We start from the raw sequence: 144,179 nt of genomic DNA on the forward strand, positions 1-144,179 counted from the left end.
GTGGCAATTCACTTAGGGTGGCCAGGGCTAAGCCCTGTGACTGTTGCAATATTCGAGGATGTAACGCCGCTTGTGTCGCCTCCTCCCAGAAAGCGCCAATGCCCATGAGCTGGTCTAGCGTGACTAGACGTAAAGGATCACCAGCACCTAGTCGAAGGTTTTGCATCAGTGCAACCTCACATTTATCCCGCCACTTATCCTTCCACAACATAAAGGCAGTGGGGGGCAACACCAATTCTAACAAGGCTCGGGCATCAGCTGGCACTAATGTCTGATTTTTAAAAAGGTGGTAACCAGCGTCATTGTTAGAGATTGGTTATAGAATAGAATAAAATCATAGAACTAGAACGTACACTCAGCTGTGTAGACACAGCTGTGTTAAGAAATCATACAATGTGTATGTGTGCAATTGGGATAGAAATCAATTGTATGGATTGTATCAAACAGAATTCACAAGAGAAGCCGAGACGACCCTGAAACCAAGCAAGGCCTGAAACCAGCGAGGGAGAATTCTACGAAGACAGAAGAATAGAAAGAACTTAATAAATGATGTACTCAAAGGAATGGAACGGTTGCTTAGGAAACTTATGAAGATTCTAGCCTTGATGTAGTTTGTTTAATAAATTTATATAAACTGGTCTAGCGAGTTAAGCTTTGCCACTCGCTGAGGTGATGGCCCAACTCTGAGTTGTGAATAAAGCAATACCTAGTGTAACCCACTCGTGTGAGGATAAAATTTTTAACAGCCATAATTTGCTTGTTATCCAAACCATAGTTCATTACGGTTTTTTGTAAATGACTAACAGTTTTCCAATCGAAAGGAGCCCATACCCGTTGATTCCCTTGCGTAAACACCGGGAACGCTGTTAAACTGTTTGGTAGCATTTGTCCTTCAATTACAGCATTTTCTATTACCCCCCTCCATCGTTGTCCCATATTAAAATTAGGGTCACGTATTGGGGGTGTCCCGCTTCCGTCTTGACCTCCAGCGCTCGCAATATTACCTTCTCTCCCGCCGGACTCTGCTATACTATCCCCACCCCACGCACAATCAAGCCTTTGGGCACTGGATGCCCTCCCTCCTTGCTCCCTCCACCTTGCCCCCCCTCTTCCATGCCTCACGTTCCTCATCCCCCACCCCCTTGCCGTATTTACTCCGTAAATAGTGATCAGCGTCAGCCAAGCCCATTCCCCCGTCTTCTAGCATTATCCTAACCCAGCGCTGTTGCGAAAGTTCTGGCGGCGCACTTTCATTAATGCTTCTATTGTTTGGTTCCCCTGAAGTCACCTCCCTGACCCCATCCGGCTCCCCACATATCTGCTGCTCGACCGCACGCAAACCATCCTTTATGGCCTCGTGAGCCTTTCGATATGCCTCTTTAATCGCGGCTTTACGGGATCCTTTATCCACTCGTTGCATCTCATCCAACAGCTTTGTCAATGCATCCATAAGTTTACTTTTATCAGTCTTTTGGTATAATAGCGAAGTTGGCCCTTTGGGCGGGTCAGTATCCATTGCTTGAAGATCAGAGTCCGGAAGTGGCACATTCTCCGGTAGTAGTTGAGCTGTAGGTGGCAAGGGAGAAGGGGGTGACGCTGGTGCCCAGTCTCCCAAATCAATACTCGGTCCTCCCCGAAATTCCTTTTCACTAGGACGAACTGGATAAGCCCGGGGCGACGGCACCATAAAGGGATCTTGACACTCTCCAGTGGGTTGACCGACTGCATAAACGGCTCTCGCAGCGGCTGCAGCCACAGTGGCGTTGCCATTCATATCGGCAATCATACTTTTGACAGCTCAGAAAACGGGGGCTAATTGTTGCGCCTCTTTGTTTCAGACCTGCACAGAGTCCCACAAGTCCACCCCGACTCTCTGCCATGCATACAGATCGAACAGCTGATCCGTTGTTGTTATCAGCTTTCGTCAGCAGCACCACAATAATAGTGCTGATATCTCTCCCTGAGTTAACTAAGCGTCGGCTCGTTCCGCCAATTTTAGCAGGCTTTTCAACGCCGCATTTTCTACCACTGATACAGTGGAACCCATACTGCCGATGTTCACGCCCCCCCGGCATGTCACGGATCCGCTTCTGCCTCTCTCAGGAAGCCTGGCCAGCAGTCCCCTGCGTTCTTCGGCTGCCTTGTGGTATCACGTCGGGGTCACCACAATGCCGCGATCAGCATTCGTGCAGGAACAGGAACGATGCTTACACATTGATACAATGCACAGTCAATTCAACTTTATTGCTCCACTTGCGTGGTTATATACATTTTTCATATCTGTACGCGCGATCACGCTTATTCGGATAGGCTACAGACATAAATCACACGCTGTTCACGCGCCCCATATTCCCTTATGATTGGTAACTATGCATTGATGCCAATAGCAACAGACCGCCTCCACGTCCTTGAACATATCCTGTTTTTGCTAATCCACATCATGTGCACTGTCAGCACTTTCTCAATTGCTATTCTTAGCTGTCCTTTCCAGCGGCCTGTTCAGTTATGCTGTTTTGCTTAAGCGGCCTAGTCATGCTAATTCTCAAGCTACATCAACCCCAACAACAGCCTTTCCCTCATCCACTAGGTGGGTCACCTGGTCATAGAAGGAGATCAGGTTGGTCAAGCAGGACCTGCCTTTCATGAACCCATGCTGGCTGGGCCTGATCCCCTGCTTGTCCTTCACATGCCTAGTGAGTGCACTCAGGATGAACCACTCCATAATCTTCCCTTGCATCGAGATCAGGCTGACAGGGATACTCCTTCCGGCCCTTCTTGTAGATGGGTGTGACATTGGGGATCCTCCAGTCATCTGGGACCTCCCGTGTCAGCCAGGACTGCTGATAGATGGTGGAGAGTGGCTTGGCCAGCTCCTCCGCCAGTTCCTTCAGCACTCTCGGGTGGATCCCATCCGGCCCCATAGACTTGTGAGTGTCCAGGTGGCATAGCAGGTTGTTAACTGCTTCCTCCTGGATTATGGGAGGTTTGTTCTGCTCTCCTTCCCTGTCTTCCAGCACTGGGAGCTGACTACCCTGGGAATAACCAGTCTGACTATTAAAGACTGAGGCAAAGAAGGCATTAAGTACCTCAGCCTTTTCCTCATCCTTGTTGACAATGTTCCCCCACCTGCATCCAATAAGGGATGGAGACTCTCCTTGGCTCTCTTTTTGTGGTTGATGTATTTGTAAAAGCATTTTTTGTTGTCCCTTACAACAGTGGCCAGTCTGAGTTCTAGTTGGGCTTTTGCCTTTCTAATTTCCTCTCTGCACGACCTAACGAGACCCCTGTACTCCTCTTGAGTCGCCTGCCCTTTTTTCCATAGGTGGTAGACCCTCCTTTTTTTCCTGAGTCCCAGCGAGAGCTCCTTGTTCAGCCAGGCCGGTCGTCTTCCCCGCCAGTTTGTCTTGCGGCACATGGGGACAGCCTGCTCCTGTGCCTTTAAGACTTTCTCCTTGAAGAATGTCCAGCCTGCCTGGATCCCTTTGCCCTTCACTACTCTCTCCCAGGGGACCCTCTCAACCAGCATCCTGAACAGGCCAAAGCCTGCCCTCCGGAAGTCCATGGTGGTGGTTTTGCTGACTCCCCTCTTAACTTCACCTCGAACCGAGAACTCTATCATTTCATGGTCGCTAAGCCCAAGATGGCCTCCGACCACCATATCTCCCACCAGTCCTTCTCTGTTAGTAAACAGCAGGTCAAGTGAGGCACCACCCCCTGGTAGGCTCACTTACCAGCTGCATCAGGAAGTTATCTTCCACACACTCCAGGAACCTCCTAGACTGTTTCCTCTCTGCTGTGTTGTATTTCCAGCAGATGTCCGGTAAGTTAAAGTCCCCCACGAGAACAAGGGCTAGTGATTGTGAGACTTCTGCCAGCCCCTTGTAGAATGCTTCACCTACCTCTTCATCCTGATTGGGTGGTCTATAACAGACTCCCAGCAGGATGTCTGCCTTGTTGGCTTTCCCCCTCATCTTTACCCATAAGCATTTGACCTTGTTCTCACAATTGTTGAGCTCTATACAATCGAAGCAGTCCTTAACATACAGAGGCACCCCACCACCTCTCTTTCCTCGCCTATCCCTTCTGAAGAGCTTATAGCCATCCATCGCAGCACTCCAGTCATGAGAGTCATCCCACCATATTTCTGTGAAGGCAACCAAGTCATAGCTGTCCTTCTGCACAATGGCTTCCAGCTCCTCCTGTTTATTGCCCATGCTGCGTGCATTGGTGTAGATGCACTTCAGCTGGGTTATCGATCTCACTGCCAACCCTGGCATGTCACACCTGGGCTCATCTCTAGTGAGCCTGTTTGTGGCAGCACGCCACAATAAGTCATGGCAGTCACAAAGCAAGCAAAAGCAAGCAAAAGTAAAGCAGAAACAGCAGCAGTTTATTGGTTAATCATAACATTTTTATAACCCCTTGTCCCCCACCCCCAGAGTCTCATTGGTGAGGGTCTTTTGGCATGTAGTTCCTTTGTTCTTCTGATTCGTCATCATGCATCCGTTCACACAACCATCATGCTTATCAAAGAGTTGGATTTTCCCATGCTGTTTCTTCATTCCTTTCCTCCTGTTTTTCTACCACAGGTGCACAAAATAATTAGCTCATAGATATGGCTCTATTCCATCAAGATCGTCAAGGCCGCCCGCGGCCCAGCTGATTCCCACATCTCCCCCTTTTTGTTTTTCTACCAAAAATGCAGTGTTTACCATCCTCTGCAGGGCCCTTTGCAGACAGGATAGCAAACATGGAATGATGAGAAGTAGGCCACAGATAACACACAATAGAATTAACCCAATCTTTATCAAACCTTTAAGCCAACCACTGTGATTCTGTGATTCTGTGATTCCCCAATCCATAAAAAGACTTTCTATCCAACCCCATCCATCATCAATCTGCAGCTTTTTAACTTTCTCTTTCAGTCGCTGAAGGCTACGGTGAATAGATTCTGAGTCATCGGAGAGATTCCTACAACACATACCATCAAATTAGAGAATCACAGAATCGTAGGGGTTGGAAGGGACCTCTGTGGGTCGTCTAGTCCAACCCTCCTGCCGAAGCAGGGTCACCTACAGCAGGCTGCACAGGACTTTGTCCAGGAGGGTCTTGAATATCTCCAGAGAAGGAGACTCCACAACCTCCCTGGGCAGCCTGTTCCAGGGCTCCGTCACCCTCAGAGGGAAGAAGTTCTTCCTCATCTTCAGACGGAACTTCCTGTGCTTCAGTTTGTGCCCGTTGCCCCTTGTCCTGCTGCTGGGCACTACTGAAAAGAGTTTGGCCCCATCCTCCTGACACCCACCTTTGAGATATTTATAAGCATATATTAGGTCCCCTCGCAGCCTTCTCTTCTTTAGGCCGAACAAGCCCAGCTCCCTCAGCCTTTCCTTGTAGGACAGATGCTCCAGGCCCCTCATCATCCTTGTAGCCCTCCTCTAGACTCTCTCCAGTAGCTCCTCATCTTTCTTGAACTGGGGAGCCCAGAACTGGACACAGTACTCCAGATGAGACCTCACTAGGGCAGTGTAGAGGGGAAGGAGAACTTCCCTCGACCTACTGGCCACACTCCTCCTAATGCACCCCAGGATCCCATTAGCCTTCTTGGCAGCCAGGGCACACTGCTGGCTCATGGTCAACTTTTCGTCCACCAGGACGCCCAGGTCCCTCTCCGCAGACCTGCTCTCCAGCAGGTCTGCCCCAAGCCTGTACTGATGCATGGGGTTGTTCCTCCCCAGGTGCAGGACCCTGCATTTGCCCTTGTTGAACCTCATCAGGTTCTTCTCTGCCCAACTCTCCAGCCTGTCCAGGTCACGCTAAATGGTAGCACAGCCTTCCGGTGTATCCACCACACCTCCCAGTTTGGTGTCATCAGCAAACTTGCTGAGGGTACACTCTAACTCTTCATCCAGGTCGTTGATGAAGAAGTTGAACAAGACTGGGCCCAGTACTGACCCCTGGGGGACACCACTAGTTACCTGTCTCCAACTAGCCTCAGTGCCACTGATGACAACCCTCTGAATTCTGCCATTCAGCCAGTTCTCAATCAACCTGAAATTCTTCACACCCATGCCCTTGTGCTAAAAGTAAAAAATCAATTGCTGCGCGATTTTGCAACATCACGTGTCTAACCAAATCAACATCTAAATGCAAACTACTTAAGGCCTGAGAAGTAGCATTAGTCTGCTTGGCTAGCCAACATCCCAATTTCCTTCGGGGTAGCTAGAGCCTGGGAGGCTGCAATCCCGAGAGCTAAAAATTATGCAGAGATTATTTCACCACTATTCCAAAATCCGATATTATCTTTGCAATCTGAGGTAAAAGCATGAATTGCTCTTTTCCCTTGGTATCGTGTATTTCAGTAGCCAATTGTCATGATCTGATTTGGTGTCAAAAGCGTTAATCTCGCTAGACTACAGGGACCTCCCTTTATATGGGATGGGATGGCCGGCCAAGCACAATCCCCAGAAATGAGAAATACTCCATGGGGTAAATTAAGTGGTTGATTACTCGATTTAGATATGTTGCTTGTGGTATAGTTGCACCAAGCGCTTGCATTGTGATATATAATATTCGATGTATTAACACTCCATGCACATGTTTGATTTCTCCCTGTATAGCTAAAAAACAAACAAAAGTACACTGGTATGGAGTCAGGTAACTATTTCCTGAGGCTCTAATTGTGTCAACGGCAGTTAAGCAGTCCATAGGTCCCACATATCACTGGCTGCCGTTGTTCGGAGGGACCACACTGGTCAGTGCCGGTGGTATGGGCCATGCATCCAAAGGGACACCAACAAGGCATGTTGAAAAGGGGTTCCCTGGAGATGCAATGGACAGGCAAATTGCATCTTGTATTTTCAGATTCGCTAGCGTGACCCACACATTCGTTTTTGGTTGCGGTGGCACCCATATTGCTTGCATACACCCAATCAAGCTGAAGAGGATTGTTATCATTTCCATCCTATATACCAATCTGTGTTACAGCAAAAATAGCGGATTGAATAGCTCTCACTTATGGTATTGATTCTTTTACAGCGAATGCACAATGGTGTTAAGGTGCAATTCAGATAAATGCATTGATTGCCATTAAAATAAATCAAATGCTTTTTACAAAGTATACCATGTGCAATAATATACCTGCAGCATCACTTACAGACTAAACATATAGATAACTGCAGCTTAGTGTGGCCTGATACACAACTCCTTACAGTCTCAAACGAATCACTTGCTATCAAACAGTGTGTTATCTCTCAAAATGTCTTCTGATGCTTCAGCAGGCGCTTCAGGGTCTTTTGTGGTTGCCTGTTGCTTGTTTAGTGCCAGCTTAATGCACTTCGCTGGGAGCCATTTAGGTCCTACATCTGTGGAAACACAAGCATACCCGTGCCCCCACATTAATAGTTCCCACGGGCCTGTTCAAACTCCCGATTGCAGATCCCATGCCAACACCTTTGCCTTAGGCCATATATCAGCATTCTGTAAAGACAGAAAATGAGTTAGGATAGGAGGCGATTCTCGAGACGCTGGAAGCATTAGGTGATTCCAGGTGAACATGGCTTTGTGCAAATGGTCACGTACCTGGATGTTAGTTCCTGGGAACTTTCTATCCCGATCAGGCAGCTATTTGCATGAGGTTCTCTGTTCTACTTCTGTCCAATCCATAGCCATATCACACGCCAGGTCAGGCAATAAGGTTGCTGATCACGCGCTGTCCATGCGCTGGCTGACAGTACACAACTGCTGTTATTTAACTCCTGATCATGTACTCGGTTCCTTCAGCACATCCACAAGTCCTGCTTACTTCAGCATTTTTCTCTTCTGTTTATTACAGCAATCTGCTTTTGTCCCGTTCCTCTACATCTCCCCCATTTTTATTTAATGAATTTAAAGCAAGCGCTACATTGACATGCGTAAGCATCACTATTGGCATTATGGTCCAGTAACAGCACCGCTACAGTGCAACACTAAAAACAAACACAAGAACACAAATGCTAATGAAAAGACATATAGATGTGAAGTGCATACCATAACCTCCCGGGTGTAAAGAAGGGTCAAATTAGCCTGAGAATGGTACATATTTATGGCAAATCTGTTATGTAACATATGGGTGTAGACTGATTTACTTGCATCCAATTTTCTTCCTGTGTGGATGGTGGGACCCAAGCACCACCTGACCACAACACATCATTGTTGCCAATTGGAGGGGATGCATCCCACCATGTCAGGCGTCAAAATAATGGTATATCAATAATATGAGCTCAGTAAATTTGTGCTTGGGTTATAGGTATACTCATCACACATACAAACATCCATAACATTCAGTATTGGGTATCCATATTAATCACCTAGGCTAAGATCAATGTATCTAGAAGCATGACTCATTAACTACATAGGCTAAAATTAATGTACATAAAAGCATAAATCTGCAAACATCACCACATCTGTTCCCTGTTGCATTAAATGCTTCCGAAGTGCCAATAAATCAGAATCCATATACAACAGTCCAAAGTCAGAAACCGGAAATAATCAATACCTGCAGAACTTACCAAAACAGAAGACACAAAAGCAGTTACTTAGTCCACACAAATCCGTTAGATCACAGAAACCAAATAAATCCACCAGATCACATAAATACAAACACTATGACAACAAACACATAAAATCACCCAATTATAGTCATGACCACACACACACAGAGGCACACCAAGTTTATAACATAAATCCAAATATTACAGAATCACAGAATGTTTGGTGTTGGAAGGGACCTCTGTGGGTCATCTAGTCCAACCCCCCTGCCAAAGCAGGGTCACCTACAGCAGGCTGCACAGGACTTTGTCCAGGAGGGTCTTGAATATCTCCAGAGAAGGAGACTCCACAACCTCCCTGGGCAGCCTGTTCCAGGGCTCCGTCACCCTCAGAGGGAAGAAGTTCTTCCTCATCTCCAGACGGAACTTCCTGTGCTTCCGTTTGTGCCCATTGCCCCTTGTCCTGTCAGTGGGCACCACTGAAAAGAGCTTGGCCCCATCCTCCTGACACCCACCCTTCAGATATTTGTAAGCATTTATTAGGTCCCCTCTCAGCCTTCTCTTCTTCAGGCTGAACAAGCCCAGCTCCCTCAGCCTTTCCTCGTAGGACAGATGCTCCAGGCCCCTCATCATCCTCATAGCCCTCCGCTGGACTCTCTCCAGTAGCTCCTCATCTTTCTTGCAGTGGGGAGCCCAGAACTGGATGCAGTACTCCAGATGAGGCCTCACCAGGGCAGTGTAGAGGGGAAGGAGAACTTCCCTCGACCTACTGGCCACACTCCTCCTAATGCACCCCAGGATCCCATTGGCCTTCTTGGCAACCAGGGCACACTGCTGGCTCATGGTCAACTTTTCGTCCACCAGGACACCCAGGTTCCTCTCCACAGAGCTGCACTCCAGCAGGTCCGCCCCAAGCCTGTACTGGTGCATGGGGTTGTTCCTCCCCAGGTGCAGGACCCTGCACTTGCCCTTGTTGAACCTCATCAGGTTCTTCTCTGCCCAACTCTCCAGCCTGTCCAGTTCTCGCTGAATGGTAGCACAGCCTTCCGGTGTGTCTACCACACCTCCCGGTTTGGTGTCATCAGCAAACTTGCTGAGGGTACATTCTAACTCTTCATCCAGGTCGTTGATGAAGAAGTTGAACAAGACTGGGCCCAGTACTGACCCCTGGGGGACACCACTAGCTACAGGCCTCCAACTAGACTCAGCGCCGCTGATGACAACCCTCTGAGTTCTGCCATTCAGCCAGTTCTCAATCCACCTCACTGACCACTCATCCAGCCCATACTTCCTCAGCTTCCCTAGGAGGATGTCATGGGAGATAGTGTCGAAAGCCTTGCTGAAGTCTAGGTAGACAACAGCCACGGCTGTCCCCTCATCTACCCAGCCAGTCATGCCATCGTAGAAAGCTATCAGATTGGTCAAGCATGATTTCCCCTTGGTGAATCCATGCTGACTACTTCTGATAACCTTCTTTTCCTCCACTTGCTTGTTGATGACCTCCAGGATGAGCTGCTCCATCACCTTTCCTGGGATGGAGGTGAGGCTGACCGGCCTGTAGTTCCCTGGGTCCTCCTTCTTGCGCTTTTTGAAGATTGGAGTAACATTGGCCTTTCTCCAGTCCTCGGGTACCTCTCCTGTCCTCCAGGATCTCTCAAAGATGATGGATTCATCAAATAGCATCAGGATCACGTTCTGTCAATTGCTGACAACGATCCGACCTTGTGCTATTAAGGACACTATGATGTCTACCTTTGTGGTTAATGTTTTCATGGGCGTATGAGACAAAAAGAGCCATTCCAGAGTTTTCAACTCCTGCGCATTAACGCATCACCGACCTAAAAGAGCATAAGGCTGGAAATAAAAAAACCCACATAAAATATATACAAATTTGTTGGTAAATTTACATTAATTCTGGCAGTAAAGGCAGTTGCAATTTTATCCAAAACTTTTTGTAAGAAAGTTTTCACTTCTGGTGTCAATCTCCTAGAAGATAACAATCTGAGTCCCCTGTCAACAAGGTAAATAGAGGGGACAACTGTTCAGTCGTAATGCCCAAAAGGGGTCGTACCCAATTAACTGTTCCTAATAATTTTTGTAAATCATGAAGAGTGGTGATCTGGTGAACAATACGCAATGGTTGTGGGAACCCTTGAAGTAAAAAGTTTCCATCCTAGATACTTCCAGGGCTGCTCTGTCTGCACCTTTTCCGGGGCTATCTGTAACCCGAAGGTCTTTAATGACGATTCTAATTCAGCCAAAGTAGTGAGCAGCACATTTTGTGTTTCAGCAGCAAGGAGGATGTCATCCATGTAGTGATATAAGTAAATCTGTTTAAAAGATTGCCGTACTTCTTTTAGTGCTGCATCCACGACTATCTGGCAAATCGTGGGGCTATTCATCATGCCCTGTGGCAGAACGACCCAATGGTATCGCCGCATAGGTTTGCTGTTGTTAATTGAAGGCCCAGAAAATGCAAAATGGGCACAATCATCAGGGTGCAAAAAATAAAAATTTGAAAAAAACAGTCCTTTAAATCAATACCAAAAAGAGGCCAATCTTCTGGGATCATAGTTGGCTTAGGGACACCAGGCTGTAGCGGCCCCATTGGGCTCATCACTGCATATATAGCCTGCAGATCCTGTAATAATCTCCATTTAGCAGACTGTTTTGGAATGACGAATATAGGGGTGTTCCATGGGCCAGTAGATGGCACCCGGTGACCTAATGCCAGCTGCTTGTCCTAGGAATTCTACTGCAATAACTGAGCTGTACACACTTTTTCCAGCCAAGGGCTTGACTGGAAGGAAAACGGTTCCCGCCGCGCCGCTTCTGTGACAGGCTAGGCCGGGCGGGCGCGCCGGGAACGGGGGGGCCGAGCCGCGCCGCGCTGCCGGTTGCCGAGCGAGGGGAGCCCGCCGGCGGGAAGGGGCGGAGCGCGGCAGGCGCGGCCCGGGGGGAGCCACAGGCTCCAGCAGTGTCCGGTTCGCTGACCCGTCCGGTGCGGTGACCGCTGGGGCTGCGGCCAGACCCGGCCCGGCGCTGCGGGCTGTGCTGTGTCGGAGGGGTTGCACGGCTTTACGCTGGAGTTCACCCTGCTCTGATCCCGGGTCGGGTCCGCCGGTTGCTGTAGAGGGACCCTGTTGTACATTTTCGGGGTGCCGGGTTTTGCACCCCACTTCCCGTTTCTCTGGATTAAAAGGATCGTCAGGTTCTGGCGGATTTACCTCCCGCATTTCTCGTGTTGGGTTAGGAATTTCATCATATGTGGGGTTAAATATTTCAAAAGACCGTGGCTCTGTCCCTGCTTTTGAGATAATGGTGGAGGAGTAGCAGCTGCTTCTAAGAGTTTCTGCGGGTTTTAGAGCATTTAAAGCAGTATGCACTCTTTTCCAAGTAATGATTTCCTCGGGGATTTTAAGCTGCAAGACTTTGTTCTTTCAAAATTCTCTGTAAAATATTTTGATGGAGCTTTTGCTCTTTTGTAGCTGACTGTCCCATCCTTCAGCGAGCCGGGGGGGGGACAGACCCGATTCTTGCTCAGGGTCTGTTGGACCCAGCCCCTGCTCACAGCTCCGGCTCCTGCTCCGGGCTCCTGCTCACGGCTCCAGCCCCTGGTTAAGATGGTTTGTGCAATACCCTTGCAATCATGTGGTGTGAGCTCAGCGGTAAAAATTGAGCCTAATAGTGACTGAGCATACGGGGATCCTAAGCCATGTTGCATGCATGTCGAACGCAATTTCTTGATGACTCCCCACTGAAAAGGTTCCCATTCTACTGCTGCACCGTCGGCTTGATAAACCGGATAAGCGGCTATTTCCCCCCTCATTGCCTTAGCTGTTTCAACATCACCATCGTCCCAAGCCTGTTGACATAGGCATTTCCAGAACTTAGCTGGATCAGGACCAGCAATAGTTACACGTACGGGGGAGACACTAAACAAGTCAGCAACAACAGAAGACTCAGGTGCCCCGGCCCTATTAATACAACATGTACGTCCCGTCCCAGTACCCCCTGTATCAGACAAGTCAATCAGCAGAGGCTCAAGTAATGGGGAATGACAAGACTCAGGGAGAGGTATTGATGTAGCATCGACCAATTCTCCTGCAGTCTTTTGAGCCCCTTCAGTAGGGGGGGAGTTGTAGTGCCATGGGCACGGGGAAGGTAGAAGGCAACACTGGCCAAGGAGAAGGCTCGGGGTCGGTAGCACTCACAGCAGCAGCTTTTGCTTTTTTATCCACCTGCAGCTGAGCTAGTGAGTCTTTAACCAATCACCATGTCCTCAGAGACTGGGTTGCAACCTGATCCCCTTTAGAAGCAGCCTCAAACAGTTTTTTTCCTGCTTCCTCCCATGTCTCTATATCAAAGGCAGTTTTAGCAGTAGCTGGCAGCTCATTATGCTTACAGCATAGCAAAAGCATGCGCACAGCTTGTTCTTCATACTTAATGCTGCGCTTTTTGAGTATACGCAGTAGTATATTCAGGATAGACCTTTCTTCTACAGAAATTTGCGCGCGCACATTCCCAATGGCTCACCTCTCCAGGTGTCGAAATTGCCTGCCGGTTACAGACTCTCCTCATCCATCCAATAGCTTCATTGGGCTCTGCCGTCACCGCTCACCGTCCGTGGTCGATGCCTCAGCGAGATTTCATCACATCAGGGTCACCATTTGTGGCAGCACACCACAATAAGTTATGGCAGTCACAAATCAAGCAGAAGTAGCAGCACAAGCACTTTAACCATTAATCATAACATTTTTATATTCCCTTGTACCCCACCCCCAGAGTCTCATTGGTGAAGGTCTTTTGGCATGTAGCTCCTTTGTTTTTCTGATTGGTCATCACGTGTCCATTCACACTGCCTTCACGATTATCAAAGAGTTGGATTTTCCCATTCTGTTTCTTCATTCCTTTCCTCCTGTTTTTCAACCACAGGTGCACAAAATAATTAGCTCATAGATATGGCTCTATTCCATCAAGATCGTCAAGGCCACCCACGGCCCAGCTGATTCCCACACCTGTTTATATCCCCTTCCCCCTTCAGACCTAGTTTAAAGCCCTGTCAATGAGCCCTGCTGAAAAAAATAAAGGAAATTAATGGACAAGGTTAAGTGCATTACTGACCAGAATTCAGAACAAAGAGGAAACTATTATGTAGAATATTATTCGCAATGTGATTGGTACATGCAATTGTGATTACAAAAAATGCCAACAGAAATATGAAGGAAAATTTTGACAAGTGCCTAAAGGATCAGGATAGTATTGACTGTGTGGAGACCAAGCCCTTAAAGTGTTACCTCCCTGGTGGACAGGTTCTTGTACCTTGGGAGTGGTATCTCCAGATATCAAAATAATAACACATCTTTATGGAATGGGTTGGGTTAAGTCCTCAGAAAACAAAGGAGAGCAATTAATAACCCATTGATCACTCGGCCCACTACCTTTCACTCATTTGTAAAATGGTTAATCCCACCATTATGAGTCTGAATTGGAAAAGGCAATAGTGAACATCTGGAGTCATTGAGAAAATTGGAAATACCACCTCTGACACTATAAGAGCTTTATAAGAAGAAACTACTGAACTTCCAAAAGTTACACTACAGAACAGGATGGCCTTAGGCATGATGTTAGCCTCTCATGGGGGAGTATGTGCAGTAGTAAATTCAAGTTTCTGCACATACATTGATGAGAGTGAAGGATATTTGAGGATTTAAAAATCATAAATAACCAAACAACGATTTTACATGAAGTGACTAAAGATAACTCCTCCTCTGGGTCTGAAGAAATTTGGAATACCCTTACTTCTTGGTTACCTAATTGGTCATGGCTGAAGAAATTATTTTTATTAGTAGTCTTTATTATTGTAGTTTGTATTCTTGCATGCATAATGATCCAATGCTGTAACTGCTGTGCTAACCTTGTCACCGAAAATCCGGGAATAAAACCTCATAACACCAATGTAGTGTTAAAAGGCAGGGAGCTGGTTCAGCTACCCCCCTGCCCCATTCTTCCCCGTGTCCTTCCTGAAATCGGGCTGAATCCCCCTGCCCCCCCCCTCCCATAGGAGAAGCAGAAGGACTATCAGCTTCCAAGTTTCGATCCTCCTGATTATCTCCCCATCTCCGGCGAGGCACAACCATTAATTTAACATCATCTTCCTCAAGTCCATATTTTAAACACCTTTTACCAATACTACAAGCAGAACAACACTTTTAAAAATCCTCTTCAGATTTCCCTTTCTTTAAAACCATCACCCTAGGATTTTGTGGATGTATTCCACACTGCTTCTGCCACTCCGGATGATTTCTCAGTGTGAAAAACAGATCTGCATATGTTATGTCATTTACCTTCCCTTTTACAAAACAACATTAATTGCAAGATGGTGTTATAATGCAGTGTCCCATTCCCTGGCCATTTTTCCCCACTTTCCAAGGTATACATTGGCCACCAATGATTGCAGTACTCAATCAATTGCTTCTGAGTCAAAGGATCACCCCCCAGATCTTTCCAATGTTTTAGACTACATCCCAAAGGTGTACTTTGTGGGATGGGCTTTTTATTCGGAAATGTGCCCATGGCCCAAACGACCAGTGGTTGTGATTGTGCACTATCACAGGCACTAGTCAGAGGGACCCCAACCCTTGCTGGAGCTCCCTCTGGGATCCTAGCCCCCTGCTGGAGATCCCAACCTTGGAGACTTCAACACCCCCCCCCCCGTCGAAGACTCCCTCCTTGGGCCCCACTCCACCGGTTTTCACCGAGCAGAGACTTTCCAACCGAGGTACCTCTTTAGCCGAACCCTGCGTGGCTTTCGCCGCACCTTACGAGCAGGCTTCAGTGGGACTCTAACCCACCTCCTGTCAGGAGCTCTGTTACTTATTAAAAGAATGCCTTAATTAAATTCCAGGGGACTTACTTGGAATCCTTCGGTCCGGGGATCAGAGGTTCTCCTCGAGAATCCCTCGATGCTGGCTGGAGGTCCCGTGATCCCACGGATCCGTCGGTATTCACAAGCGGGGTCCCATCTGGGTCGCCAGAAACTGTCACCGAAAATCTGGGAATAAAACCTCTTAACACCAATGTAGTGTTAAAAGGCAGGCATTCTTTATTGCAGCACTGGATGCACGGGGGATAATTCCACCAAACTTGCATACCTCATACCTTTTTCATGCAGTTTATATAGATCAAAAATATACATATTTGTTTTATTCATGCATATTCAATATTATTCTCTTTGGCGATTGGTGTAAACTTTTCTCGCTTCTTACATAAATTGTTGCACGGACTCAGTTACCCTCTTCTGTTGTTTCCTTTTGAGTAGGTGGTATTACTTGAGTAGGGGGCCAGTGAGTCGGTGGTCGCGATCTCCCCCTGCCGGAATTACCTTTTACCTACTCGGCTCGCAATCTTGGCAATCCCGGTCAGTTTCTTCAGTCCGCTTCACAGAACCACACTCCATCATTTCTCTTGACAAAAACACAATTACCCACTATGGTTAGCGTTAATGGTTACCTAGAGACTAGACCCTCTGTTCCCAGACCTAATGTCCAGGTGGGTAGGGCTGTACCAGGAACATAGCAGCACTGTTCATGTTTATGGTCAACTGATTCTATCACCCTGGTTACAACCTCTGTTCTAAATATAGCAAGTATAAATAGTGAGGACTGTAGCATGTAAGCTACAAGCCCTCAAAAGAAAAGGAGGAATTGATACCTGGGAATGTAGCGAATGTAGCAGATGTAGCGGATGTAAAGTTATCACTTTAAGTCATCAGAATCATTGCACAATGGATGTAACTAAACTAAAGCAAGTCTTGGTTCTTTGTGAATAATTGGGAAGGTTGTAAGATAAGAGACTCCTAAATAATTCCACTCTAGACAGCTCGGCCTTGGGAGAGCAGATGCGCACAACCACGGAGATAAGGATGTTGCAAGATGACCATAAGACTGGAACAAAAAAAGCGCGCTCTTCTGCGGGCGGGCGTTAGGGGGCGTAGTCATCGGCCGGACTACAACTCCCAGCGGTCCCTCACATCTCGCGCGTGCGCACGGCCCTGATAGGGCCGCACTCCGTCGTTGTATGTGTGTAGGGGAGTGAGCGCGGCGGTGGGGAGAAGGAGCAGAAGCAGAGGGTGTGAGTGAGTGAGTGAGTGAGTGAGTGAGTGAGTGAGTGGGGGAGGGGAGGAGAGGAGGGAGGGGGGGGGGGAGGGTGAGGTGAGCTGAGCTGAGCTGAGCGTTCAGCCGTCGTTGTCGTCAGTTTGGACTCATGATTCCTATATGCCCGGTAGTTTCGTTCACCTATGGTAAGTAACGGCGCTCAGTGTTTATGTGTGTCCGTGTGCGCGGGGGGGCGGTGGTGAGGGGGAGGCGATGCGGCCCGTGCGCGGGAGCGGGGTCCTGAGGCGCCGTGTCTGACCTGGCGCTCGCGCGCTCTTTCTGCTTCTCCTCCTCTCTCCTCCTGCTGGGCCTCCTGTCATGGCCCCGACGGCCGCCGCCGCCGCCTCTTGGTTATCGTCGCCACAGTGCCCAGCCGGCTGGGAGAAGATGCCAAAATGGCCACCGGCAACTACTTTGGTTTCACCCATAGCGGGGCTGCTGCCCAGTATAGGTAACCGCCGCGACCCTTCCCTGCCCCACCCCGTCCCTCCCTTTCCTCTGTCCGGGTCCGGAGCCACCTCTCCCTCTGTGTCCCAGACCGCCATCTCCCCACCACCTCAGGGGTGAGTGCTCGGGACTGCTTCCATCTCCCGCCCCGTGTGGGTGCCTCTTCTGCACCCTGCTCCTCTGGGATGGTTGTGCTTGGGACCCTTCTGCTTGTCTGCCCCGCCTGCAGGTGTGTTTTCTTATCCTCCTGGTAAGGGCCTCCCTGTATCCCCAGTGGTGTGAGGGTGGGGAGGTGGAGCCGGGCACCGCAGAGGAGGAGAATCAGCGGCAGCATCAGGTCCCTAGGCCCTTAAATTAAAATGGCCACTTGCAGTCAACACTACCAGTGAGTTACCGTCTGCTGCCCCCGGGCCCTTCTCCTTCAGGGAAGATGGGGCTTGCTCCCCAAGTCATCCCCCTATGTCAGTGTGGGAAGACGGAATCCTTTTTAACATAGGTTAAAATTGCACAAGCCCAACCTATGGGAGACTGGATGGATGAGGGAAGAGCTGAAGCACCAGAAAACACAGGGGATTGTCTCATGCCACTGAAGCAATGTTATAATTAATGTTTCTTAGAAAGCAGAGAAGGTCCTTTTGGGGCCAGGCACCTTTTAAAAAGATATCCTACTTGGATATCTGAGACCAGGAGCAGGTCTTATAGTGGAGCTCAGGGACCTGTAACTGTACATCTTGTATAGACATACTGCCTTAAACTTTTGTATCTTTGTACTCTTTGTGCATCCAATTTGTGTATCAGAGTGTTAAAAAGTAATTGGTAGCATCTATTATCTCACTTTTTCTGAAATCAAATTACTTAATTTAGCAAAAAAATGATAGTCGGGAACATCTTCACATTTTTGGCTTGTATTGGAGTAGCACCTTGAAGTCCGCATTTGACTCTACGTTATTCATTTCATAGATCTGTAATGAAGACCTTCCTTGACTCCTAAGTCTTGATTAATGGGAAAAACAGAAGAACAAAGCAAATATATGAGGGGGTTATTAACAAAACGAACGTAGATGTGTGCTGCTGTTAACTAGCTAATCAAAATTGCATACCTGACATAGTTTCAGGAATATACATTTTCATTTACTCCAGTGTGTAATAGTTAAAGGAGAGGATTAAATTTAGCTTGTCGTCTTGTTCTTTTAACATTAGGTGCTCACAGTATGTTTATGTTTTACTTGACAGTTATAGTGAAATTTGAAACTGGGTTGTTGTGGGGTATGAAGGAGTTCTTATGTAGCATAGAGGATTTTTTTTTTTTTTGTAAGTAAATAAACAATCTTTAAGTGAATAATAAACTGAGATCCATATGTCTGCAATTTTGAAGTAGAAATTAATTTTTTAAAATTATTATTCCTTTTATTGTGAAGCTGAGGTGGTCTGTAGACTTAAGAACCTGAACAACTCATTTGAAATTTCCTTTTTAATTGCAATATAAAAATATATAAGTGGAATAAAGTTCAAGTTCAAAACTGTTTTCATAGTTAATCCTAAACGTGTTCTTGAGAAAATGGGAAAAATTGATTGAAAGAAGCTTTTTCTTTGCTATCACAAGCACAAGATACTATTTCATTTGCGTGTTGGTAAAAGACTCTGCATCCTATAAATGGTTTGTATATTTACCACATGTGAAAGTGAAGAGGCACAGCAATTGGTGTTGAAGCAGTCCTTTCATAAGAATGAATTTAATATTTGGAGCAGAAAACACAGGAGTCACTTAAAATGTCTGAAAGGGAGCTTACCTTCGTGAAGCAGATTTGGCAGGTCCTTAGTAGCTTGTTTATGGAGTGCTACAAAAAGTATATTCCACTCCAGCATGTTTGAGAAAGAGATGGTGGTGGCAGGGGAAGATAATAAAAGATTTAATATTGCAGCGAGTCCTCCAAGTTACCAGTTATCAGTTACCAGTGTTCAAAGTAACAGTTTATAGAATAACAAAATTCCTGTGTCATTAGAAACTAGGATAATAGAGAATACAAATGGATGTTCATCTGCATAATTAATACATAGGTGAGTCTCATAAATCTAAAACAACAAAAAAAATTCTGGCCACAGGACTAATCCACAGATTTTAAAAAAGTTGCTCAAAATAGTAAGTTGTTTTAGGAGGGAAAATCAGACATGAAACTGAAGACCTTATTTTTTGATACGTGCCATTTAGAAGTCCTAGTGCTGTAGTTTTTATAGCAAGTAACAGAAACTTTCATAATAAACACAGTATCAGTCATGGTTTTTTTGGGTTCTCTCGTGACAAAATGGCTGTCAAAAATTCTGATGCACTGGGAGAACTTTAGGCTGCAACTTTTAAAGGAATCTCAGTCAGTGCTCCCTAATGATAATATATAGAATCCTGTTGATTTCAGCACACACTTCAGCTAAGTGCAAAAAATCTGTGCAATTTTTTTTAGGATACAAGCCTTTCTTGGAATATCTCAAAGTATGAAACTGTTAAATCTTCAGCTGGAGACATGCAGAAGAAAAAAACCAAAACCAACTTTGCATCAGAAAGAGAGTCTAAATAGTTTCTAATTAAATAATTTCAAAGGAGAAAAATCTGCTATGCTAACTAAATATTTGAAAGGTGCTTGTAGTAAAGATTTTCCATATTTAATTCTAAATTTCTTGTAGACCAGTATAAACCCTGTTGGAATTCCAGTTTCTCAAAATGGCAATATTCTAATTTGCATTAATAGTTAAGGGACAATGTATTGGAGCTATTGGGTTCAAGGAAATAGCTTCTTAAAATCAACAATGGAAAAGATGATAAAGCTATTGCATAGAAATCATTGTCTTCCTGTGATTCTAGTTTATGTGTGGCTATGGTGGATCATTTAAATACTCCCTCATCCTTCACATGAAGGATAAATTTGTCCAAGGAATATAGTCTTAACATTAAATACTGATATTTGAAGCAGTTATAAAGGCCAGATTGGTAGTTGCTCAGATGTTAGATCTTGGACTTGGGAAATTCATGAGTAGTGTGTGTAGAAGCTGATAACATATTTGCTGTTGTAACAGTGTAAGCAGTATACTTCCCTGAATAGATAAGAAAGAGAATAGATGTCTGTTTTTATTAGTTCATAAATACTAGTTTTCATAAAGCAAATTTGAAATCTTAACTTGTTTCATATTTAGTCAAAGGCAGAAAAAGAGCGAAGTGCCATTTTAAACCTGTAAATAATGAATTAGAAGCATTCTTGTTCCTTTCAGTATTGTCACTGCATAAAATTTCCTGCTGCCCCATTCGTTCAAAATTCTTTGTGTGCACTACCCAGTAATAACATCATGACTTAATTAGAGAAGCATTAGATTATGCAAATACTGATACAGGAAATTTCTCTGAATATTGCAATACCTTTGTACTTTCTGCTGGTGGTAGTATTGGGGCCTAAGATTATAAATCTGTATGCAATGCGTAACTCATCTGTTACTTATTTAAGTAACTGTATTAATCCATCTGTTTAGGAGCCTGTAATAAATGTGGAATTTGGTGATACTAGTCCTCTTTGTGTGTGTGCGCGCACTTTGTAGGCCACCTGAACCACTGTGTGCCTATTCAGTTTGAAATGAACAACCTAATATTGGCTTGTCTTTCATGTGTAAAAAATATTAGCATTCTTTATTCAGTGCTGGAGAAGAGGCGTAGTTATGCTTTTATTTTAAAGTTGGCTGACTGAAATGTGGGGATGCTGATGGAGAGATAGGGACGTTGAGAAATGTTTGGACAGAACTGTGCGAATGTGGTTAAATTAACCTTGTCTTAAGATTTTGGTTTGTGTTAAGATTTTTGGTTTCTGTTAAGATAAAGAATTTTTGAGTGTCTGAGTTTGATCTTCGTGATGTTCATACTATGTCCCTGCTCTAATGAGACAGGTCACAGATGGGAGATTCTTGGGTAGTTAGGAGTGATTTGTTAACTTTGAATTGCTATCAAGTAGTGTGAATATTACTGTGTGATGAGCCTTCACAGATAAAGGCAATTGTAGCAGTTAGGGTCCAGAGCCAATCATAGTGCCTGTGAGTTTAGGTTAAGATGCAGTCTTCTAGGCAGCCATATGGAAGCGAACTATTGCAATTATAGCTAGTTTGGCATTCAAGTGCAGTGCACAATGTTACAGGATATTTGAGACTGGTGCAGAACAGCAAAGGAAGGCGAAATGCTGTGGATGGGTAAGTTGGCTATTGAGAATTCTTTGGGGGTGCAGTGGTTTTTTCACATTGCTAGTACTTCTAATTAACTTTTTTTTTTGTCTTCAGTGTCTGCCCCAGTTGCCTCTTCTTCAGTTAGATACTGGTTTCAAAAGTATTCAGTCTTTCAGAGATGTTAGGGCTGTAATCCACACAGGCCTACTAGCTCAAGCTTAAAATATTACTAAACATAATTCAGACTTGTACTAATGGACAACAGGAAGATAGGGACAATACTGAGTAGGACTTAAGGCTTACTCTGAAGTGAAAATGTGCCACTAGACTTGAATAAATGTTTTTCTTAACATAAGTTTATCTTACAGTATTGTGTTATATGCACCCCATTTTAAAATGCATGGATAATGAAAGCAATCATAGTTTTATCATAGGATGGATATACATATATCATAGTGTAAAAACTCCAAATGCTTTCTTTCTGTGAATTTTACACCCATGCTATCTGGAGTTGCATCGCATCTTAAAGGATATGCATTTTTAGCATATGGGAATTCACTGAATATAATTGAGTTGCATGGTGCTGATTCTCCTTTGTTCAATCTATGTTACTCTTAAGTGCTGTCTTAAACATGCTGTTCTAGCTTATTTAATGTACACAAGAAGCCTCCAGTAAGTTACTGCTGTTTATAAAAAGATTTTGATAGGCTTATTTTCAAATCTATGAAGTCTCACTCTCAAAGGAGATATGGCAACGTTAGAAAGGCAATAAGGGCCTCTGGGTTTGTTAATATGGGCTGTATGCCAGTATTGCAGTTGACTAATGATGGGGAGACAGAGGAAGTGGTGGTAACTGGGGAGGAAAGATGCCTCACTAGTCAGAGGAACCTTTGTCATTTTTTAGAGGGAAGTCTGCCAACTAGTTTAAATTTGCAACAGGCACATGTCTTTAGGAACCGAGCACTTGGGGAAGCTTTTCTGTAACTGTTATAGGGAACATCCTCTGTAGTTGTAACCTCAAAATGGATTGGTGGTTGTAGGTTTAACTCTGGGCTGTTGAATTATGTATAAATAACAAAATAAATAACAGATATAAATATATCTAATTTATATAGTTATCTATATAAATAACTTAATATAACTTAAATAACTTATTTATAAATAAATAGAACTTTTAATTCCATTTCGAAGACTGCACAGCTTTAAACAAACCTGCAAATGATGAAAAATTTACATCAGACTTCATCCACTTATCTCACGCCACTCACATGAAGAACGCCCCACTGAGCTCAAAAGAAACATGCACAATACAAAAATGTAAACGTATGCTCAAGCCTTTGCAGGTTCGATGGCTTGTCACTCTTATCTTTAAAGAGGACCCAGGGAATTACAGGCCAGTCAGCCTCACCTTGATCCCTGGGAAGGTGATGGAGCGGCTAATCCTGAAAACCATTTCCTTGCACATTAAGGACAAGAAAATCATCATCAGTAGCCAGCACGGCTTCACCAAGGGGAAGTTGTGCTTGATCAACTTGGTAAACTTCTGCGATGAAATCACCAGCCTGGTAGATGAGGGGAGAGCAGTTGATATTGTCTACCTGGACTTTAGTAAGGCCTTTGACACAGTCTCACCATAATATCCTCATAGACAAGCTGTTGATGTATGGGCTGGATAAGCATACAGTGAGGTGGATTGAAAGCTGGCTGAATGGCAAGGCCCAGAGGGTGGTGATCAGTAGAATGAAACCTAGTTGGAGGCTAGTAACTAGCAGTGTACCCCAGGGGTCAATACTGGGTCCGGTCCTGTTTAACATCTTCATTAATGATCTGGATGATGGGGCAGAGTGTACCCTCAGCAAGTTTGCTGATGACACAAAACTGGGAGCAGTGGCCGAGTTGCACTGCCATCCAGAGAGAGAGAGATCTCAACAGGCTGGAGAAATGGGCTGACAGGAACTTCATGAAGTTCAACAGGGGGAAGTGCAAAGTCCTGCACCTGGGGAGGAACAACCCCATGCACCAATATATGCTGGTGGTCACCCAGCTGGAAAGCAGCTTGGCAGAAAAGGACCTGGGGGGTCCTGGTGAACACCAAGTTGAACTTGAGCCAACAATGTGCCCTTGCAGCAAAGAAGGCGAGTGGCATCCTGGGCTGCATTAAACACAGTATTGCCAGCAGGTCGAGGGAGCTGATCCTTCTTCTCGAAGCCAGCACTGGTGAGGCCACACCTGGAGTCCTGTGTCCAGTTCTGGGCTCCCCAGTACAAGAGAGTCATAGAATCAAAGGTTGGAAAAGACCTCTAAGATCATCAAGTCCAACCGTCAATCCACAACCACTATGCCTAATAAGCCATATCCCAAAGTGCCACATCTACACATTTTTTAAACACCTCAGGGGATGGGGACACCACCACCTCCCTGGACAGCCTATTCCAAGGCCTGACCACTCTTTCAGTAAAGACATTTTTCCTAATATCCAATCTAAACCTCCCCTGATGCAACTTGAGGCCATTCCCTCTCATCCTATCGCTAGTTACTTGGGAGACCAACACCTGCCTCACTACAGCCTCCTTTCAGGTAGTTGTAGAGAGCAATAAGGTCCCCCCCTCAGCCTCCTCTTCTCCAGACTAAACAGCCCCAGTTCCCTTAGCTGCTCCTCGCAAGACTTGTTCTCTAGACCCCTCACCAGCCTCGTTGCTCTGCTCTGGACACACTCCAGCAACTCAATGTCTTTCTTGTAGTGAGGGGCCCAGAACCGAACATAGTACTCGAGGTGCGGCCTCACCAGTGCCGAGTACAGGGGCACGATCACCTCCCTACTCCTGCTGGCCACGCTATTCCTGATACAAGCCAGGCTGCCGTTGGACATACTGGAGAGCCCAATAAAGAGCCACAAAGATGATGAAGGGGCTGGAGCCTCTCTCCTATGAGGAAAGGCTGAGAGAGCTGGGACTGTTTAGCCTAGAGATGAGAAGGCTCAGATGGCATATTATTAATCTATATAAATACCTGAAGGGTGGGTGCAAAGAGGACAGAGCCAGGCTCTTTTCAGTAGTGCCCAGTGACGGGACCAGAGGCAATGGGCACAAAGTGAAACACAGGAGGTTCCTTCTGAACATCAGGAAATGCATTTTCTTTCTTCTTTTTTTTTTTTTTTTTTTTTTTTTACCTATGAGGGTGACTGAGCACTGGCACAGGTTGCCCAGGGAACTTGTGGAGTCTCCCTCCTTGGAGACATTCAAAAGCTGTCTGGACGTGGTTCTGGGCAACTGGCTCTAGGTGGCTCTGTTTGAGCAGGACTGGACCCCCAGATGACCTCCAGAGGTCCCTTCCAATCTCAACCATTCTGTGATTGTTTCATGTTGAATAAATTTTCACTAAAATAACTAAAATAGTTAAAAAATAATCCACGTTTTCATATCAATACCTCCTCCACATAGTCATGGCCCACTGGCTGGACATCACTTTGCAAGGCAGCAAGAGTCGTAGGAGTCACCGGTTCAGTTGCTGTGTCTGGTTTTACTTCCTGTGTTTGTACTGTAGCAGCAGTTGTTGTTTTAACACTTTCAGCTAATTTCATTTCTTCCAGTTTACTTCCTGTTGTCTGAAGTTTATTACCACCTACAAATCAAAAAAATTAAATCATTAACTTTCATAAAATGAGAATATGATTACACATGATGTGCAAACTGAAAACTTTATTTGCAAATATCAATGGTCTGGCCAAAGCATTATCAGTCTTTTAAAATGCGTTAAAACATAAACAATTTTTAAATCCAATTAAAGTTTTTTTAACAAGTTTAACAAAATGTTATTTAAACAGTTTTTTATTTTAGCAAGAAAAACTTTTGCTTTATATAGTTACAATTTTCATTATTGTGATGATGATAGGGGGTGAGAGGAGTGATCAAGTGGCTGTGTCGTGCTTGGTTGCTGGCTGGGGTTAAACCATGACAGGCTGTTAACTAGAGTTGAATAAAATCAATGTTTTGATAATAAAGGAAATGGTATAGGTATTGAGCTGTCCATTGTGTGCAAATGAGTATAGAGAGGTAGATACAGAGCATATATTTACATCACTGTTATAGACACTTGCAGTTATGTTGTGATATATACTGAGGAAAACGTTGTAGAATTTGACTGGATTTCAATCAGGTAGTGAGAATAAATGTGAAGATGAAAAAAGCAGTAAGGGTATATTGAAGACATGAGGATATTCATCTCTGAGATGAGTTATTGATGGTATATGGTTTAGCTATTGTTATAGTTTGGCTGCGGCCCGCAACAAAAGCGCCACGTGGCCGCCCCTCCCCCTGCCGGGGTGCAGAGGACAATGGAAAGAAACAGGCAAAAACTGGTGGGTCGGGATAAGGACAGTTTAACAGAACAGCAAACAAAGGGAACAGTAACAACAACAATACAGATAAGCGGAATACACAAAACAAAACAGCAGAACACAGAGAGCCATTCTCACCGCCCGCCGCCGCTGCGCGATCCCGAGCCACGACTGACTTCCCGCCGCCCAGCTCCCCCCAACCAGAATCCAGCATGACAGCACATGATATGGAATACCCTGCTCTGTTTGGCCAGGTTGGGTCAGCCCGCCCGGCTGTGCCCCTTCCTGGACTCTGGTGAAAATTAACCCTGTCCTGGCCGAACCCAGGGCATTATCCACCCCTTATTCCATACCATCTACGTCATGCCCAGGTCCCCCATTGTGCAGTTGATCACCACCACTTCTCCTGTCTCCAGATATCATTCCCTTAGTCCATGGATCATCACTGTAAAGTGTCTGTTGAGTTCATTTAATCCATGACTTTGGGCTCCATCTGTCGTAACGGTCTTCCATGGCAGGAGAGGTGATGTGTGGTGATGAGCAGTCGCTTTGTGCATCTGGAGCTTGAGGCCGATGTATCTGGCCCGTGCCCACAGTCTGCAGGTTGGAGATGTTGATCTTGATGAAGTTGCTGGGTGCCAGTTGTTGAAAACCAGGTCCAGTCCCATCATCGCTGTGCTCTGCTAGGGTTCATCAAAAAGTCCAACCTTCCTTAATCTGGACGATTCTTACTATGCTACTACTGGTATAACATAGAACAATTATAACAGTGATAACAGACAGTGACAGGGTTATTTAACAATTAACTTTATACAATTTATTTATGGACTATTCTCACCCAAATTCAAATCCCCATGAGGTACACATCGGACTTCCCTATCCTTCCGCATTACCCACCAGGTACACCCAGGTCCTTGAGCAAAAGCAATCCCGCGGACGGGTTTGCCTTTGCCCGAGGCAGGACTAACCCAGACTGTCTTCCCTAACATGTTCCGCATGTGCACTACGGGGACTTTATCCCCTTCCACGGGGCGCTGAGGTTTTGACTGGGCAGGACCAGCCCGGTTGGTGGATCCTCTGGTGTTAACCAACCAGGTGGCCTTTGCTAAATGAGTATCCCAGTTTTTGAAAGTCCCACCTCCCATTGTTCTCAAAGTGGTTTTTATCAGCCCATTGTACCGTTCAATTTTTCCCGAGGCTGGTGCATGGTAGGGGATGTGATACACCCACTCGATACTGTGTTCTTTGGCCCAGGTGTCTATGAGGCTGTTATGAAAGTGAGTCCCGTTGTCCGACTCAATTCTTTCGGGGGTGCCATGTCGCTATAGGACTTGTTTTTCCAGGCCCAGGATGGTGTTCTGGGTAGTGGCATGGGGCACAGGATAGGTTTCCGGCCATCCGGTGGTGGCCTCCATCATTGTGAACACATAGCGCTTGCCTTGGTGGGTTTGTGGCAGTGTGATGTAGTCAATCTGCCAAGCCTCCCCATAATTATATTTTAGCCATTGTCCTCCATACCACTGAGGCTTTACCCGCTTGGCTTGCTTGATTGCAGCGCATGTTTCACATTCATGGATAACCTGTGCGATGGTGTCCATGGTCAAGTCCACCCCTTGGTCATGAGTCCATCTGTATGTCGCGTCTCTTCCTTGGTGGCCCGAGGTGTCATGGGCCCACCGAGCTATAAAGAGTTCACCCTTATGTTGCCAGTCCAGATCCACCTGAGCCACTTCAATCTTGGCAGCCTGATCCACCTGGTGGTTGTTTTGATGTTCTTCAGTGGCCCGACTCTTAGGGACGTGGGTGTCCACGTGACGCACTTTCACAACCAGCTGCTCCAGCCGGGCAGCAATATCTTGCCACAATGGGGCAGCCCAGATAGGTTTGCCTCTGCGCTGCCAGTTGTTCTTCTTCCATTGCTGCAGCCACCCCCACAAGGCATTGGCCACCATCCAGGAGTCGGTGTCAAGATAGAGCACTGGCCACTTCTCTCAAATGGCGATGTCTAAAGCCAGCTGGATGGCTTTCACCTCTGCAAACTGGCTGGACTCACCTTCTCCCTCTGCAGTTTCTGCGACTTGTTGTGTAGGGCTGCATACAGCAGCCTTCCACCTCCTCTGCTTCCCCACAATGCGACAGGACCCATCCGTGAACAGGGCATACTGTTTCTCATCTTCTGGCAGCTGGTTATACAGTGGGGCCTCTTCAGCATGTGTCATTTCCTCCTCTGGGGACACTCCAGAATCTTTGCCTTCTGGCCAGTCCATGATTACCTCCAGAATTCCTGGGCAACTGGGGTTTCCCATTTGGGCTTGCTGTGTGATGAGGACGACCCACTTCCTCCATGTAGCCTCGGTGGCATGATGCGTAGAGGGGACCCATTATACAGCAGGACGGCTACGACTTGGTTGCCATCACAGAAACGTGGTGGGACAACTCGCATGACTGGCATGCTGTCATAGATGGCTACAGACTCTTTAGGAAAGACAGACCAACAAGGAGAGGTGGGGGAGTTGCTCTATATGTGAGGGAGCAACTGGAATGCATTGAGCTTGGCCTGGGGGCAAGTGAAGAAGGAGTTGAAAGCTTGTGGGTTAGAATTAAGGGACAGGCTCACACGGGTGACATTACGGTGGGTGTATACTATAGGCCACCTGACCAGGAGGAGGAGGTTGATGAGGCCTTCTACAGGCAGCTGCAAGCAGCCTCCCAGTCACAGGCCCTGGTTCTCATGGGGGACTTCAACCACCCTGACATCAGCTGGGAAGACCATACAGCTAGGCAGGCGCAATCCAGGAGGTTCCTACAGAGCATCGATGATAACTTTCTGATGCAAGTGGTGGAGGAACCAACAAGGAAAGGCGCGCTGCTGGACCTTGTGTTAACAAACAAGGAGGGACTGGTGGAGGATGTGAAGGTTGGAGGTAGACTCGGCTGCAGTGACCATGAAATGGTCGAGTTCAGGATCCTGCGTGGAGGAAGCAGGGCGATAAGCAGGATCAAAACCCTGGACCTCAGGAGGGCTGACTTTGCCCTCTTCAAGGAGCTACTGGGAGGAATCCCGTGGGCCAGGGCTCTCGAAGGCAGGGGGGTCCATGAGTGCTGGTCGCTTTTTAAACAACACTTCTTCCATGCACAGGAGCAATGCATCCCCCTGAGAAAGAAATTTAGCAAAGGAGGCAGGAGACCTGCATGGTTAAACAAGGAGCTTCTAGCGGAGATCAGGCAGAAGAGAAAGGTGCATAGAATGTGGAAAGAGGGACAGGCCACTTGGGAAGAGTACAGAAACGTGGTGAGAGCATGCAGGGATGCGACGAGGAAGGCCAAGGCTCACCTGGAATTGAAGCTGGCAAGGGATGTCAAAAACAACAAGAAGGGCTTCTTCAACTACATCAGCAGCAAAAGGAAGGCTAGGGACAACGTGGGGCCGCTGCTGAATGAGGAGGGTGTCCTGGTGACGGAGGATGCGGAGAAGGCAGAGCTAATGAATGCCTTCTTTGCTTCAGTCTTCAGTGCTAAGACTGGCCCTCAGGAATCCCAGGCCCCGGAGGTAAGAGATGAAGCCTACAAAGAGAACGACTTTCCCTTGGTCGAGGAGGACTGTGTGAGGGATCGCTTAAGCGATCTGGACGTCCACAAATCCATGGGCCCCGATGGAATGCACCCACGAGTGCTGAGGGAGCTGGCGGATGTCATTGCTGAGCCACTCTCCATCATCTTTGAGAGGTCCTGGAGGACAGGAGAGGTGCCCGAGGACTGGAGAAAGGCCAATGTCACTCCAATCTTCAAAAAGGGCAAGAAGGAGGACCCAGGGAACTACAGGCCGGTCAGCCTCACCTCCATCCCGGGAAAGGTGATGGAGCAGCTTATCCTGGAGGCCATCATGAAGCAAGTGGAAGAAAAGAAGGTTATCAGGAGTAGTCAGCATGGATTCACCAAGGGGAAATCATGCCTGACCAATCTGATAGCTTTCTATGATGACATGACTGGCTGGGTAGATGAAGGGAGAGCCATGGATGTTGTCTACCTAGACTTCAGCAAGGCTTTCGACACAGTCTCCCATAATATCCTCCTAGGGAAGCTCAGGAAGTGTGGGCTGGATGAGTGGTCGGTGAAGTGGATAGAGAACTGGCTGAATGGCAGAACTCAGAGGGTTGTCATCAGCGGCGCTGAGTCTAGTTGGAGGCTGGTGACAAGTGGTGTCCCCCAGGGGTCAGTACTGGGCCCAGTCTTGTTTAACTTCTTCATCAACGACCTGGATGAAGAGTTAGAATGTACCCTCAGCAAGTTTGCTGATGACACCAAACTGGGAGGTGTGGTAGATACACCAGAAGGCTGTGCTGCCATTCAGCGTGACCTGGATAGGCTGGAAAGTTGGGCAGAGAGGAACCTGATGAGGTTCAACAAGGGCAAGTGCAGGGTCCTGCACCTGGGGAGGAACAACCTCATGCACCAGTACAGGCTTGGGGTGGACCTGCTGGAGAGCAGCTCTGCGGAGAGGGACCTGGGTGTCCTGGTGGACGACAGGTTAACCATGAGCCAGCAGTGTGCCCTGGCTGCCAAGAAAGCCAATGGGATCCTGGGGTGCATCAAGAAGAGTGTGGCCAGCAGGACAAGGGAGGTTCTCCTTCCCCTCTACACTGCCCTGGTGAGGCCTCATCTAGAGTACTGTGTCCAGTTCTGGGCTCCCCAGTTCAAGAAAGATGAAGAGCTACTGGAGAGAGTCCAACGGAGGGCTACGAGGATGGTGAGGGGACTGGAGCATCTCCACTACGAGGACAGGTTGAGGGAACTGGGCTTGTTCAGCCTGAAGAAGAGAAGGCTGCGAGGGGACCTTATAAATGCTTACAAATATCTGAAGGGTGGGTGTCAGGAGGATGGGGCCAAGCTCTTTTCAGTGTTGTCCAGTGACAGGACAAGGGGCAATGGGCACAAACTGAGGCACAGGAAGTTCCGTCTGAACATGAGGAACAACTTCTTCCCTCTGAGGGTGACGGAGCACTGGAACAGGCTGCCCAGGGAGGTTGTAGAGTCTCCTTCTCTGGAGATATTCAAGACCCGCCTGGACAAGATCCTGTGCAGCCTACTGTAGGTGACCCTGCTTTGGCAGGGGGGTTGGACTAGATGACCCACAGAGGTCCCTTCCAACCCCTACTATTCTGTGATTCTGTGATTCTGTGATTCTCTTTGAACATCCAGCCCAGGACCGGCAATCGTGGTGCTAGGAGGAGCTGTGCTTCAGTGCCGACCACTTCTGAAGCAGCTCGAACGCCTTCATATGCTGCCAGAATCTCTTTTTCAGTGGGAGTATGGCGGACCTGAGATCCTTTGTATCCCCGGCTCCAAAACCCCAGGGGTCGACCTCGAGTCTCCCCTGGTTCTTTCTGCCAGAGACTCCAGGTTGGGCCATTCTCCCCGGCTGCGGTGTAGAGCACGTTTTTAACATCTTGCCCTCACCGGACTGGACCAAGGGCTATAGCATGAACTATTTCTTGTTTCATTTGTTGAAATGCCTGTCGTTGCTCAGGGCCCCATTCAAAATCATTCTTCTTCTGGGTCACATGGTACAGAGGACTTACAATCTGGCTGTAATTTGGGATGTGCATCCTCCAAAAACCCACAACATCGAAGAAGGCTTATGCTTCCTTTTTGCTGCTTTGTGGAGACATAGCTGCTATTTTGTTGATGACATCCATTGGGATTTGACGGTGCCCATCCTGCCATTTTATTCCCAAAAACTGGATCTCTTGCGCAGGTCCCTTGACTTTACTTCGCTTAATGGCGAAACCGGCTTTCAGAAGGATCTGAAGTATTTTCTCCCCTTTCTCAAAAACTTCCTCCGCTGTGTCGCCCCATACAATGATGTCATCGATGTACTGCAGATGTTCTGGAGCTTCACCCTTTTCCAGTGCAGTCTGGATTAGTCCATGGCAAATGGTGGGACTGTGTTTCCACCCCTGGGGCAGTCGATTCCAGGTGTACTGGACGCCCCTCCAGGTGAAAGCAAACTGTGGCCTGCACTCTGCTGCCAAAGGGATGGAGAAGAAAGCATTGGCGATGTCAATTGTAGCATACCACTTGGCTGCCTTTGACTCCAGCTGATATTGAAGTTCTAGCATGTCTGGCACAGCAGCACTCAGCGGTGGTGTGACTTCATTCAGGCCACGGTAGTCTATAGTCAGTCTCCACTCTCCAGTAGATTTTCTCACTGGCCATATGGGACTATTAAAGGGTGAGTGAGTTTTGGTGATCACTGCTTGACTCTCCAGCTGGCACCGTTGTGGTCGCGATTGGCACCTGTTGTTCTTCAACCCTCAGCAACCCCACAATGGAAGGATCCTCCGAGAGACCAGGCAAAATGGACAGCTGTTTAATTTCTTCCGTCTCCAAAGCAGCTATGCCAAAAGCCTACCGATACCCCTTTGGGTCCTTGAAATACCCTCTCCTAAGATAGTCTATCCCAAGGATGCACGGAGCCTTGGGGCCTGTTACAATGGGGTGCTTCTGCCACTCCTTCCCAGTGAGGCTCACTTCAGCCTCCAGTACACTCAGCTCTTGGGACCCCCCTGTCACTCCCGAAATGCAAATGGACTCTGACCCTTTGAAATCTGATGGCATTAGAGTACACTGTGCACCAGTGTCCACTAGAGCTTTATACTCTTGTGGATCTGACATGCCAGGCCACTGAATCCACACCGTCCAATAAACCCGGTTGTCCCTTTCCTCCACCTGGCTGGAGGCAGGGCCCCTCTAATCCTGGTCAGAGAATTTGCTGCTCACTTGCTGTAAGAATGACTTGGAGGTCCCTTCCAGAGGATCGGAATGAAGATCAACCTGTCTACCTGGTCTGGAGAGCTGGCTGCTTGAAACTGGAGTGGCATTTTTCCTATCAGAATCCCCTTTGGTGATTGTTTTACCCTGCAACTCACGCACTCGTGCCTCTAGACTTGAGGTGGGTTTTACATCCCACTTCCTCATGTCCTCTCCGTGGTCAGGCAGGTAAAACCACAGGGTGCCCCGTGGTGTATAGCCTCTATATTCTCTCTCCTGTGCAGAGAAACGCTTGCCCCTAATAGCTGAGATGCTGGGCTGTACAGCTAGAGAGTAGGACATGCTGTCTTTGAGTCGCTGGATCTTCTGGGACATTTTCTCCACAGCTGAAACGAGGGAGGAAGAGAGGCTTTCCTCATATTGCCGGAGTCTGACAGCCACCTCATCCACTGTTGGTGCCTCTTTACTTTTCCAGTCTACTACTGCCAGTGAGTTGGCATATGAGGCTGGTGTGCTTCGTACAAACTTCCGCCACATGGATTGTGTGCACTGGACTTCATCTGGGTCTGTGGGTACCTGCTCATCGTCTGTGTCACAGTAAACCAGCTCCCGCACAGCTAATTCCCTCAAGTACTGAATACCCCTTTCCATATTGGTCCACTTGCCAGGATAGCATACAACATCCTCACTGAAGGGGTACCTCTCCCTCACTCCTGAGAGAAGTCTCCTTCAGAGGCTGAGGACTTGTTCCTTTTTCCCAATGGCCTTGTCAATGCCCCCTTCCCTGGCCAGGGATCTCAGCTGCTTGTCTTCCTTGCCCTCTAATTCCAAGCTGCTGGCCCCGTTATCCCAGCACCGCAGCAGCCAGGTGACAATGTGCTCCCCTGGGTGGCGGCTGAAATCTTTCCGCATGTCTCGCAGCTCGCTCAGGGACAGGGACCGGGTGATGATCTCTGTGTCTGTCTCCCGCGATGACCCTGGCTCATCGTCATCCCTCCCGGAGCGATCTGATTTCTTTGCGTCTTTCTTTAGTTTTACAGGGGAACTGCAACCGGCACAGGTTGGTCATTGGGCTCAGTCGCGATGCCTGCAGCTGGAGCTGGGGCTGAAGCAGCTGCCGCATCCACAGGGGAAACCGGGGCCGCCCCTGCGGCCGTTGCAGTGGCAGCGGTGGTGCCGGTTGGGGGGGCTGTGACTGCCTGCTGGGCTGGAGGGGCTGCAGGGCCAGCTTGGGGGGCAGCGCCAGTCGCAGTGCCTGCCGCTTCGCTTCCCCCCCTTTCCCCTTTAGAGCTCTGAATCAGGTTGAACATGGCTCGATAGGTGCGGGCCAGACCCCAGCACATTGCGGTGATTTGTGTCTCTCTCGAGTTCCCAGGGTGGCAGCACTCTTTTTGCAGATATTTTACTAGTTTGTCCGGATTCTGTACTTGCTCAGGGGTGAGTTTCAAAGACACTGGGGATGCCCACTGCCCTAGACACCTGCCCGTGCTGTCCCACACACCCAGCCACTCAGAGCTATGCAGCCCCGGGGCAGATCTCTGCACAATGTTCTTAACTACTTGTTTAACCCTAAACAAAACCTGAAACTCCTTCAGGGGGCAGAACAACAGGAGTGTGCTGCCCTGAGCATCCCACAGGTACTCGAAATTCTCAAAAGCCATTAGGACCAGCCTGAAGGAGATAGGAGGCATGAAAGAGTGGGGGAAAGCATCCCCTCCGGTTTTTCCCTTAGATTGGGTTCGATTATTAATAAATTTTAAGACATAGAATCCGAGGTATGGAAATGACCGCAGTGCCACATGCAAATACAAGCCTAATCTCATACCCAGTGATGTTATCATATCATAAGTCGATATCATACAGTACAGCAAAATAGTCATCCTGATCTTTTTTCCAGTGATGATGAATAGCACAGCAATGAACACATAGTGCAAGTAAGGGTTCAGATGCCAGAGCCATTTGATCAGTCAGCAACATTTTTTACTGGCGACTATTTAACTAACACAGTAAATGCGTTTAATAAATTTTAATAAAATCTAAGAAAGCTGTTTTAACACACGCTGCTCAGCCCTTCTGTTATCCCCGCCCCAGGCTTGGGCGCCAAATTTAATGTTATAGTTTGGCTGCGGCTGGCAACAAAAGCACCAAGCGGCCCCCCCCCCCCCCCCCGCCAGGGTGCGGAGGAGAATGCAAAGAAACAGGCAGAAACTGGTGGGTCGGGATAAGGGCAGTTTAACAGAACAGCAAACAAAGGGAACAGTAACAACAACGATACAGATAAGGGGAATATACAAAACAAAAAACAGAATAATTTCAGAATAATCACTCAACCCCCATTTCATATCAATGTTCCAGATAGTGATATTTTGCCCAGTTCACTTTGTTTAAAAATAAAAATATTTATTGTAGGCTTTTAATCATAGTGCACAGTTAATTAAGCCTTTGAAGCCATAATTTTTTATTTCCACTGTTAATATTTACTCATTCTTAGTAAATAACCACATATTAATGTCCTACCTGAAAATTTAAGAGAAGCAGATTAGTCTCAGCATGTGCCTGGAAGATTGCCAGAGCTCTGGTAACAGGCTTCTTGCTTGATCTGACTATTCTTTTGATGCTTCTTGTTGTGAGGCAGTAGACTTTTGTATGAGTGAGTGGAGTCAGCTTTTATAATTCTAAATTTTTGTGGGAAAAGTCCCTTATCGGAGGTGTGTATTTGAAGTGTCTCTGCCTTTAAATTTAAGAGTTCTGAGCTACTTTTCATGGAAGTATTTAAAATCTCATTACTTTAATATGGTTTACTGAAAAACATCATGCCAAGTGCAAGTCAGTAATGAGCTCTCACAGAAAAGTAGTATTTTTCTTAATTTGACAGGTATGTCAATTTTATTGAAGAACTACTAAAACACTTAAAAACTTGTCAGTCATGAAAAGATAATAGTGTAAGACTTCTGTGTTATTTTGAATGAAAGACTTGGGTTCTTTTCAAGTAGTAGAACACAACAAACACCCCCCACCCCCCTTGCTAAGAAGAAAGCCGTCATCTTCATAATATGTCTGCATTCACAGAAACTTCAAAATCGTAGAATCATAGAATGGTTTGGGTTGGAAGGGACCTTAAAGATCATCTAGTTCCAACCCCCCTGCCGTGGACACAGGGACACTTTCCACTAGACCGGGTTGCTCAAAGCCTCATCCAACCTGGCCTTGAACACTTCCAGGGAGGGGGCATCCACAACTTCTCTGGGAAACCTGTTCCAGTGCCTCACCACTCTCACAGTAAAGGAATTTCTTCCTTATATCCATTACCCCTTGTCCTATCACTACATGCCCTTGTAAAAAGTCCCTCTCCAGCTTTCTTGTAGGCCCCCTTTAAGTACTGAAAGGCTGCTATAAGGTCTCCCCGCAGCCTTCTCTTCTCCAGGCTGAACAACCCTAACTCTCTCAGCCTTTCCTCACAGGAGAGGTGCTCCAGCCCTCTGATCATCACCGCTCCAGCAGGTCCATGTCTGTCCTATGCTGAGGACTCCAGAGCTGGACACAGGACTCCAGGTGGGGTCTCACCAGAACAGAGTGGCAGAATCCCCTTCCTCAACATGCTTGCCACACTTCTTTTGATGCAGCTCAGGATACAGTTGGCCTTCTGGGCTGCGAGCACACACTGCCCGGTCATGTTGAGCTTCTCATCCCCCAGTACCCCCAAGTCCTTCTCTTCAGGGCTGCTCTCAATCCCCTCATCCCCCAGCCTGCATTGATACCGGGGGTTGCCCTGACCCATGTGCAGGACCTTGCACTTGGCCTTGTTGAACCTCATGAGGTTCGCACGGGCCCACTTCTCCAGCTTGTCCAGGTCCCTCTGGATGGCATCCCTTCCCTCCAGCATGTCGACTGCACCACATATGTTGGTATCGTTGGTAAACTTGCTGAGGGTGCACTCAATCCCACTGTCCATGTTGCCAACAAAGATGTTAAATGGCATGAAATATAAAATGATATAGCCTTTTTAATGGGGGTGGAAGAGAGTTAATAAAAAACATTACAGTGTATGATAGCTGCTCCAGGTCTGTTTGTAGAACAGACAAGTATTAATCAAATCTGGGATTTTGAAATATTTAGGCATTATATGAGTATGTTGAATTAATCTAATTATTTACTTACTGTCTTTTTCCAATATAGCCAGCAGCCAGCTTCAGGTGTAGCCTATTCCCATCCAACTACAGTTGCAAGCTACACTGTCCACCAGGCACCAGTTGCTGCACACACCGTTACTGCGGCCTACGCTCCAGCAGCCGCTACAATTGCGGTAGCCAGGCCTGCTCCAGTAGCTGTTGCAGCTGCTGCAACAGCTGCTGCTTATGGAGGCTATCCTACAGCGCACACAGCTACAGATTATGGTTATACACAGAGGCAACAAGAAGCTCCACCACCACCACCTCCTGTCACTACGCAGAATTACCAGGTCTGTTAAAAAAAAAATTACTTGTGTGATTTTTAAATGATATGTTAAAAGGAAGGAGGCCTGTTTGGATAAGAGATTGTGACGATATTTATTTTTTTTTCTTCCATGAATCACAGTTTGAATGCAACTCAAATTACTTAGTAGCTAAAACTGATAGAATGTGAAGCGACTGCAGTCTCATATGGCGTGTATAGAGGATTATCAGCAGTAGTACTGTAGGAGCTAAGATTTAGGCATTCACACAATAAGCAATGAATTGACATTTATCTCCAAATGATTTTGTGAACTACTGTTGAAATACTTGTCTCAGCTAGCCTAAATGTTCAAATGTCATGCGGTAGCCTGAGTCATGGAACTGATTTAGATGAAAAAAAGTTCCAATAAAAATTTTTAGTGGGAGATGGAAATAGTTCCCTTGTCAAATTCCTGGGTGCCACAGGAGCTCTAGTACCAAACATAAGAGGACAGAAGATTAGCCTAGGAGAGGAACTGCCCTTTGGGTAGGTTTTGGGTACCCTTCGTGAGATCACTGCCTAACCTTGTGTGGCTACAGGCTTCTATAAAAGGGAACTGTTGTCTGTTTTCATCTTGCCCTGACCTTTGCTTGACACTTCCTTGCATTGAATCTAGCAGTTGTCAGCATTTGGGTGGGTCAGTTCAGGATAAGGATTCGACGGAAAACTAACCAACCAAAACAGGAGTAGCAGATTTCCACAGAATTGACAGACTTCTGCAGAATTTCTTTGGTTCTGCACGCTTGAAATGCCAATGCAAGAGATGAAGGTGGAATCGTGTAGAGCTGTGAGGAGAGATGTGATGGTACCTCAAACAACTTCCCATTTTTACTCTGGCTTAAATTTCGTATGAAACAACATCCTGTCAGTGACTTGTATTCCTCTTCAGTTCAGGAATAAAGAAACTTAGCAGTACAAATCAGAGTGCTGCATCAGTTTTGCAGTTGGAAGATTTCAGTCTGTAGAGGTTATCTTGGGACTTATCTAACATAAGTGTTTACTCCTGTTCAGTTTTTGAGAAAGAGTGAGAAATTGCAGTTTTTCCTGTCTGTCTGGATTCATACAATGCAAGTGTATATGCACATCAGTAATCCTAGCCCACTGGTTTCAATTAGACAGCTTAGATGCAGAAAGATGAGGGGTTTTACATGGCCAGATAGTTTCCAATTGGAAACGTGAGCTTTATTTGTATTTTTATCAGCGTTTTTGCTACATTAGCATTTGTTAGTCAGTCTTCAGTGGATATTTCTAGGTTGGTGTGTTTATGCACAAGAGTTATCAAACTCTTATGGCATGACTCATAGTTAAAATGTGCATTTACTATGAGACAGAGGACATTGAAATAGTATGGCCCTTGTAACAATTCTTTAACTTTTTAGTCCTAAACTTATCAAGGCATTATCTAGATTCTAATTAGTTTTTTTTTTGTTTAAAAGATCTATACTGTTGCTGTATGTTATAAATTCCTTTGTATGGCTTTTGTCATTTGTTACATATGGTAATGAATCAAAACATAGGAGTCCTTCCAGTAGCCTGTTTACTCATAATTATGAGATCATTAAATTAGTCAGTTATTAGATGCATTCAGACAGATAAGAGTCCCTTAAACTAAAGAAAAATACAAAGGTTGGACGGAAAATAGATTTAATTGTTATATTTCTTTGACATAAAAAGATATTGTATACATTAGTACATTTCAGCTACTGTAGTTCATGCCTTGCTACCCCTCAGTTGATCAACTCTCTACATTTTACCATAAATATGGTAAGGATGGGAGAATATATGTACATGTATATAGTGTCTTCCAAGCCCTCCCCTTCTAAGCTTGCTAACCATCTCCTGAGTTCTGGAGGTTTCAAATGGGCTACTTGCCTTGCCCTTATAAACTAGATATGGTTCCCAAATGGAACAGTTGATACACCAGTGTACTGGGTTTGCATGACATGATTTTGGTAGCAGGGGGGCTACAGGGGTGGCTTCTGTGAGAAGCTGCCAGAAGCTTCCCCCATGTTCGATAGAGCCAACGCCAGCTGGCTCCAAGACAGACCCACTGCTGGCCAAGGCGGAGCCAATCAGCAACGGTGGTAGCGCCTCTGTGATAACATATTTAAGGAGGGGGGGGGAAAACTGCAGGGGGGGAGAAGAGTGAGACTATGTGAGAGAAAGAACTCTGCAGACACCAAGGTCAGGGAAGAAGGAGGGGGAGGAGGTGCTTCAGGTGCCAGAGCAGAGATTCCTCTGCAGCCCATGGCGAAGACCATGGTGAGGCAGGCTGTCCTGCAGCCCATGGAGGCCCACGGTGGAGCAGATCTCCACCTGCTGCCCGTGGAGGACCCTATGCCAGAGCAGGTGGATGTGCCTGAAGGAGGCTGTGACCCTGTGGAGAGCCTGTGCTGGAACAGGCTCCTGGCAGGACCGTTGGACCCATGGAGAGAGGAGCCCACACTGGAACAGATTTGCTGGCAGGACTTGTGAGCCCATGGGGGACCCACGCTGGAGCAGCCTGTTCCTGAAGGACTGCACTCTATGGGAAGGACCCACGCTGGAGCAGTTAGTGAAGAACTGCAGCCTGTGGGAAGGACTCATGTTGAAGAAGTTCGTGGAGGACTGTCTCCCATGAGCGGGACCTCACACTGGAACAGGGAAAGTGTGAGGAGTCTTCCCCCTGAGGAGGAAGGAGTGGCAGAGAAAACATGTGATGAACTGACCACAACCCCCATTCCCCATCCCACTGTGCCAGTCGGGGAGAGGAGGTAGAGAAATCGTGATTGAAGTTGAGCCTGGGAAGAAGGGGAGGGGTGATGGGAAGGTTTTTTTAAGATTTGTTTTTATTTCTCGTTATCCTACTCTGATTTGATTGGTGATAAATTAAACTAGTTTCCCCGTGTTGAGTCTGTTTTGTCTGTGGCAGTAATTGTTGAATGATCTCTCCCTGTCCTTATCTTGACCCATGAGCCTTTTATAGTATTTTTTCTTCGTTGTCCAGTTGAGGAGGGGGAGTGATAGAGCGACTTCGGTGGGCACCTGGCATCCAGCCCGGGTCAACCCTCCACAACCAAAAAGTAAAGAAGGCTTTAAAAGTATCACTTTCATACTCTAAAAAATATAGCCAAGAAAAGTATTGTTTATGGTGGGATTTTTAAAGCCAATGAAGGGTCATGTTTATAAACTTGAGAATTCATTGTGTTTTGTGGAGATTTGTGGTGATTTTTTTCCTTTATATTTTACAGGAATGTAATCTGGTACAGTCATGAAAAACTAGTGAGAATAGTTGCTTTTTAGTAACAAAAGTAATTTGGAAGGGAAAGTGATTTAATAGCATGAGGTTAATTCCTATATTAAGTCTGAAAAAGACTATCAGGGTTGTCTTCAGGCCTGAAGAATCTATAAACATAAATTTAATTAATGCATATATTAGTATATAACAGTATCTGTAAATATTTTTTAAAATCTACTTTAGTAGAATAGAAGAAAATTCTTTGACTCTGCTAATGAATTTTTATTACTGCAGATATGTACTTAAGGAGAAATTTGCTGGTTTTTCTATTTTGAATTTTTAGGATTCCTATTCTTATGTTCGATCTACCGCCCCAGCTGTAGCTTATGACAGCAAACAATACTATCAACAACCAACAGCAACTCCTGCGGCTGTGGCTGCTGCTGCCCAGCCTCAACCTTCAGTAGCTGAATCGTACTACCAGACAGGTGGGTGGCATGATTCAAACTCCTGTTATTATACACAGTCTGTGTACGACTGCAATACCTCAAAAAATTCTCTTTGAATATTTTACATTATCCAAATTTTTTTTATCATAGAATCATTAAGGTTGGAAAAGACCTCTAAGATCATCAAGTCCAACCACCAACACAACACCACCATGCCTACTATACCATGTCCTGAAGTGCCATATCTACCCGTTTTTTTAACACCTCCAGGGATGGGGACACCACGTCCCTGGGCAGCCTGTTCCAATGCCTGACCACTCTTTCAGTAAAGACATTTTTCCTAATATCCAATCTAAACCTCCTCTGATGCAACTTGAGGCCATTCCCTCTCATCCTATCACTAGTTACTTGGGAGAAGAGACCAACACCTGCCTCACTACAGCCTCCTTTCAGGTAGTTGTAGAGAGCAATAAGGTCCCCCCCTCAGCCTCCTCTTCTCCAGACTAAACAGCCCCAGCTCCCTCAGCCACTCCTCGCAAGACTTGTTCTCTAGACCCCTCACCAGCCTCGTTGCTGTGCTTTGGACACACTCCAGCAACTCAATATCCTTCTTGTAGTGAGTGGACCAAAATCGAACATAGTACTCGAGGTGCGGCCTCACCAGTGCTGAGTACAGGGGCACGATCACCTCCCTACTCCTGCTGGCCACACTATTCCTGATACAAGCCAGGATGTCGTTGGCCTTCTTGGCCACCTGGGCACACTGCTGGCTCATGTTCAGCCAGCTGTCGACTAACAACACCCCAAGGACCTTCTCCACCAGGCAGCTCTCCAGCCACTCCTCCCCAAGCCTGTAGCATTGCATGGGGTTGTTGTGACCCAAGTGCAGGACCCAGCATTTGGCCTTGAAGCTCATACAACTGGCCTCAACCCATTGATCCAGCCTGTCCAGATCCCTCTGCAGAGCCTTCCTACCCTCAAGCAGATCGACACTCCCACCCAGCTTGGTGTCATCTGCATACTTACTGAGGGAGTACTCAGTGCCTTCATCCAGATCGTTGATAAAGATGTTAAAGAAGACCGGACTCAAAACTGAGCCCTGGGGGACACCACTCGTGACTGGCCGCCAGCTGGATTTAACTCCATTCACTACCACTGTCTGGGCTCAGTTATTCAGCCAGTTCTTTATCCAGTGAAGAGCACACCCATCCAAACCATGGGCAGCTAGTTTCTCCAGGAGGATGCTGTGGGGAACAGTGTCAAAGTCCCTACTGAAGTCCAGGTAGACAATATCCACAGCCTTTCCGTCATCCACTAGGCAGGTCACCTGGTCATAGAAGGAGATCAGGTTGGTCAAGCAGGACCTGCCTTTCATGAACCCATGCTGGCTGGGCCTGATCCCCTGCTTGTCCTTCACATGCCTAGTGAGTGCACTCAGGATGAACCACTCCATAATCTTCCCTTGCATCGAGGTCAGGCTGACACGCCTGTAGTTCCCAGGATACTCCTTCTGGCCTTCTTGTAGATGGGTGTGACATTGGGGATTCTCCAGTCATCTGGGACCTCCCGTGTCAGCCAGGACTGCTGATAGATGGTGGAGAGTGGCTTGGCCAGCTCCTCCGCCAGTTCCTTCAGCACTCTCGGGTGGATCCCATCCGGCCCCATAGACTTGTGAGTGTCCAGGTGGCATAGCAGGTTGTTAACTGCTTCCTCCTGGATTATGGGAGGTTTGTTCTGCTCTCCTTCCCTGTCTTCCAGCACTGGGGGCTGACTACCCTGGGAATAACCAGTCTGACTATTAAAGACTGAGGCAAAGAAGGCATTAAGTACCTCAGCCTTTTCCTCATCCTTGTTGACAATGTTCCCCCCCCTGCATCCAATAAGGGATGGAGACTCTCCTTGGCCCTCTTTTTGTGGTTGATGTATTTGTAAAAGCATTTTTTGTTGTCCCTTACAACAGTGGCCAGTCTGAGTTCTAGTTGGGCTTTTGCCTTTCTAATTTCCTCTCTGCACGACCTAACGAGACCCCTGTACTCCTCTTGAGTCGCCTGCCCTTTTTTCCATAGGTGGTAGACCCTCCTTTTTTTCCTGAGTCCCAGCGAGAGCTCCTTGTTCAGCCAGGCCGGTCGTCTTCCCCGCCAGTTTGTCTTGCGGCACATGGGGACAGCCTGCTCCTGTGCCTTTAAGACTTTCTCCTTGAAGAATGTCCAGCCTGCCTGGATCCCTTTGCCCTTCACTACTCTCTCCCAGGGGACCCTCTCAACCAGCATCCTGAACAGGCCAAAGCCTGCCCTCCGGAAGTCCATGGTGGTGGTTTTGCTGACTCCCCTCTTAACTTCACCTCGAACCGAGAACTCTATCATTTCATGGTCGCTAAGCCCAAGATGGCCTCCGACCACCATATCTCCCACCAGTCCTTCTCTGTTAGTAAACAGCAGGTCAAGTGAGGCACCACCCCCTGGTAGGCTCACTTACCAGCTGCATCAGGAAGTTATCTTCCACACACTCCAGGAACCTCCTAGACTGTTTCCTCTCTGCTGTGTTGTATTTCCAGCAGATGTCCGGTAAGTTAAAGTCCCCCACGAGAACAAGGGCTAGTGATTGTGAGACTTCTGCCAGCCCCTTGTAGAATGCTTCACCTACCTCTTCATCCTGATTGGGTGGTCTATAACAGACTCCCAGCAGGATGTCTGCCTTGTTGGCTTTCCCCCTCATCTTTACCCATAAGCATTTGACCTTGTTCTCACAATTGTTGAGCTCTATACAATCGAAGCAGTCCTTAACATACAGAGGCACCCCACCACCTCTCTTTCCTCGCCTATCCCTTCTGAAGAGCTTATAGCCATCCATCGCAGCACTCCAGTCATGAGAGTCATCCCACCATATTTCTGTGAAGGCAACCAAGTCATAGCTGTCCTTCTGCACAATGGCTTCCTGCTCCTCCTATTTGTTGCCCAAATATATTTATTTTAGTTTTTATATTTGTTTTTTTAATATTTTTAGTTTTGACATGTAATCCTTGTCAATGTGTAGAAAAATTTGCTGCATCTAGAACTTGAGCATTATTGTGACATTGCCATAAGTAACTATCCATGAGGTTTGGTTGTTATTAAACACACTCAAAACGTACTTCTAGGCAAACTTTTTTGCTGAAGTAGGTTCAAAAAGTCAATGGTGGGTTCAGATAATAACTTGGTTAGAAAGACTTTTTTTTTTTAATTCTTTAGTTACTTAATGTATGTAGTTCTTTAATTATTGGACTTGGGGGTACTGGTGGATGAGAAGCTCAATATGAGCCGGCAATGTGTGCTTGCAGCCCAGAAAGCCAACCGTATCCTGGGCTGCATCAAGAGAAGCATGTCCAGCAGGTCGAGGGAGGTGATTCTGCCCCTTTACTCCGCTCTCGTGAGACCCCACCTGGAGTCCTGCGTCCAGCTCTGGAGCCCCCAGCACAAGAAGGACATGGATGTGTTGGAGCGGGTCCAGAGGAGGTCCATGAAGATGATCCAAGGGCTGGAGTACCTCTCCTATGAGGACAGGCTGAGGGAGTTCGGGCTGTTCAGCCTGGAGAAGAGAAGGCTGTGGGGAGACCTTATAGCAGCCTTCCAGTACCTGAAGGGGGCCTACAGGAAGGATGGAGAGGGACTTTTCACAAGGGTGTGTAGTGATAGGACAAGGGAGAATGGCTTTAAACTAAAAGAGGGCAGATTTAGATTAGATATTAGGAAGAAATTCTTCACCATGAGGGTGATGAAACACTGGAACAGGTTGCCCAGAGAAGCTGTGGATGCCCCCTTCCTGGAAGTGGGCCAGGTTGGATGGAGCTCTGAGCAACCTGTTCTAGTGGAAGATGTCCCTGCTCATGGCAGGAGGGTTGGAACTAGATGATCTTTAAGGTCCATTCCAACCCAAACCATTCTATGATTCTATGACTACTACAAAGCATAAATTCTATTTACTTTTTTACTATAATTAGGAATAATAAGAAAGTTTAGATGTACTTTGATTTACTGTACTCTAGTAAAACCATTGAACGCCAAGGTTGTTTAAAAATATGGCAGCACAGTTAAAAATACATAAATAAATCTGGGGCTTACTAGTGTGAGCTGTGACACGATAAAACAGTTGTGTGATATGGTAGGCAATGCATAACCATTACTGGGGAAAAAAAAAAGAAGCAAAGAACAACCAAACAAAAAACACTTGTTATGTGTTTATTCCTCAGCATATCATTAAGTATCACTTAATATGGTTTGCATTTCATTCAACTAAAACATATCAATGTTTGTACACTTCTATTTTCTGTCCTTATTAGCTCCAAAATCAGGATATAGCCAAGGGGCAGCTCAGTATACCCAAGCCCAGCAAACACGACAAGTAACAGCTATAAAACCTGCAACCCCAAGTCCAGCAACAACTACGTTTTCTATATATCCAGTATCCTCTACTGTGCAGCCAGTAGCAGCTGCAGCTACTGTTGTTCCATCCTATACTCAAAGTGCAACGTACAGTACAACAGCGGTTACTTACTCTGGTAAGAAGTTTGCATATTATGTTGCTGAGATCTTTGCAGTTGTTACAGGAGAGGATTTAAATACTCAGAATTTTAGCAGTTTGTGTTCAATTACATCGTAGTTTACTGAGAAGTATCAACTAGTTAAATCATAATAATGGCAAAATATTTTGATGTATCTTTAAAAGAGGTTTGATGTTTGTATGTGCCTATTTTGTTACATGTGAGAATATATAAAGCATTGGCATTGCTACATGCACAGCGTTTTGTGACTTACTGTAAGGTTTGGAGAGTAAAGGTGAGGGATAGAAAAAGGAAACACATCCACCATTCACACAAATATAACCCAGGGAAATTGGGAGCATGCTGTCATCAAATAAATCCTGTAAGTTTGGGTTGTCTTGACCCAAAGTGAGAGGAGAATGGGTGCTAAAAAAAGACTTTCCTGTAAATGTTAGAAATCCAAAAATTAGTTAAAGATTAAAAGATATTAACTTTATGGCCAGATGGTAATCAACTGGCATATTATAGCTACCTTGAACTTTTTGTTTTGTTTTCTGTTTAAAAAGGGATTTTAAGACTTCTTTGAAACAGAGCCTGATCAGAGGATTAACATAGTTAAGCCAGTAGATGTAGAAAGTTTATGGGAAAACTGGCTCAAAGGTATGAAAGCCCAGTTTGCTTGATTTATTCAACTTTGATACTAGAAATCAAGGAGTTTGTAGACAGGGTGTGCTGCAGAGGTTTTAGCAGGCAAGGAGCTTCTCTGCACTAAAACAATTTAAATCAGTGAAATAGAATGTAATAGCACTAGCCATTCTCATTTTGTCTTTCATCTCCCCCTCCCCCCCCAATATCTGTCCTCATTTTCATTTTGGAACTTCAACAATAAACCTGATTCTGGAAGACTGCTTACTTCAAGTGGCCTTTGATAAAAAATTCTTGTGACATCATACTCGGTCTTACCAGATGTACCAGGAAATTTCACATATTCTTCAGGGATGCTTTGATATATCTAACATAACTGCGTGTCTGCAAAGATTTGTCTAAAATCAAATATGTTCCTGATAAAAGTGATATGCTATATATTTGTACTGTGAAACATCAAGAAAAATTCAGACTGCCTAACAAGATCTCAATAAATCGTTTATATCCTGCTCTGCCCTCCTCCCCCCAACTCTGTTATGAAACATGCTTGGAATTAGTGTATTATGTAATTGATACGTGATGTTAAGTGATGTAACATTTATTTTATTTTGATCTTTGAGGTACCTCTTATTCTGGCTATGAAGCTGCAGTGTATTCAGCTGCATCATCCTATTACCAGCAGCAGCAGCAGCAACAGAAACAGGCAGTGGCAGCAGCTGCTGCTGCTGCTGCAACAGCTGCTTGGACAGGGACCACCTTTACTAAAAAGGCACCATTCCAAAATAAGCAACTGAAACCAAAGCAACCTCCCAAACCACCCCAGATCCACTACTGTGATGTTTGTAAGATCAGCTGTGCTGGACCACAGGTACCTGTATTATGTAATATTCTGCTATATGCTTTAGTCATAACTTTTTCAGCTAAAAAAATGACCCCTTTAAGAATATTTGTTAATTTTTTAAAGACCTGATTCTATACTTTTACTAAAGGAATAATTAAATGAAAATGTGTGCTGTTATAGAAAGAAGTCCTATGAGAAGACAAAAAGATGCATTCCCTTAGCTTGTACAGAGAAGCTTCAACTGTGCTTTGGACTCCAGAAGTATTCTAAACTTTGAATTTGATTTGCTTTTTTAGCATAGCAAACTTCTTAGAAAATACTTTTTTCAAAACTTTGTCAATGGTAAGCCTGAAAATTTATTCTTCATTGTGTTCCAGCATCGCAGTTTAGTTTCAGAGTGGGTACAAGTGCATAAAAAGTAGATATCAGTTCATGCAGAGTGTTTGTGTGTGTGTTTGGCAAAATAGTTCTTACTCTTTAGGTAAATTTGTCATTATTTCCCACCTTGTCTGCTCTATAGATTGCCAATGTTGGTACAGTGTTGGTATAGGAACAAATAGCAACTTCTGCATTTCATTTTCAGCACAGCTTTATTTATGTGCTACCTTGTTTTGAATTTTGGTTTTTTTTAGTTCTCTGGATACATTTAATAATTGTAGTCTTGCAGTTTGTGGAAAATTCAAAATCAAGAATAATTCAATATAATGCAGGAAATTGCAACTGAGATGCAGTTTTCTGATCTTATTAAGCTTTCAATGGTAATATCTATTGACCAGTATTTGATTGAGGAAGTGAGAAGGTAGAGGAGAAAAGACCATATTGTGTTACCTAAAAGTGGAATCCTGGTGGTGAAGAAAATTTCTTCATCTTAGAAATGGCCTGTTTATGCCTTGGAGCATGTCATATGGAAGAAATGTTCAGTGTAGGAAGTATTTCTCATACAAAGCATGTGTTTTATGCTATGTTCTATATTATGTGTATTCACATGAATGATGAACGAGCAGTACAAAGACAGCTTATTGTGTGTGTATTGTTTATTTAAATAGACTTATAAAGAACACTTAGAAGGCCAGAAACACAAAAAGAAAGAAGCAGCATTAAAAGCTTCCCAGAACACCAATAACAGCAGCACTTCTGCTCGTGGAACTCAGAATCAGTTGCGCTGTGAGCTTTGTGATGTGTCTTGTACAGGAGCAGATGCTTATGCTGCCCATATCCGTGGAGCCAAGCATCAGAAAGTAAGAACTTTCTCTTGTCCTTATTATACAAGTCAGTCATATATTTTTTCCCATCACTTTTTCTCATCTTAGAGAAAATAAGCAGAAACAATATAATTTGAATAATTTTGTTTAAAGACGTTTAGTTCTGCTTTTTGTTTCAAAATTATCTTGAAGCTCACTATTAGAAGGGCCTTGTTGGAAGAAAGGGGGAAAAATATTGCTATGGCATCAATAAGAAGAGGATGTATTGAGGAAAGTATGTAAATCATAGGAAGAAGGTGTAGAGTAAGATGGGGAAAAGCATCAGTGAGGACATGCATGTGCCCCCTAACTCTTTTCAAGACTTTTCTTGACGTTCTTATTTGTCTTGTGCTTGAAACACTGTAAGCTGAGTCAGTGCCAAGGGATGAGACTATTATGCATCACTTTCTGGTATTTCTTGCAAAGAAAATAGGTACATGGGAGCAAGGAACAATGTCCCGTAGTAGACTTTATAATGAGTATGTTTGGCAGAGTTTTGGTAAGCATGCTTTCCCTACTGTCTGGGTGCAGTTAGGTGGGCATTGTGGAATAAAGACTGCAGGCTGCACTGTGAACCCCTGTGACCTGTGTTTTAAATTTGGCCATACAATAGTAAATGGAATGGCAGTGCAGAATGTGTGTTTAGATATTACAGATTTTCTTCATAACTCTGGAAAGATTAATGTCAGTAATTGATACAGTATTAATATTCAACTTTTATAGCTCTTTGTATCTCAGAACACTGTACAAAGTGGTATCAGTAACATAATTCCTATTAAAATGAATAAATCTCATAGCAAATTTAAAACAGTTTTCCCAATATTATTTTTTGTTAGTACAAGAACAAAATTTATAATTTAGGTAGACTTGCCTAGTGTTCTTTCTTTCATTAATAAGTTGAGCCACTAAATTTTTGAGTTGTGCCCAGTAATTCCATAGGTATATGGAATTATGGTATATATTATCCTTATATATTTGGATGTCAATTTCTCTTCCTCATAGACAGTTGCTAAATAATGCTAATTTAGGTTGTCATCAGTGTAAAAAAAATCTCAAAGGATGCTATTTCTTTGGTACACTGAAGAATCTTGTGCGTTCTATTGGAAAAAAGTAATTTTGAAGAGTTGCTTGAACTTAAATTTATAGTATTATGTGACATTAATATGTCTGTACTCTGATGGGGAACATGCTTGAAAAAATAAGAACAAAAAACTAAGAAGTATATGTATACAGTTCTGTGCATAGCATGATTGTGTACATGTGTTTGTATTAAAGGCACGTCTAGCAGATTTGTGTTTTTATTTGCTGCTACTTTCAAACCCAGTCTTTAGTTTTCATTTTGCATGTTTTGTTCTTACGGACTACATGCATTGCTTTTTCAGCAAAAAAAAAAAAAGCAATTTTTTTTTTTTTTTAAAGAAAACCTTTGTCTAAGAAATATCTTCAGTTTTGCAAGGTAACCTGGAAAGTCTTTCAATATAAATAGTCTTAAAATGTAGTGATTAAAAGAGACAGTGTTGTTGAATCTGAATTAAATAACTCTTATTTACAAATATTATTTGAAACCAAAATAGTTCAATGTACTACAAGTTTTGGAGGGTGAATAAAAAGCAACCAGGCAACATAACAGTCATGAGCAAAATGTTTCCTTGAGTTTTACTGGCTTGTGAGTTTACTGGCTTTCCGTTCTCATCTACACAGCTTTTGGAGTAAATGTCTGAATTTCTAATAGAAATAAGAAATCTGAGATAACTATTAACTATTTCCTTGTTACAGATGACAAGAACTTTTACATGTCCTCCCCCCCCCGATCACTTTTTGTAAAGAGGCAGTAACTTTTTAGCTATATTGATTTATTTATTTTTTTTAGTGTTTCTGTTAAAGCTATAACAAGTTCATTTTTTATAGTTATCCCAGGGAGATCATATTATGAATTTCTTTTTATTCTTACAGGTGGTAAAGTTGCACACAAAACTTGGCAAACCCATTCCTTCAACTGAACCAAATGTGGTTACCCAAGCTACTTCCTCAACATCCACATCTGCTTCCAAACCAACTGCCTCTGTTTCAAATATAGCAACTAGCAGCAGTACAGTGAACTCCTCTGTTGCATCCTCTGCAGTGAAAATTCTTACTCCCACGGCAAATGCACCACTTAACACAGCGTCCAACAACAAAACATCTTCAACTGCTGCTAACATAGCTGTAAAGAAAATATCTACACCGAAAATAAACTTTGTTGGCAAGTACAGAAGTCAGTCTTTATTTTGAAACCTAACCTATTCTATATTTTTTTTAAGATCTTAGTGCAACAAATACAAATGTATTTAGTTAACTTTATGCATGAGTAATTCTGTTGTGTTTAAGAGAATTACCCATAGGTGAAAATAAGAATGTATATAAAATTATTGCTTCACAATTTATGGTGCTTTCTGTCCTGCTGTCTCTTGGAGGCTTCTCCCACCTTCCTAAGAAGCCTCCCACCTTTGGTTTCTTATGTAGTAGTTGTTGGAGTATTGCAGTTTGTAGTCCAGATGGTCCTAATTTCACTTTAGAGCCTGGCTGTTAAGGCAACCTGCAGAGGCGTGCTTGCTTGGGCATAATTTTGGCAGATGTTAACTGGATAACTGAAATATCCTTGTAACACTGGAAATCTAACAGTGGAAACTTTTGAAATAAGCATGACAGACAGAGACAGGAAGCAGTTGTTCAACAATAAGCTATCCTGCTCTTGAAGGAAAGACCTATGCAGTTGCAATACTGAGAATATACTACCTTTGTCAGTACAAACCTTATAAGGTTTTGAAGTGCTTTTTTGGATCCATTTACAAAACATAATAATCTGATGACAAAATAAAATGATTAAAACGTATTTGCTGAGTTGTTCCCTTTCAGTTCTATCCCTTTTGAAAAAGCATGAAAATGAATGATGAAAATTGTAACTATATAAAGCAAAAGTTTTTCTTGCTAAAATAAAAAACTGTTTAAATAACATTTTGTTAAACTTGTTAAAAAAACTTTAATTGGATTTAAAAATTGTTTATGTTTTAACGCATTTTAAAAGACTGATAATGCTTTGGCCAGACCATTGATATTTGCAAATAAAGTTTTCAGTTTGCACATCATGTGTAATCATATTCTCATTTTATGAAAGTTAATGATTTAATTTTTTTGATTTGTAGGTGGTAATAAACTTCAGACAACAGGAAGTAAACTGGAAGAAATGAAATTAGCTGAAAGTGTTAAAACAACAACTGCTGCTACAGTACAAACACAGGAAGTAAAACCAGACACAGCAACTGAACCGGTGACTCCTACGACTCTTGCTGCCTTGCAAAGTGATGTCCAGCCAGTGGGCCATGACTATGTGGAGGAGGTATTGATATGAAAACGTGGATTATTTTTTAACTATTTTAGTTATTTTAGTGAAAATTTATTCAACATGAAACAATCACAGAATGGTTGAGATTGGAAGGGACCTCTGGAGGTCATCTGGGGGTCCAGTCCTGCTCAAACAGAGCCACCTAGAGCCAGTTGCCCAGAACCACGTCCAGACAGCTTTTGAATGTCTCCAAGGAGGGAGACTCCACAAGTTCCCTGGGCAACCTGTGCCAGTGCTCAGTCACCCTCATAGGTAAAAAAAAAAAAAAAAAAAAAAAAAGAAGAAAGAAAATGCATTTCCTGATGTTCAGAAGGAACCTCCTGTGTTTCACTTTGTGCCCATTGCCTCTGGTCCCGTCACTGGGCACTACTGAAAAGAGCCTGGCTCTGTCCTCTTTGCACCCACCCTTCAGGTATTTATATAGATTAATAATATGCCATCTGAGCCTTCTCATCTCTAGGCTAAACAGTCCCAGCTCTCTCAGCCTTTCCTCATAGGAGAGAGGCTCCAGCCCCTTCATCATCTTTGTGGCTCTTTATTGGGCTCTCCAGTATGTCCAACGGCAGCCTGGCTTGTATCAGGAATAGCGTGGCCAGCAGGAGTAGGGAGGTGATCGTGCCCCTGTACTCGGCACTGGTGAGGCCGCACCTCGAGTACTATGTTCGGTTCTGGGCCCCTCACTACAAGAAAGACATTGAGTTGCTGGAGTGTGTCCAGAGCAGAGCAACGAGGCTGGTGAGGGGTCTAGAGAACAAGTCTTGCGAGGAGCAGCTAAGGGAACTGGGGCTGTTTAGTCTGGAGAAGAGGAGGCTGAGGGGGGGACCTTATTGCTCTCTACAACTACCTGAAAGGAGGCTGTAGTGAGGCAGGTGTTGGTCTCCCAAGTAACTAGCGATAGGATGAGAGGGAATGGCCTCAAGTTGCATCAGGGGAGGTTTAGATTGGATATTAGGAAAAATGTCTTTACTGAAAGAGTGGTCAGGCCTTGGAATAGGCTGTCCAGGGAGGTGGTGGTGTCCCCATCCCCTGAGGTGTTTAAAAAATGTGTAGATGTGGCACTTTGGGATATGGCTTATTAGGCATAGTGGTTGTGGATTGACGGTTGGACTTGATGATCTTAGAGGTCTTTTCCAACCTTTGATTCTATGACTCTCTTGTACTGGGGAGCCCAGAACTGGACACAGGACTCCAGGTGTGGCCTCACCAGTGCTGGCTTCGAGAAGAAGGATCAGCTCCCTCGACCTGCTGGCAATACTGTGTTTAATGCAGCCCAGGATGCCACTCGCCTTCTTTGCTGCAAGGGCACATTGTTGGCTCAAGTTCAACTTGGTGTTCACCAGGACCCCCCAGGTCCTTTTCTGCCAAGCTGCTTTCCAGCTGGGTGACCACCAGCATATATTGGTGCATGGGGTTGTTCCTCCCCAGGTGCAGGACTTTGCACTTCCCCCTGTTGAACTTCATGAAGTTCCTGTCAGCCCATTTCTCCAGCCTGTTGAGATCTCTCTCTCTCTGGATGGCAGTGCAACTCGGCCACTGCTCCCAGTTTTGTGTCATCAGCAAACTTGCTGAGGGTACACTCTGCCCCATCATCCAGATCATTAATGAAGATGTTAAACAGGACCGGACCCAGTATTGACCCCTGGGGTACACTGCTAGTTACTAGCCTCCAACTAGGTTTCATTCTACTGATCACCACCCTCTGGGCCTTGCCATTCAGCCAGCTTTCAATCCACCTCACTGTATGCTTATCCAGCCCATACATCAACAGCTTGTCTATGAGGATATTATGGTGAGACTGTGTCAAAGGCCTTACTAAAGTCCAGGTAGACAATATCAACTGCTCTCCCCTCATCTACCAGGCTGGTGATTTCATCGCAGAAGTTTACCAAGTTGATCAAGCACAACTTCCCCTTGGTGAAGCCGTGCTGGCTACTGATGATGATTTTCTTGTCCTTAATGTGCAAGGAAATGGTTTTCAGGATTAGCCGCTCCATCACCTTCCCAGGGATCAAGGTGAGGCTGACTGGCCTGTAATTCCCTGGGTCCTCTTTAAAGATAAGAGTGACAAGCCATCGAACCTGCAAAGGCTTGAGCATACGTTTACATTTTTGTATTGTGCATGTTTCTTTTGAGCTCAGTGGGGCGTTCTTCATGTGAGTGGCGTGAGATAAGTGGATGAAGTCTGATGTAAATTTTTCATCATTTGCAGGTTTGTAATTATTCAACTCTGTTCAGGCTCGAGTTTAAAGCTGTGTTAATTATCTGAAAAAAAAAGAAAAAAGCCAAATGTGTTATAACTTTATTTTCCAGGTAAGAAATGATGAAGGAAAGGTGATCCGCTTTCACTGTAAACTTTGTGAATGCAGTTTTAATGATCCTAATGCCAAGGAGATGCACTTAAAAGGGAGGCGGCACAGACTTCAGTATAAGGTTAGTAGAAATGCTAATACTTCTATCTGAAAATCCACCAGATGTCAGCTGACTGATTACATGTTCTTACATTTAAAGACCAGTCAAAAGTAGGTGCTCTGAATAAACAGCATATAAAAAAAGCTATAGAAATATATTTCTTAGGGAGTATAGTCTTTAAAATAGTAATGCAAACTGTGAAACTGCATTTTGGTTTGGATGTTTTGGGTTTTTTTTAAACATTTTTAACATTGCTTTCAGGCAACGTTTGCAACATTAAAATATTGTACAACGTATGCAAGCAACAGTAGGTGCTTTATGTTGTTTACCACGAATTTCAAATACTGTAAAATAGTGGTGCTTAATGTTTTTGGCAGGTTAAACCACATAAACCCTTTGTGGAGACATTTGAGAAACAAGTGTTGCAGACTTTTTAGTCACGAGTGGAGACACACCTATGGTGTCCGTTTTTATTATTATAAGATTATATAGGAAGAATCTACTGTGGTCATAGGAGATACAGTGGGTCTGTATACAGAAGTCCATGGGACCTGATGAGATGCATCCCAGAGTCCTGAGGGAACTGGCTGACGTAGTTGCCAAGCCACTCTCCATGATATTTGAAAAGTCATGGCAGTCAGGGGAAGTTCCCAGTGACTGGAAAAAGGGAAACATTGTGCCCCTTTTCAAAAAGGGTAGAAAGGAAGACCCTGGGAACTACCAACCTGTCAGCCTCACCTCTGTGCCTGGGAAGATCAGGGAACAGATCCTCCTAGAAGATATGCTAAGGCACATGGAGGCCAGGGAGGTGATTCGAGACAGCCAGCATGGCTTCACCAAGGGCAAGTCCTGCCTCACCAACCTAGTGGCTTTCTATGATGGTGTAACAACAAGGGTGGACAAGGGAAAACCTATGGACGTCATCTGTCTGGATTTTTGTAAAGCCTTTGACACGGTCCCCCACAACATCCTTCTCTCTAAATTGGAGAGCCAAGGATTTGATGGGTGGACAGTTCGGTGGATAAGGAATTGGTTGGGTGGTCGCAGCCAAAGGGTAGTGGTCAACGGCTCAATGTCCAGATGGAGACCAGTGGCGAGTGGAGTCCCTCAGGAGTCCGTACTGGGACCGGTGCTGTTCAATATATTTATCAATGACATGGACAGCGACATCGAGTGTACCCTCAGCAAGTTTGCAGATGACACCAAGCTGAGTGGTACGGTCGAGACACCAGAAGGACGGGATGCCATCCAGAGGGACCTGGACAGGCTGGAGGGGTGGGCCTGTGTGAACCTCATGAGGTTCAACAAGGCCAAGTGCAAGGTCCTACACCTGGGTCGGGGTAATCCCCGCTATCAGTACAGGCTGGGGGATGAAAGGATCGAGAGTAGCCCTGCCGAGAGGGACTTGGGGGTACTGATAGACGAAAGGCTGGACATGAGCTGGCAATGAGAGGTGATTCTGCCCCTCTACTCTGCTCTGGTGAGACCTCACCTGGAGTCCTGCGTTCAGCTCTGGAGCCCTCAGCACAAGAAGGACATGGACCTGTTGGAGCGGGTCCAAAGGAGGGCTACAAAAATGATCCGAGGGCTGGAGCACCTCTCCTGTGAGGACAGGCTGAGAGAGCTGGGCTTGTTCAGCCTGGAGAAGAGAAGGCTGTGGGGAGACCTGATTGCAGCCTTTCAGTACTTAAGGGGAGTCTATAGGAAAGATGGGGACAATCTTTTTAGTAGAGACAACAGTGACAGGACGAGGGGTCATGGTTTTAAACTAAAACAGGGTAGGTTTAGGCTGGATATAAGGAAGAAATTCTTTACAATGAGGGTGGTGAAACACTGGAACAGGTTGCCCAGAGAGGTAGTGGAGGCCCCATCCCTGGAAACATTCAAGACCAGGTTGGACAGGGCTCTGAGCAACCTGATCTAGTTAGCGGTGTCCCTGCTCGCTGCGGGGGGGTTGGACTAGATGACCTCTAGGGGTCCCTTACAACCCAAAACTTTCTATGATTCTATGATTCTATAATCGTGAAAGGGATGAAAGAAGAGAAAAAATGGCCAGAAAAATGTATTCAGTAACTCATGATTGTGCCCCTGTATGAGGGATCCTTCAGGAACAGGGCATCAGGAAGCATACTGTAGTTAAGATGAAATTGTTTTTTTCAGGCTATAGAGTAGTCATCCTGCTACAAAATGAACAGCAAATTACTTAGTATTTCATGTAACATTTTAATTTTTAAATGATTTGTTCTCATATAGTGGAAGAGGGAATTCATGCTATTTGTAATACATTGTTATTTCTTTCATTTAAAATACTAGACACATATTTTTCTTCTTCAACTATTCATTCAGTGCAGTCCTAAAACTGCATTTTACTCCCCTTGATTGTATCATAGACCAGTAGTGTGTGTTAAACGTGTCAGAAGAACTCCATAACCTTGAGATGACAAGAGGCAAACCAACGTTTCATTAATTATTTTTCTGAACTAGAAAAAAGTAAACCCAGACTTGCAAGTAGAAGTAAAGCCCAGTATTCGAGCAAGAAAAATTCAAGAAGAAAAGATGAGGAAACAGATGCAGAAAGAAGAATACTGGAGAAGGCGGGAAGAGGAAGAACGCTGGAGGATGGAAATGAGGTAATGCATTCTATTTTATCAATGAATGAGACAAAGCTGCAGTCATATTACCTAAAATTAACTCTACTCCTGTAGTTACTTATTTTGAATACTTGTTTTGGGAACTCTGTACTGTCTTGTTTTAAATTAAATTGTCATTATCCCTCTGGGTTTTTTATTTGTTTTTGTTTGTTAGTGTTCAGTCCCTCTGAGGAATGTAGACTTACTAGAATTACTTGCTATGAATTCAGGCCCACTTTCAAAATAACCATTCATTTTAATTACCCTCTGGAGTTCACTGGTATTTGCTCATGACTACTAAAAATGAGTTAGTGAGGACATCTAATAATTTATTTAGAATAATTCAAAGTATTAACTACTATGTAAAGAGAACACTTTGATTGATGCACTTCAGGCGATATGAAGAGGACATGTACTGGAGGAGAATGGAGGAAGAGCAGCATCACTGGGATGACCGTCGCAGAATACCAGATGGAGGATATCCTCATGGCCCTCCGGGACCTCTAGGCCTGCTGGGAGTTAGACCAGGAATGCCTCCTCAGCCCCAAGGACCAGCTGTGAGTTTCTTAACTTGCAGGGGGGAAAGAAATCATACTTGCCAGGAGGCACAGTTAAGAACTATAGATTATTCGGTGCTACTTCAGTTGTATCCAGTGTTTCTTAATAAAGGATTTGGAAAAGTGAAGAAAAAATTATATACTAATGAAACTGTGTAGATGGACCTGTCTTCCAAACTAAGTCCACTTATATGACAAAAGGATGCCTTGAAGACAAATATTGTTTCTTCTGTAATACAAGTCACTCTGGATTTGTGTACTACTTTTTATTTAATTGCATTATACTTTATTTGTCTGTTGTGGACAAATGTGTGGATAAAAAGTGGTTGGATCATCAGCCCCAGAGGATAATGTTTAGTGGTGGGTCGTACTCTACCTGGAGGTCAGTAACAAGTGCTGTACCATATGGATTTATCCTGGGATTATTATCATTAGCACCTTATCAATGATCTGAAAGGTGATAGAGCGAGTGCACACTCATCAGGTTCGCAGCTGACAAAACTGAATGAGTTCAGGGTGGGGAGAACAGTTGATATCTCTGAGGGCAGGGCTGCTATCCAGCAGGACCTAGGCAAACTGGAGGAATGGACCAACAGGAACTTTATAGAATTCTCTAAGGATAAATGCCTAATGCTGCATTTGGAAAGGTATAAACCCTTGCACTGAGGGGCTGGGGAGTGACAGGCTGAGTTAGCGGCCCTGCTGAAAGGGACCTGGGGTTCTTGGCAGATAGCAAGCTGAACATTACCTTGATGCCAGGGAAGATTATGGAGCGATTCATCCTGAGTGCACTCACTAGGCATGTGAAGGACAAGCAGGGGATCAGGCCCAGCCAGCATGGGTTCATGAAAGGCAGGTCCTGCTTGACCAACCTGATCTCCTTCTATGACCAGGTGACCTGCCTAGTAGATGAGGGAAAGGCTGTGGATATTCTCTACCTGGAGTTTAGTAAGGCCTTTGACACTGTTCCCCACAGCATCCTCCTGGAGAAACTAGCTGCCCATGGTTTGGATGGGTGTACTCTTCACTGGATAAAGAACTGGCTGAATAACTGAGCCCAGACAGTGGTAGTGAATGGAGTTAAATCCAGCTGGCGGCCAGTCACGAGTGGTGTCCCCCAGGGCTCAGTTTTGAGTCCGGTCTTGTTTAACATCTTTATCAATGATCTGGATGAGGGGACTGAGTACTCCCTCAGTAAGTATGCAGATGACACCAAGTTGGGTGGGAGTGTCGATCTGCTTGAGGGTAGGAAGGCCCTACAGAGGGATCTGGACAGGCTGGATCAATGGGCTGAGGCCAACTGTATGAGCTTCAACAAGGCCAAATGCTGGGTCCTGCACTTGGGTCACAACAACCCCATACAATGCTACAGGCTTGGGGAGGAGTGGCTGGAGAGCTGCCTGGCGGAGAAGGTCCTTGGGGTGTTGGTCGACAGCTGGCTGAACATGAGCCAGCAGTGTGCCCAGGTGGCCAAGAAGGCCAACGACATCCTGGCTTGTATCAGGAATAGTGTGGCCAGCAGGAGTAGGGAGGTGATCATGCCCCTGTACTCGGCACTGGTGAGGCTGCACCTTGAATACTGTGTTGGGTTTTGGGCCCCTCACTACAAGAAAGACATTGAGTTGCTGGAGTGTGTCCAGAGAAGGGCAATGAGGCTGGTGTCTAGAGAACAAGTCTTGCAAGGAGTGGCTGAGGGAGCTGGGGCTGTTTAGTCTGGAGAACAGGAGGCTGAGGGGGGGACCTTATTGCTCTCTACAACTACCTGAAAGGAGGCTGTAGTGAGGCAGGTGTTGGTCTCTTCTCCCAAGTAACTAGTGATAGGATGAGAGGGAATGGCCTCAAGTTGCATCAGAGGAGGTTTAGATTGGGTATTAGGAAAAATGTCTTTACTGAAAGAGTGGTCAGGCATTGGAACAGGCTGCCCAGGGAAGTGGTGTCCCCATCCCTGGAGGTGTTTAAAAAACATGTGGGTATGGCACTTCAGGACATGGTATAGTAGGCATGGTGGTGTTGGGTTGATGGTTGGACTTGATGATCTTAGAGGTCTTTTCAAACCTTAATGATTCTGTGATTCTATTCTATGATTCTATGAGCCAACTGTGTGCCCTGGCAGCAAGGAAGGCCAACAGCATCCTAGGTGGTATTAACAGGAGCATAATCAGTAGATAAAGGGAAGTGATCAGCTTTCATTAGACCCAAACTGAAATACTGCATTCAGTTTTGTGCTTTTCAGTGCAATACAAGAAAGATTCTGATAAACCATAGCAGGTTCAGTGTGGGGCGATCGGGATGGTTGGGGTCTGGAGCGCATGCCCTGTGAGGTGAGACTTGAGGGATCTGGGCTTGTTTAGCCTGGAAAAGAGATAGCTTCAGTGGGACATAATAGCCTTCTAATATCTGTGCATTATAAAGACAATGGATCCAGTCTGTTTACAGTCGTGAGTGGGTGAGATACAACCAGCTTAAGCTGAGACAAAAGAGATTCAGACTGAATACAGGAATTTTTTTTTTTCTTCACACAGACGTTGTGCAGCTTCCATCTTTGGCAGTTTTCAAGAACCGACTGGATAAAGCCCTGAGCAACATGATATGGTCTTATAGCTGACCATGGTTTGCACAGGAGGTTGGACTAGAGGACCTCCTGAGGTCCCTTCCTATTTGAATTCTTCTGTGCTTCTATGAAAGCAATCATGGATACTTTATTTTGCAGCAGTATGCAAGTATTTTCCAGTTAACAGAAAGACAGTAGATATTTATGTTGGGGAGGTACTTTTGATCCTGGGATTTCATAATTTCTTTATTTTTGATACATTTCTTTTTTTTTCAGACATGATTGATTGTGACCAGCGTAAGTTGTTAAGGACACTTCAATTCATGTTTTGTTACATTTCAGTGATTTGAGGTTTGAATATTCTGTTGTTTAGCCACATGTTTGGTTTTTGGTCACATATCATCTCTAAACTTGGAAGTGTACACAAATTTCAGAAATGTGCTTTTTCATCTGTTTAGCCTCTACGCCGCCCTGACTCCTCTGATGACCGCTATGTGATGACCAAACATGCAGCTATATATCCAACAGAGGAGGAACTTCAAGCAGTCCAAAAAATTGTTTCTATTACTGAGCGTGCTTTGAAACTTGTTTCTGACAATATGACTGACCATGAAAAAAGCAAGAGCAAAGAGGGAGATGACAGAAAAGATGGTGGTAAAGACAGGTATTTTTGTTCCTTATTTTTTAAGAATTTTGTCACTTGTTTCTGAAGTCATTTTGTTTTTCCTTACAGTGCTATCAGTGCTTCCAGGGATTCTGTTCTCTTTGGGTTTTGATACAGCATATGTCACTATGACCTCAAGAATATATGGAATACTCCTATTTTATTTCACTTTTCTATCTTCAGGATAAGTTTTATGGTTTTTATATTATTTTAAATGCAACTTTTGACTATAATTCACAGAGCTTTGAAAGGAGTTTTACGGGTAGGCGTTTTGGCTAAAGGTTTGCTACTCCGTGGAGACCGAAACGTCAATCTTGTTTTGTTATGTGCTGAGAAGCCTTCAAAGATGTTACTCAGTTGTATTGCTGAAAGTCTTCCCAAACAACTTGCAGTAAGTAGAATGTATATTTTTGGATTTGAGTTTTTGTAAAGATACTGTAAAAACCTGTCCTCAAGTCAAATGTCTGCGGAGCTAACTGTGCTGCATTTCATAGCTCAGGTTCAGTTTCTTTTCATTTTCGAAGTGTTTCTGTCTGAATTCAGGGACTATGCTGCGTGTTTTGCTTTCTGTATATTGTGTCCATACAAGTGTCTAGGTGTTTATGCATCATTTAATAGATTTTATTTAACTGGGAAATAGAAATGAGCAGAAGAAAGACTATTATCCAGTTACCAGCAGCGATAGAGGTAATTTGTGCAATGTTACAGGAAGCTTGCACTGCCTTAAGATCAAAGTTCTCCATTAATGCCAGTCTGTTTGTACTTATGTCTTGTTTCCAATTCGTAAGTGTCAGCGCTTTGTAGTCCCCACAATTACTTAACTGTCTTGTGTGTTTGTTTTTTTTTAATTTGGCACTTTAAAAAAAAAATGCATGCAGTCTTAGACCATTCAGCAGAATTCATATAAACCATTTGCTATATTTCTACAAGAAATAAAAGTACAGAATAAAGTCTTTAGCTCCAGTGCTCTCTACTGAACAAAGCCTGTCTGCCATCATTATAGAATGCTTGTCACAGCATTAGTATTTCAGTGCAGTCTGGTAAAATGCTCAGCAGAATCAGTGGCATGGTAGAAACATTAGCAGGATCAGATTAATTAGAAAATAATCTTGGGTTTGCTCTTGTTTGAAATAACAGAAGAAAATTTAGAAGCTGCATATCTTGGTCCGGCTTTGTGGAGAAGTCACTTGTCCCTCTAGTTTGTGGAAGAAGGTGATAGAGGTGCCTACAGCTTCCTTTTGGGGATATTTAGAATTATTAAATCTAGTTGCAAGAAGCAATTCTGAATAACCACCTTGTTACTCTTCCTTCCCCCCCCCCCCAGTTTTATCTTGTCCTTTGCTCTCATCAGAGGATGTTGTGACAGCAAGTATAGAATGTGCCTAGTGGTACCCATCCTGTAACTGCTAGCTTGAAGAACCACTGCATATTTGTGCTTTTTAAAGGCTCCTATGTTCCAATGAGAAACATATCCAACTGGCATTTTAAGTGGCACCAAGGCTTTTCTTTATCTCAAACTCTGTCAAAATTCTTGTTATGTAATATACTTAGTATATGAATTTCCTTTATGTGTAGTTTTTTTCTTTTGCATGCTTGATGACTGCTGTGTATTTTCATTAATGATTTGGAAACAGTATGCAAGTCCATATATATCTCTCTCTCTTAATTGTGTATGCTGTTGTTTTTTTGAGTACAGAGGTATCTGCTTCATATAATTATATTGCATTTCTGTCTATTATGTTGAAATCTATTTTCTTCCCCATACTTTTCTTGGTCACATGCTAACAGAAATTTCTGTTTCTCGATATTTAGGTAATAAGTCCTGAGAAATATGATATCAAGTGTGCAGTCCCAGAAGCAGCAATAATTTTAAATTCATGTGTGGAACCCAAAATGCAAGTTACTGTCACACTGACATCTCCAGTCATTCGGGAGGAGAACATGAGGGATGGAGGTTGGGAAGTTGTTAAAGATGTTACTTCTTTCTCACCTGTTTTTATATGTTTATCTATTCTGCTTAAGATGGCATTAAGGTCCTAGAAGGCAACATGCTGGCACAACTAATGCATTTGATTGAAACCTTGTTTTTCAACAACCAGTCTCGGTAGAGAACAGTTGGTTAAAATAAATGCTTATATGATGCGTTTATTTAATTGTTAAAAATTCTAACTTTATGTCCAACCTCAGCTTTCTGGAAAAGGTATAAACTTGACTTCCCCCCACCCCCCCCCGCCCTTATAAAATTATGTGGAAAAACTAAGTATTTTATAGCAGGTGGCTATAAACTGGCTTTCTACTGGCTTTCTAGAGCAGTCTTGCCCTAAGAGAAAGATTGTATGGTTTTATAAAAATCACAGGTTTGGGGGTTTAAACTGGATCAGTATTACCATCACTTAGACATTCCAAATAGCAGCACCACTTAAAATGCACTTTTATAATACTTTTGATGGTAACAGTGCTTCTAACTATAAAAGATTATGCAATTTTTTTCCAGCTCTCTGAGGTTGATTTTTGATCTGCAGTGCTTTTTGAGTATATTTTGGCTCCTGGTATTACAATAAATCTTTTATCGAACTGGCAAACCCAGACTAGTACAATAAGAAATGGCTTTGTCGTTGAGCTGAAGCAGAAGGTGGAGCTTGTAAATCAAATTACATTTCTTAAGTTCACAGTTTCTCTGGTGCCAGCAGTGTTGCTTTAGGATCTGTTCTGTAACACTTTCAAAGCTCCAAAAGCTTTTAAGCCAACAAGCATGATTAATGTCTGCAGTATATTGGTTCTTTTTGTTTATGGGTCAGATAAAATTAACTTTTGTTTCCTTTTAATCCTGTATTTTCATAGTTGAAAGAGATCATGGCAAAAACAAGGTTCTGGTGTTTGACAGTGAACCTACAGATAGGAAATCTTGAGGCTATCTTAACACTTCTCATATGCAGGTTGAAAAAATTGTGTGTATGTATATATGTGCTTGTGTATATATGTATTTATATAAGCCACGGAGGCTTTTTTATTTCATTTCATCATTACATGTCCTCTACTTGAGGTTTTTATTTTGCATTAGTAAATGGTCTGTAGCTATGACTAAGTGCATTGTAAGCAAACTGTGTTAACAAAATCGTCCTACGTAATCAGAAAGAAAAATTTCAACATGCATTCTGTAGTTTGGATGACTTCTGAAGAGTCTTTAAGAGTGCTTTGTGCATGATTTTTAAGCTATGCATATTATTCCTAGCCATAAAGGCTTTGTACGTGTACTGTCACACCCAACCAATTCTACTTGTTTTTTGACAGTCTAAGTGTAAATGACTCTTGGTTTGTCTGTGCTAAATCAGACTTCACATATTATTTAAGTTCATAAAGAATACTTTAACTTAAAATATTTTTTATTAAATTATGTTAACCATTAAATGAAGTTAACCTTAAACACCATGTTTATTTCTTAATGTACTGTGCAAAAGTGCAATATTGATTCCTGCCACAATACTCAATTTCAATTTTCTGGCCTAAAATTCTATGGTGTAGACTAAAAAATAAATTTCAAATTACTACGATCAGTCCCTTAATTTATGCCACCTAATGGAAACAAATCTGTATTTTTGTCTGACCCGCACTAGTTAAAATGATCATTGTGAGCTTATTCACTGCTGAATGCAGTACTGCTTCTAGGCAAGCAAAATCTAGTTAGATTTCTCTTCAAGACACTGAGCAGTATAAAATGGATGTGCAGAAAAGTTCAATTTTGAAAACAGAGCAAATAGAAGACTGAATTGCAAATTATTGCAGCAAAGAAGGCCTTATTATGAAGACTGCTGCTTATTTGCTGCAGAGTAATAGTGTGTGTTTGTGGTTGTTCTTACTACGGCTTCTCATGCTCTGTGTCTTACAATGGTTTAAAGTTTTCATTATTTTTTTTTTTAGCCTGCTTGGGGAGCTAGTTCAGGTGACAAGGAAGGCTTTACCAGAAGAACCAGTTTTAGTAGAGATGAGACTGAGACTTGCACGTGGAGTAGAATCATGTTTAATGTGTAATAATCCCATTACATGATAAAAGGCTAAAAAAAAATTAGTGTGAAATAAAATTGTTAACCGCATAACTACTGTTCCTTACAGTATTGTGCGTTTGACGGTTTACCGAATCTAATATATTCAAAGTGTTCTAACCTCTGCTGTGGAATCTTTCCTTCAGCAAGTGGACATACTTATAAACGCATATATGTGTGCATGTGTGTCTTTTTATCCTTAGCTAACAGTGCTGGTCCAAAGCCTTCTAGCAGAGGGACTTGATTTCTGTCAGGGGTTGCTGCCAAGGCATCGGAAGGATTTTTGACCAAGGTTTTCTAAAGCTCAGTGTCACACCTGCCATGGTTTACAAAGGAGGGGGTTTGGATGCATAGTCCTGGCATCTACTGTTACTTTGTGTGGTTTCTTTTCTTTTTGTCTTTGTCTCTCTCCTAGAATTAAGCAGTGTTCACACTAGTCTTGAAATAATTGACTGGGTAAAATGTATTTCACATAATAAAACTTACCAAAATCGATATACCTGTGAACTTCTAATGAAGAGGTAGTGTGGACACAACATGTCAAACTGAAGATTAACCCCTCATATTTAGGCTAGTAATATATTAAGTTATATAGGGTAAGAATTCATGTTTGTGTTTTGTAAATTAATTCTTTTTTTTGTCTTAGCTTAACAAGGTGGTAGGTTAGGCATCTGAATTTAAATAGTCTTTAAAGGGTTAATACTGAAATGTGAAACAGATGCAGAAATCCACAGCTTAAGTATTACAAGAGTTTCCTTGATACATTTTTTGAGTCAATGTATTCTTAGTGCAATAGGTGCCTTGCAACTTCTGACTTAGTCTTTTTAAGTTTCAAGGATATTCATATGATATCTTAGTAGCACATTTTAGATTGACATTTCCAGCACTGAGTAAGATTCTCTTCTGTGCACTTAAACTGTAATTCTTTTTAGTAAAATTATTTTCCAAATTGAAATTTTTCAGAGCTAGAAGTAATTGGAGTTTCAAATTATGTAGTGAATTATTGGGATAAAAGTTTGCACAGTGTCACCTATTTGCATATTAGTTTTAGAAGAATGTAAAAAATTGACTGATTAGGCTACTAGACCAAACAGATTCATATTTTTTTATTTTCTCAACCGTACTTTGCCTCTTTTCCTGCTGTAGGTTGTCTCTAATTGTAATCCTTGTCTTTTATATCCGAGTTTTTGTTTTGTTTTGTTTTGTTCTAAATGAAATACCACTTTAAATGTCTTCATTTGCTCTGTAAATACCTTGTTAGTGCATTATTTCTTCTTTCCACTTTAACCTATAGTCCATAAGTTTGAATATCTGTGTGAGAAGATACCTATGTTCTTCTCAGCTTTGTTCTTATTTTGAAATCCTCCAATTTTTAGCCCTGTGCAGAGCAATGGGACTATCCTATAAAAAAAAACAAAACCCCAAATCTGAATGTAGTACTTCAGATTAAATTTAATTATTATATTGCAAAGTTGTAGCACCACATTTGTTCATGGCTTTTTAGTTCTCTGTATAGTAAAGTATCCTGCTATTTATTTTACATTTGTGTATAAATAGGTGGTTTCAGAATTGTCTCTGCAGCATCCCTAGAAGCTTCTCCTTGCTGGCATGTTTCATGAGACTCAAAATAAATAATATACATAGTCGTGGTTTAACCCAGCAGCCGGCAACTAGGACCTGACAGCCACTTGCTCACCCCTTCCCTTCCTCCCCCAGTGGGGTGGACAGGAGAAATGGACAAAAGGTAAAACTCGTAGGTTGAGATAAAGACAGTTTAATAGGAAAAAAAGGGAAATACTAATAATAATACTACTAATAATAATTAAAGCAATCATGATAATAGTGAATATGCAAAACAAGCTATACACAATACAATTTTTCCCACCACCCGATGACTTATTTGCAGCCAGTCCTCGAGCAGCGATCATGGAACCCAGAAATTGTAGATTTCGCAAATTTTGCGAAACTCCCGAAAAAGACTGAACTCCCGGAAAAGTTCAAACTCCCAGCTAAGAGAGGATTCGAACTCACGAAAGAGAAAGAGATTACTGCACCCCAGCCAGCTCCCATTTATAAACTGAGCATGACATCTATGGTATGGAATATTTCCATTGGCCAGCTTGGGCTAGCTGTCTGGATATGCTTCCTCCCAGCTCCTGCACATCTGCTCAGTAGCTGAATGTGGGAGACTGGAAAAAGTCCTTGATTTCTTAGCAACAACTGAAAACATCAGCATTATCAACATTCTTCTTGTACTAAATCCAAACCACAGCAGGTATTGGGAGGAAAATTAACTCTATCCCAGCCAAAACCAGGGCTCTCTATATATAATATATAAAAATAAATAAAAATTTTATTCTCAGACTTACCTAAATTTATATTTTGCTAGAGTAAACTATATTGTTCCATACAGCTAGCTCCTGTGAAATTAGTGCCATTGAGTGAGGGCTTTTTCTTTCATCTTATCTGGTGTATCACCAGTTATACTACCAGTATACTTTGTCACTAATCACAATAGCCATTTTCATAATTAGTGAAACAAAGAACTTTTAAAGCTGATCATTGCATTATATCCCTATAATTTTTAAGTAACTCGAAGATACCATTTCATATTGTTCAGTGGTGCCAGTTTCATTGATTAAACCGCTTCCTAAAGGGGCTTTTGGTCTTTGCCTTTTTGGTAACAAAGCAATCAGCTTGGTAATTTAATTAATCCTTTTCTGAACATTTAAATATACGAGATCTACTGTATTTTCTTTATCTTTCAAACATTCTACTTTTTTTTAAGCTCTTCCTTGCTTAGAACTCTAATATTGAAGAGTATTTCGCATTCCTTTAGTCAGGTTTTTAAAAGCAAAATCATTTCCATTTTAAGTTTAAGATACGATAAAAATAACATCATTACTAAACATCTAGCATGTTTTAGATTTTTTTTTTAGAATTAGTTTTTCTTTTAAAGAGTAGATCCAAAATAACACGTGACCATTAAAATTTACAAGAAACTAAGTTTGAATGTTTCTACTTGGTTAAAGTGGATTTTTGTGTTCCTTCTGTCTTGTGTTCTTTGTGCTGGTGCTCTGTGTCCAACCATCCTTCCTTCAGTATTTAATTTTAGGGGATATGTGGTTTTTTCCAATGTTGGCTTAAATAAATAAGTACTACACATTGCATAATCTGCAATGCATTTGAAAATAACCTGAGAGCTAAAGTATAATATTCTCTTGATCTTCATACTGGGTTGATGCCCTAATCCTAATTGAATGGCTTTTATTGAACATTTACATTTGTTGTTCAAGTGTTTAAACTTTAAATGGCATGTGTGACATTGAAGCTACTTTAAGGAAGTGTCTTGCTCGCCTGGTCAAACACCCATTCCTCACTGCATTTTGCCAATTCAATCCATTTTAGATGTAACCTCGGGTATGGTGAAAGACCCACCGGACGTCTTGGACAGGCAAAAATGCCTTGACGCTCTGGCTGCTCTACGCCACGCTAAGTGGTTCCAGGTTTGGAACATCATTTTACTTTCTTCTTGTAGCCTTATGAGAGATTACTTCAGTTGCAATATAAATGTTTAACTGTGTGAAAAAACTCAGCTTTGTTCATGCTAATAATACTTAATAATTTTCTGGTCCCTAAATTTAAATGTAGAAGGTTGAGTATGGAGGAACTGCTTTATGCAGTTATTGCTCGTTTGACGTGATTTTTTTTTTTTTTCTGGTCATTGAGAAGGCGATGTTGAAAGCTTGACTCGCTTGGGGTGATCATATATTGTACATTTGTTATATATTCCATAAGGCTGCAGAGTAACTTTGCTTTAAATAATGGAATATGTGTTTAAAGCTTTGTGTTTAGATTTAAGACTTTTTTTTCCCCTATTTCTTTAAGTGTATTAAGTGTAGGGAATGAAAGGCAAGAAGCAACTGTTTGGTTTAGTGACTTTGCATTCTGGCAAAGGCACAATATAGAAACCAAACAGATTCCCTTGACCTTTCAGTCTCTATACCTATTTCTTAGACCTTTACTTTATTCTTTTTATTTCTAATATAGAAAGATACTGTATTTATTGTTACAACTGAATATAGGTCAAAGTGTACAGGGGATCAAGAAATATTATTCTTGTATAAACTGTGCACTTTGACTTCTACCACCTTAAATTACTAACCCTATATAAAATACTGCTGTAAATGGCAGCTCATGGAATAAAGTTGTAGAATGATTTGTTTCAGTCTTGTATCTGAGCTTCCATTGAACAGTGGTGTTTTAGTCTTTCAACAAGTCCTATTTGTTGTAGGTGATGGGATTGATTAATTTGATTTTTGTATTGCTCTCAAGGCTAGAGCTAATGGTCTGCAGTCCTGTGTGGTTATTATACGTATTCTTCGTGACCTCTGTCAGCGGGTTCCAACTTGGTCTGATTTTCCAAGCTGGGTGAGTAATGTTCTTTTGAATGAGTCTTTCTAATGCACATAGTACTGCAAGTAAAGCATAGGAAAGCATTACTGCAGTTTTAAAATGTAGACTTTTTCAAGGAGTAATGCAGGGTTTTGTTTGGGTTTTGGGGGGGGTTCTTTTCCCCAACAAATGATCCAGATTCCCTCTAAAAATTTAATTTTCTGAGGTTTTGTAATTTGGAGCTGGAATTTTATTTTTTTTTCAAAATTAATTTTCTTGTTCTTTTGAATTCTTTGTGGGTAGCATTCTTATTCTAGATTTTAGCATTTTTTCATTTACTCTGTATAAAAGAATCTATTTTTTTCTAATCACCTACTTTGAATCACTTGGACTTTACTGAAACGGATTGGAAATAATGTCAACTGTGCCCAGATAGCTCTGTGATAACAGAAAGGCTACTTGAAAGAACAAATCACAGTAATTGATATGATCATTAATATATCCTTTCTGCAAGATGAAATACCACAGTACTAGTCTGTGGATGTGTCACCGTTAGCATTTTAATCAGTGTCACTTAGAAACAGATCTCTAGGTTGTACCCAGTTACCTATCTCAGTTCTTGCAGCCAAATGTTCTTGGAGCATTCCTTTTACATTGACTATCTTAAATGATGCCCTCCAGGAGTGCAACTTATGCTCCAAATATTAACAGATGTTCAATCTGTGGACTGTACAAAGTTAGTCTGAAACAAAATCTCTGAAATGTATATATGTGGAGGTAAACTCGGCTCTGATTGTTTTGTTTCATAGACCAAATCTTGTTGCACTGTGCTGCTTCCTAATGCAGACTTTGACATTTTGGCAGGAAGAGCACTAACATCGTCAAGACAGTTACGATAGTTGGCATTATTTCAATAAGAAATGTTTTACAACTGTACTAAGCTTGCATACAATTTTATTAATTGACAATATTATTATAATATTATTGTATTAAGTCATACTATTTATTGCTTCTGGAAAAAATGTGGAGCAGTTATTTATGTTTTTTAAATATTTAAAGTAAAAAAAATATAGTTCCAGTTTCCATGCTACACTTCATGAAAGATACGCTGCACAAATATAACTTAAAAGAAGCTAAGAAGTATATAAGTGCCCTCAATATCACTATGATACTGAATTGCCAAAGGATAAACCCTGGCATACTTTTAGAAAAGCATCCTTAGAACTATTGCAACACACAGCAGGCACATATATGAAGAACAAGGAAAGTTATTTCTTATTTCTCATAATATCTGTTCTAAGGCACAGCCAGAAGTGAAGAGAGGTGTGAAGCAGCATGTCAGGCCTAGCTGTGTCTCAGTTCTCTCCAAAAGTGTTTCCTGGCTTGCTCCTGGTACCTGATGCATTGCTAGTGACATGAATCAACATTGAAGTCTATGTAGTCAGTTGTTCTTCTGGCCTGTTGGCGAAGTCTTACTGATAAAACCAATCACAGAATTAAAACGATGATTTTTAAATATATGTAACTTCTGACAGTCACAGATGAAATCTTGTAGATCGAAGAAACATATTTTTCTGGATGCAGAACTTCTCCTGACCTGTATGCTAGAAGCGTGTTACAAGCCAAAGAGATGCCAGAGCTTTTCAAAAAGAGCCTAAGTAGTTGTAATAATAGAAAATATTAGGAAGTCTAAATACAGACATTACTATCAGCCTCTTTATATACCTAAAAATAAAAACTAAATTAGAAGAATTTTGTCAAGTTCCTACAAGTTAGAAGGAACTAATATTCAAGGTTGATTCCCCCCCCAACTTGAAATCCAGTCTTTCATGCCCATAAGCACCAGGGCATCATAATTCACATTTTCCTAGGATTAAGTTGTGGACTTTAGTGTATTGTATGAGGATCCAAACTAGATTGAATAAATGCAATAACATGATCTGCTTTTTTTCTTTCCTGCTGTATTTTGCTTCATACTTGAAAACAACTAAATTACTGTTGCTAAAACTCAAATCCTTGATCCTGAGTGATACAGTGGGAGTACAGAAATACCATGATCAGGAATTGAAATTTGACAGTTAAATTGAGCTAAAATAGAAAGGAACGGGCACCCTTAGCAAAGGATTGTAATCAACACTGCCTATAGTTACTTGCATGCATTAGAATAGACATTTACTCTTGGAAAATAAAAATAAAAGACAACATTTGAACAACTGTAAATTCGGGAGAGGAACCAAAAAACAGACTCCCATAAATTACCACCAAAAAACAAGAGACACACATTGTTTGAAAATGATACTTACCAAAGAGGTGGTATTGAAACATCCATTTAATGCTGAAAAATCTAAGGGAAGCTATTCTTTGCTTTTGCAAATATCTTTTATAGGTTTTTCTGAAAAAATATTCTAATAAAAGTAAACAATGGAACTATTCACATAAAAAAATCAATATTTAAAATACAGCTAATCATTTAACCATTTTAACTAATATCAGATAATGTGTAAGTTTTTTAAAAACTGTTTATCATCAAGGTTTTTTTACACTTGTTTAACATCTGAGTTAATGTTAGCCTATATCCAGGAAAAAACTTGCTGTGAACTTCAGTTTTGCTAAACTGAAGAACTAGTAACCGCTTAAATGTTAAAAGGTCATTAAATTTTTGATGCTTTAAGTTTCTGTATTCCTGTAGAAAAAAAAAAATTGTGTAGCATCCTGTTAATTTAATTAGATTAACCAAATTCATCATTTCATACTGCGTGCTGTTTATTCATGTGAATGACAGATTCCAGTGACCCACTATGTTTCATGCTCTCTCAAAAAATGGCTGGACAAGTTGTCTACCTGCATATGTATGCTACTACTGCATAAATTTCTACAAAACTTTTGGACAATTTGTGATGAGAAGCAGCGTATCAGTACTCAATGTTAATCTTGCAGCAGCTTTCTTTTTATTCATCGTTATAAAATATCTGATTTTTTCAATTTTAACTGAAAGCATTCTGTGATGTGTAATGTTCTTCAGAATTCCAGTATCAAAAGTTCTGTACTGAACAACAGTAGTAGCTTTTATTTTTGTTTCAATCAATCTTCTAAATTGGCTGGATTTTCTTATTGTTGGTCTAGGCTATGGAGTTGCTTGTGGAAAAAGCAATTAGCAGTGCTACTGGACCACAGAGTCCTGGGGATGCACTGAGAAGAGTTTTTGAGTGTATATCTTCAGGAATCATCCTTAAAGGCAAGTTGCATTTGATCAGTGTCTGTATACTTATGATTAACTAATGTAAAATCTGTAATCTTGGTTGAAATTAGGTAGAGATGTGCTACTAATTAGCCTAACCGTTGTAGGTGGTCCTGGCCTTCTGGACCCTTGTGAGAAAGATCCTTTTGATACACTTGCTGTAATGACAGATCAGCAACGAGAGGATATTACTTCAAGTGCGCAGGTAAGGAAAAGTATGTGTGAAGTAACTAAATTTGATGGCTTTTTTTTGGGTAGGGGTTGTGGGTTTTTTTTTGTTTTGTTTTGTTTTTTTTTTTTAAATGGAACTATATGGTGGACATGAATTTTCCTTTCTTAAAATATAGTCCAGTCTTTCAGATGATCAGTCTTAAGCTAGGCAATGAAAATATCACAACAGAGGATCATTTTTGCACTAAAATTAACGTATTTTCCTGAAAAGTTTGAAGCACTCCCATCTGTATATATCCATAAAGATGCTCACTCTACAGCAGTATGTTATTAGATTTAAAATTACATTGACATTTAATATTTTATAGATAAATCTGTGTAAGTTTAATTTTTAATATTTATTCTATCCACTTAGTATTGACCATTCACGCTTGCAACCTAAGAGGTTACTGACCCTACCTCTTTATTTGATCCTTTTGCTAAAGATTACTAATGCATAATAGGACATGTGACAAGTCTTGGCTGCTTCAGTGCAAGTCCAGGAGCTAAAACACATGTATATTATTTTTAAGCTAAGATGATGTACTCCATAAAGAAGTGGCAAATATGACATACACATTTTATTATGTTGACTTTGTTGGGGGAAAGAAGAGGGGATAATAACAGCTAAGGATAATACACCAGTAATGTTCTTCATTAATTGTTTGACAAAGTACTCGAAATTGACATTTGTTTCTAACAGAAATATCTTCTTTCTACCCTTATTCTAGTTTGCACTAAGACTCCTTGCATTCCGTCAAATACACAAAGTTTTAGGAATGGACCCGTTACCACAGATGAATCAACGCTTCAACATCCATAATAATCGTAAAAGGAGAAGGGACAGTGATGGGATTGATGGATTTGAAGCAGAGGGAAAAAAAGACAAAAAAGATTATGATAACTTTTAAAAATGTTTGTCATCAGTGCTGAGATTGAAGGTGATAAAAAGTCCATTTGCTGCCTTGCTTTTAAACGGACATAATAATGTCTGTTTAAAACACCCAAAACCAACTTGGTAATTAGATTTGGAAGATAACAATCTAGCTCTTCTGTGAGATTCTGAATATTTTAATGGATGTACTGTATCAGATAAATTATGGATGGAAAGACTGCAAATGGAAACTGTTGTCATTGGAAAAAATAGTTTGAGGGTTTTTTTCTCATTGCATTTTCTTTAAATGTGTTGCTAAGTTTAACTTTTTTCTTTTTTTGTCTTTTTATTAACAAGTGCATTGTTGTCTTATCTTGACTGTATTTAATGCAACATTTGTGCTTCTGTTGCTATGTGTATTTTGACTTTTTATTTAGAAGTTTTTTTGTTTGCCTGTGACACTAGTTGTATAAGTTACTTTGTGTTAGATAGTATAAACTGTTCCCCTCCCAATTAATATTTTACAGGACTTTATTTTGTAAAGTGAGACTGCAGGATTATGGTTTGGTTTTTTTCCTAAATGTGAAGGGGTTACAACACATAATTATCCTGCCATCTGAGCGCTCAGAATTAAATGTTTTTGCCAATCTTGAGGCATTTGTCTCTTTAGTGTGATATAACGGTGTGATTAAGACAAATTTGTGTTAATCTAATCAAGTTTGCTGTTAGTTGTGCATTAGCAGTATAAAAGCTAATATATACAGTATGGTCTTGCAACAGTTTTAAAGTAGCTGCATAATTGATCAAAGTTTTGCATTATTTTTTTTTTTTAATAGAAGGGCTTTTAAAACTATAATTTTAGGTTAAATGCGTAGGTCTTTGTATGACTGACTTTGTGACATAGCAAGGCCAAAAAATAGCTTTCTGAATTTCTTTTCTCAACATACAAGCAGAAGCGGGCATATCCCATTTAGACAAAGTTAGTAATTCTTTTCAGTCAACTTTGTCGATATGATATTAATGCCTCTCAGCCCTTAAAATAAATGTTTGTCATATCAGTGCCTGTGAGGTTATTACTTATATCTATTCACAGAATCACAGAATGGTAGGGGTTGGAAGGGACCTCTGTGGGTCATCTAGTCCAACCCTCCTGCCAAAGCAGGGTCACCTACAGCAGGCTGCACAGGACCACGTCCAGGCGGGTATTGAATATCTCCAGAGAAGGAGAATCCACAACCTCCCTGGGCAACCTGTTCCAGTGCTCCGTCACCCTCAGAGTGAAGAAGTTCCTCCTCATGTTCAGCTGGAACTTCCTATGCTTCAGTTTGTACCTGTTGCCCCTTGTCCTGTCGCTGGGCACCACTGAAAGGAGTCTGGCCCCATCCTCCTGACACCCACCCTTGAGATATTTATAAGCATTTATTTCCTGTATAAAATTTCTGTGTTTTTTTTCAATAATTCAAATTTTTTAAAGTGAAGTATTACTGAAAAAGTAAAAGTTATCGAAGAAAAAACCACAGAAAATTATTTGATGTGGCCATAGTGTATGCTTATGTCTCTTTCAAAAAGCTAAATAAAGCAGTGGTGTAGTAAAGTTGCATCATACTGTTGATGTATGCTCTAGTACATAGGTGTGATTTGTTGTCACAATACTACAGTGGAATATGCAAATAAAAACTAAAATTATTAAATGACTGAAATTCATTATACTGAAGTTTTGCTCATTCTGTTTAATGAGTATTATGCTTTGTTGCAAACCCATAGAACGCACAGATTAACATAGACTAACATTCTGGTAACTTCTTTATTGATGGCTGTAGGAGAGAGACATTACAAACATAATTTGTTATTTCTGGTGCAATTTATTAAAAAAAACACTTTTGTTCCCTTTTGAGGTTGAATTTATCTTTGACCTTTTTAATAAATAGCTCTTGGAGTAGGGGGATGTTTTTGTTTGCAACACCTACTGCTAACAACATGGGCCTGTGGAATAAACATGCAATATTTTTGAAAAATAGAGGGAGTCTTAAAGAAAAATTTTAATACAGTGTTCTTCGACCATCAGTGCAATTTTAAAAGGAGTGGTTCTTAGTGGTTAGCAAATAAAAGGAAAGCTTTCTCATTGTAGGAAAGATTTCTTACCAATTCCAGCATCAAAAATACAATAATTAATGTGTGCTTTAAAATTACTTGAGGAAAAGATTACATTAGTTTCTGTTGTCCAGCCTTGATGTGTAGCTCCAAGCACATACTTGTTCTTAGTCTTTTTTAAAAAGGATATCTTGCTGCCATGGTGTTTAGTTAGCCATTACTATTTATTTTGAAAGCTCCAGGTGCTATTCATGTGGCTAGTTCAACTCCATACCAAAGTTTCTTTCTTCATAAAGCAAACTTGTCTATTCAGGAATGTGATCCTAAAATTTAGGATTAAAAAGGTCGAAGATGTATTTTGGATTTCCTGTATTTTTGTTCTACTGGCTTTTAACTCTTAACCAGTTTCTCGATATTTTGAACTATTGTATACTTAAAGTGATTCCACATTAAATGTGAAGCTGTGACCATGATTTTTGCGATATGTGGTGAAGATTGAATTTGCACTTTGTTTCTGGTTTTCCTGTCCATTTTAATTGGCTATTTTAACTACGTAACTTCTGACTCTTGTTAAACTAAGAAGAATGGAAAAACAAGGTTTTAAAAAGTACAGAGCTAGCTTTGATTTTAAATATTACATTGTGCACTTAGGCAGACAAAACTAAGACCAAGTAATCAATTTACAAACAATAATCATTTTAACATCCTATTTTTTGATAATGCTAGCAGTTTACTAATAAGCAGGGCTTGCCTTTTTTATTTAGCAGTGTTGTGCATTAAATCTCAAAGTGCCAGACACTATAGTCATAATACACAAAGGAGAAACGTGCATAGCAAGAATTTCCTCCTCAGTTCTCACTTTAGAGGAACAATTTGGTAAAATGAGGGCTGTTCTGTTCTGAAGCTTTTTCAAGCTTTGACTTGTCTGCCTAGTTTTTAAGTACGTCCTGTCTGTGAGCAATATGGTTTCACGTGGATTCCTGTATAGAGGCATTGGTAGAAATGCAAGTCTGTTGGACACAGTCCATCAACTTCTTGCCTTATTATTAAGTTCTATATGAACTTTTAATCTTACAGAGCTATTGAATGTGATGGGTTCATTTGCTGCTTCTATTTTCAGACCTATTTCGCTACTCAGAAGTGATTAAATAGTACTTAAAAATATTGTATCTATCAACTTCCTGAGAGTTGGAATCAGCTTTAAATATTCCTACAACAATTTGTATGCATATTTAACATTCTTGTTGCTTGTTGAATATCTGCTGATGATTAGTCTGTTAAATATTCGCACAATGTCAAATTAATTTCTTTATTAAACAATTAAGACTTGTTTGGACTATCCAAATAGATTTTATCAGCATAGCACTAGTAATAGAAAAAAAAAAGAAATTAGGAGGCATAATTTGCAATCTGTTTTTTTCCCCACTTACATTGTAGGTTTACAAAGTACAGTGACAGAGTCAACCAAAACATCTGTTTTCCTTCTGGTTTTGTGTTTTGGGTTTTTTTCCTATGAAAGCTGTAAGCCAAAGAGCTTTCCTAGCCAAAAAGGCTAGCAAATTAAATTTCTTCTGAGAGATTCTTTTATAAATCTTCTCAAGAGTTCTCTTTTCTCACAGTGTGGTATTTCTCAGCCTTTTAAAAATGAGACACCTAGTCTTTTGAGGAGGAAAAAAAATTCAAGAAGTGTCATCTACAGTGTTATCACAACGGTTTTAATATTTTATAGATAAATCTGTGTAAGTTTAATTTTTAATATTTATTCTATCCACTTAGTATTGACCATTCACGCTTGCAACCTAAGAGGTTACTGACCCTACCTCTTTATTTGATCCTTTTGCTAAAGATCACTAATGCATAATAGGACATGTGACAAGTCTTGGCTGCTTCAGTGCAAGTCCAGGAGCTAAAACACATGTATATTATTTTTAAGCTAAGATGATGTACTCCGTAAAGAAGCGGCAAATATGACATACACATTTTATTATGTTGACTTTGTTGGGGGAAAGAAGAGGGGATAATAACAGCTAAGGATAATACACCAGTAATGTTCTTCATTAATTGTTTGACATCTACAGTGTTATCACAACGGTTTTGATTTGCATCCAAGTAAAAATCAGGCCTAATTCTGTTAATATCTGTTAATTTGTATTCTCCCATTTTGTTCCATTTTGTCATTTGGATTTATGAAAATGTGCAAATACATTCCTAGTACTGAGAAAATTTATAGTTATTGGACTGCTTTCTGATGTCTTAGAGTCTGCATTTTGAGAAATGCTGCCCTAATAATATGTGGCAAGTGTAAAGTTCCTAACAAGGTAAAGTTCATTGTTTTTCATGGATACCTGGTTGGCAGTTATCGCTGGGGATTTTTATCCTGCACAGTGCACACTTTCCCATTTAACGTAGCCTTAACATATCTGCATTAGCAAGGGTCCTCATTAAGGGTTGTCATCTTTAATATGTGTGTTTTCTTAAACTATTTTACAAAGCCAAGGCAATTAATATTTATTCTGAAGCCAGTGATTCAATTATTGCAGGACAGTTTTAAGCCTATCACCTTTTAGAGGCTCATCTTAGCTTAAATACTTTCACATATGTTCTATGTAAATCCTATTTCAGGTTGATATCCTAAATCCAAAGAAAAATAGAACGGTATCAAGAAACCTCTATGGATTTTTGAAGTTTCCTATTTTTAAAAATCGAATCACAGAATCACAGAATCACAGAATGGTAGGGGTTGGAAGGGACCTCTGTGGGTCATCTAGTCCAACCCTCCTGCCAAAGCAGGGTCACCTACAGCAAGCTGCACAGGACCTTGTCCAGGCGGGTCTTGAATATCTCCAGAGAAGGAGACTCCACAACCTCCCTGGGCAGCCTGTTCCAGTGCTCCGTCACCCTCAGAGGGAAGAAGTTCCTCCTCATGTTCAGATGGAACTTCCTGTGCTTCCGTTTGTGCCCATTGCCCCTTGTCCTGTCACTGGACACCACTGAAAAGAGCTTGGCCCCATCCTCCTGACACCCACCCTTCAGGTATTTGTAAGCATTTATAAGGTCCCCTCTCAGCCTTCTCTTCTTCAGGCTGAACAAGCCCAGCTCCCTCAGCCTCTCCTCGTAGGAGAGATGTTCCAGTCCCCTCACCATCCTCGTAGCCCTCCGCTGGACTCTCTCCAGTAGCTCTTCATCTTTCTTGCAGTGGGGAGCCCAGAACTGGACAGAGTACTCCAGATGAGGCCTCACCAGGGCAATGTAGAGGGGAAGGAGAACCTCCCTCGTCCTGCTGGCCACACTCCTCTTGATGCATCCCAGAATGCCATTGGCCTTCTTGGCAGCCAGGGCACACTGCTGACTCATGATTAACCTGTCGTCTACTAGGACACCCAGTTACCTCTCCCCAGAGCTGCTCTCCAGCAGGTCCATCCCAAGCCTGTACTGATGCATGGGGTTGTTCCTCCCCAGGTGCAGGACCCTGCACTTGCCCTTGTTGAACCTCATCAGGTTCCTCTCTGCCCAACTTTCCAGCCTGCCCAGGTCTCGCTGAATGGCAGCACAGCCTTCTGGTGTATCCACCACTCCTCCCAGTTTGGTGTCATCAGCAAACTTGCTGAGGGTACATTCTAACTCTTCATCCAGGTCGTTGATGAAGAAGTTGAATAAGACTGGGCCCAGTACTGACCCCTGGGGGACACCGCTAGTTATCGGCCTCCAACTAGACTCTGCTCCGCTGATGACAACCCTCTGAGTTCTGCCATTCAGCCAGTTCTTAATCAACCCCACCGACCACTCATCCAGCCCATACTTCCTGAGCTTCCCTAGGAGGATATTATGGGAGACTGTGTCGAAAGCCTTGCTGAAGTCTAGGTAGACAACATCCATGGCTCTCCCTTCATCTACCCAGCCAGTCATGCCATCGTAGAAAGCTATCAGATTGGTCAGGCATGATTCCCCTTGGTGAATCCATGCTGACTACTCCTGATAACCTTCTTTTCTTCCACTTGCTTGATGATGACCTCCAGGATAAGCTGCTCCATCACCTTTCCCAGGATGGAGGTGAGGCTGACCGGCCTGTAGTTCCCTGGGTCCTCCTTCTTGCCCTTTTTGAAGATTGGAGTGACATTGGCCTTTCTCCAGTCCTCGGGCACCTCTCCTGTCCTCCAGGACCTCTCAAAGATGATGGAGAGTGGCTCAGCAATGGCAACTGCCAGCTCCCTCAGCACTCGTGGGTGCATTCCATTGGGGCCCATGGATTTGTGGAAGTCCAGATCGCTTAAGTGATCCCTCACACAGTCCTCCTCGACCAAGGGAAAGTCATCCTCTCTGTAGGCTTCTTCTCTTACCTCCGGGGCCTGGGATTCCTGAGGGCCAGTCTTAGCAGTGAAGACTGAAGCAAAGGCGGCATTCAGTAGCTCTGCCTTCTCTGCATCCTCTGTCACCAGGACACCCGCCTCATTCAGCAGCAGCCCCACATTGTCCCTAGCTTTCCTTTTGCTGCTGATGTAGTTGAAGAAGCCCTTCTTGTTGTTTTTGACATCCCTTGCCAGCTTCAATTCCAGGTGGGCCTTGGCCTTCCTCGTCGCATCCCTGCATGCTCTGACCACATTCCTGTACTCTTCCCAAGTGGCCTGCCCCTCTTTCCACATTCCATGGACCTTTCTCTTCTATCTGATCTCCGCGAGAAGCTCCTTGTTTAACCATGCAGGTCTCCTGCCTCCTTTGCTAGATTTCTTTCTCAGGGGGATGCATTGCTCCTGAGCATGGAGGAATTGACGTTTAAAGAGCGACCAGCACTCTTGGAACCCCCTGCCTTCGAGAGCCCTGGCCCACAGGATTCCTCCCAGTAGGTCCTTGAAGAGGGCAAAGTCAGCCCTCCTGAGGTCCAAGGTTTTGATCCTGCTTATTGCCCTGCTTCCTCCACGCAGGATCCTGAACTCGACCATTTCATGGTCACTGCAGCCGAGTCTACCTCCGACCTTCACATCCTCCACCAGTCCCTCCTTGTTTGTTAACACAAGGTCCAGCAGCGCGCCTTTCCTTGTTGGTTCCTCCACCACTTGCATCAGAAAGTAATCATCGATGCTCTGTAGGAACCTCCTGGATTGCGCCTGCCTAGCTGTATGGTCTTCCCAGCTGATGTCAGGGTGGTTGAAGTCCCCCATGAGAACCAGGGCCTGTGACTGTGAGGCTGCTTGCAGCTGCCTGTAGAAGGCCTCATCAACTTCCTCCTCCTGGTCAGGTGGCCTGTAGTACACACCCACCGTAATGTCACCCATATGAGCCTGTCCCTTAATTCTAACCCATAAGCTTTCAACTTGTTCCTCATTTGCCCCCAGGCCGAGCTCAATGCATTCTACTTGCTCCCTCCCATATAGAGCAACTCCCCCACCTCTCCTTGTTGGCCTGTCTTTCCTAAAGAGTCTGTAGCCAACCATAACAGCATGCCAGTCATGCGAGTTGTCCCATCACGTTTCTGTGATGGCGACCAAGTCATAGCCGTCCTGCTGTATAATGGCTTCCAGCTCCTCCTGTTTATTGCCCATGCTACGTGTGTTGGTATAGACACACTTGAGCTGGGCTGTCAATCTCACCCCTGGCCTTGGCACGCCAAGCCTGGGCTCGTCCCTAGTGAGCTGGGCAATATCCCCTTCCCCCTTCGAACCTAGTTTAAAGCCCTCTCAATGAGCCCCACCACCTCGTGGCCAAGAATCCTTTTCCCCCTTTGAGATAGCTGAGTTCCACCTGTCACCAGCAGGCCCGGTGCTGTGTACACCTCCCCATGATCAAAGAAGCCAAAATTCCACTGATGGCACCAGTTCCTGAGCCATTTGTTAACCAGGTGAGTTTTCCTGCCCCTTTCAGTGCTGTTCCCTGCCACTGATGAGATGGAGCAAAACACCACCTGCGCCCGTGCTCCCTCAACCAGTCGCCCCAGTGCCCTGAAGTCCCTTTTGATGGCCTTGGGACTTCTCTCTGCTATCTCGTCCCTGCCAACCTGCATTACCAAGAGGGGGTAGTAATCAGAAGGCCGCACCAGACCAGGGAGTTTCTTCGCAACATCCCTAATCCGGGCCCCAGGGAGGCAGCAGACTTCCCTGTGGGATGGGTCCGGTCGGCAGATCGGGCCCTCTGTTCCCCTCAGAAGGGAATCGCCTATGACAATGACCCTCCTTTTTTTCTTAGCCGAGGCAGTCATAATACGTGGGGCTGACTGACTCATCCTAGGCAACTCCCCGGATGGAGCTTCACCTTCACCCACTTCCTCTGTGGCCGGTCCCTCACATTGCAGTGCCCCATATCTGTTGCTTAAGGGCAACTGGGCAGGTGAGGGAGGCCGGGAGGGGATTCATTTGCCGCCCCGAGCAGGGACCCGTTTCCATTTCCCCCCATCTCTTAGGTCCCCTCTTTCTGCTCGGTGGCAAGAGGGTAGGGGGTCCTTTGCTTTTCGTGGAGCCGCCTCCTGCTGCCTCTGCCTCAGGGAGGGCAGAGTGTGGCTCCACCAGTCAATCTCCCTCTCACACTCCCGGATGCTCCTCAACGTCTCCACTTCCTCTTTCAGCTCTGCCACCAGGCTGAGCAGATCATTTACCTGCTCGCACCAAACACAGCAGTTGTCTCTGCTGTCTTCCGGCTCAGGCACTCCCTGCAGCCAGAGACCTGGACAGGTGTGTCCTTGCGTGGGGCCTCCGTCTGGGTCCCCACACTCCTTCTAGCAACAGCTTTCCCACGGGTGGTAACCGTAGTCAGAGTATCTCCTGGATGGGCAATGCCCACTAGAGTAGTCAGGAGGAGGGGCTGCACCGGGGCTGCATCCTGCCTGCCCGCTACCTTCCCTGCATGCCCTGCCTGCGGAACTGCTGCGCCACCTCTGGTCGCCCTCGCTCCCTGGGGGGGTGCTCTTAAACGTGAGGGTGTTTGGCCGCTGTCACACTCGTCTCCGCTCCCGCTGAGTCAGAGCTGCCGCTCGTTGGCATTTCTCGCTTTCCCGCTTGGGGTGTGTGGGGGGGGTCTGGGTTCTCCTCTCTCTCGGCACTTTTGCCGCCTCGCCGCTGCGGTTTTGCCACTGGAGAAAGGGTCCCTCGGCGCGAGCCTCTCCTCCAGAGCCCTTCACCTTCAGTAGCTTCTTTTGCGCTTTCTGGTTTGATAAGTTCTGCAGGTATTGATTATTTCTGGTTTTTGACTTCATACTGTTGTATTTGGACTCTGATTTCTCGGGGCTGCGGTTTATAATCTAATGATTCAAGATCTAAAGAAGATCAAAGCCAAGGTATTTGCTGCTCTGGTGGTGAACCTGTTGTTCCAAAACAAAAAAGGAGGAGATGTGGGAAACCGTATAACTTGAGACAGAACAGCACTGTCTCATGACCCTGCAGGATCAGTGCATCCTGTGCCTCCCTTTGCTGTTCCCATGAGATGAGCTGTTTTCACACATCCAGCTTGCAAAAGATCCTGGAAAACAGCAACTGTGAACTGGCATTTGCAAAGCCACGAATCCAAAGCTGATTGGCTCTAGTAACTATTGTATTAGTATATAAGGTATTCACTTGAGCAATAAAATGATTCTGATTGAGCACAAGATTGGGGTCCATGCAATCATTCACCACAGTGCTACACACAAGTACAAGCCTAACTTCATGCCCAGTGATGTTATCATATCATAAATCGATATTACACAGTACAGCAAAATCATAATCCTGATCCTTTTCCCAGAGGTGATGAACAACACCGCAGTGAACACACACAGCAAGTAAGGGTTTACAAACCACAACCATTTGACCAAAGACAGCAACATTTTGACAGGAGACTATTTAACTAATACAACAAATGCATATAACAAATTATGATTTTAACACACCCTGCTCAGCCGTGCTGTTATCCCGGCCCCACGTTGGGTGCCAATTAATGTTATAGTTTGGGCCCATGGCCCGCAATAAAGGACCATGCGGTCGCTGTATCGCCCCTCCCCCTTCTGGGGTGGGGAGGAGAATGGAAAAAAAAGAGGCAAAAACTCGTGGGTCGGGATAAGGGCAGTTTAACAGAACAGCAAATGAAGAAAACAGTAACAACAATAATACTGATAAGGAGAATATACAAAACAAAACAGCGAAATGCCCAGAGTGCCGGGTCTCAGCATCCGTAAAAGGACGGGAATGACTCTCACACACATTGGTAAGATACACAGTCGGATACTTTTATTCCCCCGCGTCTGCCGTTATATACATTTGCCATATCTGTACACACGATTACGCTTACATCGGATAGGCTACAGACATAAATCACACACTGTTCACACGCCCCACATTCCCTTATAATTGGTAACTATGCACTAACGCTAATAGCAACAGACTGCCTCCACGTCCTTGAACACATCTTATTTTGCTAACCCACACCATGTGCGCTATCAGAACTTTCTCAATGGCTATTCTTAGCTGTCTTTTCCAGCAAGCCTGTTAAATCACACTGTTTTGCTTAAGCGGCCTAGTCATGCTAATTCTCAAGCTACATCGACCCCAACAACAGAGCAACTCTCACCACCCGATGCCCCTCCATCCGGCCAGCTTCCCCCGCCCCCTGGAATCCAGCATGACAGCACGTGGTATCGAATATCCTGTTTTGTTTGGTCATTTTGGGTCAGCCAGCTTCTGGTGAAAATTAACCCTTCCTGGCCGAACCCAGGGCAATAACTGTCCTAGGAACCTGCCCAAGTCCTTCCACACACCCTGCCACCCAGGGACTTGCTGTCTCAGGGCACATTTCAGTATCACCTCACCCAAAATTTATCTTCTCTTACACCAGGACGAGACCACATTCAATAAAACCCATAATATGTCAACAGTATTAATTAGTAGTATTAAACAGCTCACGTAAGGGAGAACAAGGACCTCGGGAGCCTGCATACTAAAACCATCCACATAAATCCCAGGTAGGGAGAGGGAGATGTATTCCCTCATCCTCTCTGCAAGATATCTCCCACAGCACAGCAAGGCCATCAATGCCATTAGTTCTATTAACACATTCCAAAGCTCAGCAAAATAAAGAGATAAACAGTGCAGCCAACAAACTCCATGACTCACACAGGAGCTTGCCACTTAGGGACTACTATAGCTATAGCATGCTTAATACACAAAACTGTCATTGTCTCATGCCCCACATTGAGCGCCAAAAAAGGACTGTGGTGGGTTGACCTTGGCTGGATGCCAGGTGCCCCCCAAGCTGCTCTATCACTCCCCTCCTCAGCAGAACAGGGGGGAAGAAAATAAGATGGGAAAACTCATGGATCAAGATAAAGGCAGCTTAATAAAGTAAAAGCAAAAGCAGCATGTGGAAGCAAAAGAAAATAAAAGATTTATTCTCTACTTCCCATCAGCAGGTGATGTCCAGCCACTTCCTGGGAAGTAGGACTTCAGTACTCGTAGTGGTTTCTCCAGAAGCCAAATGCTGTAAAATTGAATTCCCCAACTTCCTCCTCTTTTCTTTTAGCTTTTATTGCTGAACAGATGTCATATGGCATCCTGAGTTCAGCTGGGATAGAGTTAATTTTCACAAGAAGCTGGTTGGGCTGACCCAAACAGCCAATCAAATGGGATATTCTATACCATGTGATGTCATGCTCAGTATTTAAGTGGGGAGGTGGCTGGAGGAAGGGGATTTGCTACTCAGGAGCAAGCTGAGTATTGGGTGGTGAGAACATTGCATGTTGTATATTCTTTTTATCAGCATTATTGATTGCTATTTACTTCTCCCTTTGCCATTCTGTTAAACTGTTTTTATCCCAACCCATGAGTTTTTCCTTTTCCTTCTGATTCTCCTCCCCATCCCACCAGGGAGGGAGGAGGAGTGAGCGAGTGACCTCATGGTTCTTTGTTGCCAACTGAGGCTAAACCACAACATCTGGTCAGTTTTGGGTCAGCTATCCTGGCTATGTCCCCTCCTAAAATGTTGCCCACCCCCAGCCTACTGGCCTTTGGGGGTGAGGGGGGATGGTGGAGAATCAGTCTTGATGCTGTGTGAGTACTGCTCAACAATAGCCAAAACACTGTGGTTTGTTATCAACACTTTTCTAGCTACCAATACACAGCACAGCACTGAGGGCTGCTATGGGGAAAGTTAACTCCATCTCAGCCAGACCCAATACATTGGGTTGCTTTAAAGGACTAGAAATTGGTACTATAGTTTTGCTTTGGTTCAAAATGGACAGAGGACTTTCAAATAGTGATGATAGGCTAAATGGAACATGAGATTTGGGTACAAGGGAATATTCTAAAACTCATATGGAAAGGGGGTGAACTGGGGAGTAAAGGGTATCTTACTAGAAGTGCTGTAATGTACGTACTTTAAAGGGTTGGAAGTGAATCTGAAGATGTTAATCAGAAAAGACTGGCAAAAGCTACATCTCATAAATGGAACTGACTAGGGAGCTTTGAAAATGCATGCTAATGCTTAAGTTCTGTAGAATTTGTTTCTGCGGCCAGGGTGAAAAGAATCAGGGAAAGAAATAATTTTTTTTTTAAATGTGTGTTGAACTGAACGAGGGGCATGAGCAGGCATGGAGGCAGAACAGCTACAGGAACAAAATCAATAGGTATATGCTTGTGTACTTGAGGATCATAGATGCAAGCTGTAGGGTGGGGAAGGGAGGAAATGTGGTGTATCTCAGTAGTTTCTCAGTAGCAGAACTGTCGTAGACCTTGGGCTTCAGGGTTTATGTCTTATTCAGGAAAGGTGATCTGTTTTGATTCTGTTCATGTCAGCTTGTGAGAGCTTTCTAGTTTCAGAATACTGGCTTTGATAGAAATAAAAGCAATAGAGATTTAGGTTGAGTTTAACCAGCTACAAAAATCTTAGTGAAATTTGTAAGAATTTAATGACTTTGTGGTATTGCACTGGCCTCCTGGTTTATCTTAGTTATTCCCTTTTTTGATGTATTTTAATGTCTCTCTTCAGTTCCAGTGAAAACCGTTGAAAACTTTTTCAGGTAGTCTTACATCCCATAAACTTGTGTAACCCCCTTTTAAAACCTATTTGTGTTTCTGGCTCTGAGAGTAATGACTTTCAAAATCCAGCCTCTTTATGTTAAGCTTTAGAGTCAGGGCAAGTGCAACTTGGAAGTAAGAATTCCATCTTCATTGATTAAACTTTTCCTTTCCCATTTTGTCAGCAGATTTATTTACTTGGTTTGGTTGCTATGAACCTACAGCACACTTTTTCTAAAGATCTCTCGTGTTACAAAACTTTACTCGTGTTTGCAGGACTACTTTACTTCCTCATTTAGTTATAGGGTGTTGACTTTAACAGTGATTAGGATTTACTGACTCCTTGGTATTGGCTGTTTTATGACCCTTCATAGCTGAAGGGTAATACAATGGATGGCTGTTAATTCTGTTAATTAGCACTATATATACGTGAGTAAACCAATTTTTGATTTTGTTGTTCTGGGGTTTTTTTTGCAGATAATAGTACAGACTTCTGGGCAACTGATGTGAAATGGTTTTCATTACTGGAGAGCATGAACTGGCTAGAGATAATCAGGTTTGCTATATCTGTAACTTTCTGGATTTCAAATTGCTGTCAAATGCCTTTGTAGTGGGTTTTCTAGCTAGTTTCTTGAAATATGAAGACATTCTTCACTTCCAGTAGGAAAGAAAATTAAGACAGATATATGGTTGTGGAATTATTAGTAAAATTAAGGTTTTACATCTAAAAATTAAGGTTTATATGAAAAACGTAGCAGTGTTCACCCATTGAGGAAAAGCATGAAATCAAAAGGAGCTCTGAGGATGGGACACAGCTGCAGCAGGCATGCGAGGAATCCACTAACACAGCAACTCCCTGCAATGTACCATAGAGGATGGAACGGAGTGGAGACTCCATGGCCCTGCTCCGTGATGATAAAGCGGGAAGAAATGGTCCTCTAGAACCGATAAGCAGCTCATCTGGCCCCCTGAGCTAACAGGTCTACGAAACCTTGCCAAAGTGCTATCCTCTCGTGAACTTTGCTCGTTTTAATATCATTTTAGTACCAAAACACACCTCCATCCCAAAGGCTACCTGCCTCCGAGGTGCGACCACCCCTCTTCGAGTCTGCGCTCTCGATTTTTCGTAAACTATACCTTTAAACGTAAAGCAAGAAAATTTTACACCAATCATGATAAAAGGTATGTATGACTACAGTCACTCAAACTCCACCTTAAAGGTAGAAAGAATATAAAAATAGCCAGGGAAATGGGGGATTTTCGGAGATCATCATCTTCGGAGGAAAAGAAGATAACACCGTGCCACCTCAGACTACCTCCGACAACCGGGATTGGCTGACGGGCTGAGCCTTGCTTCTCCCCGCCTTGGGATGCCTTGGGTGAGACTTAAACTAAGCGCTTTTCTCGGGAATAGTTAATCCCTAATGTTTATAGCCAGGCTGTATTATTTAGAATCTTTTCATGCATTTTATATTTGCACGTGCTTTCTTGCAGACAGGCACTATCACCGGCAATTCAAAAAACCTATATACCTGTGTTGGGGTCGATGTAGCTTGAGAATTAGCACGACTAGGCCGCTTAAGCAAAACAGCATGATTTAATAGGCTTGCTGGAAAAGACAGCTAAGAATAGCCATTGATAGCAAAAAGCAAGATGTGTTCAAGGACGTGGAGGCAGTCTGTTGCTATTGACGTTAGTGCATAGTTACCAATTATAAGGGAATGTGGGGCGTGTGAACAGTGTGTGATTTATGTCTGTAGCCTATCCGATATAAGCGTAATAGTGTGTACAGATATGGTAAATGTATATAACCGCACAAGCGGGAGAACAAAGTATCCGACTGTGCATCTTACCAAGGCATGTAAGGATCGTTCCCGTCCCTTCACGGATGCTGAGACCCGGCATTTTGGTGACCCTACGGATTTATTATCGCAGCCAGAAAAGAAAAAGGCACGGGACTGCCAGCTGGCAAGGTAAGCCGGGCTGCCCAAGAAAGGCAGGAGCGGATCCGCGGCACGCCGGGGGGGGGCATGAACATCGGCAGCGTGGGTTCCACTGTATCAGCGTCAGAAAACATGGCGCTGAAAAGCCTGTTGGAATTGGCAGATCGAGCCGATGCTAAGTTAACTAAAGGAGACGTATCGGGACTATTATTACGGTGCCACCACCAAAAGCTGATAACAATGGATCAGCTGTTCGATCTGGATGCGTGGCACAGAGTTGGGATGGACTTGTGGGACTCTGTGCAGGTCGGAAACAAAGAGGCACGGCAATTAGCCCCTGTTTTCCGAACTGTTAAAAATATGATTGCTGATATGAAGGACGATGCTACTGTGGCTGCAGCCGCCGCGAGAGATCTTTATGCATACATTCAACCTGCTGGAGAGTGTCAAGATCCCTGTACAGCGCCCCACGTGTACCCCGTTCGTTCCAGTGAAACTGAGTTTTGGGAAGGACTGAGTATTGAATTGGGAGACTGGGCACCGACGCCACCTACAGCCCCACCACTGCCGGAGAATGTGCCGCTCCTGGACTCCGATTCTCAAGAAATGGATACTGACTTGCCTGAAGGACCAACATCGCTATCATACCCAAAGATTCATAAAAGTGAACTTACGGACATATTCAGAAAGCAACAGGATCAAATGACAAAGCTGCTGGACGAGATGCAACGACTAGATAAAGGATCCTGTAACGCCACAATTAAACAGGCATATCGAAAGGCTCACCAAGCCATAATGAATGGTTTGCGAGCGGTCGAGCAGCACATATGTGGGGAGTCGGACGGGATGGGGGAGGTGATTTCAGGGGGGTCAAATAATGGAAGCATTAACAAAAGTTCACCACTAGAGCATTCGCAACGGCACTGGGTTAGGCTGATGCTGGAAGATGGGGAAATGAGCTTAGCTGACGCTGATCACTATTTACGCAGTAAATACGGTAAGGGGGTGGGGGATGACGAACGTGGGGCGTGGAAGAGGGGCGTGAAGTGGAGAGAGCAAGGAGGGGGGCATCTGGTGTTCAAAAGCCTGATTGTGCGTGCGGTGGGTGTGGTCTGCAGGGACCCGGCGGTACAGAGGGTGGTGGTGTGGCCGCTGGAGGTCGGAGTGGAGACGGGATGCCCCCGATACGCGACCCTAATTTTAATATGGGACAACGATGGAGGGGGGTAATAGAAAATGCTGTAATTGAAGGACAAATGCTACCAAACAGTTTAACAGCATTCCCGGTGTTTACGCAGGGGAATCAACGGATATGGGCTCCTTTTGATTGGAAAACAGTGAGTCAGTTACAAAAAACCGTAATGAACTATGGTTTGGATAACAAGCAAGTTATGATGCTGGTTACCACCTTTTTCAAAAATCAGATATTAGTGCCAGCTGATGCCCGAGCCTTGTTAGAATTGGTGTTGCCCCCCACTGCCTTTATGTTGTGGAAGGATAAGTGGCGGGATAAATGTGAGGTTGCAATGATGCAAAACCTTCACCTAGGTGCCGATGATTCTTTACGTGTAGTTACCCTAGACCAGCTCATGGGTACCGGCACTTTCCACGATGGGGTGGCTCAAGCAGCACTACACCCTCGAATACTGCAACAGTCACAGAGCTTAGCCCTGGCCGCTTTAACTGAGTTACCACAGATTGGGAACCCTGTATTACCTTATACGCAGATTCATCAGGGTCCTGATGAGCCGTACATGCACTTTATAGACCAATTAAAGGAAGCATTAGATGCGGCACCAAATCTGCCAAGTGAAGCAAAAGGTGCAGTAGGAAAGGATTTAGCTTTTCAAAATGCCAACACTCAATGTCAACAGATAATTGCATCCCTACCTAGTGGGTCTACCCTTAGTCGGTACGTGGAGTCTTATTCCCGATTACCTCGCTTAGAGGAGGAAAGAGAGAAGGCCAGAATACATGCGACTGCTATGGCCACTGCTTTACGACCTGCCATGCAAACGGGGAAAGGGGATCGAGGTGTTAAAGCAAAAACTGGTTGTCTTATTTGCGGAGAGGAAGACCATTACAAAAGAAACTGTCCCCAGATCAAGAAGCAAAAGGTGGTGGCTGACAAATTTGTAGGGACATGCCATGGATGTGACAAGTTCGGGCATAAAGCAGCTCAACGCAGGTCGCAGTTTAAAAAGGATGGTACCCCCCTGTCGGGAAACGGGCAGAGCAGCGCCAGGATGGAGGGGCGCGAGGACAAGAAAGTTCCCCACAGCTATGGCTGTCTCGACGAGCTCCGAGCCGCCACAAGCGGCTCCGCTGGAGTCGATCTGGCCGTGGGACAAGACATCACTATAGAAGATGATAAGGTGCATGTTGTTCCCTCGGTAGCCACAGGACCTTTAGGTCATGGGCTGAGTGCATTGTTGGTGGGGCGATCCTCTGCATCTAGACAGGGAATTTTTGTCCTACCAAGGGTAATTGATGCAGATTTCACAGGCCCAATAGGGATTATGTTAAAAGTATTCACGCCACCATTAACCATCAAACGAGGCAGCAAGGTTGCCCAACAGATTCCTTTTATTGCTCAGGTCCCCCCAGCTGACCCTAACTATAGGGGAAGTGACACCTTTGGCTCAAGTGGACCCCCCTTGGTGGCATTCGTACAACCTATTTCCACAGAAGAGCCCATAAGAAAGATCACTATTCAAGGACCGAATGGCATTGTACTAAAAGACCAGGAAATGTTGTTAGACTCCGGAGTGGATGTTACTGTAATCCCGAGGGCTCAATGGCCGGAGTCATGGCCATTGATGGTAGTGTCGGGCATGGTGACAGGAATCGGTGGGGCAACAGCGACACAAATGAGTACTGAGTGCATTACCTTTGTAGACCAAGATGGTAAGTTGCTGGCACAAGCACGTCCTTATGTCTTGAATACTACTATTTGGCTATTAGGCAGAGACATATTATCACAATGGGGTTGTGTCATTCAGATGCCTTTTTGACAGCGACCATTGAAGCGAGTGCATCCAGGCCTACACTGAAGCTCACGTGGTTGACAAAAACGCCGATCTGAGCGGACCAATGGCCGCTGTCTACTGAAAAGCTCGCCCATCTCCAAGAATTGGTGGATGAACAAGTGAAGTTGGGGCACTTGGTCCCGTCCACTAGTCCTTGGAATACTCCTGTGTTTACCATTCAGAAAAAGTCCAAAAAATGGAGACTCTTACAAGACCTAAGAGCAACCACCGTGTGGACCAACTAGTGACAGCCACTCCCATACAACTGTCCACAAGCTTTGATGCTGCACGAACAGCGCATGATTTTTTCCATCAGTCTGCGGCGGCGCTGCAAAGACAGTTTTCATTATCTAAAGCAGATGCGCGTGCTATTGTTGCAGCCTGCCCTGACTGTGTGAGACTCACTCCTATACAGGATGGTGGTGTAAATCCTCGAGGTCTACAGCCCAGACAACTTTGGCAAACCAATGTGACTGAGTTCCCCCAGTTTGGGCATTTGAAGCACATCCATGTCTCTGTTGATACATGTTCGGCTGCCATCCAGGCAACAGCAGCTACTTCTACCAATGCCAAAGCAACGCAACGACATTGGGCGCAAGCCTTTGCTGTGTTGGGAGTACCTGAACAAATTAAAACTGATAATGGCCCAGCCTGCAGGTCTCAGGTGGTGGCCCGTTTCCTTCAGCGGTGGGGCGTTAAGCATGTACGGGGCATCCCATACAACTCCACCGGTCAAGCTATTGTTGAGCGTTCCCATCGCTTACTAAAGGATCATTTAAATATTTTAAAAAAGGGGGGAGACCGGTCCCCGATAGACTGTCTACACAAAACCCTTTTTGTCCTGAATTGGTTGAATGTTAGAGGAGGTCATAGTGACCCCCCAGCTGTTCGGCACAGGGGAACAAACAAAAATGTCTATGACAATGATGTGGTGTTAGTAACGGTATTCCGCCTGGATAAAGGGATTTGGGAAGGTCCAGTACGACTACTCACTTGGGGGAGGGGATATGCTTGTATTTCTACAGATAATGGACAGATGGAGTGGGTGCCGGCAAAATGGATGAAACCCATCTTGAGTGAACACGGAAGAAGAAGGGGAGGTGATAAAAAGACAGTGGGCCTGGTTAACAAAGATGCTACATCCTAATGGTGTATAGCTGTTATCTGTACTATCTGACGAGTGTCAATATGAGTGCCTGCTTTCTAGGGCTCTGGAGTTAAGTTTTGGAGAGTGAATTATCTTGCTCCTTTCTGGTAGTAGAGTTTGGGTACCCAGGTAGGACCCTGCTCGTGTACATCAATGGTCCCAGGGATCACAGGATCTCCAGCTGGCACCGAGGGATTCTCGGGGAGAACCTCTGATCACAGAATCACAGAATCACAGAATCACAGAATAGTAGGGGTTGGAAGGGACCTCTGTGGGTCATCTAGTCCAACCCCCCCGCCGAAGCAGGGTCACCTACAGCAGGCTGCACAGGACCTTGTCCAGGCGGGTCTTGAATATCTCCAGAGAAGGAGACTCCACAACCTCCCTGGGCAGCCTGTTCCAGTGCTCCGTCACCCTCAGAGGGAAGAAGTTCCTCCTCATGTTCAGACGGAACTTCCTGTGCCTCAGTTTGTGCCCATTGCCCCTTGTCCTGTCACTGGGCACCACTGAAAAGAGCGTGGCCCCATCCTCCTGACACCCACCCTTCAGATATTTGTAGGCATTTATAAGGTCCCCTCGCAGCCTTCTCTTCTTCAGGCTGAACAAGCCCAGTTCCCTCAACCTCTCCTCGTAGGGGAGATGCTCCAGTCCCCTCACCATCCTTGTAGCCCTCCGCTGGACTCTCTCCAGTAGCTCTTCATCCTTCTTGAACTGGGGAGCCCAGAACTGGACACAGTACTCCAGATGAGGCCTCACCAGGGCAGTGTAGAGGGGAAGGAGAACCTCCCTTGTCCTGCTGGCCACACTCTTCTTGATGCACCCCAGGATCCCATTGGCCTTCTTGGCAGCCAGGGCACACTGCTGGCTCATAGTTAACCTGTCGTCCACCAGGACACCCAGGTCCCTCTCCGCAGAGCTGCTCTCCAGCAGGTCCACCCCAAGCCTGTACTGGTGCATGAGGTTGTTCCTCCCCAGGTGCAGGACCCTGCACTTGCCCTTGTTGAACCTCATCAGGTTCCTCTCTGCCCAGCTCTCCAGCCTGTCCAGGTCACGCTGAATGGCAGCACAGCCTTCCGGTGTATCTACCACACCTCCCAGTTTGGTGTCGTCAGCAAACTTGCTGAGGGTACATTCTAACTCTTCATCCAGGTCGTTGATGAAGAAGTTAAACAAGACTGGGCCCAGTACTGACCCCTGAGGGACACCACTTGTCACCAGCCTCCAACTAGACTCAGCGCCGCTGATGACAACCCTCTGAGTTCTGCCATTCAGCCAGTTCTCTATCCACTTCACTGACCACTCATCCAGCCCACACTTCCTCAGCTTCCCCAGGAGGATATCATGGGAGACTGTGTCGAAAGCCTTGCTGAAGTCAAGGTAGATAACATCCACAGCTCTCCCTTCGTCTACCCAGCCAGTCATGTCATCGTAGAAAGCTATCAGATTGGTCAGGCATGATTTCCCCTTGGTGAATCCATGCTGACTACTCCTGATAACCTTCTTTTCTTCCACTTGCTTCATGATGGCCTCCAGGATAAGCTGCTCCATCACCTTTCCCGGGATGGAGGTGAGGCTGACCGGCCTGTAGTTCCCTGGGTCCTCCTTCTTGCCCTTTTTGAAGATTGGAGTGACATTGGCCTTTCTCCAGTCCTCGGGCACCTCTCCTGTCTTCCAGGACCTCTCAAAGATGATGGAGAGTGGCTCAGCAATGACATCCGCCAGCTCCCTCAGCACTCGTGGGTGCATTCCATCGGGGCCCATGGATTTGTGGACATCCAGATCGCTTAAGCGATCCCTCACACAGTCCTCCTCGACCAAGGGAAAGTCGTCCTCTCTGTAGGCTTCCTCTCTTACCTCCGGGGCCTGGGATTCCTGAGGGCCAGTCTTAGCACTGAAGACTGAAGCAAAGAAGGCATTCATTAGCTCTGCCTTCTCCGCATCCTCCGTCACCAGGACACCCGCCTCATTCAGCAGCGGCCCCACGTTGTCCCTAGCCTTCCTTTTGCTGCTGATGTAGTTGAAGAAGCCCTTCTTGTTGTTTTTGACATCCCTTGCCAGCTTCAATTCCAGGTGAGCCTTGGCCTTCCTCGTCGCATCCCTGCATGCTCTCACTACGTTTCTGTACTCTTCCCAAGTGGCCTGTCCCTCTTTCCACATGCCATGCACCTTTCTCTTCTGCCTGATCTCCGCTAGAAGCTCCTTGTTTAACCATGCAGGTCTCCTTCCTCCTTTGCTAAATTTCTTTCTCAGGGGGATGCATTGCTCCTGTGCATGGAAGAAGTGTTGTTTAAAAAGCGACCAGCACTCATGGACCCCCCTGCCTTCGAGAGCCCTGGCCCACGGGATTCCTCCAAGTAGCTCCTTGAAGAGGCCAAAGTCAGCCCTCCTGAGGTCCAGGGTTTTGATCCTGCTTATCGCCCTGCTTCCTCCACGCAGGATCCTGAACTCGACCATTTCATGGTCACTGCAGCCGAGTCTACCTCCAACCTTCACGTCCTCCACCAGTCCCTCCTTGTTTGTTAACACAAGGTCCAGCAGCGCGCCTTTCCTTGTTGGTTCCTCCACCACTTGCATCAGAAAGTTATCATCGATGCTCTGTAGGAACCTCCTGGATTGCACCTGCCTAGCTGTATGGTCTTCCCAGCTGATGTCAGGGTGGTTGAAGTCCCCCATGAGAACCAGAGCCTGTGACTGTGAGGCTGCTTGCAGCTGCCTGTAGAAGGCTTCATCAACCTCCTCCTCCTGGTCAGGTGGCCTGTAGTATACACCCACCGTAATGTCACCCGTGTGAGCCTGTCCCTTAATTCTAACCCACAAGCTTTCAACTCCTTCTTCACTTGCCCCCAGGCCAAGCTCAATGCATTCCAGTTGCTGCCTCACATATAGAGCAACTCCCCCACCTCTCCTTGTTGGTCTGTCTTTCCTAAAGAGTCTGTAGCCATCTATGACAGCATGCCAGTCATGCGAGTTGTCCCACCACGTTTCTGTGATGGCGACCAAGTCGTAGCCGTCCTGCTGTATAATGGCTTCCAGCTCCTCCTGTTTATTGGCCATACTACGTGCATTGGTGTAAACACACTTGAGCTGGGCTGTCAATCTCACCCCTGGCCTTGGCACTCTAAGCCTAGGCTCATCCCTAGTGAGCTGGGCAATATCCCCTTCCCCCTTCAAACCTAGTTTAAAGCCCTCTCAATGAGCCCCGCCAGCTCGTGGCCAAGAATTCTTTTCCCCCTTTGTGATAGCTGAACTCCACTTGTTGCCAGCAGGCCCGGTGCTGTGTATACCTCCCCATGATCAAAAAAGCCAAAATTTGACCGATGGCACCAGTCCCTGAGCCACCTGTTAACCAGGTGAGTTTTCCTGCCCCTTTCAGTGCTGTCCCCTGCCACTGATGGGATGGAGGAAAACACCACCTGCGCCCCTGATCCCTCAACCAGTCGCCCCAGTGCCCTGAAGTCCCTTTTGATGGCCTTGGCACTTCTTTCTGCTACCTCGTCTCCGCCAACCTGCATTACCAAGAGGGGGTAGTAATCAGAAGGCCGCACCAGACCAGGGAGTTTCTTCGCAACATCCCTAACCCGGGCCCCAGGGAGGCAGCAGACTTCCCTGTGGGATGGGTCCGGTCGGCAGATCGGGCCCTCTGTTCCCCTCAGAAGGGAATCACCTATGACAATGACCCTCCTTTTTTTCTTAGTTGAGGCAGTTGTAATACGTGGGGCTGGACCAAAAAGTTCTGAGCAGGGACTACTAATAAGACAAAGGCATTCTTCCAGTATCACTTTTGTTGCCTGCCTGCTGTCTGTTCATAAGTCTTTGTAATATTTGGATTTATGTTGAAAACTTGGTGTGCCTGCATGTGTGTCTGTGTGTGTGTGTGTGTGGTCGCGACCATAAATGTGCGATTTTATGTGTTTGTTGTCATAGTGTTTGTATTTCTGTGTTCTGATGGATTTATTTGGTTTCTGTGATCTAATGGATTTGTCTGGACTAAGTAACTGCCTTTGCGTCTTCTGGTTTGGTAAGTTTTCCGTGTTCTGCCTTTAGACTATTGTATCTGCATTCTGATTTATTGGGGCTGCGGAAGTATTTGATGCAGCAGGAAACAGATGGGGAATTTCTGGCTGGTTAATGTCACTAATCAAAATGTTATTGCTTATTGTTGTAATGATTATGGCAGTGATTATGTTGGTCCCGTGTATAATACGCATAACACAAAAGGCACTAGAGGTAACTGTGAAGAAAATTTTTGTGATGCAACTAACACAAATTGAGCAAATGCTTTTAAGGTAATGATAAGATAGCTTAGCTTTTATTGAAAAGAAAAAGGGGGAGATGTTGGGGTCGATGTAGCTTGAGAATTAGCACGACTAGGCCGCTTAAGCAAAACAGCATGATTCAACAGGCTTGCTGGAAAAGACAGCTAAGAATAGCCATTGATAGCAAAAACCAAGATGTGTTCAAGGACGTGGAGGCAGTCTGTTGCTATTGACGTTAGTGCATAGTTACCAATTATAAGGGAATGTGGGGCGTGTGAACAGTGTGTGATTTATGTCTGTAGCCTATCCGATATAAGCATAATCGTGTGTACAGATATGGTAAATGTATATAACCACACAAGCGGGGGAATAAAGGATCCGACTGTGCATCTTACCAAGGCGTGTGAGGATCGTTCCTGTCCCTTCATGGATGTTGAGACCCAGCATACCTGTTACACAAGTAAAACTGCACTGTTTAAGTAGCCAGTTGTCACAGTTTCTCACTGCCAAATGCGGCCCTGCTAGTTCATGAGCACGACTGGACTGAAGGTGCAGACCGCTATTAGTGTATCCAGAATCGTGGTAGTTTAATATACATATTAAACGCGACTAGACTGGTAGTGGCAAATTGGACATCACTCAGAATTTAAACCTAGCTGCACCTAGCCTCTCTCTTCGGTGAAGAGCATTAGAAAGCAAGGGGGTTTATTTTCTGCCAAATTAACGTGACAATGGTCCCATTTATATCTCTTATTTTACAACTTGAGACAGTATTTTCACAGTGCAGAATTGTGTTAAGCTTCCCGCATTAAAGGATGTGAGAAGCAGCAGATCATTCCAACTACAGCTCTTCCAGCAAACCTGTTATAGTGGAATGTTGAGGGGTTTTATTTTTCAGTGTTACTTTGTGCTAGCTCTTTCTGCCAGTTTATTCTGTGATCAGCTTGTTACCATGAAGTGCTGCCACAGTTTTCTGCAGTCAGCTTCAATTCTTTCTAGTCTGAATACCAATCAATAAATATTGATAGTTATTCATTCCTTATTCCAGAATTTAAATTTATGTTGAATGAGAGGTTCTAGTGAAGATCATATGTTGAGAAATGCATTGACATAACCAAGATCACAAGTAGTTTAAATGCCAGCCCAAGTTCCTAGCCTTACATTGTTTTGAGACTGGTCATTTCCATGCTTGGATCCAGTTGCTTCCTGGATCAGCCTGTTCTTGGCTCTTGCAGTTAGTAGGAATGCCTTCTCAGCTATTCTAGATGCTAGAACAAAGAATCTGACAACTCCACACTTACAAAATAAACTGTCAGCTTCTATTAGTGACCTAAGTGGTTGTGTGCTGGTTTGTGTGCAAACTTTTGGTGAAAATACAAACTTTATGAAGAGTTAGGTCTGGAAACCAACAGTGTTACGTCTGGGTTTGTGATCTTTAATTCCACTCAGTCTCCCTTGTGTAATGGATAATCTCTGAATAAATTTTGTCTGCATGTTTACAAGATCTCATTGCGGATCCTTCCCTCTGCCTCTTAAAAACAGATTATGGGAGAAATATACCATGTAGTAGATTAGAACATAAGTGTGGTGATGTTGACTCTTTTCAGGATAAAGATCTGGCTCTTAGAAAATGTAATACTTTAGTGTGTGCGATGGCTGATATTGATCCATAAAAAAGTATTGTATTACAAATGTACAAAGATAACAACTGGAAATGCATGACTAATAGCCAAATTAAGATACCTCTTAAAAGTTTGCTCTTGAAGCTAAACAGTTCTTCATTTACAGAAGTCAGGCATGATTTTTGTTGTTTCAAAGGACTAGGCAAGTTTGAGCAGTCTGAAGTTCTAACCCCTTTTAGGGGACACTAATATAAGAAAATTAACTGTAAAAATGCTATGAAAATATACATTTAACTTTTCCTCTACCACAACAGATGAGTCTTGAAAAAGCAATAGAAGTTGCTGAGTGTCTGGAAAGACAGAATACAAATGTTCTCCTTATAGGTAAGAACTTCATGAGATTATCCTATATATTTTTTTTTTAATTTCTTCAGATATAGCTTAAGCTGCAAAACATGGAACATGAAAACTTTCTGAAAGGATATTTTTATGTTCTAGATAAACATAGAATCATAGAATGCTTTGGGTTGGAAGGGACCTTTAGAGGTCATCCAGCCCAACCTCCCTGCAGTGAGCAGGGACATCTTCAACTAGACCAGGTTGCTCAGAGCCCCATCCAACCTGGCCTTGAATGTTTCCAGGGATGTGGCCTCCACTACCTCTCTGGGCAATCTGTTCCAGTGTTTCACCACCCTCATGGTAAAAAATTTCTTCCTTATATCTAGTCTAAATCTACCCTCCCTTAGTTTAAAGCCATTACTCCTTGTCCTATCACAACAGGCCTTCTAAAAAGATTGTCCCCCTCTTTCCTATAGGCCCCCTTCAGGTATTGGAAGGCTGCTATAAGGTCTCCACAGAGCCTTCTCTTCTCCAGGCTGAACAGCCCCAACTATCTCACAGGAGAGGTGCTCCAGCCCTCGGATCATCTTTGTGGCCCTCCTCTGGACCCGCTCCACCACCTCCATGTCCTTCTTGTGCTGGGGGCTCCAGAGCTGGATGCAGGACTCCAGGTGGGGTCTCACCAGAGCAGACTAGAGGGACAGAATCAATTCCCTTGACCTGCTGGCCACGCTTCTCTGTGGGAACATACTATATTAACAAAGGTCATGATGTCCTTGAGAGTTTCTGAACAAGACTAAAATAAGGACTTTATCACTTGCAACAGAGGACTTTGGCAGAACGCCCGGAGCTAACGAAGGAGAAAATCATGCACAGCTAGGCTAGCGCACTGAATGTGGAGAATAGGCGGTGAACAATGTATGTTAAGGAATAAGCATTTGGGCTGGAGCACATCGACAGCTTTGTAAGGGTATAAAAAGCAGCTTTCTGATAAATAAAGGGTCTTCAATTTGGATGTCGGAGCCCGTGTCATCAATCTCCTCACTTCTCTTGATGCAGCCCAGGATACAGTTGGCCTTCTGGACTGCAAGCACATATTGGTGGCTCATGTCTAGCTTTTTATCCACCAGTACCCCCAAGTCCTTTTGGCAGGGCTGCTCTCAATCCCTTCATCCCCCAGTTTGTACTGATATCTAGGGTTGCCCCGACCCAGATGCAGGACCTTGCACTTGGCCTTATTGAACCTCATGAGGTTCACACAGGCCCACTTCTCCAGCTTGTCCAGGTCCCTCTGGATGGCATCCCGTCCTTCTGGTGTGTCAACTGCACCACTCAGCTTGGTGTCATCTGCAAACCTGTTGAGGGTGCACTCGATCTCGCTGTCTATGTCATTGATGAAAATGTTAAACAGCACCGGTCCCAGTATAGACCCCTGAGGGACACCACTTGTCACTGGCATCCATCTGGACATTGAGCCGTTGACCGCTACCCTCTGGCTGCGTCCTTCCAACCAATTCCTTAGCCACTGAACAGTCCACCCATCAAATCCATATCTCCCCTATTTAGAGAGAAGGATGTTGTGAGGGACTGTGTCGAAGGCTTTACAGAAGTCCAGATAAATCACATCCATAGCTCTTCCCTTGTCCACTGATGTAGTCATGCCATCATACAAAGCCACTAGGTTGGTCAGGCAGAACTTGCCCTTGGTGAAGCCATGCTGGCTGTCTCGAATCACCTCCCTGTCCTCCATGTGCCTTAGCAGAGCTTCTAGAAGGATCTGTTCCATGATCTTCCCAGGCACAGAGGTGAGGCTGACAGGTTGGTAGTTCCCAGAGTCCTCCTTCCTACCCTTTTTAAAAATGGGCACAATGTTTCCCTTCCTCCAGTCACCAGGGACTTCGCCTGACTGCCACGACCTTTCAAATATCATGGAGAGTGGCTTGGCAAGGACATCAGCCAATTCCCTCAGGACTCTGGGATGCATCTCGTCAGGTCCCGTCGACTTATGTATGTTCAGGTTCCTCAGGTAGTCCCAAACCTGGTCTTCCCTTACAGTGGGAAGGGCTTTACCCCTCTGGACCCCATCTTGCAGTCCACTGAATACTGTGAAGTCTCTTTACTAAAAGTACATGAAAGAATGTGGGAAACCATATAATTTGAGACAGAACAGCACTGTCTCATGACCCTGAAAGATCAGCGCATCCTGTGCCTCCCTTCTCAGGAGATAAGCTGTTTTCACACATCCAGCTGCAAAAGATCCTGGAAAACAGCAACTGTGAACTGGCATTCCCAAAGCCATGAATCCAAATCTGATTGGCTCTAGTAACTATTGTATTAGTACATAAGGTATTCACTTGAGCAATGAAAGGATTCTGATTGAGCACAAGATTGGGGTCCGTGAAGTCATTCACCACAGATGGCGCCCAATGTGGGTTTTCAAACATGAAGATATTTGGATATAAAGATATTTGGACATGAACATGTTCAGAGTTGGAGATCATTACCGGTGGTGAACCACAGCTGGGACCAAGAGGAGAGACATATGCACGCGTGCGCACACACAAGGGGAGACATCACCCTTCGCTGGAACGATTGAGGTGAGCGGCTGCGAATTTATAAGATGGGACAGTCAGCTACAAAGGAGCAAAAGCTCCATCAAGAGATTTTATCAGTTACAAAGTTGGTTAATTTGTTAGTTTGGATAAGAGACTATTGCTCGTGGTACCCTTCCTCAGGTTCATATGATAGCTCGTTGTGGGCAAAGGTAGGGGAGGAATTGCAGACAAAAAAGGACTTGCGGCTTGAAGTCCCTGACGAAATCATTATTACTTGGAAAACAGTGTATACAACTTTAAATGCTCTAAAACCCACAGAAACTATCTTACAAGTGTCGGCCACCCCTCCTCCATTCTCGCAAAAGCAGGAACAGACCGAGCTGCAGTCTTTTGAAACATTTAGTCCTGCGTACGCTGAAACCCCTAACTCAACACAGGGAATGCAGGGGGTAGATCTGCCAGAATCTGATGATCCTTTTGATCCCGGAGAAACAGACACCGAGGACGGACCTGATTTATACCCGCCGCTAACTCCGGTGAAGGTTACAGCAGCCGCCGTCCCCAGAGCAGATAAAATTTTACAGGCACAATGACAAAAATCAGTATCGCATATGTAACTTATCAAATCCCCCCCTTTTGCTCCTAAACCACTCCCTTCTGCTCCTACACACCCCCTCCTTTGGCTCCTACACAGCTTCTAACGCGTACGGGACCATTGAATGTTGTCGGACAGTCGAACGTATTGTTAGATAAATGTAGGATTGATGCGCTCTGCAAAGGAGATGTTTCTATCCTTCAAGCTATGCCTGTAGTATATAAGTCTAACCAAGCCCCAGAGTATGCTTACTTACCATACGAGGCTATTAAGGAAGTTCAGAAGTCCATACAAGAATATGGTCTCCAGGCTTCGTTTACTATGAACCTCATACAGGCTATAGGAGAATCTTCTGTCATGACCCCTTCTGATTGGTGATCAATACTTAGAATGGTTCTATCATCTGCACAATATACCATCTGGGCATCAGAACATAAGGAACTTGTGATTGTGCAAGTTATGGAGAATATTGCTGCTCGATTAGGTATTGGAGAAAAAGAGTTGCTGGGTCAAGATAATTATGCCACGGGGGGAGCACAAGTGGCGCTACCAAGAGCAGTATTTACGCAAGCCACGGATTTAACTCTCAAGGTCTTGCGAAAGGTGCCAGACCTTGGCTGGCGAGAAGCGTCTTTTGTATCAATTCGACAGGGATCTCAGGAAGCCTATGTTCAGTTTTTAGATGGGTTACAAACTGCTATTATGAGACAAATTGAACAAGAGGAAGCCGCTGAGATCTTGCTATTTCATCTTGCAACCAAAAAAGTACAACAGGGTCCCTGTACAGCAACCGGCGTACCCGACCTGAGATCAAAGCAGGGTGAATTCCAGCCTAAAATCGTGCAGTCCCTCCAACGCAGCACAGCCCGCAGCGCCAGCAGTCACCGCACCAGACGGGTCCACGAACCTGGCACTGCTGGGGCACACGGACCCCGCGCGCCTCCCCTTCCCGCCGAGCAGGCCGGGCTCCCCTTGGCTCGGCAATTGGTGGCGCGGCGCGGACCGGCTCCACCCCCCCCCCGGCCAGCTCCCGCCACACCCGCCCGGCCCAGCCCGACACAGAAGCGGCGCGGCGAGAACCATTTTCCTTACAGTCAAGCCCTTGGTTGGAAAAAGTGTGTACAATTCATTTACTGCAGTAGAATTCCTTGTGGACAAGCAGCTAGCATTAGGTCACCTGGTACCATCTACCAGCCCACAGAACACCCCTGTATCTGTCATTCCAAAAAAGTCTGGTAAATGGAGATTATTACAAGATCTGCAGGCTATAAATGCAGTAATGAGCCCAATGCAGCCACTACAGCTTGGTGTTCGTAACCCAGCTATGATCCCAGAAGACTGGCCTCTTTTTGGTATTGATTTAAAGGACTGTTTTTTTACAATATTTTTGCACCCTGATGATTGTGCTCATTTTGCATTTTCTGTGCCTTCAATTAACAACAGCAAACCTATGCAGCGATACCACTGGGTCGTTCTGCCACAAGGCATGATGAATAGCCCCATGATTTGCCAGGTAGTCATGGATGCAGCATTAAAAGAAGTACGGCAATCCTTCAATCAGATCTACTGATATCACTATATGGACGACATCCTCCTTGCTGCTGAAACACAAAATGTGCTGCTCACTGCTTTCGCTAAATTAGAATCATCATTAAAGATCTACGGGTTACAGAGAGCCCCGGAAAAGGTGCAGACAGAGCAGCCCTGGAAGGATCTAGGATGGAAACTTTTTACTTCACAAGGGTTCCCACAACCATTGTGTATTGTTGATCAGGTCACCACTCGTCATGATCTACAAAAATTATTAGGAACAGTTAATTGGGTACGACCCCTTTTAGGCATCACAACTGAAGAGTTGTCCCCTCTATTTACCTTGTTGAAAGGGGACTCAGATTTGTTATCATCCAGGAGATTGACGCCAGAAGCAAAAACAGTCTTGCAGAAAGTTTTGGATAAAATCGCAACTTCCTTTGCCTTCAGAATCAATGTCAAGTTACCAGTAGATTTGTATATAATTTATGCTTTTTTCCAGCCCTATGCTCTTTTAGGTCAGTGGTGTGTTAACACGCAGGAGTTGAAGGCTCTGGAATGGCTCTTTTTGTCTCATACGGCCATGAAAACATTAACCACAAAGGTAGATATGATAGTGTCCTTAATAGCACAAGGTCGGAATCGCTGTCAGCATTTGACAGGATGTGATCCTGATACTATTTACCTGCTGCTGGCTACAGATGACTTTGTGGTATTAACTAGAGAATTCTTATCGCTGCAAGCCACTCTAACTGATTATTTAAATGAGATACGTTATACCCTCCCACAACATAAGCTGTTACATTCCCTCTCTCAAATTCCATTGCAGTCAAAAAACCAGTGTGTTCTTGTTCCTATTAAAGGAGCACGAACAGTGTTTCTGGATGGATCAGGGAAAACACATAAAGCTGTAGTTGTGTGGAAACAAACAGATTCGTCAGATTGGCAATGATCTGTTTTAATTGTTGAAGGATCCACACAAATTGTTGAACTATCAGCGACCTTGCATGCCTTTGAATGTTTTCGATTGAACCACTCAATGTTGTTGCAGATTCTGCATATGTTGTGGGTATTGTTCAACGCATGGAAGATGCAATGATAAAAGAGATCAATAGCAAGCAACTTTTTTCCTTGCTATTGAAATTAGCTACAATACTTAAAAATTGTGTACATGTATATTTCATAACGCTTGTACAGTCACATATTACTCTACCAGGACCAATAACTGAAGGAAATCCTGTAGCAGATAAATGGACAATGGCAGCAGTACTGCCATGCAGTTTTGAGCAAGCCCGATTATCTCACAACTTCTTTCATCAAAATGCCTCTTCCTTGCATAAACAATTTGCTTTGTCCCAAGGGCAAGCCACAGAATATGTTCGTGCATGCCCTGATTGTCAACGTATTACACCCGTATCATCATATACAGTAGTGAACCCTCATGGTTTACGAACTAGTGAGTTGTGGCAGAGTGATGTTACACATTCTGATCATCAGTTATTTACAACAGCAGCTGACCACCAATTCAGGATGGTCCCTTGTCCTGGGTTTGGCCAGGACAGGGTTAATTTTCACCGGACTCCAGAAAGGGGCACAGCCGGGGGGCTGACCCATCCTGGCCAAACAGAGGAGGGTATTCCAGACCATGTGCCTGTCATGCTGGGTTCCGGTGGGGGGGAGCTGGGCGTCGAGAACTCACTCGCGGCTTGGGAGCACGGGCACCGGTCCGGTTCTGTTTGCTGTTCTGTTAAACTGCCCTTATCCCGACCCACCAGTTTCTGCCTGTTTCTTTCCATTCTCCTCCGCATCCTGGCGAGGAGAGGGGCGGCCGCGTGGCGCTTTGTTGCCAGCCGCAGCCAAACCAGAACAATAAATTGGCGCCAAAGCGTGGGGCGGGGATAATGGCAGGGCTGAGCAGCGGGTGTTAAAACAGCTTGCTTAGATTTTGTTATAATTTGTTGCATGCATTTACTGTGTTAGTTAAATAGTCGCCAGTAAAAAATGTTTCTCTCTTTGATCAGATGGCAGTGGTTTTTGAATCCGTACTTGCACTATGGTTTCCCTGTGGTGCTGTTCATTACCTCGGGGAAAAGGATCAGGAAGATGATTTTGCTGTACTGTATGATATCGACTTATGACATGAAAACATCACTGTGCATGAAATTAGACTTGTATTTGCATGCAGCACTGCGGTCATTTCCATACCTCGGATCCTATGTCTTAGAATTTGTTAATAATCAAACCCAGTTTGTCTTAGAATTTGTTAATAGTCAAACCCAAACTGAAGCACAGGAAGTTCCGTCTGAATATGAGGAAGAATTTCTTCCCTCTAAGGGTGACGGAGCCCTGGAACAAGCTGCCCAGGGAGGTTGTGGAGTCTCCTTCTCTGGAGATATTCAAGACCCGCCTGGACAAGGTCCTCTACAACCTACTGTAGGTGACCTTGCTTCGGCAGGAGGGTTGGACTAGATGACCCACAGAGGTCCCTTCCAACCCCTACCATTCTGTGATTCTGTGATTCTGTAATCTGTGGGGAAAACCGGAGGGGATACCTCCCCCTACTCTTTTGCCCCCCCTCTCTCCTTCAGGCTAGTCCTAAGGGCTTCTGAGAATTTCGAGTACCCGTGGGATGCTCAGGCCATCACTCTCCTATTGTTCTGCCTCCTGAATGGGTTTCAGCTTTTGTTTAGGGTTAAACAAGTCGTTAAGAACATCGTGCAGAGACCTGCCCCGGGGCCGGATAGCTGTGAGTGGCTGGGTGTGTGGGACAGCATGGGCAAGTACCTAGGGCAGTGGACACCCCCGATGTTTTTTAAACTCACCCCTGAGCAAGTACAGAATCCGGAAAAACTAGTAAAATATCTGCAAAAAGTGTGCTGCCACCCTGGGAACTCCAGAGAGACACAGATCACAGCAATGTGCTGGGGTCTGGCCCACGCCTACCGAGCCATGTTCAACACTGTTCAGTGCCCTAAAGGGGAAAGGGGGGGAAACGAAGCGGCAGGCACTGCGACTGGCGCTGCCCCCCCAGCCAGGTTTGCAGCCCCTCCAGCTCAGCAGGCAGTCACAGCCCACCCGACCAGCACCACGACTGCCGCTGCCACAGCTGCAGGGTCTGCCACGGTTTCCCCAGCGGGCACGGCAGCTGCTCCAGCTCCAGTACCAGCTGCAGGCATTGCGGCTGAGCCCAATGACCAACCTGTGCTGGTAGCAGTTGCCCCTGTAAAACTAAAGAAAGACGAAAAGAGAGCAGATCACTCCGGGAGGGATGACAATGAGCCAGGATCATCCAAGGAGATAGAGACAGAGATCATCACCCAGTCCCTGTCCCTGAGCGAGCTGCGAGACAGGCGGAAAGATTTCAGCCGCCACCCTGGCGAGCACATTGTCACCTGGCTTATGAGGTGCTGGGATAACAAGGCCAGCAGCTTGGAATTAGAGGGCAGGGAAGCCAAGCAGCTGGGATCCCTGGCCAGGGAAGGGGGCACTGACAAGGCCATTGGGAAAAAGGAACAAGTCCTCAGCCTCTGGAGGAGGCTTCTGTCAGGTGTGAGGGAGAGGTACCCCTTCAGTGAGGATGTTGTATACTATCCTGGCAAGTGGACCAATATGGAAAGGGGTATTCAGTACTTGAGGGAATTAGCTGTGCGGGAGCTGGTTTACTATGACACAGACAATGACCACTTCCCCACAGACCCAGACGAAATCCAGTGCACACCATCTATATGGACGAAGTTGTGCGGAGTGCACCATCCTCATATGCCAACTCACTGGCAATAGTAGACCGGAAAGGTAAAGAGGCACCAACAGTGGATGAGGTGGCTGTCAGACTCCGGCAATATGAGGAAAGTCTCTCTTCCTCCCTTGTCTCAGCCATGGAGAAACTGGTCAAGCGACTAGAAAAGAATATGTCCTACTCCCCACCTGTACGGGCCATCATCTCAGCTATTAGGGGCAAGTGTTTCTCTGCTCAGGAGAGGGAATATAGAGGCTATACACCTCGGGGCACCCTGTGGTTTTACCTGTGTGACCACGGAGAGGACATGAGGAAGTGGGATGGAAAACCTACCTCAAGTCTAGAGTCACGAGTGCGTGAGTTGCGAGGTAAAACAATCACAAAAGGGGATTCTGTTAGGAAAAATGCCACTCCAGTTTCCAGCAGCCAGCTCTCCAGACCAGGTAGACAGGTTGATCTTCATTCCGATCCTCTGGAAGGGACCTCCAAGTCATTCTTACAGCAAGTGAGCAGCAAATTCTCTGACCAGGATTAGAGGGGCCCTGCCTCCAGCCAGGTGGAGGAAAGGGACAACCGTGTTTATTGGACGGTGTGGATTCGGTGCCCTGGCATGTCAGATCCACAAGAGTATAAAGCTCTAGTGGACACTGGTGCACAGTGTACCTTAATGCCATCAGATTTCCAAGGGTCAGAGTCCATTTGTATTTCGGGAGTGACAGGGGGGTCCCAAGAGCTGAGTGTACTGGAGGCTGAAGTGAGCCTCACTGGGCAGGACTGGCAGAAGCACCCCATTGTAACTGGCCCCGAAGCTCCGTGCATCCTTGGGATAGACTATCTTAGGAGAGGGTATTTCAAGGACCCAAGGGGGTATCGGTGGGCTTTTGGCATAGCTGCTTTGGAGACGGAAGAAATTAAACAGCTGTCCATTTTGCCTGGTCTCTCGGAGGATCCTTCCGTTGTGGGGTTGCTGAGGGTTGAAGAACAACAGGTACCCATCGCGACCACAACGGTGCACCGGCGACAGTATCGCACTAACCGAGACTCCCTTCTCCCCATTCATCAGCTGATCCGCCAGCTGGAGAGTCAAGGAGTGATCAGCAAAACTCGCTCACCCTTTAATAGTCCCATATAGCCAGTGAGAAAGTCTACTGGAGAGTGGAGACTGACAATAGACTACCGTGGCCTGAATGAAGTCACACCACCGCTGAGTGCTGCCGTGCCAGACATGCTAAAACTTCAATATCAGCTGGAGTCAAAGGCAGCCAAGTGGTATGCTACATTTGACATCGTTAATGCATTCTTCTCCATCCCTTTGGCAGCAGAGTGCAGGCCACAGTTTGCTTTCACTTGGAGGGGCATCCAGTACACCTGGAATCGACTGCCCCAGGGGTGGAAACACAGTCCCACCATTTGCCATGGACTAATCCAGACTGCACTGGAAAAGGGTGAAGCTCCAGAACATCTGTAGTACATCGATGACATCATTGTATGGGGTGACACAGCGGAGGAAGTTTTTGAGAAAGGGGAGAAAATAGTTCAGATCCTTCTGAAAGCCGGTTTCGCCACTAAGTGAAGTAAAGTCAAGGGACCTGCGCAAGAGATTCCAGTTTTTGGGGATAAAATGGCAGGATGGGCGCCATCAAATCCCAATGGATGTCATCAACAAAATAGCAGCTATGTCTCCACCAACCAGCAAAAAGGAAGCACAGGCCTTCCTGGGTGTTGTGGGTTTTTGGAGGATGCACATCCCAAATTACAGCCAGATTGTAAGTCCTCTCTATCAAGTGACCCGGAAGAAGAATGATTTTGAATGGGGCCCTGAGCAACGACAGGCATTTGAACAAATTAAACGGGAGATAGTTCATGCCGTAGCCCTTGGTCCAGTCCGGTCAGGGCAAGATGTTAAAAACGTGCTCTACAACGCAGCCGGGGAGAATGGCCGAACCTGGAGTCTCTGGCAGAAAGCACCAGGGGAGATTCGAGGTCGACCCCTGGGGTTTTGGAGCTGGGGATACAAAGGATCCGAGGCCCGCTATACTCCCACTGAAAAAGAGATTCTGGCAGCATATGAAGGCGTTCGAGCTGCTTCAGAAGCGGTTGACACTGAAGCACAGCTCCTCCTAGCACCACGATTGCCAGTCCTGGGCTGGATGTTCAAAGAGAGGGTCCCCTCTACGCATCATGCCACCGATGCTACATGGAGGAAGTGGGTCGTCCTCATCACACAGCAGGCCCGAATGGGAATCCCCAGTCGCCCAGGAATTCTGGAGATAATCATGGACTGGCCAGAAGGCAAAGATTTTGGAGCATCACCAGAGGAGGAGGTGACACGTGCTGAAGAGGCCCCACTGTATAACAAGCTGCCAGAAGATGAGAAGCAATATGCCCTGTTCACGGATGGGTCCTGTCGCACTGTGGGGAAGCAGCGGATGTGGAAGGCTGCTGTATGGAGCCCTACACGACAAGTCGCAGAAACTGCAGAGGGAGAAGGTGAGTCCAGCCAGTTTGCAGAGGTGAAAGCCATCCAGCTGGCTTTAGACACTGCCATTTGAGAGAAGTGGCCAGTGCTCTATCTTGACACTGACTCCTGGATGGTGGCCAATGCCTTGTGGGGGTGGCTGCAGCAATGGAAGAAGAACAACTGGCAGAGCAGAGGCAAACCTATCTGGGCTGCCCCATTGTGGCAAGATATTGCTGCCCGGCTCGAGCAGTTGGTTGTAAAAGTGCATCACGTGGACACCCACGTCCCTAAGAGTCGGGCCACTGAGGAACATCAAAACAACCACCAGGTGGATCAGGCTGCCAAGATTGAAGTGGCTCAGGTGGATCTGGACTGGCAACATGAAAGGTAACTATTCATAGCTTAGTGGGCCCATGACACCTCGGGCCACCAAGGAAGAGACGCGACATACGGATGGGCTCGTGACCGAAGGGTGGACTTGACCATGGACACCATCGCACAGGTTATCCATGACTGTGAAACATGCGCTGTGTTATAGATGCTCGCCTCCCGTGACGAATCCAAATTGAGGAGCCAATTGTTAATTAATCAAGTGTCAATTTATTAGCAATAGAATTTATTTAAGCAAGCGATGAAGCAGGCAAAAGAGCGCTGGGTGGCCAGGGAGTATCTAGCTCCGCCAACGGTCCGCACCCCACCTCCCCCAGAGTCCCTTTTTATAGTTCAGTAGTTCCGGTTCCATGTAGCACATCCTGGTCTCCTTCTGTGGCTGCGCATGCTGTTGCTAGGGGGTCACTCTGGTCCCTCTGGTGGTCGTGAGGATGAAGGCCGTAGTCTTCCTCCGCATTGTGGATCAGTTCCTTTCCTTATTTGGTCATGTTGACCCAGTACATAGAAATCCCCGCTTTATTCTTTCGACAATGATTAAGGAAGTGGTTATGCAAGGGTTGCACATTAACAATACAGCAAATACCAAGGTAAGAGGGAAGGGGGGGGCCTCCTTCACCTTCCAACCGGTTTGAGAACAAATCTTATATGCTTTGGTTTATTACAACTTCCCCCTCTTTTAATTTGTACTAATTTGTTCTTCAAACCATGCAACTGTCTCTCGTGCTAAAGAGAGAATTAAGGTTTCTTCCTTGCTGGTTTCATCTCCCTCCAGGTGCTCGTATTGTCTTTTTAACAGCATCAAAAGGTCCGCTTCTAATCTGCCTTTTATTAACCCAATTACTTTATTCAGGATACAGGGCCCAAAGGTTAAAACAAGTATTAACAATATCAAGGGTCCAGCAATGGTTGACAATAGGGTAGTTAACCAGGGAGAATGATTAAATCACGATTCGTACCATCCTTGCTGAGTCTCTCTTTCCCTTTTGTGTTTTTCGAGACCCTCTCTTAGTTTAGCCATGGTATCTCGCACGACTCCAGTGTGATCAGCATAAAAGCAACACTCTTCTCCTAATGCAGCACAGAGCCCTCCCTCTGCTGTAAGAAAAGAATATCCATGCCCCTTCTGTTTTGCAGCACAACTTCTGATAGTGAGGTCAGGGACTTTTCTAATGCCGTAATTGACTTTTCTATTCGTTTCAAGTCTTCATCCACAGTGGCTCTTAAGGAGCTAAAACCTTACTGTTGTTGTATGAGATTCCTGTCCTGGCCCCTACCGCCCCAATACCCAATAAGGTGGCTATTGTGATAGCAGTGATGGGTTCCCTTTTTGTAATGCGGGGTTTTTCCACATCCCAATGGTCTAGAAGCATTAAACACAACCAGAGATACACATGGAGTAAGGCCCGTTTCGGAACAGATCCATTGAGCTCCTTCAGAGGGAATAACCCGTTTTTCATTGTTTTTTCCCCACTGTGGACAAGACAGAACTACAGAGCTTCCGTTTTTGTCCCCACACTTTGCCTATACAGACTCCAGATCCAGAAACATATTGCATGGTTATTCCCTTTTTCCTATCTCTCCAATAACACTGGGGTGGTGCGGTTCGGGTGTCTAAGTTTTATGTAGTATTTACCCCTATTGCCTCACAGAAAGGGGGTTTCACATCATAACACAACCAACAGTGTGTAGTTAGATTTGGGTTGGTTTGGTTCAAGGCGTCATAGGTAGCTTGCATTACTTTCCACAGGGGGAGTTCTCCCGTTCTATCGAGGGAGGGTGTTACAGTATTTCTGGTGGTTTCCATGGGGCTAGTAGCTACCTCTGGTCCACTAATAATTAGATTGGGGCCAAAATCATAGGTTGGATGCCTACACCCTTTTGGAGCCCATTCATCCACTAAGTTCTTACCTTGATTGGCACTTCCCATTCAGTAGCTATGGTTTCACATCCCCAATACGCACAGTAAAAGTGTCCTGGGAGATTACAGTAACCTCTCCCTGGGTTGGAATTTGGACACCAATAAGTACCTTTTAAATTGTTTACTCCCCAGCACTGTTCTCCTACAGCAGGCCTTAATAAGTCATAATTAGTGACACTAAATGTGGGAGCTCCAGGGGTGATACTGGTACGGATAACCTTTGAGTCTTCCATACGGGTTAAAGTCCACTGAAAAGGTTGATGACTAGCACTAGCCCCTGATCTTACAACCATAAACTCACATTCAAAGAATAGCAATATTACCCAAATACAGACTGCTGGTGGGGGCCTTGGGGGAGTCCAAATCTGGAAGGAGGCCAATTCCCTTGTACCTGCGGCTTGAGGCGCCGTATAGTGGTTTAGACTCCTTCCCTCTCTGTCCCTTATAGGGTCACCCTGTGAGGGACTGGTTCCGCATCCCACCTTACATGCGTCTGCCTCCTTCGCCTACTCCAGTGCCTGGAGCAGCGAGGTTAGTCATCTTCTCGGCAGCAGCCGCAGTCTTCAGGAATGGGTTTTCTGGACCTCCTAGGACCTGAACAGGTCCACACGCTTTTGTCAGCAGGGCCCTAAGGGCAATAAACGAAATCCGGGAAAATGGAGTTCTAGGGTTGTTAGATTCACCGCTGCCCTCTTCAGGTTCCTCTCGAACAGGAGGTGTGATAACAATTTCTCAGTGAATGCTCCCACCCTTGATCTTACCTCAGTTAGTCCCTTCTCCCCTGTGGTTGTTGCCACTAGCAGTCTCCTTTAAATAATCTTAATACTCCGCTTGGCTTGCTTCCATGCGAACCTGGCAGTACACTGGTTTATTGTTTTATTCCAATCTGTCTCATATATCTCCCAGGTTTCGGGTATCAACAATTCCCGACCATGAATCAATCCGTATATCTCTATTTCTGTTCGCTGGATTCTAGTAGGTATAGGGTGTTTTCTCCATTTCATACAATAAAAGTGTCGTTTACGTGAGACAATACCATTTTCTGTTACATTTTACGCATTTACAAACTACCCAACCCGAATGTCTAGAAGTGGGGTGTTTTATACAAGGTATCCCCCAAATGTTTCTATTTTGAGCGTTTCAGGTATTTCTGTTTCTACTTCACAACATAGAGGGAGGACTTAAGATGTTCCTATTAACTTATACAGTCCAGCCCCTCCTGTTTGATCAGGTATTTTCCTTTACTCCAGGGTGCAAAGTGTACTTTCCGTAAAGTACCTTCGGGGGGGGGGGGGCGGTATTTGAAACCACTAGTGTAGATTGTCTCTCACTTCCCTTCTAGGATGGTTCATTCGCTGGTGCCAGTCTTCTTCATCCTTATCCGAAGGTCTCTTGGTTCAGATATTACAATCCATTTGGTGGGAGTGGATTTCACCGGTCCTTTGACTCGAAATGCATAAGTTCAACCCCGCTCAGCCATACGAATAGCCGTATCTGTGGTGATAAGAACAACAAAAGGCCCTTCCCAACGAGGGGTTAATGAGGATTCTCTCCATGTTTTTATCAATAATTGATCTCCCGGCTGAATTTTATGTATAGATATATTTAAGGGAGGTCATTGTACCACCAGCCCTTTCTTTCTCAATTACAGAATCACAGAATCACAGAATAGTAGGGGTTGGAAGGGACCTCTGTGGGTCATCTAGTCCAACCCTCCTGCCAAAGCAGGGTCACGTACAGCAAGCTGCACAGGACCTTGTCCAGGCGGGTCTTGAATATCTCCAGAGAAGGAGACTCCACAACCTCCCTGGGCAGCCTGTTCCAGGGCTCCGTCACCCTCAGAGGGAAGAAGTTGTTCCTCATGTTCAGACGGAACTTCCTATGCTTCAGTTTGTGCCCATTGACCCTTGTCCTGTCACTGGGCACCACTGAAAAGAGCTTGGCCCCATCCTCCTGACACCCACCCTTCAGATATTTGTAGGCATTTATAAGGTCCCCTCGCAGCCTTCTCTTCTTCAGGCTGAACAAGCCCAGCTCCCTCAACCTCTCCTCGTAGGGGAGATGTTCCAGTCCCCTCATCATCCTCGTAGCCCTCCGCTGGACTCTCTCCAGTAGCTCTTCATCTTTCTTGAACTGGGGAGCCCAGAACTGGACAGAGTACTCCAGATGGGGCCTCACTAGGGCAGTGTAGAGGGGAAGGAGAACCTCCCTCGTCCTGCTGGCCACACTCTTCTTGATGCACCCCAGGATCCCATTGGCTTTCTTGGAAGCCAGGGCACACTGCTGGCTCATGGATAACCTGTCCTCCACCAGGACGCCCAGGTCCCTCTCCGCAGACCTGCTCTCCAGCAGGTCCACCCCAAGCCTGTACTGATGCATGAGGTTGTTCCTCCCCAGGTGCAGGACCCTGCATTTGCCTTTGTTGAACCTCATCAGGTTCCTCTCTGCCCAACTTTCCAGCCTATCCAGGTCACGCTGAATGGCAGCACAGCCTTCTGGTGTATCCACCACACCTCCCAGTTTGGTGTCATCAGCAAACTTGCTGAGGGTACATTCTAACTCTTCATCCAGGTCGTTGATGAAGAAGTTAAACAAGGCTGGGCCCAGTACTGACTCCTGGGGGACACCACTTGTCACCAGCCTCCAACTAGACTCAGCGCCGCTGATGACAACCCTCTGAGCTCTGCCATTCAGCCAGTTCTCTATCCACTTCACCGACCACTCATCCAGCCCACACTTCCTCAGCTTCCCTAGGAGGATATCATGGGAGACTGTGTCGAAACCCTTGCTGAAGTCAAGGTAGACAACATCCACGGCTCTCCCTTCATCTACCCAGCCAGTCATGTCATCGTAGAAAGCTATCAGATTGGTCAGGCATGATTTCTCCTTGGTGAATCCATGCTGACTACTCCTGATAACCTTCTTTTCTTTCACTTGCTTGATGATGGCCTCCAGGATAAGCTGCTCCATCACCTTTCCTGGGATGGAGGTGAGGCTGACCGGCCTGTAGTTCCCTGGGTCCTCCTTCTTGCCCTTTTTGAAGATTGGCGTGACATTGGCCTTTCTCCAGTCCTCGGGCACCTCTCCTGTCCTCCAGGACCTCTCAAAGATGATGGAGAGTGGCTCAGCAATGACATCCGCCAGCTCCCTCAGCACTCGTGGGTGCATTCCATCGGGGCCCATGGATTTGTGGACGTCCAGATCGCTTAAGCGATCCCTCACACAGTCCTCCTCGACCAAGGGAAAGTCGTCCTCTTTGTAGGCTTCTTCTCTTACCTCCGGGGCCTGGGATTCCTGAGGGCCAGTCTTAGCACTGAAGACTGAAGCAAAGAAGGCATTCAGTAGCTCTGCCTTCTCTGCATCCTCCATCACCAGGACACCCGCCTCATTCAGCAGCGGCCCCACGTTGTCCCTAGCCTTCCTTTTGCTGCTGATGTAGTTGAAGAAGCCCTTCTTGTTGTTTTTGACATCCCTTGCCAGCTTCAATTCCAGGTGGGCTTTGGCCTTCCTCGTCGCATCCCTGCATGCTCTCACCACATTTCTGTACTCTTCCCAAATGGCCTGCCCCTCTTTCCACATTCCATGGACCTTTCTCTTCCACCTGATCTCCGCTAGAAGCTCCTTGTTTAACCTACCTCCTTTGCTCGATTTCTTTCTCAGGGGGATGCATTGCTCCTGTGCATGGAAGAAGTGTTGTTTAAAGAGCGACCAGCACTCATGGACCCCCCTGCCTTCGAGAGCCCTGGCCCACGGGATTCCTCCCAGTAGCTCCTTGAAGAGGGCAAAGTCAGCCCTCCTGAGGTCCAGGGTTTTGATCCTGCTTATCGCCCTGCTTCCTCCACGCAGGATCCTGAACTCCACCATTTCATGGTCACTGCAGCCGAGTCTACCTCCAACCATCACATCCTCCACCAGTCCCTCCTTGTTTGTTAATACAAGGTCCAGCAGCGCGCCTTTCCTTGTTGGTTCCTCCACCACTTGCATCAGAAAGTTATCATCGATGCTCTGTAGGAACCTCCTGGATTGCGCCTGCCTAGCTGTGTGGTCTTCCCAGCTGATGTCAGGGTGGTTGAAGTCCCCCATGAGAACCAGGGCCTGTGACTGTGAGGCTGCTTGCAGCTGCCTGTAGAAGGCCTCATAAACCTCCTCCTCCTGGTCAGGTGGCCTGTAGTACACACCCACCGTAATGTCACCCTTATGAGCCTGTCCCTTAATTCTAACCCACAAGCTTTCAACTTGTTCCTCATTTGCCCCCAGGCCAAGCTCAAGGCATTCTACTTGCTCCCTCCCATATAGAACAACTCCCCCACCTCTCCTTGTTGGTCTGTCTTTCCTAAAGAGTCTGTAGCCATCCATGACAGCATGCCAGTCATGCGAGTTGTCCCACCACGTTTCTGTGATGGCGACCAAGTCGTAGCCGTCCTGCTGTATAATGGCTTCCAGCTCCTCCTGTTTATTGCCCATGCTACGTGCATTGGTGTAAACACACTTGAGCTGGGCTGTCAATCTCACCCCTGGCCTTGGCACTCCAAGCCTAGGCTCATCCCTAGTGAGCTGGGCAATATCCCCTTCCCCCTTCGAACCTAGTTTAAAGCCCTCTCAATGAGCCCCGCCAGCTCGTGGCCAAGAATTCTTTTCCCCCATTTGAGATAGCTGAGTTCCACCTGTCACCAGCAGGCCCGGTGCTGTGTACACCTCCCCGTGATCAAAGAAGCCAAAATTGGACCGATGGCACCAGTCCCTGAGCCACCTGTTAACCAGGTGAGTTTTCCTGCCCCTTTCAGTGCTGTTCCCTGCCACTGATGGGATGGAGGAAAACACCACCTGCGCCCCTGATCCCTCAACCAGTCGCCCCAGTGCCCTGAAGTCCCTTTTGATGGCCTTGGGACTTCTCTCTGCTATCTCGTCCCCGCCAACCTGCATTACCAAGAGGGGGTAGTAATCAGAAGGCCGCACCAGACCAGGGAGTTCCTTAGCAACATCCCTAACCCGGGCCCCAGGGAGGCAGCAGACTTCCCTGTGGGATGGGTCCGGTCGGCAGATCGGGCCCTCTGTTCCCCTCAGAAGGGAATCACCTATGACAATGACCCTCCTTTTTTTCTTAGTTGAGGCAGTTGTAATACGTGGGGCTGTCTGACTCGCTCTAGGCAACCCCCTGGACGGAGCCTCACCTTCACCCACATCCTCTGTGGCCGGTCCCTCACATTCCAGAGCCCCATATATGTTGCTTAAGGGCAACTGGGCAGGTGAGGGAGGCCGGGGGGAGATTCGCTTGCCACCCCGAGCAGGGACCCGTTTCCATTTCCCCCCATCTCTTAGGCCCCCTCTTTCTGCTCGGTGGCAAGAGGGTAGGGGGTTCTCTGCTTTCTGTGGAGCCGCTTCCTGCTGCCTCGGCCTCAGGGAGGGCAGGGTGCGGCTCCACCAGTCAATCTCCCTCTCACACTCCCGGATGCTCCTCAGCTTCTCCACTTCCTCCTTCAGCTCTGCCACCAGGCTGAGCAGGTCATTCACCTACTTGCACCGAACACAGCAGTTGTCTCTGCTGTCCTCCGGTACGAGCGCCAGGCTCAGGCACTCCCTGCAGCCAGAGACCTGGACACCCGCGTTCTTGCGTGGGGCCTCCGTCTGGGTCCCCACACTCCTTCGAGCAACAGCTTTACCACGGGTGGTATCCATGGCTAGAATATCTCCTGGAAGAGCGATGCCCACTACTTGAGTTGCCAGAAGGGGCGGCTGTACCCTGCCAGTCGCCTTCCCCGCTCGCCCTGCCTGCGCCAACTGCCGCGCAAACTGCTGCGCCGCTCCCGGGCTGCTGCGCCGTCTCTGTTTGCCGGCTCTGTTCGCCCGCGCTCCCTGGGGGCTGCTCTTATCCGTGAGGGTGTTTGGCCGCTGTCACACTCGACTCCGCCCCCGCTGAGTCAGAGCTGCTGCTCGTTGGCACCTCCCGCTTTCCCGCTCGGAGGGGGGGGGGGGGGGGGGGGGGGAGGGGCTGGGGTCTCCTCTCTCTCTCTTGGCGCTTTTTGCCGCTTCGCCGCTGCGGTTTTGCCACCGGAGATGTTTGTCTTCCTTTTATTAATTCAATTATATATTCCCTTAGAAGGGTATTTTCTACCTTTGGATCCTCTATTGGGTTTCCAAAATCATATGGCATTTCATACATCATCTCAAATGATGAGATCCCTGTGTCAGTGCGTGGCTGGGTTCGGATATATAGTAAAGCTAATGGTAAACACTTTACCCAATTCATTTTGGTTTTAATCATTAATTTAGTTAAATGCCTTTTTTTTATTTCTCCATTCATTCGTTCGATTTCACCAGAGCTTTGTGGATGCCAAGGGGTATGATATTCCTACTTAGTTCTAAAAAGCTCCAGATCCGCTAGGGTAAATCCCCCAGGTCCCCGTCAATCCTCCTTGACGTGGGCCTGTATTTTTTTCCTCCTGCTCTGCCTTTCTGGACACCCTTTTTTTTTTAATGTCCCCTCTGCCTACAACACGCACATTGGTTGGTTTCTTTTGAAAGGCCTCTCAGGTCCTTCACTTCTGAATCTTTCACTGTTTTGTAACACCACTACTAACATCTGCTTCTTTTAATCTCTTGTAACGCTGCTAACAACATCTGCTTTTTTTTTTTTTTTCCTCCTCCCTGTTACTAAACACTCTCCAAGCCTCATCTAGTAAACTTTCCAAATTCCTGCCGCTCTCAGTTTCTGCATTACTTGCTGACTGCCCAATGAATAATGTTCTGGCAGGTCAGATACATGATCCCTCCAGGATCTTTCATTTTATCCAACTTAGTACATCTCTGCCTTATACTACACGCTGAGCAACATCCTTTCAACTTTCTTGTTCTTCTTTCTTATTTTATGCAAAATACAGCCCAAAGGGCTTTAACCAAACTTTTATACTTTAAGCACTGAGACAACATAACATCAATTGCAACAAAGTATTATAATTCAGGGTTCCATTAGGGGGCTATTTTCCTCATCATCTAATTTATACCAAAGCTATCACTGATTACAATACTTTATTAAGGTCTTCTTTTGTTCACACTCCTGCCTGGTGGTCCTCCTATATCTTTCCAGTGAACCAAAATACAGCCCAAAAGGCTCTTTTCCACTGTCTCTCCACTTTGTTTACTTCTTCTAATTAAACCAACAGCACTAATAACTTATCCAAGGCAGAAGGTGCAGAAGTGTACTCACCCCACAGCAAATACACCTAAATTCAAGACAATTATTGACCTAAAACCCCTGTCTTCCGTTTGACAAAAATAATGTACTTCTAACACTTTGAACACTGAGTGTGAACAAATAGGCAACAGCAGTGACAAAGTGGCCAGGAGCTAGTACGAGCTTCACATTGAGGGACCACAGTGCTACTGTCCTATGTCCCTACCCATGTAACAAGAACTCTGTAGCTATACTTTTATTGTCCGAATTTCACTGATTTTTAATATTTCCTAAATTTCCTCAAATCGCTTGCTTAAGTCTGCCTGAGCGATCAACCCTGTCCCAATCAGACTAATTTCCACATTATGCACACTGACAATCATTTCTAAATAACACCCAAACGTTTTTCTCACAAACAAAACACACACAAAAAAAACCCCAACGAGTTACATGAAAAATCCCCATGTTCAGAACACCAGGGGTTAATACTTGATTCAAGTAACCCTGTCTCACAGTCTACCACACGCTTCCTTAGTCTCCGGCTTGCTCTCCTCGCAGAGAATACAAAACCACGGATCAAAACTCTACACTCACTTTTCAGCCAGGCTGCATCTCGCTCGCCCAATCACTCACTCAGCACTTTTAACACACAATAACAACACAATAATACACGTACATTCTGGGGCCAGCCCGACACTTCATACAAACATTAAGGCCCCATTTTTAGGTGCTACAATAGTGTTAGATGGTATGATCCTTCACACAACACAGGGCACCAAACTTTCACAGCATATAACAACAACCATGGCAATACCAAATATAACTCCTGCTTCTGCTTCTTCTTCTCTTTTAAAGGGAATAAATGAGTTCTAGTATCCGATCCTATCCACATACTTGCGTATTCCCTTTCCTCAGGACTGGCTGGTGGTCTCTTACTATTCACCCATATACTTAATTGCTGGCACTCCCAGTCCTCAAATGACCCCAAAATGGGCCAAAGTACATGGGGTTTTATGAGAGGCTTCCCTTCCCAGATCTCAGTATAATAATGGATCATCTTTTCCTTAGACTTTTCCTTCCTCTTTGGCGAGCTAGTCCAATACTTTATCATCTTTTCTTTAGACTTATTTTTCTTCCTCAGCGAGCTATCCCAATACCTCATTATCAGCTCTAGAGGGCTTCCTGGGGGTATTCCTCCCCCTTCTCATGGGTGCAGGGGGCTTGCTTTTCCCCTGTCCCATCTTCCGAGGTGCCTCCGTACACTCACACACACGCTCCCCTTGTTCGTGGCCCACGCCCTCGCGGGCAATGGGAACCGCACTACAAGAGGGTCCGCACTCGCTTCGCCCGGTGGACTACTAAGTCCGGTGGACGTCTCGGTCAATTGCACCTCGGGGAACCCACCCCGACTGAACGGAAACCTTTTAATAGTACTCACGCGTCCTGGAGTCTTCGTTCGGCTCTTCGTGCACAAAAATTACGGGGTACTGCAGTTTCTTTTGCCTGCTTCCTTAAATTTAGGGTTTGGAAGTACAGGTGTTGGAACAAGGAGTCGTCCACCCAGGGGCCATCCGAAGATGGGATGGGGCACCTCCCCAGGGTCTGGATCCCGAACCAAATTAACCTGTATCCAAGTCACGGCACCAAATTATTATAGATGCTCGCCTCCCGTGACGAATCCAAATTGAGGAGCCAATTGTTAATTAATCAAGTGTGAATTTATTAGCAATAGAATTTATTTAAGAAAGCGATGAAGCAGGCAAAACAGCGCTGGGCGGCCAGGGAGTATCTAGCTCTGCAAACGGTCCGCACCCCACCTCCCCCAGAGTCCCTTTTTATAGTTCAGTAGTTCCGGTTCCATGTAGCACATCCTGGTCTCCTTCTGTGGCTGCGCATGCTGTTGCTAGGGGGTCGCTCTGGTCCCTCTGGTGGTCGTGAGGATGAAGGCCGTAGTCTTCCTCCGCATTGTGGATCAGTTCCTTTCCTTATTTGGTCATGTTGACCCAGTACATAGAAATCCCCGCTTTATTCTTTCGACAATGATTAAGGAAGTGGTTATGCAAGGGTTGCACATTTACAATACAGCAAATACCAAGGTAAGAGGGAAGGGGGGGCCTCCTTCACCTTCCAACTGGTTTGAGAACAAATCTTATATGCTTTGGTTTATTACACGCTGCAATCAAGCAAGCCAAGCGGGTAAAGCCTCAGTGGTATGGAGGACGATGGCTAAAACATAAATATGGGGACGCTTGGCAGATTGACTACATCACACTGCCACAAACCTGCCAATGCAAGCGCTATGTGCTCACAGTGGTGGAGGCCACCACCAGATGGCCGGAAACCTACCCTGTGCCCCATGCCACCTCCCAGAATACCATCCTGGGCCTGGAAAAACAAGTCCTGTGGCGACATGGCACTCCCGAAAGAATTGAGCCAGACAACGGGACTCACTTTCGTAACAGCCTCATAGACACCTGGGCCAAAGAACACGGTATTGAGTGGGTGTATCACATCCCCTACCATGCACCAGTCTCGGGAAAGATCGAAGGGTACAATGGACTGCTAAAAACCACCTTGAGAGCAATGGGGGTGGAACTTTCAAAAATTGGGATACTCATTTAGCAAAGGCCACCTGGTTGGTTAACACGAGAGGATCCACCAACCGGGCTGGTCCTGCCCAGTCAAAACCTCAGCGCCCCGTAGAAGGGGATAAAGTCCCTGTAGTGCACATGCGGAACATGTTAGGGAAGACAGTTTGGGTTAGTCCTGCCTCAGGCAAAGGCAAGCCCGTCCGCGTGATTTCTTTTGCTCAAGGACCTGGGTGTACCTGGTGGGTAATGCGGAAGGATGGGCAAGTCCGATGTGTACCTCATGGGGATTTGATTTTGGGTGTGAATAGTCCATAAGTAAATTGTATGAAGTTAATTGTTAAAATAACCCTGTCACTGTCTGTTATCACTGTTATAGTTGTTATATGTTATACCATTAGTAGCATAGTAAGAATCGTCCAGATTAAAGAAGGATGGACTTTTTGATGAAAACCTAGCAGAGCACAGCGATGATGGGTCTGGACCTGGTTTTCAACAACTGGCACCCAGCAACTTCATCAAGATTGACATCTCCTGCAGAATGTGGGCATGGGTGGCACCAGATACATCAGCCGTAAGCTCTGGATGCAGCAAGTGACCGCCCATCACCACACATCACCTCTCCTGCCACGGAAGACCATTACGACAGATGGAGCCCAAAGTCATGGATTAAATGAACTCAACGGACACTTTAGAGGGATGATCCATAGACTAAGGGAATGATATCTGGAGACAGGAGAAGTGATGGTGATCAACTGGACAATGGGGGACCTGGGCATGACGTAGATGGTATGGAATAAGGGGTGGATAATGCCCTGGGTTTGGCCAGGACAGGGTTAATTTTCACCGGAATCCAGGAAGGGGCACAGCCGGGCGGGCTGACCCCACCTGGCCAAACAGAACAGGGTATTCCCTACCATGTGCCGTCATGCTGGGTTCCGGTGGGGAGGAGCTGGGCGGCGGGAAATCACTCACGGCTCAGGAGTGCGGGCGCCGGTCCAGTTCTGGAGAGTGGCTCTGTGGGTTGTGCGGTTCGTGGTTGTGTTTTCTCCTTATCTGTATCGTTGTTGTTACTGTTCCCTTTGTTTGCTGTTCTGTTAAACTGCCCTTATCCCGACCCACCAGTTTCTGCCTGTTTCTTTCCATTCTCCTCCACACCCCGGTGGGGGGAGGGGCGGCTGCGTGGCGCTTTTGTTGCCAGCCGCAGACAAACCAGAACATCCCTCCTTTTGTGGCTCGACCAAAGGTATGGTATAAAGAATTTAGGGAATCGCAATGGACAGGTCCTGTAGAACTAATAATGTGGGGAAGAGGGTATGCATGTATTCTTCTTTCAACAGGCCCTCGATGGTTACCAGCAAAATACATGAAACCATATAATGAGCTGAAAGAACATAATGCAGAATCCAATGCCAGAGATGACCGCGCACACTCTCAGGGAGCAACCTCTGACGTGGAAGCAGAAGAGATCCGCTCTGGATGATCCTATTACACAGGGAACACTGAAAAAATTACAGCAAACGCAAGTACTCTGATGGCTGCAGTGGATGCACCACCCACTCCGATTAATACATTTTTTTGCATATTTGGCAATTATCTCCCACAACAGCTTTTGTATAACGAAGCAATCTTGGAGGACATTGTATACGTGATTTTAGAACTGCGTCTGCACAAGAGCAAAGGTCAACTAGCAGACACCGTGAGGAAAAGTATGAACCTTCGTCTGAGGGCTCCTGACGACTGCCCAGAGGTGCCAATAGACATGTACAAAAAACATTAATATATATATATAAAAAAAAAAGAGAGAGAAAAAAAAGGGGAAAAAATTAACCACTTCTCAGAAGTGTAATGATTATGTATGTTAACATGGCATAAATATCTAGTAGTAGTGTCTTTTCAATATGCACATTTGAGTAGAATTATCCCCTGTGCATCCAGTACTGCAGTAAAGAATGCCTGCTTTCTAGAACTCCAAAATTAAGTTTTAGAGAGTTGATTATATTGCTGCTTTCCGGTAACAGATTTTGGCACCCTAGATGGGACCCTGCTCCTGAACCTCAACGATCCAAGGGATCGCAGGACCTCCAGCCGGCACCAAGGGATTCTTGGGGAGAACCTCCGATCCCTGGACCGTGAAGTTCTGAGCAAGGATCATCAATAAGGTAAAGGCATTCTTCTAGTATTATTTCTTGTTGCTTGCTTGCTAGTTGTAGTGAAAGCTTCACAGCATTGGGCTATAGTGCTGGGGAGAAGGGAAAGTGCCCTCCCTAAAACAGAATTGAAAAGAGAGTACTCTTCCTGAAACCGAGGCTCGGGAATTTGTCTATTAAATTTTGAATATTATTGTAAGTCTCTGTCTATTTGTAATATTTGGATTTATGTTGAAAACTTGGTGTGATTGCGCATGTGCAGTCGCGACTATGATTGTGTGGTTTTATGTGTTTGTTGTCATAGTGTTTGTATTTCTGTGTTCTGATGGATTTATTTGGTTTCTGCGATCTAACGGATTTGTCTGGACTAAGTAACTGCCTTTGCGTCTTTGGTTTGGTGAGTTATAGAATCATAGAATCATAGAATCATAGAATCATAGAAAGTTTTGGGTCGGAAGGGACCCCTAGAGGTCATCTAGTCCAACCCCACTGCGGTGAGCAGGGACACCACTAACTAGATCAGGTTGCTCAGAGCCCTGTCCAACCTGGTCTTGAATGTTTCCAGGGATGGGGCCTCCACTGCCTCTCTGGGCAACCCGTTCCAGTGTTTCACAACCCTCATTGTAAAGAATTTCTTCCTTATATCCAGCCTAAACCTACCCTGTTTTAGTTTAAAACCACTACCCCTCGTCCTGTCACTGTTGTCTCTACTAAAAAGATTGTCCCCATCTTTCCTATAGGCTCCCCTTAAGTACTGAAAGGCTGCAATCAGGTCTCCCCACAGCCTTCTCTTCTCCAGGCTGAACAAGCCCAGCTCTCTCAGCCTGTCCTCACAGGAGAGGTGCTCCAGCCCTTGGATCATTTTTGTAGCCCTCCTTTGGACCCGCTCCAACAGGTCCATGTCCTTCTTGTGCTGAGGGCTCCAGAGCTGAACGCAGGACTCCAGGTGAGGTCTCACCAGAGCAGAGTAGAGGGGCAGAATCACCTCTCTCAACCTGCTGGCCACGCTTCTCCTGATGCAGCCCAGGACACGGTTGGCCCTCTGGGCTGCCAGCGCACATTGCCGGCTCATGTCCAGCCTTTCGTCTATCAGTACCCCCAAGTCCCTCTCGGCAGGGCTGCTCTCGATCCTTTCATCCCCCAGCCTGTATTGATAGCAGGGATTACCCCGACCCAGGTGTAGGACCTTGCACTTGGCCTTGTTGAACCTCATGAGGTTCACACAGGCCCACCTCTCCAGCTTGTCCAGGTCCCTCTGGATGGTATCCCGTCCTTCTGGTGTGTCAACCGTACCACTCAGCTTGGTGTCATCTGCAAACTTGCTGAGGGTACACTCGATGTCGCTGTCCATGTCATTGATAAATATATTGAACAGCACCGGTCCCAGTACGGACCCCTGAGGGACTCCACTCGTCACTGGTCTCCATCTGGACATTGAGCCGTTGGCCACTACCGTTTGGCTGCGACCATCTAACCAATTCCTTATCCACTGAACAGTCCACCCATCAAATCCATGGCTCTCCAATTTAGAGAGAAGGATGTTGTGGGGGACCATGTCAAAGGCTTTACAAAAATACAGATAGATGACGTCCATAGGTTTTCCCTTGTCCACCCTTGTTGTTACACCATCATAGAAAGCCACTAGGTTGGTGAGGCAGGATTTGCCCTTAGTGAAGCCATGCTGGGTGTCTCGAATCACCTCCCTGGCCTCCATGTGCCTTAGCATATCTTCTAGGGGGATCTGTTCCATGATTTTCCCAGGCACAGAGGTGAGGCTGACAGGTCGGTAGTTCCCAGGGTCTTCCTTTCTACCCTTTTTGAAAAGGGCCACAATGTTTCCCTTTTTCCAGTCACTGGGGACTTCCCCTGACTGCCATGACTTTTCAAATATCATGGAGAGTGGCTTGGCAACTACATCAGCCAATTCCCTCAGGACTCTGGGATGCATCTCATCAGGTCCCATGGACTTCTGTACGTTTAGGTTCCTCAGGAGGTCCCGAACCTGGTCTTCACTTACAGCTGGAGGGATTTTACCCTCCTGGTCTCCTTCATGCCATTCATCGACTCGGGAGGGGTGAGGAGAGAGGTTGCCAGTGAAGACTGAGGCAAAAAAGTTGTTGAGTACCTCAGCTTTCTCCTCATCTGCTGTTGCCAGTTCGCCAGTCTCGCTCATGAGCGGGGGTACGCTTTCTTTGACCTTCTTTTTCCGGCTGACATACCTGTAGAAGCCCTTCTTGTTATTTTTCGCATCCCTTGCCAAGTTCAGCTCCAGCTGTGCCTTGGTCTTCCTGACCCCATCCCTACACAACCGGGCAGCTTCCCTATACTCTTCCCAGGAAGCCCGTCCCTGCTTCCACTGCCTGTGCAGTTCCCTCTTCTTCCTTAGTTTGACCAGCATCTCTCGTCTCAGCCATGCCAGTCTCTTCCCTTGTCTGCCTGACTTGTTACACTTGGGGATCAAGAGCTCTTGCGCTCTCTGGAATACATCCTTAAAGACCTGCCAGCTCTGTTCTGTTCCCCTGTCCCTGAGGACCGTTTCCCAGGGAGTCCTTCTGACTATCTCCTTGAAGAGCTGGAAGTTTGCCCTCCTAAAATTTAGGGTCCTGACTATGCTCTTCGTTATTCCCATTTCCCTCTGTAGTGTTAGTTCCACCAGCGCGTGGTCACTGCAGCCCAGGCTACCTCCTCCGATCTTGACATCCCCAACGAGCTCACTCGCATTGGTGACGACCAGGTCTAGTATTGCATCCCCTCGGGTAGGGGTGCTTACTACCTGGTTTAAGAATCACAGAATCACAGAATCACAGAATCACAGAATCACAGAATCACAGAATGGTAGGGGTTGGAAGGGACCTCTGTGGGTCATCTAGTCCAACCCTTCTGCCGAAGCAGGGTCACCTACAGCAGGCTGCACAGGACCTAGTCCAGGCGGGTCTTGAATATCTCCAGAGAAGGAGACTCCACAACCTCCCCGGGCAGCCATTCAGTAGCTCTGCCTTCTCTGCATCCTCCGTCACCAGGACACCTGCCTCATTCAGCAGCGGTGCCACATTGTCCCTAGCCTTCCTTTTGCTGCTGATGTAGTTGAAGAAGCCCTTCTTGTTGTTTTTGACATCCCTTGCCAGCTTCAATTCCAGGTGGGCCTTGGCCTTCCTCTTCGTATCCCTGCATGCTCTGACCACATTCCTGTACTCTTCCCAAGTGACCTGCCTCTTTTTCCACATTCCATGGACCTTTCTCTTCCACCTGATCTCCGCTAGAAGCTCCTTGTTTAACCATACAGGTCTCCTGCCTCCTTTGCTCGATTTCTTTCTCAGGGGGATGCATTGCTCCTGAGCATGGAGGAAGTGTCGTTTAAACAGCGACCAGCACTCTTGGAACCCCCTGCCTTCGAGAGCCCTGGCCCACGGGATTCCTCCCAGTAGGTCCTTGAAGAGGCCAAAGTCAGCCCTCCTGAGGTCCAAGGTTTTGATCCTACTTATCGCCCTGCTTCCTCCACACAGGATCCTGAACTCCACCATTTCATGGTCACTGCAGCCGAGTCTACCTCCGACCTTCACGTCCTGCACCAGTCCCTCCTTGTTTGTTAACACAAGGTCCAGCAGCGCGCCTTTCCTTGTTGGTTCCTCCACCACTTGCATCAGAAAGTTATCATCGATGCTCTGTAGGAACCTCCTGGATTGCGCCTGCCTAGCTGTGTGGTCTTCCCAGCTGATGTCAGGGTGGTTGAAGTCCCCCATGAGAACCAGGGCCTGTGACTGTGAGGCTGCTTGCAGCTGCCTGTAGAAGGCCTCATCAACCTCCTCCTCCTGGCCAGGTGGCCTGTAGTACACACCCACCGTAATGTCACCCTTATGAGCCTGTCCCTTAATTCTAACCCACAAGCTTTCAACTTGTTCCTCATTTGCCCCCAGGCCAAGCTCAATGCATTCTACTTGCTCCCTCCCATATAGAGCAACTCCCCCACCTCTCCTTGTTGGTCTGTCTTTCCTAAAGAGTCTGTAGCCATCTATGACAGCATGCCAGTCATGCGAGTTGTCCCACCACGTTTCTGTGATGGCGACCAAGTCGTAGCCGTCCTGCTGTATAATGGCTTCCAGCTCCTCCTGTTTATTGCCCATGCTACGTGCATTGGTGTAAACACACTTGAGCTGGGCTGTCAATCTCACCCCTGGCCTTGGCACTCCAAGCCTAGGCTCATCCCTAGTGAGCTGGGCAATATCCCCTTCCCCCTTCGAACCTAGTTTAAAGCCCTCTCAATGAGCCCCGCCAGCTCGTGGCCAAGAATTCTTTTCCCCCATTTGAGATAGCTGAGTTCCACCTGTCACCAGCAGGCCCGGTGCTGTGTACACCTCCCCGTGATCAAAGAAGCCAAAATTGGACCGATGGCACCAGTCCCTGAGCCACCTGTTAACCAGGTGAGTTTTCCTGCCCCTTTCAGTGCTGTTCCCTGCCACTGATGGGATGGAGGAAAACACCACCTGCGCCCCTGATCCCTCAACCAGTCGCCCCAGTGCCCTGAAGTCCCTTTTGATGGCCTTGGGACTTCTCTCTGCTATCTCGTCCCTGCCAACCTGCATTACCAAGAGGGGGTAGTAATCAGAAGGCCGCACCAGACCAGGGAGTTCCTTAGCAACATCCCTAACCCGGGCCCCAGGGAGGCAGCAGACTTCCCTGTGGGATGGGTCCGGTCGGCAGATCGGGCCCTCTGTTCCCCTCAGAAGGGAATCACCTATGACAATGATCCTCCTGTTGTCCTCAATGCATTCTGGGAACCTGCTGGATTGCCTACAGCTTGCCGTGTTGCTTTTCCAGCAGATGTCGGGGTGGTTGAAGTCCCCCAGTAGGACGAGAGCCTGCGAGCGCGAAGCCTCCTGGAGTTGGAGGAAGAACGCTTCGTCTGTCAGCTCCTCTTGATCTGGTGGCCTGTAGTAGACACCAACCACTAGGTTCCCTTTGTTGCGTCTCTCTCCGATTCTTACCCATAAGCTTTCGATCTGCTCGTGGTTATTCTTCAGGGACAGTTCTTCACTCTGTAGTGTTTTCTTGATGTAAAGGGCAACGCCCCCGCCCCTCCTTCCTCGCCTGTCCCTTCTGAACAGCCTGTAGCCATCAAGAGCTACATTCCAGTCGTGGGATTCATCCCACCAAGTTTCCGTGATGGCAATCAGATCGTAGCTTTCCAGCAGCACGATTGCAGGTATTGATTATTTCCGGTTTTTAACTTTGGATTGTTGTATCTGGATTCTGATTTCTCGGGACTTAGGAAGCATTTGATGCAACAGGGAATAGATGGGCTGAAGTTTGCAGATTTATGCTTTTATGTACATTGTTTTTAGCTTATATAGTTAATGAGTTATACCTTTAGATACATTGATTTTAGCCTAGGTGATTAATATGAATAGTCAATACTAACTGTTATGAATGTTTGTGTGTGTGATGAGTATACCTGTGGGGTTTCTGGAAGAACAGGGACATATTGTGAGCAACCCAGACACTCTGAATATGGACTTGATCGGTTTGTAGCAGCACAGGCTTCAAGCAGCACAGGCCTCAAGGCCTTTCTCAGGCTGGCTGTGGGAAAGACAGTCATTCTCAGGCCAGCTGCAGGTAAACGGTCGTTCTATGAATAATGACCAATCTTAGTTTGAGTACTGCTTATGTAACCGGGATGTTTTATTGATAGATGTTTTATGCATAGTGACCAATCATAACTGAGTGCTGTATAGAGTGTTTATGTATAGTGACTAATCATAATCGAGTGCTGTCTATATAATCCAGATTCTCTGCTAATAAAGTTGACTGTTATGGATCATATTGGTCGAGTCCTAGATGCCGCCGCAACAAATGGCACCCAAACAGGGACCCTCAGATTGGCATTAGCATCAATGGGTGAATTTTCCAGGAAGACCGAACCCTGAGGGAGCGGAGGCCGGCCGAAGGTGAGTGCTGCCCTGGCACTCGGGAGTCGCTAGCGCACCAATCAGGAAAAGAAATCCCTCAAATCCTGCCCTGATCAAGCAGGTGGCTGGGGAGGAGATGGGGTCCACACTGACATAGGAAGAGTCAGCAGTGGTTAAGCTCCTCCAACCTGTCCTCTCCATGAGAGGCTTACAATATGACTCGGCTACCTTGAAGTCTCTGTTGCTTTGGGCACGGAGAAAGGACTTAATCCCCTCAGTTAATGCTGCCTTTGAAGTTCAGACATAGGCAGATATAGGAATGAAACTGTGGGAAGAAATTGGTATGGGATCCAAGGAAGCGAGCAAATTCTCCACTTTGTGGAGGTTGAACTATGAGACTTTAAAAGCTATGAGAGCTGAGAGGGGAGCCGCTGCCTCTGCTTTTGCTGCGTTAACACCCGAGGGAGGGTCCTGCTCGGCGACTGGTTTGCCGTTCGCGGGTCCCAGTATCCCTGTGCCGCCTGTGAAAGCAGGAGGGGGTCCGAGTCCGCAGCCCGTGGAGGGAGGGGAACCTGCGGTCCAGGAGCAGGAGCACGCGCGGAGCGACCCGCTGGCGCAGGAGTTTCCACCCCCACCGCCAGAATCGCTGCCACCGCCACTGCGCCGCGGAGAGTGGTGCGCTGAGGCGCTACTGCCCGCAGACCGGCCGGGCGCCACCGCTGCTCCCTCCGATCATCCCATGTCCCCGAATCTTGTACCGCGGTATCCTCTACTTCCTACGCCGCCGTCTCCCGGGACTCCAGTGACTCGTTGCACAGACGAGAAGGTTACGGACACTTCGCTGCTGGAGCCACCAGTCCCTAACCCATATAACCCGTTTTCTCTTCCAGCCCCACCTTGCGCCGTGCCATGTGATGGGGGAGTTGGGAACCGGAGGAGGGTCGGGGGTACGGTGGAGAGGGATAGCTAAAGTGGTGTGTGAACTGTAAGCGGGATAACCACAATACCAACGAATGCAGAAAATCGGGAAACAGATCAGTTGTTCGACTTGGATGTGTGGCAGAGAATCGTGGACTCTGTGCATGCAGGTCGGCAACAAAGAGGAGCAATAATTAACTCCTTTTTTTTGAGCTGTTGTTAGCCTGACTCAGAAGTAATGGAGTGCCCGCAGAATCACCACGTGTTTTTGGTGTTTTAACTTGAAAGGTGTCAGGAGAATTACCTTTTAAACATACTTCAAGGGGTGATGTGAATGCGAGTTGAGTATTAACAACTTGGCGTTTGGTTTATGAAGCGTTAAAAGATGTGTGAGCAGAGAAAAAAGTAGCCAGCACCATTCAGAGAAGTCCTTTTGTTGCAAATGTACCACCTGAAGAAAGCAGTGAGCAGGGGCTGGGTCCAACAGGCCCTGAGCAGGAATCGGGTCTGCCCCCCCCTCCCCCTGGCTCACTGAAGGATGGGACAATCATCTAGAAAGGAGCAAAAGCTCCATTAAAAGATTTTACAGAAAATTTTGAAAGAACAAAAGTCTTGCAGCTTAAAATCCCTGAGGAAATCATTACTTGGAAATTAGTGCATACAGCTTTAAATGTTCTAAAACCCGCAGAAACTCTCTTACAAGCGGCTGCTACTCCTCCACCGTTATCTCAAAAGCAAGGACAGAGCCGCAGTCTTTTGAAATTTAACCCTACATACGATGAAATTCCTAACCCAACACGAGAAATGCGGGAGGTAAATCTGTCAAAACCTGACGATCCTTTAAATGCAGAGAAATGGAAAGTGGGGTGCAAAATCCGGCATCCCGAAAGTGTACGACAGGGTCCTGACGTGTGGAAAGCAGACTCCACAATCTGCAAGATTGTAAAGTAGGTATGTTTATTCGGCACCAGGCAGCACGGGGGGTAGTCCCACCAAAGTCGTGCGTGCCAAGCAGCAACGTGTCTCTTCAATTTATACAATCAAATATTACATATACATTAGATTTCCCAATACACCTATACATATGCATCTATCCTCATTGCATATCAAAATCAGTTCCAAGAAATAATTTCCATAGACTCCTCCCAGTTGCACTTGCGCAGTGCCTCCTAGTGGTGGTCGTCTGGGGTCCCAAGGTGAAGGCCCATCCTCCTCATCACGGTGTCCGCTGATTGACCTTTGTTTCTGCGCAAACTCAGCTCTCTCCTGGCTCCCATCCATACAGTAGGGTCGGTCTTGACCGGTTCTAGGCGACTCCCAGCCCCTATCAGGAACTAACCCCTTTGTATGGAGATGCAAGACTCTCTGCTTCAGTTAATTTAGACAATAGATAAGCACTATCAGTTTTTTAAATGCACAGCAACTGTTAGGTAATGCTACTTCTATTAAAATCCCTTTTAACCCCTTCCTTCAGTCCCCCCTTTTCAAAAAAGTTAGTAAATTCTTTTACTATTCTTAATTCTGTTATAGTACATCATTATTCAGCATCTTTTCAAAATACTTATTGGACTCCAGCTTTCATTGTAATTGGTTCCTTTTCCATTTACTATAAGAATCTCCCATACTCTTGCAACGTAAAGGCTACACTTCTCGAGCTTTAGCCGTCCTGGTCAGAAATGCTTACGGCCAACCTGAAAAGGTATCGGTTAATACCAATAGATATCGGTACCCCCCTTTTCCTGGGAGTTCAGTGAAATCAATTTGCCATTGCTGCCCAGGCCCATTACCTTTTCCAATCTGACCCATTTCTGGTGTAGGGTTATTTTTCAGATTAGTCTGGAGGCAAAGATCACACTGCTGAGTCACCTGTCTCACCATGGTGTATAAGTTTCTGGTCACAATCTCTCTAATTAAATGTTTGTACAGAGCCTTTGTCCCCCAGTGCCTTTTTATGATCTTTCTTTATCAAATGTCGTATCAGACAGAAGGGAATGATTAGTTTTCCCTGTGGGGTTTGAGTCTACCCATCCTCATTATATGACCCTTCTAGATCTGTGAGAAGTTTCTGGCGTTCCTCAGTACACTCTGGCTTACCTTCTAGGGAGATTCGTCCATCAGGGATTAAAGCCCCTTCAGTTCTTACCTCCGTTTTAGCCACCTGTTTTGCCTCTCTGTCCACCAGCTCATTTCCTTTTTCCAATTTTGAGCTCACTTTCTGGTGCGCCTTAATATGCATGATTCCCACTTTCTCGGGGAGTTGAACTGCCTCCAGTAGTTTCAGAATTTCTTCTGCATGTTTGATGTTTTTCCCTTGAGAGTTCAATAGTCCTTTTTCCTTCTAGATAGCTCCATGCGCATGCACAACTCCGAAGGCATACTTCGAGTCTGTGTACATATTCGCAACTTTGTCTTGGGCCAATTCCAAGGCACGGGTTAAAGCAATTATCTCTGCCTTTTGTGCAGAGGTGTTTATGGGCAAAGGTCTTGACTCTATGATTTCTTGACTGATGGTAATAGCGTACCCCGCGTGTCTCTTACCACTCAGAACATAGCTGCTTCCCTCTGTGAACCAGTTTTCTCCATTCTCCATAGGGCTGTCTCTCAAATCCGGGCGACTTGCATAGGTTGCTTCAATGGTCTCCAAGCAGTCATGATGCACTGGTTCTCCTGTGTTTCCGCTGAGAAAGGAAGCTGGATTGACAATGTTAGTAACTATAATCTCCACATCATCCTGTTCTACCAGTATAGCCTGATATCTCAGGAATCTTTGTGGAGAAAGCCAGTGTCCTCCTTTTGCTTCCAATACCGTAGATACTGTGTGGGACACCAAGACAGTCATTTTCTGGCCCAAGGTAAATTTTCGGGCTTCCTGTATATTTAATATTACAGCTGCAACTGCTCGCAGGCATCCAGGTCAACACTTCACAGTTGCATCCAGTTGTTTGGAGAGATAGGTAACTGCTCGTCGATATGGACCCAGATCTTGTGCTAGTATGCCCAGAGCAATCCCCTGCTTTTCGTGAGAGAAAAGGAAAAACGGCTTACTCACATCTGGGAGCCCTAAGGCTGGGGCCAACATCAGAGCCTTTTCAGCAGTTCAAAGGCTTGCATGGTCTCCTTGTTCCATTTAAGGTGATTTTGTCCAGTAGCTGTTAGTGCACATAGTGGTTTAACAAGTAGTCCATAATTATAAATCCACAGCCGGTACCACCCGGTCATTCCCAAGAAAGTCCGTAACTCTTTCAGTGTCTGAGGTCTCGGAGTTTGGCATATTGCCTCCTTACGGGCCTGTCCCAAAGTTCTTTGTCCAGCACTAATCTCATAGTCCAAGTAAATCACCTTGCGCTGCATTATCTGGGCCTTCTTTTTAGATACCCGGTACCCTTGGAGCCCCAAGAAATTTAGTAGACTCACTGTCCAAGTGATACAACCGTCTTCTGTTTTGGTGGCAATCAGGATGTCATCCACATACTATAGTAATTTCCCTTCTTCAGACGGGATTTCCCAGGACTCCAAGTCTTTTGCAAGTTGATTACCGAAGACGGTAAGACTGTTCTTAAATCCTTGTGGCAGGACCGTCCAAGTGAGCTGAGTCTTTCGACCACTTTTGGGGTTCTCCCATTCAAATGCGAATAATTTCTGACTGGCTTCATGGAGAGGGAGGCAAAAGAAGGCATCTTTCAGATCTAAAACAGTAAACCAGGCTAATTTGGGAGCCAATACAGTCAACAAAGTATATGGGTTTGCTACTACTGGGTAGAGGTCTTCTGTTATTTTGTTTATGGCTCGCAAATCCTGGACCACCTGATACGACCCGTCAGATTTACGGACAGGTAGTATAGGGGTGTTAAAATCCGACTCACACTCTTTCAATAATCCTAATTGTAAAAATCTTTCTATCTCTGGCCGGATTCCTTTCTTATCTTCCTGTTTTAGGGGATATTGCTTAACTCTTACCAGTTGCCGGCCTTCTTTGAGTCTAACTTCAATGGGTGGAGCATTCTTCGCTCTTCCAGGGACATCAGTGGCCCATACCCCAGGGTATACCCGGTTTAGGATCTCCTCAGGAATTCTCCTTCTGTGGGAGGACTGGTTAGAAATAGACTCAGTACCTGGATATGTTGTCGATCCTTTACCTCCAGAGTAATTTCTCCTTTTTCAAATGTAATTTTTGCACCCAATTGTTCCAACAAATCCCTTCCCAGAAGTGCCTTTGGGGAACTGGGCATATACAAGTATTTGTGGATGCCCCATTGTTTTCCTAATTTATACTTCAAAGGTTTACAAAAGTATGCCTTTTCACTTTGGCCAGTTGCCCCTTTTACCATGATATAGTCACTCCCCAGGGGCATCAAGGCTTGATTTAAAACAGAGTATGTTGCCCCCATGTCAACCAAAAATTCTACTTCTTGTTGTTCCTTCCTCTCTACTGCTAAACACTCTCCATGCTTCATCCAGCAGGACTTTCAAGTTCCTACCTTCTGTAGGACGCAACTTCTGGAGTTTGCACCTAATGTCTCCCGTAGACTGACCCAAAAATAGGGAGACTAGTTGTTTTATTTCTACCTGTGACCCAGGGTCCAGTGGTGTGTTACGGCGCATTACATCCCTCAATCGATCCAGGAATTCGTATGGAGACTCGAAAGTACCCTGTTTAACTGCATATAAAGCTGGCCAATTTATGGTTCTGGGAATGGCCCTTTCCATTCCTTTAAAAATCCACTTTTGGTATGCCTGCAATCTCTCCATGTGAGCAGACTTGTTAGCATCCCACTTCGGGTCTTGGAGGGGAAAATCCTAGTCTGGGAAGATACAGGGCTGTCTGGAGGAGTGGGGATTTCATCCGAGTTCGCATCCTGTTCCTGTGGTCGAGGGGGAGGCTTAAACAAGTCAGTTAGATTAGTACATCTTTGCCCAATACTACATGTGGAACAACGCTGCCTCAGTTTACCTCTGAGTTCTTTATTATTTTCTCGCTCAAGTGCGAGTACCATGGGGTCCTGTGGTGGTATCATTCCACAGTCCCTTTGTCACTCCGGATGGTTTCGGAGGGTGAAAAACATATTTGCATATGAGACCTCATCCCATTTTTCTTCTCTCCTCAAAAACAGCATTAATTGCAAGAGAGTATTATAATCTGTTGACCCGTTTAATGGCCACTTGGCCCCATCTTCCAATTTATATAGAGGCCACCATTGATTGCAATATTTGATAAGGGTCCTTTTACTTTCTGTGCCTCCGGTCCCAACAATGTCTTTCCAGTGAGTGAGCACACAGCCTAAAGGACTCTTTTTCAAAATTCCTCCCTGAGTGTTATCCATTTCGTGACTTCTTGCCCCTTTAACTTGCCTTTTGCTATTCTTTTAATAAGTTTCCACGTGAATTGCTTCTTACAATTTGTTATAGTTTCCTCCCAATCTTTCTCCCACACATCCCAAATTTCCGGAATCAATTTTTTCCTTCCAGACACCAGCTTCACTACCTCAATTTCTTGGTGAGTTCTTTCCCAACTATAAAACCGTGGGGTCTGGGGAAGGCACTTAGGACACTACGCTCCTCGCCTCCTAGATACACAGTACCACTTCCTATCTCAAGATTTACACTTCAAACGGACCCAAGCTTGGTGCCAATTCTTATATAATCTAGGAGCTAGCCCACATGCGAAGCAGGGAATTATTCCTGCTTTCCCACCAACCCCAGGACTTTTAAGGATTTCTGGAGGTTTTTCCCAATCTAAGGCTACTTTCCACCCTGTGGGAGTCACATATGCCCCTTTAAAACAAAATCTCTCTTCTTCCCTTTGTATCCAGTTCCCCCCCCTCATCCAAATACTCCCAAGGTTCGAGCCCAAACCACCTAAGGAGTGATTTCTTTTGCTCTGCCACTTTAATAATTAACCAGTTTCCGTTCCCCGTCACTTAGGAGAGTGATTAGGTACTACCGCAGCCCAAGTTGCACATTAAAAGATTTACAAGCTTTATAATTATTCCAGGCACTTTGTCCGTCTCTGGCCGTGCTCCTCGCGGAGTTACGGAACCGCAAGATCGGAACTCCCACTCACTTCACCGCAATGCTGTGTCTCAACCACACATACACACGCACAAAGACAAAACTTTTAACGTAAAATCCCTGGGTATTCAAATTATAACATTATCACTTCAGTTAACATTCATACAAAAACCACCCAAACACAGTTACAGTTAGCATTTATACAAAAACCACTCGAACGCAGTTACAGTTAGCATTCATATAAAAATCACTCGAACGCAATTGCGCGGAGGTCCGCTTACCCTTCTCCTGCTTCTTCTATACACAACCACCCGAACACAATTGTGCAGAGGTTAGCATTCATACAAAAACCACCTGAACACAATTGTGCGGAGGTCCACTTACCCTTCCAAACATTAGCAGGTCCGTCCTGGCTCCCAACACTGGGATGCAGTGGTAACCTCGGGTTTGCTCGATCTACCCTCAAGATCGCTAGCGGCCGCTCTATCGGTCAGCAACCCCCCCTTCCTTACCAGGGTACCCTTTCCCCACGGGGATTATGCTGCACGCCAGATGTCTCAATGCGATTTACCAGCAGCCCCAGCCACGCGTACGACTTACAGGCCCTTCCCTACAAAACATACCATTTATATCCACGGCTTCAGGAGGTTGTTGTCTGCTCTCCAGGTGAGCGGCCGGCAGCGGAGGCTCCTCCGAGGAAAGTGCCTGGGGCGCGCCTAGGAGCGTCCGCTCCGCAGTCGCTCCCACAGTCGAGTAGAGATCTCCTGCCTGGCTCGTCAAAACTGACGTGCGGAAAGCAGACTCCACAATCTGCAAGATTGTAAAGTAGGTATGTTTATTTATTCGGCACCGGGCAGCACGGGGGGTAGTCCCACCAAAGTCGTGCACGCCGAGCAGCAACGTGTCTCTTCAATTTATACAATCAAATATTGCATATACATTATATTTCCCAATACACCTATACATATGCATCTATCCTCATTGCATATCAAAATCAGTTCCAAGAAATAATTTCCATATACTCCTCCCAGTTGCACCCACGCAGTGCCTCCTAGTGTTGGTCGTCGGGGGTCCCAAGATGAAGGCCCATCCTCTTCATCATGGTGTCTGCTGATTGACCTTTGTTTCTGCATAAACTCAGCTCTCTCCTGGCTCCCATCCATACAGTAGGGTCGGTCTTGACCGGTTCTAGGTGACTCCCAGCCCCTATCAGGAACCAACCCCTTTGTATGGAGATGCAAGACTCTCTGCTTCAGTTAATTTAGACAATAGATAAGCACTATCAGTTTTTTAAATGCACAGCAACTATTAGATAATGCCACTTCTATTAAAATCCCTTTTAACCCCTTCCTTCAGTCCCTCTACAGCAATTGACATACCCAACCTGAGATCAAAACAAGGTGAATTCCAACATAAAACTGCACAGTCCCTCAGATGCAGTACAGCCGCCGCGCCAGCAGCCACCGCATCGGACGGGTCAGCAAACCTTACACCTGGTTAGACACACGGCCCCCCCCCCACCCCCGGGCAGCCCGCATCCCCCTTGCCGAGCCCAGCGTGCCAGCCTGGCCCGGCCTAACCCACAAGCGGCGCGGCGAGAATCATCTTTCTGACATTCAACACCTTGGTTGGGAAAAAGTGTGTATAATTCAATTACTGCAGATGGTCTATCTAGATGATGTTATTCACTCTGTTGAAAGGTGAAAATATTGACATTACGACTGAAGAGTTGTCCCCTCTATTTACTTTGTTAAAAAGGACTCAGATTTATTATTTTCCCAAAGATCAATGCCAAAAGCAAAAACTGTTCTACAAAAGGTTTCAGATAGAATTGCAATTGCCTTTACCTCCAGAATTAATGTCAATTTACCAACAAATTTGTATATAATTTGTGAGGTTTTTTGTTTTCCAGCCTTATCCTCTTTTAGGTCGGTGATGTGCTGATGCGCAGGAGTTGAAGACTCTGGAATGGATCTTTTGGTATCACATGGCCGCGAAAATATTAACCACTTCTCGGAAATGTAATGATTATGTGTGTTAACATGGCATAAATATTTAGTAGGAGTGTCTTTTCGGTACACACATTTGGGTAGAACTATTCCCTGTGCGTTCAGTACTGCAATAAAGAATGCCTGCTTTCTAGAACTCCAAAATTAAGTTTTAGAGAGTTAATTATTTTGCTGCTTTCTAGTAACAGATTTTGGGTACCCAGGTAGGACCCTGCTCTTGAACATCAATGGGCCGAGGGATCACAGGACCTCCAGCTGGCACCGAGGGATTCTCGGGGAGAACCTGGACCAAAAAGTTATGAGCAGGAACCATTAATAAGGCAAAGGCATTCTTCCAGTATTGTTTCTTGTTGCCTGCCTGTTAGTCGTAGTGAAAGCTTCAACATTAGGCTATATCCCTGAGGAGAAGGGAAAACGCCCTTCCTAAACTAGAACTGAAAAGAGAGTACTCTTCCTGAAACTGAGGCTTGGGAATTTGTCCTCTAAATGTTGAATAATATTGTAAGTCCTGTCTTTGCAATATTTGGATTTGTGCTGAAAACTTGGTGTGCCTATGTGTGTGTGTGTGGTCGCGACCATGAACGTGTGGTTTTATGTTACAGTGTTTGTATTTCTGTGATCTGATGGATTTATTTGGTTTCTGTGACCTAATGGATTTGTCTGGACTAAGTAACAGGTTTTGTGTCCTTCGGTTTGGAATAAGTTCTGCAGGTATTGATTATTTTCTGGTTTTCTTTTTTTGGCTTTAGACTTTTGTGTTTGGACTCTGATTTATCAGGACTCTGCAATCATTTGATGCAACAGGGGTTAAATGTGCTGATGTTTGCAGCTTTGTGCTTTTATATACATTAATTTTAGCTATACAAGATTAATGAGTTGCTAGGTGATTAATATGGTTAGCCAGTACTGAATGTTAGGGATGTTTGTATGTGTGATAAGTATACCTATAACCCAAGTGCAAATTTACTGAGCTCATATTATTGATACACTGTTATTTTGACACCTGATGCGGTGACATGCATACCCTCCAACTGACAATAATGATATGTTGTGGTCAGGTGGTGCTTCAGTCCCACCATCCACACAGGAAGAAAATTTGATGCAAGTAAATCCAGAAAGAAAACTGGATGCAAGTAAATCAATCTACACCCATATGCTAGGTAACAGATTTACCATCAGTATGTATCATTCTCAAGTTAATTTGATCTTTCTTTATACCCAGCAGGTTATGGTATGCACTTCACATTTCTATGTCTTCAATTGGCATTTGTGTTCTTATGTCTATTTTTAGTACTGTAGTTTGTGTGGGCCTCTGAGAAAGTGGTAGCAAGCTGAAGGCCAAAATTATGTCAGCTCTCATCAGCAGCAGCAACCTCATCGGCTGACCTGGCGTGTAAGTTGACTACGGATTGGACAAAAGTAAAACAGAGATCCTCGTGCAAGTAGCTGCCTGATCGGGATAAAAAGTTCCCAGGAACTAATGTCCGAGTACATGACCATTTGCACAAAGTCGTGTTCAGCTGGAACCACCTAACGCTTCCGGGGTGTCGAGAATCGCCTCCTATCCTAATTCATTTTCTGTCATTACAGAATGCTGATATACGGCCTAAGGCAAAGGTGCTGGCACGGGATTTGCAGTCGGGAGCTTGGACAGTGCCATGGGAACTATTAATGTGGGGGCATGGGTATGCTTGTGTTTCCACAGATGTAGGACCTAAATGGTTCCCAGCAAAGTGCATTAAGCCGGCGCTAGACAAACAACAGGCAACAACAAAAGACTCTGAAGCACCTGCTGAACCGTCAGAAGACATTTTGAGTGATAACACACTCTTTGATAGCAAGTGATTCGTTTGAGACTGTAAGGAGTTGTGTATCAGGCCTCACTAGGCCGCAGGTGTCTATATGTTTAGTCTGTAAGCGCTATTATGGATATATTATCACACATTGTATATTTCGCAAAAGGTGTTTGATTTATTTTAATGGTAATCAACACATTTATCTGAATCGCACCTTAACACCATTGTGCATTCGCTGTAAAAGAATCGATATCGTAAGTAAGATCTATTCAATCTGCTGTTTTGCTGTAACACAGACCGGTATATAAGATGGAAATGATAATGATCCTCTTAAGCTTGATTGGGTGTATGCAAGCAGTATGGGTACCACCACAACCAAAATGAGTGTGTGGGTCACGCTAGCAGTCCTGACAAGACCAGATTCGATTTGCCTGTCCATTGCATCTCCAGGGAACCCCCTTTTCCCACATGCCTTGTCGGTGTCCCTTTAGATGCATGGCCCGTACCATCGGCACTGACCAGTGTGGTCCCCCCGAACGATGGCACAGTCACTGATATGTGGGACCTATGGACGGTTCATCTGCCGTTGGCCCAGTTAGAGCCTCAAGAGAAAGAGTTACCTGACTCCATACCAAAGGATTTTTGTTTTGTTTTTTAGCTATACAGGCAGAAATCAAACACATGCATGGAGCGTTAATACATTGAGCATATCTAAATTGATTAATCAACCACTTGCTTTACCCCATAGAGCATTTATCATTTGTAGGGACCATGCTTAGCCGTCCATCCCATCCCATATAAAGGAAGGTCCCTGTAGTCTAGGGAGATAAACGCTTTTAACACCAAATCAGATCATGATAATTGGCCACCGAAATACACAATACCGAGGGAAGAGAGCAATTCATGCTTTTACCTCAAATTGCAAAGGCAACATCAGATTTTGGAATAGTGGTGAAATAATCTTTACATCATTTTTAGCTCCCAGGATTGCAGCCTTTCAGGCTCTAGCTACCCCGAAGAAATTGGGATATGGGTTAACCAAGAAGACTAATGTTACTTCTTAGGCCTTAAGTAGTTTGTCTTCAGATGTTGATTTGGTTAAACACGCAACTTTACAAAATCACGTGGCAATTGATTTTTGCTTTTAGCACAAGGACATGAGTGTGAAGATTTTGAAGGATTGTGTTGTATGAGTTTGTGTGACCACTCAAAATCGATACATTAACAATTGAGTGAGCTACGCAAAAATTTGAACGCTATAAAGGTAGAGTCAAGACTGACAGACTGGCTCAGTCACCTGGGCATCAGTGGGTATTGGATCTGGTCAAACAGGGAATAGCGATGTTGATTACGACTCTGATCATGCTATGCATTTTTGGATGTTTGATAAGTTGTGCCATAAAGGTGGTTAAGAAGATGTTTAACGGTATCTGGGTTGCTCAAAAGCAAAAAGAGGGATTTGTGGGGTTTCTGGAAGAACAGGGACATATTGTGAGCAACCCAGACACTCTGAATATGGACTTGATTGGTTTGTAGCAGCACAGGCTTCAAGCAGCACAGGCCTCAAGGCCTTTCTCAGGCTGGCTGTGGGAAAGACAGTCATTCTCAGGCCCGCTGCAGGTAAACAGTCGTTCTATGAATAATGACCAATCATAGTTTGAGTACTGCTTATGTAACCGGGACGTTTTATTGATAGATATTTTATGCATAGTGACCAATCATAGCTGAGTGTTGTACCAAGTGTTTATGTATAGTGACTAATCATAATCGTGTGCTGTCTATATAATCCAGATTATGTGCTAATAAAGTTGACTGTTATGGATCATATTGGTCGAGTCCTAGACGCCGCCGCAACATATACCTATAACCCAAGTGCAAATTTACTGAGCTTATATCATTGATCCACTATTATATTGACTCCTGACATAGTGGGATGCATCCCCTCCAATTGGCAATAATGTTATGTTGTGGTCAGGCGGTACTTGGATCCCACCATCTACACAGAAAGAAAATTGGATGCAAGTTAATCAATCTACACCCATATGTTAGGTAACAGATTTGCCATCAATATGTATCATTCTCAGGCTAATTAGATCTTTCTTTATACCTGACTGTTTATGGTATGCACTTCACATCTCTATATCTTCTATTAGCATTTATGTTCTTATGTCTGTTTTTAGTATTGTAGTTTGTGTGGGCCTCTGAGAAAGTGGTAGCAAGCTGAAGGCCGAATTATGTCAGCTCTTATCATCAACAGAGTCTGGCTAAACAAAAAAGGGGGAAATGTGGGAAACCATATAATTTGAGACAGAACAGCACTGTCTCATGACCCTGAAAGATCAGCACGTCCTGTGCCTCCCTTCTCTGTTCTCAGGAGATAAGCTGTTTTCACACATCCAGCTGCAAAAGATCCTGGAAAACAGCAACGTGAACTGGAATTCGCAAAGCCACGAATCCAAAGCTGACTGGCTCTAGTAACTATTGTATTAGTATATAAGGTATTCCCTTGAGCAATAAAAGAATTCTGATCGAGCACAAGATTGGGGTCCGTGAAGTCATTCACCACAAAAGAATATGCTTGTTGTACACACAGAGCAGTTTATTTTTGTAGATTAAGTAATCACATGGATTGCCAAACTTAATGTTAACCATTAAGCTATGTTTTAATTAGTGATTTAGGTTTGGGGTTTTTTCCTCCCCCCCCCCCCCCCCCGCCATTTGAGAAACCTGGCATGGGGAGGAGATGTTTCTAGAAGGCACCTGAAGGGTGAAGAATGCATCTTGCATGCAGAGGCAGTTTCGCACCTTGTGAAAAGGTGCATGCAGGATAGGAAGGGTAAGGGTGGATAACTGACCTGGTAGCATGGGACAGGAGGGGCAGACTGTGGGAGACTGAAAGGTGTAGGCATCACGGTTGTAGCAAAAGTTTGCTTTTTGCGGTTTTATTGTCAAAGTATTATGCTAGTATAAGTGTACAAGAAACCTTAAGTTTTCACAGAAAGTATTGGAAACATGGATTAACCTCTCTCTGATGGTATAACACTTGTAAGAATTTGCGAGCTTCTCAGAGCTTGAAATACAATTTTGTTTATGTGAAGCTAGCAATTCTTTTCTTTCTTACCCAAAGTTTTAGGAATGGCTTTGTAGACAATGTGGTTTCTGTTCAGTTCTGTAGAAGAGTGCTACTGATCTGTGCTGTGTAATCTCCAGTCTTGTTCAAGTGATGATGGATTAATACAGCGGAACAAAGTCAGGGTTTCAGAGCCTTATTCAGAAGGAGTGGGTAATTGGAGGACATGGCTTTTTGAATCATTGTAACCACTTACATAAAAGTGGAAAAGAGGAGGTATGATTTTTTTATTACTTTCCTTACATACTCTTTAAAAGCTTACTCAGCATAAGGAGGAATTTAGATGTCAGTCCATAAGTTCTAATTACTCTGAGGATCTTTTGTTTTATGGGTTGATGTTTTGTACGGTGATGTTTTGCTGTTTAGAGTTCAGTAATGTATTTATAACTAAAAAGAACAAATGTAAAATTTCCCATTCAATTTTGTAGTCTTTTGAAAGACATGTGTCTTGTATCCTTTTAAACTGTGTTTTTATGGTCTAAATGGTAGCATCCATAGAAATAACTCAAGTGAATTGCATATTCTTGTCACATCTAGAGTTTAACTTTATACTGTCTTGCTAAATGGTGCAGTCTCACTTCTCCACTTTGTATTTTGGGAATAGATCACATCACTACACAGAATGGAAATCATAAGTGTAAACTGATTAGTTTTTGACAAGAATAGCTATAAACTGGTTTTGCTTTGACAACTTTAAAAGGCTGCATAGCAGCAACTTTCATAGCAAGTTATTGTGTGCAAATTCTGATGAGAAAGCGTTGATATCTTCTGTCAACAATTGGCCAAGGGTAGCTCAGATGATACTTCAGAATTCAGCCAAAGTTATATGCAGCAGTTCTGTAGTACACCAGCTTTGCTGTCCTTAATATCTGTATTTGGAGATGGTAAATACTATAAAATAAAGTTGGCATTGCAGAACATATTTTTTCTGGAACTGATGCAATATTTTCTTTATTTAGGCTCCTGTTTTTCTGATTTGCTAAACTGTTTGGCAGTTGGTACAACAGTATCCTCCAGCATTTGAGTTCACAGAAACTTACTTAACTGTCTTGTCAGACAGCCTCTGTGTGCCACTTTCTTCATCAACTCACAACATCAAAAAGACACTAATATGGTAAGGGTTTGTTATTTTGTAGATGCAATGTGTTGGAGAACAGGTTTGACCAAC

At 45.1% G+C, this 144,179-nt stretch overlaps 1 protein-coding gene and 1 pseudogene across 3 annotated transcripts; both read left to right on the plus strand.

The window, feature by feature from the left end:
* The first annotated feature begins 16,746 nt into the window (after positions 1–16,746).
* On the plus strand, positions 16,747–76,915 carry LOC142365573 (zinc finger RNA-binding protein-like). 3 transcript variants are annotated; one of them, XM_075446455.1, is made up of 20 exons: positions 16,747–16,827; positions 17,048–17,132; positions 36,603–36,885; positions 40,460–40,604; positions 44,881–45,099; positions 46,347–46,594; positions 47,614–47,805; positions 49,762–50,062; positions 50,991–51,184; positions 53,501–53,620; positions 56,084–56,229; positions 56,624–56,786; positions 59,796–60,001; positions 60,242–60,392; positions 61,814–61,955; positions 67,450–67,547; positions 68,377–68,472; positions 71,560–71,671; positions 71,782–71,879; positions 72,616–76,915. In XM_075446455.1, exons 1-20 carry the CDS (start codon positions 16,791–16,793, stop codon positions 72,793–72,795), a joined length of 3,216 nt encoding a protein of 1,071 aa, XP_075302570.1. In that variant the 5' UTR covers positions 16,747–16,790; the 3' UTR covers positions 72,796–76,915. The 3 variants fall into 3 exon arrangements, with proteins under 3 accessions (XP_075302570.1, XP_075302571.1, XP_075302572.1); XM_075446456.1 differs by having other exon boundaries at positions 49,762–50,050; XM_075446457.1 differs by lacking the exons at positions 67,450–67,547; positions 71,560–71,671; positions 71,782–71,879; positions 72,616–76,915 and having other exon boundaries at positions 68,377–68,442.
* Positions 76,916–98,127: 21,212 nt separating this feature from the next.
* Positions 98,128–144,179, plus strand: part of LOC142365511 (myotubularin-related protein 12-like) — a 49,637-nt pseudogene continuing 3,585 nt past the window's right edge.

The sequence above is a fragment of the Opisthocomus hoazin genome, chromosome W (assembly GCF_030867145.1).
Source record: "Opisthocomus hoazin isolate bOpiHoa1 chromosome W, bOpiHoa1.hap1, whole genome shotgun sequence".
NCBI classification, from domain to species: Eukaryota; Metazoa; Chordata; class Aves; order Opisthocomiformes; family Opisthocomidae; genus Opisthocomus; species Opisthocomus hoazin.

Coding starts and splice junctions, on each gene's coding strand:
- LOC142365573 (XM_075446455.1), top strand. CDS start 16,791: ATGATTCCTATATGCCCGGTAGTTTCGTTCACCTATG. Junction 40,605..44,880: donor TGAATCGTACTACCAGACAG/GTGGGTGGCATG, acceptor TGTCCTTATTAG/CTCCAAAATCAGGATATAGC. Junction 61,956..67,449: donor GGAGAACATGAGGGATGGAG/GTTGGGAAGTTG, acceptor AATCCATTTTAG/ATGTAACCTCGGGTATGGTG.